Raw genomic sequence first — 144,179 nt, 5'->3', positions numbered from 1 at the left:
CTGACGTCTCGACTGTGCGTTGTTACCACTGCGACTATCGACTAGGTTCACGAAGCTGATGATGGATGAGATGAAGAAATGGATCAGAACCATTATGTAGGACCATGTTGTTAGGTACGCCCCTGTATTGTACGGGAGCTCAGGCCCAGTATACCACAATACGAGACCCATCACAGTGTAGCCAAATGACACCAGATGGAACAGGAACTGCCACACATGTATGATCCATCCCCGACAACACCTGCAACATTCCTGCAACAGAGTATTTGAATATTTTATTGATCATATAATAATTGTACACATACTTTGATACTAGTGTACGACTATGTGAGTCAGATCTTACCCTGATTTTAGCAATGTTCCACAAATATCACGCCATGGGACACCAGAAAGGGGTTTCATGCATTGTACCTCTGTGGAGAGTCGAGACTGTGCTTTGGTTTGACGAGTCAACGTTTTCAACTAACGATATAACGCCAACGCCAGTCTTGGATATCCCACGACATAGATTCCATTGGGCGCAAAAGGCAACATAGGGATGAAATGTATATGAATGGATCACTGATAATCAGGCTACCCCCCCCCCCCCCCCCCCACCTCCCCCCAAAAGTTCATAATCCCAATTCTGACAGCAAATGAATATAAAAGTGACAAACTTCTTTCCACAATTATGGGAAATATCTGGTATAAGCAGTAAGTATGTATTTATGAATCACTATCAAATAGTGATGATACAGTGTTCGCTTTCATCGTCAAACGTTTATATATTATTTTTCTACAGATGATAAACGTCAACAATATCATGTAAGATATAACATGGAGTAGTAAAATATGTTTATGACGATTTGAGAATTGTGTCCATTTCACGAGGTAAGGACACATGAGTTGCCAACCTTCGGCTGTAATCCAACTATTGTGAACTTGTTTGTTGAAGTTGAGCAACATTGATGACTAACTCCAACTACCCATGACGATCCAGGTTAAAATAGGTCTTCTGCAACACATGCTTGCCGTAAGAGGCGACTTACAGGATCGGGTGGTCATGTACGGTGAATTGGTTGAAGCATGCTATCGTATCCCATTTGCGTGGATCGAGATGCACTCATGCTGTCAACAATCATAATTGTGCATTGTAAGCCACAAAAGAATAATGTGGCGAGACACTGCCCTCCCCCCCCCCCCCACCCCCCCCCCCCCCCCCCCCACCCCTCCCACACACACACTCCCCTCTCACCTCGCGTAGATTATCTGGCCCATCGCTGGTGTGAGGGCGAGCCTTTGTCGCAATGCATGTGTGCTGCTGCGCGGCGTCAGGCAACAAAACCCCTATCCTCAAACTTTGCCCAGGCATGGTGTGTAATCAACATTATATTATCAACGCAATAATAGGCAAGGCTGTAGTTTATAGAACCTACACCTACACCGAAACGTCGCTCCTAACAGTAATACAGAAGTTGGACAACCATATACTTATCCTTACTTAATCCTACGATAGGTAGTCAACAATCCTGTTCGCAGTACAATGCCTTCTTTTATAACTATCTAATATGGGTGTGGAAGACACTATTTAACTTACCAATCTAGAACATATTGAAGATCCATAAGTCGTTCTTCTGTCGAAGTCCTCCATTGATTAATTTCACACTGAGGTCAATGCAATGAATATCAAACTGTGCAAGGGTATCCTTGTGAAGTGCCGATGGTGATTTTCAGTGATTGGGCAGTTACACGTGACTTAGTCAGTATATATTTTTCACTGACATGTATTGAACTGGAGAAGACGAAAATCCATTTGATTCATTAGTTCAACCTCAGCCACTAACGCTGACTTTGGTCACATCAAATCTGTTATAGACAGGAGTAAAAACCCGTTCCGGTTTCCTTCACTCTACGGTTAAACCTACAGGTAACGTAACTCTACACTGAAAACACACCCTATGTGTATGACTCATATCAACAATCTGCAAGTCATTCAGAACAGCAGACAGCTTGTGAGCATCAAGTAGTTTTTAACGGGGTAATAGTCAGCGCACAAAGACAGTGCATTACAAACTGACACGTTGTGTATCATCAATTGACACTTGAGCTGAAGACACTGGGGGACGGTTACACGTCAGTGGGCCCTCACCAACTGAAATATTTGCATAAGTGGCGAAGGATTAAGAATAGACTGTTCCCCAGCGCTATGACTATGGTGCGCCTATGTTAAGGTATTGGAGTTAAGATTTTCATATTGATCTGATCATGACAGGATACAAGTGCTGGTCAAAAGGTTCTAAATCTGACTAACTTTCAAATATGGGCCATAACAAAATGAAATAGTCAATGCAGTACATTGTTTGAGTAGTTCATTGCAAGTGTATTTGGTCTGTTGAGGCCCTGTGTATATTAGTGACAGCCAGTTGAACGTGATAGGGGTCCAAATTGACGGAGAAATGGAAAATGACGAGTACTGTGCAATCATCAAGTTTTTATCCTTAGAGAAAAGTACTCCCAAAGAAAATTATGACAAGAGTAATGGCCCTTACTACTCCACTGTTAAACGTTGGGCAGCTATGAGTTGGAGAACAAGCGTTGATGATGACCCTAGATCTGGACGTCAACGAAGATTCAGTCAAGGAGATTGAAAAACTTATACTGTCAGATGGACGTCTTACCATTGCTGAACTTCAGGAAGACACAGGTCTAAGCCATGGATCCACTGAAATTATCATTGAACATGAACACTTACAGATGAATAAGATATCTGCTCGTTTGGTGCCAAAGTTTCTAAATTTTGATATTAAGGAAAAACGAACTGACATTGCTGGAGAAATGTCAGAGCTAATTGAGGAGGATTTCGTCAAATTCAAAGAGATGAGTAATGGGTGACGAAACATGGGTCTACCACTATGATCCCGAGTCAAACGTCAAACCATGGAATGGCACAATTCCACTTCTCCGGCACCAAAGGAATTCAAGTCTTCAAGATCAGTGAAGAACGCTATGGCGACTGTATTCTAGGATACAAAGGGTGTGATCCTTGTTGATTATGTAGAAAGTCAAAAGACGATTACTGATGTATACAATGCTGATTTGCTTCATCGCCTGAGAGATTCTATCAAAGAAACGCGGCGAGGAAGGTTGGACCCTGGAGTTCTACTATTTCATGACAATGCTTCTTCTCACACCCCTCGACATGCAAGGGTGCTGTGCGACAATGTTTGTTGGAAGAGCTTCCCCAACCTACCTGCTCGCCAGACCTAGCACCAAGTGAGTACCACCTGTTTCCTAAACTGAAAGAACACCTTCGTGGAAAGCGTTATGGCGACAACAATGACCTCAAAGCTGCCGTGAATGGTTTTTTTCGGGTGGCTTCAGAAAACTTCTTCCTGACTGAAATTTAAAAGCTTCACCAGCGATATGAACAGTGTATCGAAGGGCAGGGAGATAACGTTGAAAAATAAAATTAAAAACACTTTCACAATTGTTTGTATTATTTCAAATAATTTAACTTAGCCATACTCACGTAAATAATGAAAACAGACTAGGCGCCCTCGGATCGTCTTATAGAATATTCAGCTTTATTGGGACATATTATTCTGCAGTAAATGCTATAAAGTTCCTTGTGCTCAGAGAGACGATTTACGTCCTTTGCATAGTGTGTTCGCTCGACTACAGCCTCTGTGCATTGACTCAAAACAGACAGTGAATTGATTGCACGTTAAAAGTGGTCTACTTCGTAATAAGAGTTAGGGACCCTTATGGTGGTACCATCTTAGTTGTCGTCCTGGCCACCGTGGTCCATTGCATCAAGGCCGTCCTGAGACGCAGGAATGTGGTGATTGTTCTGGTCCAACCTGCCATCTGAGTCGCATCTGTCAGTTCCACAACATCTACTAGCATGTTTCTCAGATGAAGGTGTGTGTGTGCGCGCGCTAATACTAAATCTTGACTAATGCCGGTGATATGGTAGTTATAATTGATCGGTTGCTAATCAGGATTGTTACATCATGTCGCAGGATTCTCTTTAGAAATTCAGGACATTGTTCCCTTGTATGGACACAAACCTGGCCCTTCAGTGTGACGGGCGAACGCTTTAACCACAAGGCTACTAAATAAATCTTCCTATATATATCTCGATTGGCTGAGAGCAAATATTGCCATAACTTTTACGTAGTTAATATGTTCTTTTTGTTTTATTACAGAGGCTGATTAAGCCGTTCATATCGAGGGCAACCACAGCACCGATTTAGAGATATTTCTATTTTTATCATATGCCTATAAATTCTTTGACCGTGACATAAATTTGTTTCAGATACACACGGCCAGCAAGGACTTAATATTAATCCTATCCAGAACTGATTATCTTAAACAATGTAATGTATCATATAATGTGAATATGATGCACCGTTTTGAGCAATGCAATTAAAAAGAATGCATTTTCACTTAATTTTGTCTGTTTAGCTCAAGTGGTTGTTGTCCCTGTATACTCACCTCCAAAAGAACGCGAACCATAGAAAGATATGTACGTTTAGGAGAGATGTTTCCAATGTGTATAGCTTAATGACAAAACTAACACTCAGTCAAGTGTTACCACAGTATGTCATTATTCACATCACGCTAATCCTGCACGAGACAAATGGTGCATCTCGAGTCATGAATATATGACGTCATGCGATCTGTGATGCGTTCATGAGCGTCAGATTAAACAACATACCAGTATGTTCGTTTGTTCATCGAATCAGTCTAATAACTCTTGAATGTGAGTAATTCTTCATATATTAACCAACATATATGGTATTCGCAATTTTTTGTCGTGAGTATATATCATAAAACATAATCGAACATGGGATTTGGGGAGCTTGAGGTCGGAGGTCAAATTCGAAATTTGGATTGCATATAATCATATCTGCTGTGGAGAGGGCGATCAGATCTAATGGGTTTAATGGTTGGTGTGATGAGGTGGTGGCGCAGTAGATCCTATAAAGAGGTCGGGGGTGAAATTCGAATTTTGCCAAGGTAAAGGTCCCCGACTGGGTTTCGCTTGAAAGATGAAATGTTGCCCCTCACTTTGTGCAATGATGTTTTCCCAATAGTATTGACCTGTGGCTCTGCCATGGACAATATGGAGCGCAGTTAGGCCAGTCATTGTGATACTACCCCCATACCATTATGGAACCACCCCTAAAACGTCTATGCTGTACGAAGTTAACGTTTCGTCAGAAAACATGACATTAGCCCAGCATCTATTATCCCAGTGCTGACGTTCCCTACACCACTGACGCCTCTGATTCAAATGACTTGCAGTAAGTTTGGGGATGGCGCGTAGACGTCGTGCACGCAAAGGAGATCTGTGCAGACAAAATCTCACCGTCTGTACAAGTACTCTCACTCTAGGTTACAACCGGTACCTTATCTGAGTGTCAGCTTGCAACCGATTTCTTAATGCCATCGTTCGGACTAATCTGTCATGGGCTGTGGCTGTGTGAGTGACAATGGTAAATCTAGCATACCATCCTTTGCATGTGATGTCCAAGGTCATGTGCTTAATGATTTGTCACAATGTTGTGTTAGAGAGCTTGCTTTCTTTGGAAATCGCTTACATTCATTGAAAGTGTATTTCCTGTAGTTTCACCTCAAAACTAAATGTCCCATACATTTTAGCATATTTATATATGAAATAGTACTTATAATATTGATCTGGATCTTTTTATCAAATGTCATCTTCAGCTTGCCCCAGAAATGAATCATGCTCTGAGAGCTGTAAAACGACGATCAAACATGACAACTTGTAATTGTCTGCCTGTTGAAACATGGATAATGTAAAAAAAAGTTAAAAACCGTGCTTCAATGTGATATCGTACGCTTTTTTGGAGATGGGAAAATATAGAGAAAACACGCTGTTTGTTAATAATGGCTATTTTTACGTACGATTCTACACGTACTAAATGATCAGTGGTACTTCTGTTTTTTTACGAAACCACTTTGGATATGTGTAATGAGGTTGTTGGTTTCCAAGTACCATATAAATCGATTATTTACAACCCGTTCCATGGTTTTACAAAAGCAGCTAGTCAATGATATTAGTCTCTAATTTGATGAATTGCTATGATCCCGTCCAGGCCTAGGTATAGGGACTACAATGACATCATGCCATGATGAAGGAAAATTCCCAGAAGTCTAAGTCTGACCAAATATTTCTAAGAGTGTCTCAAGACATGACTGAGGCCAAAACTTAAGGAGCTGATAGTGAATGTTATCATCACCTGTCGCAGTATAATGAGCTTGGTCGAAGGCAGTGTGTATCTTATGGAGTGAATTATTCGAAGTAATCTTACTATTTTCTTTTCCTCTTGTTTGTGTATTTCTGATACTCATTTCTGATGTGTTGATTAAGAATGTTTGGTAAGTGTTTCGCCGAACTTGTTTGCGATAACAGATTTGTTTGTTAGTACACGGTCACCTGGAGGTGAATGCTAGATTTAGAACCTTTTAGAATCTTTAGAATCATATTCCACACCTTGGACATATGTGTTTAGAATTAATCTTGATGCTTTTTTTTATTGACTCACGTTTTATCTGCTTAAACTTATGCCGTGCTTTAGCATTTCTAATTATAATATTTTTCAAATTATGAATAAAGGGTTCCCCAGGAAATATTTTTCAGCCCTAGCAGATCTAAAGCAGAACACGCCCCAGTAGCAGCATGTAAATATGTATTGAAACCATCGTTGAAAATATGTAAGTTATTCAGTGATTCTGGGACACATGTGCCAAGTAAGTCGTACTGCAACAGCTTGGACATTGGTAACAAGGGACACATTCTGTCTCACTATGATGGAGGATCGTTCAGTGGCATTAGCACCTAGAGGAGAAATTAAATGATATAAACTGTACTAACGGAAATGTATTTGTCTGCTTGAGAAAGATGTATTTCTCTTGAAGACAGATTGATGATGGTTTACAACCTTCTACCAATAATGGATTCCATTAAAATTGGTCCTCAGACCTCTGCAATTCTACTGAATTAGGGAGTTATTATTACTTTTCCCCGCCTGTAGCGACTTGCTTCTGATGCCCGCAATGAAGATGAGGGGAGACATCCATGTCTTCAATGAACTTGAGTGTATTAAAAAGATGCACAGGGTCACGTAAACCCTTTGATACTCGATCAGGAGATGATCTTCTTGGTGAATCAGTCTGAGATAATGATGATGAGGGTGAGAAATAACTGAAGAGTATGACATACCTGCTATTGGTAGAGATGCTGCAAGACTGGGCACACTTGAAAAGTCGAAGTGGATTTGGAAGATATTCTTCCATGTAAATGTTACAATATCCTGTTTTGATGGATTTTGTGTGATCAGACTGTGAAAGAGAGTGAGTGAGTATGATTTCACGCCACGTTTAGCAATTTTCCAGGAATATCACGGCGGGGGACACCAGAAATGGGGGTCACACAATGTACCCATGTCGGGAATCGAATCCTGGACGAGCGAACGCTTTAACCACGAGGCTACCCGACCGCCCCTCTGTGAAAAAGAAAGTAAGTAGGGATTTGTTTTCACATATTCTCCATTTCACAAAGATGTTAGACATCCGTTACACATTGACTTTGTCTCACATCAGAGAGCCAATGGTCCCTTCTCTGCTGGTGCCTGTTCTCTATCACTGTTCAGGGACTTGTGCAGTGAAACTGAAACTTCAGTATTCACGAGGTATTTTGTGTCAAGAAGAGTAGACTCTTTTTACACATCACCACCAATGCTATAAATTGTTTTTGATGTTGCAAATTGATTTGATTTCAGCAGTTCACCATCACGTTAAGATACCACCAAAAATCCGCTCCAGCTATCTGAAGATCTGTTGTAGGTATTGTCCTCATCAGAGGGCAAACACTCATCAAATGCTCGTTTGTGTGGTATCATGAAGACAACGGTCCATACCAGTGGATTTCCAACTGGTAGCACCAAGCATACGTGGATGGTATCTTCAAGCAGAATAACTAAAAATGAATCAATCCACCAGTTTGGCCAATGAGCCACAGCTTTCTGAGCATACGACAGGCAACCAGTACCCTCGTCGGCAGCTTCAACACATCGGTGGCAGGTCGTGTGATTCTTGCAAGACTTGGCACACTTGTAAAATCGAAGTGAATTTGGAATATATTCTTCCACGTCAGTGTTACAATATGAAACTTCAGTATTCATGGGATATATTTTGGCAAGCGGACTAGCAAATTGCCTCGTTTTACGCTCTTTTACCACCACTGAAGCCATAAATACACGTGAAGATATCACCAAAAATCCACTCCAACTATATGCAGATCTGTTGTAGGTATTGTGCTCGTCAGAGGTCAAACACTTATCCAAAATTAATGCTCGTTTGTGTGGTATGATGAAGACAATGGTCCACACCAGTGGATATCCAAATGGTAGCATCAAGGCAAATTAAACAAAAAAACATTTTCCAAAATCAAGTGGTGTTTTATTAGCAAACATGACCAACACCTGAAGTGAAAAGATTATTTAGATATATAATTTTGTGGAAATACAATACAAGACAATTGATAGGGTCGGGCCCATCCTAGCACCCGTCTAGGCAACGTTAAAGTCAAAGTAGTGGGTGCCACCGGTGGGGAAGGATATATTCATCTTCTTGCACTTTTAAAAACAACAAAAAACTATTTAACAGTGATTCAGTGAATGACGCCGCTTTAAGCAATACTCCAGCAATATCAAGGCGGATGACACCAGAAATGGGCTTCAAACATTGCACCCATGTCGGAATCGAACCCGGGTCCTCGGCGCGACTGGCGAACGCTTTAACCACTAGGCTACAAGACCACCCAACAGTGATTCAGGCACACATGCGCACGATATAGTCGGAATGGTAGTATGGATTTCTTATGATGATGGAAAGGATTTTGTCGCTTTTTAATGTAATCAAGACAAGATGCTGCGACCATACTATTCATGTTGCATTGTTACTCATTAGATCTCTTCTGTTCTGGTAACTATAAAATATCAACGTAGAAACTTCAGATCAAAACGATCAAATTACCAATTTTGATACCTTGAATAAACTTGCTCCCAAATGCAGATACATATCCTGAATATGTTACATAGCCATGCTCTGAATTTCACGCATATCACACATATGTCGTGAACATCTCATTTGAGGTTTGTATGTTGTGATGTGGTTAAATGGTCTCATCACCCGAAACTTGTCCACCCTGCCTTGCCCTGTATTTTCTCAGACGATAAACCTGAAACGATACTAGATGTGAATGCAAAATGTGTAAAAATACCACAATCAAGAAAACCAGGGCAACATATCCACAGGTTCGTCCAAAGTACTTCCATTCAAGAAAGCCTGAGTATATAACACTGTTATTGATATACCAGTGGACCAAGTTGAAGATTATATAGATCATGAAATAAAGGACAGGCCAAATGACGCAAAACCAACGTTTTCCACGTATGGTAATGACGGCATCAACAAGGACAAATAACGTATTCACAGCGTGTACGTTGATGTTGTGGAATGCTGTGCAGTAAACGTCGCTGGAACAAATTCCGGCAAAATATACCACGGTCACGATTGGCGCAAATACAAAGACGACACTTGAAAATATTTGCGAAAGGTAGAGAAGTCCAAAGTGGCACATTGTAACAGTATTTGCGCCTTCAGTTTTAGGTGTCTGTCTTCTGCTTCTTTCCACTTGGTATGATGTGACATTTTCACCATCCGGAATGTAAGCTTGACTCGAAAATGATGAAAGTGGTATCATTGTCTGGCGTCTCGACTGTGGACTGTTTCTCCTGAGACTCTCGACCAGGTTCACGGAGCTGATGATGGATGAGATGAAGAAATGGATCAGAACCATAATATAGGACCATGTTGTTAGGTACGCCCCTGTATTGTACGGGAGCTCAGGCCCAGTATACCACAATACGAGACCCATCACAGTGTAGCCAAATGACATCAAATGGAACAGGAACTGCCACACATGTATAATCCATCCCCGACAACACCTGCAACATTCCTGCAACAGAGTATTTGAATATCTTATTAATCATATAATAATTGTACACATACTTTTATACTAGTTTACGACTATGTGAGTCAGATCTTACCCTGATTTTAGCAATGTTCCACAAATATCACGCCAGGGGTCACTAGAAAGGGGTTTCATGCATTGTACCTCTGTGGAGAGTCGAGACTGTGCTTTGGTTTGACGAGTCAACGTTTTCAACTAACGATATAACGTCAACGCCATTCTTCGATATCCCACGACATAGATTCCATTGGGCACAAAAGGCAACATTGGGATGAGATGTATATGAATGGATTACTGATAATCAGGCTACCCCCCTAAAGTTCATAATCCCAATTCTGACAGCAAATGAATATAAAAGTGACAAACAACTTCTGAAAGCTGACTCCACTGTACATTTCTAACAATACCATGAGAGTGTGTTTATGGATCACTATCAAACAGTGATGATAAAGTGTTCGTTTTCATCATCAAACGTTTATGTAACATCTGAGATATAGCATAAAAAAGTAAAATATTTTATGACGATTATAGAATTGTGTCCATTTCATGAGGTAAGGATACATAAGTTGCCTCCCTTCGGCTATAATCCAACTATTGTGAACTTGTTTGTACAAGTTGAGGAACATTGATGACTAACTCCAACTACCCACGACGATCCGGGTTAAAATAGGTCTTCTGCAACACATGCTTGCCGTAAGAGGCGACTAATGGAATCGGATGGTCAGGTTCGGTGACTTGGTTGATGCATGTTATCGTATCCCAATTGCGTGGGTCGATGCTCATGATGTCAATCTAGATTGTCTGGTCAAGACTCGATTACTTACAGACCGCCGCCATACAGTTGGGATATTTCTGAGTGCGGCGTTAAAGACCAACTGTGTTTGTGAAGTACGAAGCTACAACTCTGAGTTTCATCAAACGCTCAGTAGTATTTATTACTTGCCCGTGAAGAGATCTCACATTTGATTAACATTTAATTAACATTCAGCCGTACATATATTACACATTGTTTAATACCAAAGCGCGTGTTAATGTTCTGTGGGAACAAGTTTCCCGAACAAATATTGAAAACTCTGAACATCCCTGGGCTTATTCAAAGACATTGCGTCTGGAGATGATAGAGATTGCGTATAAGGAAACTTATGCACACTTGATGACCCAAACCACCCTGCTGCTAGGCTGACGTCGCAAGGTCGGAGGTTCACACGAAAGTCTAACCAGCGCCTTAAATCGTTTACACTTCAATGAACCCATCTAAACTGACGTTCAATTCTTATAATTGCATACCTTGTAGTTTACTGGTCTCGCTAAATAATATCGTATCAATGTTTGCTTAAATTTGAAGTCCTCAATGTTATTTTGTCGGAATTTCCCGGCTCTCGGTCACATACGTTTCCCCAGTCATTATCTAGAAATATGTCAACATAATTTCCTTATCTGAACAAATTTACAAACAATATCATTATGTGCCCCTTCATTCCTCATGAGGGGCGGTCGGATAGCCTAGTGGTTAAGCGGTCGCTCGTCACGCCGAAGACCCGAGTTAGATTTCCAACATGGGTTCAATGTGTGAAGCCCATTTCTGGTGTCACCCGCCGCGATATTGCTGGAATATTGCTAAAAGCGGCGTAAAACCATACTCACTCACTCATTCCTTATGTGCCGCAGCTTCTCGGCCTAGAATGCACGGAGAAGGTCGGCCAACTCAGAAACAGGAATAGTACTTCCATCTACAGATATTTTCTCGTCTCCGATGACTAATCGGTAAAACAGGTAGGCAAGCTTTTGGGGTTTTTTTTAGAGTGTTTTTTTAAGTTTGTTTTCTTACCTTTTCATGTTTTATGGTTTCTCAAAATCTTAGAATTTTTTCCCGATACTATAGTGAATCAGGTTTTTAATTTGGTATTCATCAGGAGCAGTCGCTTTGATCTGTGTCAGTGGCCACATCTGAGCAGGGTACCACATTGTTTTCATTGGTGCTTGCATTTCCGAAAACAAGGCATCAAAGTTAATAATGCTAAAAAAATCAATTTCGTTCACCTCAGTAATTTTACAGAATTCATTTTCTTTACTTACGTTTTTAGTTTTGAAAGATAGCCATTCTATATATAAATCACCGTAAAGACAAAATAATGAATCCATTTTGTCTCATTTAGCATCTAGACGACATTTAACACCAGACTGAACCAAAGCATTTATTTATTTTTAAGTTAGATGAAATGTTATAAGACAAGGCAAAAATACTAAAAAAAATATAATTAATTATATTCCTGATAAATGCTGATTAAAAAGAAATAAAAAGGTTCTAGTGACGTGTTTGAACTATTGTTTTGTATTATGCTCTGGGTCGCGTAGATGTCTACCTATATTCACACACGACATTGAAATTCGAAAGAAAGTTTTAAACGGCAAATAACAAATAAAACACTAAACTCTCCCCCTTGTAGTATTCTATATTTATCAAATGTGCCGTGTAAGCCACAGAAGAATAATGTGGCGAGACATTGCCTCCCCCCACTCCTCTCTCACCTCGCAAATCGAACATACTTCTTAAACGTATCAGCAGCAGAATCTCTGTACACAGCAGACGTAATTCAATATTAACATATGCTTTTGAGGTTCAACAAAATGTGTAATTGCGCTATGGTGTCACTAGATTATCTGGTCCATCGCTTGTGTGAGTGCAAGCCTTCGTCGCAATGCATGAGTGCTGCTGTGCGGCGTCAGGCAACAGAACCCCTGTCCTTAAACTTGGCCCACGCATGGTGTGTAATCAACACAATATTATCAACGCAATAATACGCAAGGCTGAAGTTTATAGAACCTACACCTACACCGAAACGTCGCTCCTAGTTGTAATAAAGAAGTTGTTCATCCATCACTTGCTTGATAACGGTGTTAGAACCTACACCGAAACGTTGCCCCTAATTGCTCCATGGTGTATAATCAACACAATATTATCAACGCAATAAAAGGCAAGGCTGCAGTTTATAGAACCTACACCTTCACCAAATTGTCGCTCCTAGCTGTAATACATAACTTGTTCATCCATATATCTTATCCTTTCTTAATCCTACGATAGGTAGTCAGAAATCCTGTTCGCAGTACAATGCCTTCTTTTATCATTATCATCTAATATGGATGTGGAAGACACTATCTAACTTACCAATCTAGAACATATTGAAGATCCGTAAGTCGTTCTTCTGTCGAAGTCCTCCATTGATTAATTTCACGCTGAGGTCAATGCAATGAATATCAAATTGTGTAAGGGTATCCTTGTGAAGTGCTGATGGTGATTTTCAGTGATTGGACAGTTACACATGGCGTAGCAAAGTCAGTATATATTTTTACTGAATAAAATCCATTTGATTCCTTAGTTCAACCTCAGGCACTTTGGTCACTTGGAATCTGTTACAGACAGGAGTAAAAACCCGTTCCGGTTTCCTTCACTGTACAGTTAAATCTGAAGGTAACGTAACTCTACACTGAAAACAAACCCTGTGTGTATGACTCACATCAACTATACCCAGGTCATTCAAAACAGCAGACGGCAGCAGGTACTTTTTGACGGGGTAATTGTCAGCGCACAAAGGCATTTCGATACTTACACGTCGTGTGTCATCACGTAACACTTCAGCTTTAGACACCGTGAGACGGTTTACAGGCCAGTGGGCCCTCGCCAACTGAAATATTTGTATCCTAAGTGGTGAAGGATTAAAAATAGACTGTTATGTGTGACACGTTACGATATTACACGCTTGATGTGGTACACTTATTTGGTGTTTGCCATTCTCGAACTGAAACGTTATGCATTTCGAAACCGGATATATATATATATGTATATATTATAAACGAAGGTAGGCAAGAAAGTGTGACGACGAGGAGCAATTCTTTTCCAGGCTTGAGCACAATGGTATCGTAATTCTGTATCCGCAATAGCATTCATTTTAGTCGAGGTGGAACTGCTGTTGTGTTCGATAACTGTGTCATTTCCAGAGGTTTGTGGTTGCTGTCAATTGTGAACTTTCATTCATATACATAGATATGGAAGCGCTCACATCCAAATAACACTGCGAGGGGTTCTCGTTCTATGTTGGCATATCTCTATTCAGTAGGTGCTAAAACATTGTAAGCAAATGCGCCTGGCTTGTTTCCCTGTACTTAAGCAGTTCCAAAACGTTGATGCGTCAATTTGCTGGAATGTTTCTTTTTTGGGTCTGAACTAATTAAGTCTTTGATTCTTAATTCGAGCTTGCTTGTGTGACTCGGTTAGTGAAAACTCTATATCTTTCTTTAGCATTCCTCTAAGTATAGCTGTACGATTAGAGAGATTTGGGATGCATGAATTGTGCCATATACGTGACTATCCCCGGGAACATGCACTTCTGTGATGTTGTTTGGATCTGACATACATTTGATGGCTTAGACCTTCTTTGGTGATGTATGTGCCCCTTCTTTGTCAAATATCATGCCGAAAACTTCAATCACTCAATTGTTTTATGGAGCACTTTTGTCTGTTGAATACTAGACCATATCTGCTTGATGTTGTGGAAGTTTTTGTCAGGTTCTTTCTCAGTCATCATAACATGGATGCTGCTGAAAGACAACTTGAGCCATTACCAGAGCAAATGGCATGTGGAGAAAACAGTACCCTCTTTATGGTGTGTTGAAAGAGTGAGCCAGGAACGTTCTTCATCATGTTTCACAGACCAGAATCCGTTCTTTGCATACATTTTGCTAAAGTATTCTGAACCACAAGATTCTGAAGGTCAATACTTCCAGATTTGACGTTATATGAAGACTTCTTAGGATGCCTTTGTAAAGATACTTCGGGTCAAGGCAAATCCTGATCAATACGTTAGTACATCCATAAAATGCCAGACTGCTGTTCAACTCACCTCAACTTGGCTCTGCAACTTTTCTGATAACTTTTTGTTCTTATTTGTCTAGTTCTGACTTCAGTTCCCTACGAAGATGTATTGTACATTTCTGAGGTGCATGTATGACTGGTTGGACGTTTGTGTCTCGTGTGATATGATAATAACCTGGGAAATTACCGATTTTATCGAACTGATCTGGATATCTGATTTTAAGTCGTGTTTTACTTGACTTTCAGTGGTGCTTCCTCCTTTACGGTACAATGTGGGGTTACTAATCCCATTAAGGTAGAGCTCGAATGGAATCCTCAATCCAGCTTCAATCATGAATACACTAAATGGTGATACAGCTAAATTGTTCTATCGTTGTTCCAGTGTATGCCTTGAGAATAATATTAGTCCTACGAACTCAATCGGTAATGTGTTTTCCGTTTCGACCAATGCAACTCGGGTACATGTTACGGAACATGTGCATAGGGACTGGTCCAACCCGGATTATTCACCATATTGCTGGCCAGTCAAATGTCCATTCACATTAACCAAATCAGTTCGCCTGTCATGTGTGATACTTCCCCACACTATGACACTAGCGCACTACCGCCCCACACCGTCCATGGACGTCGCAACAATGTTTACTGCCATCTGTCAACGGAGGCAAAACCAAACCGTCCTTGGTTTTTTCAAGCCCACCTTATTCTTTGCCGGCTATGAAAAGCTGATGGTAAAATTCCTGTTATTCTACGGAATACTCTTTTGATAACTGGAGCAGATTTTATTTTAAAGTGCAAATAATGTAATTAGACGATCTTGTCTTAGGTGTTTTTCAGGACTACCACGCCCAGGTCTCATTGTAACCCCACCAGGTTGGGGGTACTTGTCCCATAGTCGAGAAATTACACATTTTGATTAGCCAAAACATCCGGGAGTTTTTGATATTGACATGATATGATATCCCCCTCTATCGTACCCACAATCTGCCATTTCGCCTGTTATTGGAGACTGTCTCGGAGGTATTTTAAGCGTGTGCTTAGCTCAATTGCATAAGTGATTGTGAGTTGCATTAGTGATTGTGAGTTACCTTATTAGCGTACACGCTTTGGCTTCTGTGTGCACGTACATGGTGCAATTCCCTTGTGATCAGATGTTGTGTTCAGATGAAACGCCAAATGTACACTCAGCGAGAGCTACATTCAAATCATTAGTTACCCTACTTATATGTAGATTGGTTATTCTCTAGCGTTGATGATTTATATATGTCAACGCTGGAGATAAACCAGTCTCCATGGAAACAGATTCCATTTTGCGTAAAAGGCAAACCACCGGTTAAAAATACGTGAATTGACCACTGAAAATAAGCGATGGCACAGGCTGTTCGCGTAAATGGTAAGCATGTCCTGCCCTACCGGTAGGACTCGTCATTCACACACTTTGCATGACAAAGTAATTATTGATTGCCTGACGCCGCACAGCAGCACTCCTGCCACGCGACGGCCTGAAAACATACCAGACAAACCAGAAAACCAAGTGATAGACCAGAGTCCCCAGGTTCCTTCAAATGACAGACCCTCTCAAACTGCCCAAATTCAGGTAAGGTTGTGTGCTCATTTTGAGAACGTGAATACTTTCTCAACATGTCAATCTTATCAGCAAAAACCAGGCGCAATTAGATGGAATTGGTAGTGAGCGTCTTGTACTTAGGACAAAAATAATTTGTTTCAGTAAATTAACTGGAGAAAATAGTTCCAGGGTACTGCAGCTTATATGGATGTGTAGTCAGCAGTTTAAATGTCAACAAAGACAGTCGCTAAATAAAAGTTGCTATCGGCACTGAAGTTCAAATATTTTCTGCACAGATACTGATGGCTAAAACGTGACGCGATAATCTAATGATTTGAATAAAATATGATGCAATCATAAGAAGACACATCCATGTCAAAGTTCAGCTCAATCAGTACAGCTATTTCAAAGGAGAATGTAAGGGCATTGTCAAAACAATATCAAAATTTAAATCATTGCAAAAAAACGGAACATACGTGTTGAAACCAACAACAAACAAAGCAATTAGCAAATTTCATACAAATTTATACACCAGCACTACTGCCATTATAAGTTTCAGAATTCAGTATGTCTGTGAAAAATTGTTTGATAGGCATTACTTAGAAGTTGACGGATGACAAGGTAGACACAATTTTATGGATAACAACTTCTTTAATATTGTACGCTTTTTACAGTATTAAGAAGGTGTTATCCATAAAATTGTGTCTACCTTGTCTGTGAAAAGGTCATTGTGAGGTCAAAATGTGAAAAGGCACACAAAGAACGGAACATATATGTTGATCCCCCGGAACACAAATGTTGATCACCTTTCCCAATTATACATGTACCAAATGTAATTACACTCGGAACACAAATGACTGAGTAATTGCTATAAATACGCTACCTCAGATCCAGTTCTCGTCATTGGTGGAAACAAGCATCATGAAGTTTTAGCTTCATTAGTCCAGCGGTTTGTTATTGAATTGAGAACATAAAATACTGAGTGATGGACATAAAAGGAAATTGTTCGCTGTTGATGATGTTGATGTACAAAGAAAAATAACATTTAATTTAACGGTCCTCCTTGGGCGGGCCCCAACGTAGATTTGAACCGTGTGTCACTGCAAACTGACACGTGCAGTCGCACGTACTTTGTCTAGCCTCTGGTGAAGTCCATACTTTGTCGAGTGCCCGTTTCATTTCGTTTGTTTACTTGAGGGCCACTAGTAACAACAATGTAAAACTATTTTAAAAACAATACTGAATAAAACGCACACACGCACACTTTGTGTACGAATAGATGATAGGCAATGTGGTTCAAACAGGAGAGAAGTTGATCCCTAAAATTGCACGTTGTCATCACACCACCGTCTCTATGTTGGCAACTTTTACATCATAAGTACATTATATGGCTTTGATTTTGAAAAACCAAACCAATAAAAGCTATACAGAAATTGATGGTAATTGTTTTTTAGTCATATTCATTATGTAAACTGTGTACGTAATACATAAAGAAAATACTATTTTGAGAAAGAATTACATTTGTTTTTACCCATGCATAATTATGCTACCATATGCATGACATTCACTCATATTCTTAACAAAGAGAAATTACATTCGCTAATCAACAGGGCTTATGTTTCCAAGAAAGGAGTTCTGAAATATGTTTTTATCACAAGTTTTAATGGGAGTGGTAAATGTGTTAAAATAGAAAGTAACTGAACTTAGAAATAGTCAGATATGTTAGTTGATGGATTTCTCGATTTACAATATCTTTATTAAATGGGCGAAGAGAGTATTTACACAAGTCGTAGGTATCCCCTGGGGTACTAATTATGGCCCTCCCCTAGCTGATTGGATTCTCTTTCCATGCGTGTCAAACAATGGACACAGCGCCAAACAGTTCAACCTCAGTCCAGATATATCGATGAACTCATTTCTTTAAACAATGACTGGATAAATAAGTATCCTCAGATCATCGATCCACCTCAATTGGAAAGCAAGGAAACAACTGAGAAACCCGAGTCAGTGTCCTCTTTAGTTCTGTGCTAAGAAAGGATGGCAACCTCTGCACAGCTGTAAGACAAAAGGGATGATTTCGATTTCCCAATTGTGAACCCTTGGTGTCGAACACACCATCAACCCCAGCTCATAGCGTCTACTTTTCTCAGTTGCGAAGGCAGTTAACAGCATGTACAGATTGTTATTCAGATTCCATGTCGAAACACATTTTACATAACGCTTTTCAATCAAGGTTTGACCATCACCTCCACAAGTCATTCTAGATTTTTTATGGTAGACAGTCAGAGGAATTTAGGAAATGTGACACGTTTCTTGTCAATATGAAGCGCAATTCTACCTTATACTATGACCTTTACAGGGATTTGTCACGCCTCTTTACTCACTGGCTCTTAATGTTATGGATAGGGTGATCATGCTTGACGTGTTCACTGACAACAGTAACCGGGGTTTACAGAGGAGGATTTTCGTTGATTGAGGGATCGTATACACATAAATGTGTCACGTAAGTTATCAGAAACATTCTGACAATCTGCGTACTGTTATTTGTTTACCATGTTTTCCAATGTAACAAAGAGAATTAGTCAGAAATGCACATAACTACTGTCATCGTTGTGCGTGATTTAGCGTCAGGCATGGCGTCACACTGGACGGAAACTTTTACGGCTTCTGTTGAATTTAGCACATCATTGTAATGTATATGTGTGTATTTCCATAATTAGTGCACTCTTCCCATGAATATTCTCAAACGCGTGATCGAGCCAATGTATGCAACAATTAGACGAAGGTACCTCTTAAAATGCTACACATTGTAAAATCTGAATTTTGCTTTGTTTACATTCAGCAAGTACAGTTTTCCGAGAGCAGTTTTCGTTTCCATGCCTAATTCATTTCGCATGATTTCATCCAGATAATTTGCATTGGTGACAAAGACCAGTTTCGAAAATGTATCAGGAATTCAGGGACGCATGTATAGCAGCTGAGTTTGAAATATACCTGATCGCATAGGCGTCTCATAACCGGCATTTTGTAAACACAATCCAATACGGCGGAACGAACACTTCGGCGTTTGTGTATGCATATTTTCCAAAACATTCTAAACGATTCTAGGCTTATCAGCGACGTTTCAGAATTAGCATTAGTGATTTGATACCCGCGTGATCGCTCATATGCTATTTTTCTACTTTAATTATTCGGGTAAAGGGGGCACGGGTGGCCCAGTCGTCTAAGGCGCCGCGATTGGCTGTGCACAGTTTCGTCCCTTATAAAACATTAAAGCAAGGTCCACTGAAATTAAGAATGGACTTCATCTATTACAATCATCTCATCATGTCAAAGCAAACTGGATGTAGACAGGGCAATATCAATACAATCATCATTATAGAAATTGAAAATTAGTATAGATATGTTGTTTTTAATTTATAAGATGAAAAGTTGTAGTTGGTATAAGTACCGATAAATATACATATTTAATCTAATATATAGGCTCTTCTATGTGTGAACAAAATATAATTTTCAAATATTCAAAATCATTAAAATGCTCTATTACTATCTATTATTTGTCATAATTGTAATGAAATCAAGGTGGTAAACAGCCAGCATTCATTCATAAATTCATTTTTATATACCATGCACCAATCAATTCTTACAAATGTTATATGCAGTTGATGACATAATTTTCAGTGCCTGTTTCTTTCAAAATATCTTGAAAGAAATGTTCACATATCTCAGTTGAATACCTGATAAATACCTGTGTTCACAACATTCGGTGGCGAAATTTAATGTGTTCTTTGCCTGAGGCCTTCACATTCCGCGCATCGCCAAGCCGCTGTACTGAACCGCATGCATAAAGTCTGTTTGGCGCTTACACAACACAGATATGGGTACCTATACAATGAAACTATACTTCAATTCTAAAAGTATGATATTAAGACACAAAGTGCAACACTTGAAGTACCGATTGTCACGTAACAATGCGACCTGGAATGAACGATCACCTGATTCCGCAGCCTCGTTTTGAATCAAGTGGGTTACTATTACAATATAAACAGTCGTGGTCATCCCTGTTGTATCACTGAATCACGGAACATGTATTCCACGACATGACAATCGACAGATCATTGTTTAGGCGGAAAGATATACTGTCCATACACCAGCGTGGCCGTTGCCGACGTAAAGGCTATACTGGTTATCTGGTCTATAGTGTGATGGTAACATGTACCACGTTTCGAGCATACCATACGCGTCATTTTAAGGTTGGCCGTCCGGATCAGCGCCCCTAAGTGAAGGGAAGACAAATCGAAAAAGATCGCCCATTCGTCCGCCTTTATTTGTTTTTTTATCATTTGATCAGTAATTTCTCAGAAAGACGCACCAGCGGTGGTACATGATAAAAATTATAATATAAATTCATAATGTAACAAAGATATCAATATCAAGATAACAGGAGAATTTTGCAAATGCACAAAGGGATCAAATGTTAAAATGAAATAGGGGGCACGGGTGGCCCAGTCGTCTAAGGCGCCGCGATTCGCTGTGCAGAGTTGCGCCCCTGGACACGCCAGAAACCTATGATTGTGGGTTCGAATCCCAGTTCACCCAGAATATGTTTCTAGGTTTGTCAGCACCATACCCGTGCTCGTGGGTTTCACCGAAGTGGTAAACGTCTAAGACCTGCATCACTTCTGGCTTTCCTCACACATTAAGCTGACACGCCGCGATATAACTGGTTTAAACGCGGCGTTAAACCCAACTCACTCACTCACTAAAATGAAATATGACAGAAATAAAGTGACAGGAATCTCATACACGTTTTCTAAAGATGGTATTTATGAATTTGGACAAGTTTTAAGCTGGATAAACATTTTTCTTCAATTCATACACATTAGGCCATTCAGAGAGATTTTTAGGTATATACATAGGCCACCACTAAATAAATTACGCAAATCTTTCTCTCTTGGGATATCAGACAAGCGTCCAGTTTCAACTGGTGTTGTCCATGGAAGTTTTTTTAGAGATGCCAGCGTAGTTATGAGTGATAAATGTATAAATAACATTTATTAATTTTGGAGTTTGATTATATGTAACCATTTAATGCCAGAGTAGAATAACACATTTGTACGTTTTGATACAGAAGGGTTCCCTTCCGAGCTCCCCATAAATCATATAGTTTGGTGTTGCATTTCTGCCAGTTTAAGAAGTTTTAAAAGAAATTTTTCGATTAGTTTAATGTTTTCAAATGCCCAAATTTCACTGTAGTACATTAGGATCGGGGAATCAAAGTGTCAAATGTAGATATTAAAAACAATCCAAAGGAAAATTAATATTACGTGCTTTTTTTAGTAATGAGAGCTTTTGTTGTATTTCTACTAACATTTTGATGGCTTATACAAATCTCCCGTTTCTGTGAAACTTCAATCGACAATTTGTATAGTTTGATTGCCAAAAGTGAATGAGTATTTCAGATTGCTGTTTCGAACAGGCCCGGTTCCAAAAACTATTATTTTGGTTTTGGACAAGTTTCCATCGTGAACAATAACTGTGAAAATTGTTTGGTGATTGTTGTAGGTCTGCAGGGTCTTCACTGAATAAGACAGCATCATCTGCATATAACAAAACAATAAACTGCAGGCAAAATATCAGATTGTTGTCGCTTTAGTAATCTAAATTAACACCTTTACTTCCTCGTTTCAGAAGAAGGGATCAATATAAAAAAATTAAAAGTGAAAACAAAAGTGGCGGGAGATTTTCGCCTTGTCTCACTCCAATGTTTCATGGGAAGAATGAGGATATTTGATTGTGTAGCATAACAGTGGATTTTATGTTATTGTACATGTTCTTTTCTAAGTTAAGAAATTTACCATATTTACCATAATTTAGCAGCTTATACCATAGACCAGCCCTCCCAACAGTGTCGAACAATTTTGTAAAACCAATAACGACGCAAGAAGAGTTTAGGGTTTGCTTGTATTACGTTTTCCCTCATTGCATGTAGACCAAATACCTTGTCACTTGTGGAGAATCCTGCTTGGGTTGGAGTTAAAATGTTATTTATTTTTACAAACTCAGTGTGCCTCGCATTTAGGATACTTGGGAAGAATTTTGGGAAACTGCTGAGAATTGTTATTGGTCTATATGAGTTCGGATCTAGGTGTCCTCCCTTTTTCTTAATATATCGGTTTGATTATTCCCTTCAGCCAGCAATCTGGTTCAAATTGAGAACGAAGTATCAAGCTAAAGTTAGGAGTAGTATTAAATGTATTGTAGCCTCGAAAAAATAATCATTTTAAACTAAATCTAATCCAGTAGCTTTGTTTCTTTTAAGGTTCTTAATGCGGAAAGGACTTCTTCACCTGATATTACCTTATTTAAAATATCTGTGTCGTATTGTTGATCTACACCATCGTCAGGTATCGCATCTTTATTTTGGGAATCATTAAGGTCTTTATAAAATTCAAAGAACGTTTCAATATCAGGAGTATTTTTTCGGATTTGGTCATATCGCATTTATTTAGTAGCTTCCAATATTCTTTTGGTGAGTATTTCTTAAGGTCCCGAAACTGTTTACTTGTTTCATTTTGATATTTTGTCCATACATTTCTTATAAGCTCTTAACATTTGCTGATAGTTCTTTCTTTTTGAAAGGGTGTTACGTAACTTGTATATTTTGTTTTAGCTTTATGAAATTCATTTTCGCATTTTCCTGCACTCATTATTGAACCATGGTTTATGTTTTTTTCTTATTATTCTGTTTGGGACGATTCGCCCAAATGCTCCTGGCGCCATAAGTTATGAGTCTAGCATCCACCAGCAGGTGCGTTATGTCAGAAGCTAGGTCGTTCACCCATGTATCTGGGTCAGCGTCGCTTTCGCGAGTACACTGTGTACGCTCTGTGAGGCGTGAAATATTTGAAATATTAATATTATGTTAATGGAGTTCCTATTTTTTTCATGCCGTAACGGTTTGCCTGTACTGATGTTATCTTCCAATGGATTTACCCCGAGTAGACACCACCATTGGTGATGTTTCTTAGGAATTTTAAAACAAAATGAACAGGACAGTGAACAACTGAATATAATGGTGAGTAATCACTATTTTTAAAATCAGCATAAAGCGGTAAAAATAATGGTGATGAAATAAGATAATCCACTACAGATTTGGTTTTACATGTTGCATTGCCTGTTGCTTAGTCCGAGCCAACTCAATCATTGCAGATAAAGAGATTTAAATTTCTGCACAGTTCTATTAATTCAAACCCCAAATTGTTGGCCCTATCTTCATCTTGTTTGCACCTCTGATGTGGTAGGCATGTTGGTCTAAAATATTCAATGGGTTAAAATCATTTTCCATTTCTGGTAGATCAACCAATTTGTCAACCATCAAAAGTTAAAGGTAATCACACATAGTATTGGTTCTGGCATTAAAATCCCCCATGAGGCAAACATAACTACCAAGTGACAAATGTTGTTATAGGGATTTTTCAATCTCATTATATTAAATTATATGTTGTTGAGAAATAATCGCTACCGCGCATGCGCAACAAGGCTAACAACCAGGTGCTGATTACAAGGTAAACTAGTACTATTTCATTGAGACAGAGCCCAATACACACCAATGATATGTTCCATATGGCCTCTAATGTCCACTTCATGTTTAAATGTTTAAAATTTATAATAAATATATTTAATAGACAACACGTCCAACCTATGAGAGGTAATCAGAAACCGCTAGTCACACATCAGCAGACTTCTCCACAGTACATATGCCCCTTTTAGTATTATTCAACATGGATGAAGAAGACACTATTAGACTTACCAGTCTTGAAAATATTGAAGTTCCGAAAGTATTTAAGCCCTTGGGGTCCTCCAATGCTGCATTACATGGTAGGGCCATTGCAGTCATTTTCAGGAATGTCTACATGAAATGGTGACGTGTGTTTTCATTGATTTGCCAATGACATCACGTGATGTCTGAGTCATCATGCATTGTTGCACAATTGAGTTGATAAATGTACTAGTTAATTAGTGGAGAACACGAAACTCGCCGAAGTATTTTAATGGCATTTATTAATCTTTTACATCGACGGTACATGTTTCGGCATATATTCACCTGAAACGTGTTTATACAGTAACATCAATAACATGATACAAAATATATAGTTTTAATTATATTTACTGCAATATTCTGCATACTTATTGATTACCTAAAACATAGGTGATTTGGATCTGTTAGTTTTATCAGTGAATTCAATTTGACCTAGTATGGCGACAGTGGAATCAATTTGAATCAAAACTTCCTTGGTTCGACTTAAGCTACTTATGCTGACTTTACAAACTGTCGAAGGCAGGAGTTACAAGCGCGCCGGGGTTTCAATTCAGTTTAGCGCGATTGAATCTGCAGGTAACCGTACTCTTCATTGAAAACCCAGTAATTTGTATCTCCTGATTCATATCAATATACCCAAAGTCATTCGGAGAAGCAGACGCTCTCCGATTGACTTTCGCTGGTTGGTTGGTTGGTATGTTGTTTAACACCGCACCGCACACCGCAATATTGAAGCGGTGGTCTGTAAATAATCAAGTCTTGATACATCTTGATACATCTTGCACCTTTTTGTTGCATCTTGATACCTCTTTCCACATCTTGCTGCATCTTGATACCTCCTGCTACACCTCCCTACCTCCAGCTACCTCATGCTACATCCTGATACCTCCTGCTACATCTCCCTACCTCCAGCTACCTCATGCTACATCTTGATACATCTTGCACCTTCTTGTTGCATCTTGAAACCTCTTTCCATACCTTGCTGCATCTTGATACCTCCTGCTACACCTCCAGCTACCTCATGCTACATCTCGATACATCTTGCACCTTTTTGTTGCATCTTGATACCTCTTTCCACATCTTGCTACATCTTGATACCTCCTGCTACATCTCCCTACCTCCAGCTACCTCATGCTACATCTTGATACATTTTGCACCTTCTTGTTGGATCTTGATACCTCTTTCCACATCTTGCAGCATCTTGATGTGTTGCTACCTTTTGCTAAATATAGCCATCTCCTGTGATACCTTGTTTGTTTGTTTTGTTGTTTAACGCTGCACTCTGCAATATTCCAGCTGCATAACGGTGGTCTGTAAATAATCGAGTCTGGGCCAGACAATCCAGTGATTAATATCATGAGCATCGATCCACGCAATCCAACCAAGTCAGCGAGGCTGACCTGCCGATCTCATAAGTCGCCTTTTACAACAAGCATAGTCACCTTTTACGGCAAACATGGGTTGCATAAGACCTATTCTACCCCGGAATCTTCACGGGTCCCGTTTGACTGTCAAGCAACAATAGTACTAGGCAATAGATAATAGTTGAATAGTCAACTCACGTCGACTGTGCTTTTCAAACCTTACACAAAATAAAAGCGACAAAACCCTTTCCATATTTTTAAGATATCTCTGCCAAGCACTTGGTGAAGGATTAAGAATATACTATCATTAATGACACGTAATCATTATGTTATCCTTAATGTGGTATATGTATATGGTGTGTGACATTCTCCAACTGAGAATTAAGCATTGTGTCACCATACTAATCAGTAAGAATTTGTTTATCTTTTCCAACCCTTGTAACATATTTCATTCTGTACGTATGTTTGTATCAATTCGAGATCAAAGGCGCGGCGTTTGGCGAGATTGCATCAACTTGCTACAAACACCAACCTGAAACACATGGTGCTCTTTGTGACTGGTGATGTATCCCATAATTAGTATTGTTCGTGCTCACTAATAAATGGAGCTGTTAGACTAATGATGACATCTGAACATGATTACAGAATGAACATCAATATCTGGCGGGACGGATTTCTTCCGTTGACTTTTATTTCTAACATCCTGAAATAAACGATCAAAACGATATGCCTTAATTGTTCCATGACGTGGATGAAATAACTGATCCGCTGCTAATTGGTAGAGAGCATGCCCACACACATAACGTGAACTCTCATCATCGACTGAATGTCGTATTGAATCGTAGACTATTATATTCATTATGTGCTATGATGAATAGATAAACCACTAAACTCGACTCGTGAAGTTCACGTAATAATTTTCAAACAAACAATCCTGATATTGCAACACGCCAGTTTCACATCACACACATTCAAGTACACACTAGTCTTCTCATGTGTCCGCAACAGCCGCTAACCGCATAGGCCACGGACACCTAAACGAGTCTCCTGGTGGTAATGAAGGCCGGGAATCAACCAAGCGCTAACGGTGAAGTGACACCAATACACAGGATATTCAAAGTCCTTTTACACGCGCTTCAGTGACTTTTCCCTCGCACTTCCGATACACAGCAATTCGAGTTGCGTAGTGGACGCAGAAACCTCCCAGCAGACATCCTCAATATGGCAGGAAAGCCCAAAGAGACGGGCCGTTGACGTTAACGACTTTTGTGAAACCCAAGAGCACAGGTATGGGTTGTTGGAGGCAGGCCACGGTTCGTTATAATTGTAGGTTCAAATCTGGAATGGACTCGGACCTTGGATCATTGGATGCAATTAAAGATACAACTCTTCATTGACATGTCTCAGACCACTTAGTCAGCCACGCCCTTCTATACCCTACTATAAGGGTAACGCTACTTTTCAGGGCATTATCATTTGCAGAAGCCCGAGGTCTTCCATTAACTGCCCGACGATAACATGCTAATTCTATCCATTTTAGCTATAATTATGTTTAATGCTAACAAACAAAGACGCCTGTTATATGATTTATAACCGAAACAAAATATACATAAAGAATTTATTTTTGTACAATTATCTGTTTTCATACAATAATTATTGCTGTTATATTTACAGTTTGAGCAAGCCATTTCGGCACAATGTGGATCTTCTCAGTATTGTCATTGTTTCATTTATCATTAAAACGCAGGTCTTTGGTTGGACAGAGGGTAGGTGGGTAGCTTGGTAGTTAAAGCTTTCATTCATCACGCCGAAGACCCGGGCTCGATTCCCCACATTGGGACAATGTGTGAGGCCCATTTCAGGTGTCCCCCGTCGTGATATTGAGGGAATATTACTAAACACGGCTTAAAACCATACTCACTCACTCACTCACTCTTTTGTGCACATAAAGTTTAAGTTTGTAGATTCCCAAGTGGATAGCATGGAGCAATACAATGCCAATACTGGCCCCGATCAGAACACCAGCAGTCATCCCTGGTTTGTTCCAATTCAGCACTTCGCGGTAAATAACATGGGTGTGATCGGACGCCCAGAAAAAAACACTGAACATGAAATAGATGAATCCAAAGATGAAAGGATAAACTACGTGGCACATACGCACATGGTGTCCACTGATGACGACATCCACGATGATGAAGACGGTGTTGAGAGCGTGGACGTTGATACTGAAGTACCTCCCGCAGGTAACATCCTTCGGACAAATGGCTGTGTAGTAAACAATAGTCACGACAATCACAAACACAAAAACAATATTTGTAAATATCCACGATATTGAAATCGTCACGCGTTTCAAAATGCGCCACCTCGTGTCAGTGCTGGTGTTGCTCTCAGAAGAGTTGCTGGTGTCTTCGTGGAGAATGTCGTTGGTGTCCGGTGAACCGTCCTGCTTCGAGAACACGTCACTCCCTCGCCTGTTCTTTATAGCAGTACTTGGACGAGATCTCTGACAGTATGCAGATACGTGGTGAGTACAGACAATGATTGCGGACAGCAGGAAGTGGAGGAATACTGTACAGTAGGACCACGTGGTGAGGAACAAACTAAGTCTGTGGTCACAAGACAATACTAATTCTCCAATTTAAGTTAATCCTCTTAGTCCATCATGTGTTCAAACTAAAAGTGGTAGACATTCAAAACCACCAAAAAGACTTGATCTTTGAAATGCATATTTCATTGTATTTGAATAGCATTTAACAGTGATGTGGTATCAGTAATTTTGAAGTTTATTATTACTCAGAGTTATAGCAATGTTCATTTTAATGTTTTATTTTAGAAAACACTTAAAAAGAGTATTGTTTAACCAGAATGATCTAGTAACATAGAACAAATGTTTAGGCTTTATTTTCAATATTATATTATGCGTAATACATAATAATTATGCTTTGAAGTGTCAAAGGTTAATTTTCACTTCAGAAAGTATGATCATTTATTTGCAGTCTTTATTGCATATTTGTGTGTAAATGTATTTACATGTGTGAGGCAGATATCTGTCTGTAACTAGAACATGTAGAACGCATTAATGTTTACTATGTTTCATATTCAAGTTTTGCAATTATCTTTTCTAGAAAGAGGGCTATCAATATTATATATGACTATGGTTAGGTGCTCTACCGCCTAAAGAATACCAGCTCGGCTATGCATGACTGTAGAGATGCCAGAGTTATCTCCCTTATATCATTGAACATGTGGAGGCTGTCTATTCAACACTCAGCACGATAAACCTACCAACTTCAAACTATATACCTTGTGGTATATTGAGAAGACATAACAAAAGGTACAATGAGGATTCGACATCCTACAAGATGAGTCATTAGCTTTATGTCAACAATTAAAATGGCGGACGTAACGGGTGGCTAGTTAATATTTTTCTAATTTATTCAAGATACTGGATGTTGCTGATCAATTTAAGCGCGTTGTCATCCATCCACCCAGCGTCTGTCTCCCTGTCGTCATCTTAAGGAAAAACCCTCAAATAATATCGTACATTTACTTTATTGCTTGTCTGTTTTATGAGAACGTTACACGATTTTTATTTGGCGGATTCCAAAGATTGGACAGAACTTGATATTTGTTTTAGGCATATTTATCATATATCAACGATAGACTAAATGCACACAAAAAAGACACTCTTTTGGGAAATAATTTACATTGCGTTACCCATGCATGACCATACTACCACATGCATACAATATATTCATAACATTCGTGACTCTACAGACCATGATGTGTTGGCATGTTTTAACAAAATGGAGAACACTATAAAAGTTATGAAATTATCATATAGGTCGGTCATGTGAAAAATAATGCATACCCAAATACAATAAGATACATAAAAACAAAATTATGAAATGTATTTTGAACAAAATAAACTTAATAAATGCACAAATATGTCTAATACACATACACGATTTTGTATTTGATGTTCACTTCATTTCTACTTTTCAACAGTCAACTTTCGCTTTATGTCGGGCAATGTACTAGCAGCTTCTGCCTAGCGTTTGGTGTCTACATTTCACAACTTTTGAGGTACAATCGAGCTTGCACTTTCTTCGAAGATGTCAAGTGGCGTCATGCGACTCTTGCTAAATTGTTGTTTGATCAAAGTTACGATATTCAATTGACACACAATGCCATTTAGAAAGTGGTCAAATGTAATGTTTTATTTGGGATATTTTTAAGGACAGGACTCAACCCCAAAAAAGTACGAGAATCTGTACTTTACTAAGAAAGTGTTATCCCAAATATAATATTTGTTACATTTGACCAACCCGTGAAGATTCCGGGGTAGAATAGGTCTTCAGCAACCCACGCTTGCCGTAAAAGGTGACTATGCTTGAACTTTACTACGAAAGTGTTATCCCAAATATAATATATGTTACATTTGACCAACCCGTGAAGATTCCGGGGTAGAATAGGTTTTCAGCAACCCATGCTTGCCGTAAAGTGATTCAATTTATTGCCTTCCATTTAATATACTGCGACCCAACTAAGAACTATGCATACTGCAATATTCCTTATAAAGCTTTAGCCATACCTTATTTGTGTCACTGTAAAATATATAAAAGGCCATACGTCACAATTGCTTTGCTCAACTGTAAGATGTCCAATCTCTGATGGAAAAGTGCCACTTCTCTGTTTTTGGCGTTCACAAAGTTGGAAAGGGTCAGATTCACACCTCCTAGATTGATATTAGCGGGATATCACACATATGTCGTTACCAGCTCAATTGATGTTTGAATGGTTTGTATGGTGTGAAATGGGAGGTTATGGTATGTGAGTATCAGCATCCTGAGCTCTTTCATTCATGCCCTCACTAACCATCCTTTCAGATTCTTTTTTAGTACAAGAGTGAATGAAAACATAAATACAGTGCAAAATTACCACAACCACCAACATGCCTACAACGATCCCAGTGGTTGTCCCGCAGTTATTCCAATCAAGGACGTCTGGATATATGACACTGTTGTAGAGGTGCCAAAAAACCAGCGCAAAAATTGTGTAGCCGATGCCTACAACGACAAACGACGAAACGACAAAATAACAGGGAATCATACGTATGGTAACGATGACGTCAACAACAACAAATACTGTATTTAAAGCATATACGTTGATGTTGTGGTAAGCAATGCAATAAACGTCGCTTGAACAAATCGAGACATAATATACTGTGGTCACGATGGGCACATATGCAGAGACGATAGTTGTGAATCCTTGGGAAAACCAGATAAGTCCAAAGCGAAACAGCATAAGACTATTTGTGCTGTGGTTTCCTGTTTCAGGTGTCAGTCTTGTCCGTTCATCGTTGTTTGTTTCCACTTGGTCTGATGTGACATTTTCAACATCCGGAATGTAAGGTTGATTCGAGTGTGATGAAACAGATATCCTTGTTTGACGTCTCGACTGTGAGTTCTTACTCCTTCGACTCTCGACTAGGTTCACAAAGCTGATGATGGATGAGATGAAGAAATGGATCAGAAGCATAATATAGGACCATGTTGTTACATGGTACGCCCCTGTATTGTACGGGAGCTCAGGCCTAGTATACCACAATACGAGACCCAGAACAGAGTACCCAAATGACGCAAAATGGAACAGGAACTGCCATACAAGTATACTTCATCCACGACAACGCCTGCAACATTCCTGCAACAGAGTATTTGAATAATGTATTCATCATATACATAATGCACACATACCTCTAAATCTAGAGGTAAGAGTGCGTGAATTAGATCTTACCCTGATTTTAGCAATATTCCACCAATATCGCGCTAGGGGACACCAGGAATGGGTTTCACTGATTGTTCCCATGTGGAGAATCGGGAGCGGTGCTTTCGTGTAACGAGTCAACGTTTTAACTAAAAAGGCTACCCAAACAAATTGCAGAAAGCCATTTTCGACACACAAATAGGTATTAAAACAAACTCATAACCATAAGACACTGTATCCACAACAGTTGCAGAACCAGATAACTTTAAATCAAGACTATGAGCCCGAACACCTTGCAACAGTGTAATTTTTGAGCCAGATAATAACCCAAAATCCCTGATTCCCACTATCAAAAGGTCGGTCCCTTACGAGTTCTATAGCCATAGATGCCGCTAGGTCATTTCACATTGAGGTTCTTTTGCCACGACCCTCCCATCACAATAAGACTCGTTTGAAGTCATATTTATGGACTAATCGTGTAAATAGTATCATATCATATTCTCAGGCTATGTGTGAGATTCTACAGCAACTGTCATGTTACGTCAACGCATTTTCTCAAGCAAAATGTTTCTGTGCTCAAATAGTATTGTTACCTGTTGCTTTTTCTTCAATTCATTTTGCATAGTGTGCTTCTGTTTCATGGTATGGTATATTTGCTCCACACCACGTTATCTGCTGACCCGTGAAGATCCGTGGAAGAATAGGTCTTCAGCGAATTGCTTGCTGCCGTAAACGGCGACCATGCTTGTCGTAAGAGGTAACTGACGGGATCGGATAGTCAGGCTCGCTGACTTCGTTGATACATGTCATCGTGTCCCAATGCGTGGATCGATGCTCATGATCTCAATCGCTGGATTGTCTGGTCCAGACTCGATTATTTACAGACCGCCGTTATATAGCTAGAATATTGCTGAGTGCGGTGTTAAAAAACAAATAAACAAACAAACAACCATATAAAAGTAAATCTTTGTTGTCTAACGTCGCATCCAGCAATATTCCTGACACACGAGACAGCCTCCACACACACACACACACACACACACACACACACACACACACACACACACACACACACACACACACACACACACACGTGCAATAATCTTAAACACGGCGATCATTGACCTCCCTAAGTAAATGCCAGTGATGCCTTGTACAGGTCATATAATAAGATAGCATTGCTCATCATATTGACAAGAAACGTGTCACTTTTTCTAAAATCCTTTGAAAAACCTGAAGAGACATTTGATGGTGAAAACTTGATTTAAATGCGTCATGTAAACTGTGTTTTGATGTGAAATTTGAATAAACTATGTACATGTTCTTAGGTACCTAGGCAACTGGGAAATAAGCTGGAAGTGATATTATTCTCAGCATCAAGGGTAAATTCACAAAAGGGAAATGAAATCATCCTTTTGTCATACAGTGAGCCATACAGAGGTTGTCATCATTAATTAATTTTCGAAGAATTGAGCCAGATAGGACACTGATTATGGTTGCTCGGTGGTTTCACCGATTTGCAAATCTGTGATGATACTCATTTATCTTGGTATTGTTGAAAGAAATGAGGTCATCTATATATCTGAAACTGAGGTTGGCACTCTGTCTTCGATACGCATGGAAAGAGAAACACATCATCTAGGGAATGGGCATAATTAATACCCATGGGGATACCTACGACTTGTGTAGATACCCAGTCCGCCGATTTGACAACTCACATATTTCCCCTTACATCAGATTTCATGGATTTTTAATTATGACAATATTTTTTAGAAAATACCATGCATCCAACAAACCAATCAGTGAGTCAGTTGTAATATACACTCCTGTAATCATAGTTTAAAATAAAAGATCATTTATATTGAGTGCTGTGAGTCATCACAGGTGTTAATTCATTGATCCATCATTTGTTACATAATTATGATACTCATGCTCTTAAAATAGTAGTAAATTACAGATATTTGTCCCAACAAACAACCGACCATACTGACTGGCCCACAAGAAGTGAATGATACATGAAAAGATGTACACGATAGTTGTATCTTGTTTTGTCAACATATTTGACAAGTTATGTGCCTTACAACCCATTCACTATCCTGCTATAGCTATACATCCTGATTTACATTCAACGGTACTTTAAGACACCTGTAGTATTTTAGTCTGTTTATTAGATAATGTTATTTTTGTCATGATATAAATACAAATTTAACCCCACAATCATTCCATGTAGATATCAGCCTGGTTCCCAGAGTATGCTGCACTGGCGCGTGTGTAATCAAATATTAGTAAACAGAAACCTTTTCAAAGATATCAAATAAAATTATGACAATGTGCAATGCAGATTTTTATTGATTTTAATAGAAAAAAAATATAAACCTATTTATTTGTTTCACCGGGAATTTGAAACATATTCAGTTTTGAAAAATAAAACATTAAAAGCAAGGTCCACTGAATGAGCTTCATCTATTACAATCATCTCATCATGTCAAAGCAAACTGGATGTAGAAAGGGCAATAAATATTACAATCGTCATTATCAAAATTGAAAATCAGTATAAATATATTGTTATTTATCTATAAGATGAAGTATAATTACCGATGAATATTTATGTTTAAACTAATGTATAGGCTCTTCTCGTCTGAACAAAATTTAATTTTCTAATATTTAAAATCCTATAAATGCTATAATAATTTCTATTTTGTATTTGTCATAATTGAAATGAAGTCAAGGTAGTAATTGTCAACACACAGCCAGCATTCATCCATAAATTCTTTTTATGTACCATGCAACAATCTTACAAATATCAAAATGAATTTCAGTGTTTTCCATTTCTTTTATTTTGAACATTGTATTATTATATGCAGCTGATGACATAATTTTCAGTGCCTGTTTCTTTCACAATTTTTTGAAAAAAATGTTCCTCTCTCTCAGTTGAATACCTGATATATCCTTGTGTTCACAACATTAACTGACGAAATTGGATGTGCTCTTTGCATGCGACCTTTACATTTCGCGTACCATGTTGCCTGGCCGCTGTACTGAACCGCATGCATACAGTCTGTTTGGAGATTACACAACACTGATATGGGTACCTTTACAATGAAACTATTTGAAAAGTATGTTATTCAGACATCAAGCGCAGCACTTTAAGTACCGATTGTCACGTAACAAAGCGACCTGGAATGAACGATCAGTTGCTCTCACCGCCTCGTTTCAAACGACTACCAAGTGGTTATCTATACAATATAAACAGTCGTGTTCATCCCTGGCGTATCATTGAATCACTAATATTTCAGGATATGACAATAGATAGGCAATTGTTTAGGCGGAAAAATATGCTGGTACTGTCCATAAAGCAGCGTGACCGTTGCCGAGATAATGGCTACACTGGTCAACTGTCTATAGGTGTGATTGTAACATTACTGCGTTACGAGCATACCACATGCGCTGTCACTTTAAGGTTCGACCGTCCGATTCAGCGCACCTAGCCGGTTAGTGAAGGAAAGACAAATGGAAAAAGATCGCCCATTTGTCCGTTTTTATTTGATTTTTATCGTGTAGAATAATCGCTACCGATTTACCAAGGTAAACAACCAGGTGCTGATTACAAGGTAAATTATTATTATTTATTTGTGATAGGGCCCCTTACTCCCCAATAATAAGTTCATTATGGCCACTTCAGTAATGTCAAGTTCATAAATAGTATTTGAAATGTTTAAAATTTATTATAAACATTTTTACTAGACAACAAATCAAACCAGCGAGAGGGTATCAGAAACCGCTAGTCACATATCAGTAACCCTATCCACTGTACATTCCCCTTTTATCATTATTGAACATGGATGTAGGAGACACTATCAGACTTACCGATCCAGAAAATGTTGAAGTTCCGAAGCTCTCGGGGTCCTCCAGTGCTGCATTACATGCTGCGTTACATGCTGGGGCCATTGCAGTCATTTTCAGGAATGTCCATATGAAATGGTGACGCGTGTCTTAAGGGATTTGACAATGACATCCCTTGATATCTGAGTCCGCATGCATTGTTGCGGAATTGAGCTGATAAATGTACGAGTCAATTACTGGAGAACACGACACTCGCCGAAGTATTTTAATAGCATTTCTTAATCTTTCACATCGTTGGTCCATGTTTCAGTATACATTCATGTGACACGTGTTTATACAGTAACATCATTTACATAATAATTTTTTTACATATTTTATTATATTTACAACAATATTCTGCATACTTTTTGATTACCTAAAACATAGGTGATAGCAACGAATCAGTGCATGAGAAGGACATTGCGTGAACAGATTTTCTCTCATTTGGATCTGTTGTGTGAATGCAATTTGACCTAGTATGGCGACAGTGAAATCATTTTGAATAAAAAAATTCCTTAGTTCGACTTAAGTCAATTATGCTGACCTTAGAAACTTGAAATTTGTTAAAGGCAGGAGTTACAACCGCGTCCGGTTTCAATTCAATTTAGCTCGGTTGAATCTACAGGTTACCGTACTGTTCATTCAAAACACAGTATCCCCTTATTCATATCAACATACCCCAGGTCACCCAGAGAAGCAGACGCTCACCGTTTGAGTGTCAAGCAGTTATGATAGTTGATTTGACAACGCACGTCGACTGTGCATTTCAAACCTTACACACTGTCTGTCATCAACTGACACTTTGGATAAGTTTTTCAACCTCTATATTAGACCAAGTCGCAGAATATCTTTTGCACTTTTATTTTTCAATATAATCTCCATTCACTTCAATTCACACTTATTCCATTTGTCCTTCAAGCTTTTAATACCACTTTTATAGAAATCCGCAGATTGGCCATCTAACCAGGGCAGATTTCATTTGCCGGAATAGGAAATAGTCACTGGGGGATAAGTCTTGGTAGAAGCGTAGGTGATTTAACTGTAACATATTTCATTCCGGCAAATGTATGTTTGTGTCAGATTTGTATGTATTTATTTCTGTTTAAATACAATATACAAAGTGGCATTTAAGAATATGTGTACAAGTGTTACCTTTTCGTTCGTACATATGCTGCAGACGTTGCTTTCGTCGCTTTGGAAATATTGTGTGAACTATACCAGATAAATTGTTTTTAACTAAAGTGGAGGCGAAATGGTAAAATGTTACAATAGATGTCTTTCTTTCGTGTACTTTCACATTTTGCTTCGTATTTTTAACTTAAACTATACAGTGTTTGGAACTGAAAATTATATATTTTGTCACCTTTGTACTATCTTATTGTTTGATTTGGGCAATTACCCATCCGTTTTAATTGCTTATGTTCCCATGTTTTCACGCTGTGAAGCATTATGGTACAGAACACTTTTCTCCCGAGTAAACCTAAACTCCACACGGCCAGATGCAGCGTTTAATACGACCAGGCCACCCGTGACACCAACAGACTGATTATGTATTATACGGTATTTTGTTTAGGTTGCCCATAGTCTGGTGTAAGTAAGGATGTAAAAAACACTGCGCTGTAAACTATTAAGGACGTTGCAGATTAACAAAATATCATTTTAACAAAGAAAACGTGAACATGAACATTCTTCTTCTGTTTTGGCTGCATTGATTTCATTATTTGTGAATCCATGGCAAAAGTAAGGTCAACAAACCCGACGTCCAGTTTTTTAACCTTGATGTTTATGTTGTGTACTAGTACGAGGCAACCTTCTTCATTTAGAACTTGCGTGAAAGAACTGCTTTTTGTATTTTAACACCCCCAAACCTAATGCCATATATAGTATATCCTTTATAATTGCTGTATCAATACCAACATTCACACCTAGAACCTTGATGTCCGCAGTTCCAAATAGTGATTTTATGAATGATGTTAAATGCCGCATTCCGCTATAATCCATCTGTATAACGGCGACCTGTACATGATTGTGTCTAGACCAGGTAAACCAGTGATTGAAAACATTAAAATTTATCAACGATCAACATTGTCGATGTCACAGAGCCTGACCACCCGATACAATCAAATATTCTCTTTCTGCCGGAAATGGAGTGCTGGGTGACCCGTCCTAACCCACGGATCTTCACGGAGGAAGGTTTATAGGAACTCTTAAAGATAATAACGTACCGATGTTGCAGAATATTATTTCAAGCTGTTTCATATAGCTAAAAATGTGACATACTTATTACCGAAAAGTTTCGGCTGCTTACAAGATGTTGTACCAAACAAAACTATGCATTAGATTTAAAGCTGTCTCAATTTCCCCAGTGTAGTCAATAATGAATTTCTCTATTTCGATTTTGCAAATTTGAGCGCATACCCAACAGAGGGTGACACTGTTTGTAATATATACCCTGCCTAATATCCAACAAGCAAATACGAGAACGAAATAACAGACTACTACCTTGCTTGGCGTAAATGCATTTGCTTAATTCATACAGGATCTGCACTTCGCTACCCCGCAGGATTTCCATTTGTAAGCTCTTATTTGTTTATGCAACTTTATATAGTAAGGGACTTTATCGAAAAATAAATTGTCCCCGAATTTTAAAACAAAACAAATTAAACTTCAGGCTGATGAATAAAAAGTGAAATTGGATTGTCTGGTCTCGATTATTTACAGACCGTCGTTAAATAACTGGAATATTGCTTGGTGCGGCGTAAAACAACAAACAATCAAATATGAATTACTGTCACAAGACTTCCTATACACAGCAATTCGAGTTGCGTAGTGGACACAGACATCTCCCAGCAGACATCCTCAATATGGCAGGAAAGCCCAAAGAGACGGGGCGTTGACGTTAACGACTTTTGTGAAATCCAGGAGCGCAGGTATGGGCTGTTGGAGGCAGGCCACGGTTCGTTATAATTGTAGGTGCAAATCTGGGATGGACTCGGACCTGGATCAGTGGATACGATTAAAGACACATCTCTTCACTGACATGTCTTAGACCACTGGGCCAGTCGCGCCATTCTCTGATACTGATGTTTAATGCTAACAAACAAAGACGTCTATTATAAGATTTATAACTGAAACAAAATATACATGAAGAATGTATTTTTTTACCATTATCTGTTTTCATACAATAATTATTGCTGTTATATTTACAGCTTGAGCAAGCCATTTCGGCACAATGTGGATCTTCTCAGTATTGTCATTGTTTCATTTAACATTAAAACATAGGTCCTTGGTGTCTTCTGTTGGACAGTGGGTCGATGGGGTATCTTGCTCGTTAAAGCGTTCACTCGTCACGCCGAAGACCAGGGTTCGAATCCTTACATTGGCACAGCGTGTGAAGCCCATTTCGGGTGTCCCCCGTCGTGATATTGCTAGAATATTGCTAAACGCGGCTTAAAACCATACCCACTCACTCACTCACTCACTCTTTTGTGCACATAAAGTTTAAGTTTGTAGATTCCCAAGTGGATAGCATGGAGCAATACAATGCCAATACTGGCCCCGATCAGAACACCAACAGTCATCCCTGGTTTGTTCCAATTCAACACTACGCGGTAAATAACATGGGTGTGATCGGACGCCCAGAAGAAAACACTGAACATGACATAGATGAATCCAAAGATGAAAGGATAAACTACGTGGCACATACGCACAGGGCGTCCACTGATGACGACATCCACGATGATGAAGACGGTGTTGAGAGCGTGGACGTTGATATTGAAGTACCTCCCGCAGGTAACATCCTTCGGACACATGGCTGTGTAGTAAACAGCAGTCACAACAATCACAAACACAAAAACAATATTTGCAAATATCCACGATATTGAAATCGTCACGTGTTTTAAAATGCGCAACCTCGTGTCAGTGCTGGTGTTGCTCTCAGAAGAGTTGCTGGTGTCTTCGTGGAGAATGTCGTTGGTGTCCGGTGAACCGTCCTGCTTCGAGAACACGTCACTCCCTCGCCTGTTCTTTATAGCAGTACTTGGACGAGATCTCTGACAGTATGCAGATACGTGGTGAGTACAGACAATGATTGCGGACAGCAGGAAGTGGAGGAATACTGTACAGTAGGACCACGTGGTGAGGAACACGCCAACATCGTACTTGAGATCAGCTGACTTGCACCACAGTATGAATCCATTCAGGGTATAGATCGTCATTATTCCATAGAGCATTGCAATGGCTATCGGTGAGCACCATCTCCACTGAAACAAAGTCAGAAGTGAATGGTCACTATTGCAAATGCCGAACCATCCTTTTGGAAATGGAGCGGTGCACTTAACATACATCATAGCAGGTTAATTCGCGAACACATTGTGTTTGGTTGTCATGTAATTCCAAACGTACTTTATGGATAACAACTTCTGGCTTATTGCAAATGTACACTCTGACAGTGTTGTCAAGCTTGCTAACGGTGTTGCATGTTTCCTTATTGACTAACCAACTACTAGAATGCCATCAAACACGCGTGTAATTCTTGGTGAAAACATATATATACGTTCATATATGGTTAGTATGCTTCAAAACGTTTGGTTGTGTGTATGTTTATATGTTGCAATTGAAAGATGACGGAACGGATATACTTTTGAGAACAGTATTTTCTTTAAGTTGATATACTGTTCGTACCTCGACGGTTCGGGGTTGTTTGGGTGTGAGGTGGCACGTGACACCAACATACCGTACCCATAGGGGCACGGATATGGGAGTAATAATTTTCAGTAATTATCACTGATCATATTTAACGTTATTAACTGGAACGATTTCTTTTGTGCGGGGTCGGGCAGCAAACAAACACTTACGTGATATTGCTGGAATATTGCTAAAAGCGGCGTTAAACAATACTCACTCATATCCTTTTTTATTGAAATGTGTGTGGCGGTAGCTAACGGTAGGGCAGGGCGTGATTACACTTTTCGCGAACACCTGGTGTCATCAGGGATCCATTCATATAATTTTCACCGTCATTTGGTCTATTTCGTTGGATAATCGGGACTGGCTGATCTAAGGTAGTGACGTTTTACATTAAGGCCTTACTGATTGGGTTAATTCATGTCAATTTTACCTTAGCAACGTGACGTCATATCAGTGTCGTATCAATACTTGAAGATGACGTCCATGGTTCATTACGTTACGTATTGTTGAAACAATAGATTATTGGAGCTGATGGTCCCACGTGGGATAAGGTACCCCACGGTGTTCTACGCTTTCTCAGAAAGAAGGCTGTATGTTCATGTAAACTATAGAACAACCCACTCGCAACACGATAATATGTCGCTTGTGGAATATTATTGAAAGTACCTGAACAAGGTTTAGAACTAAATCCGTAACTTCTCGTAGCTCGTATGTATTCGCTGACTCACTCAATGTCTTATTTGTTTAAAAGGTGTCTCCATGTTGAAAGCAAGTAAACATTTATCTCCAATTAGTCTGCGAGCCCCCGTCCAAACGTGACTGTGAACAGGTTCATGTTTGTCTTAACGCCAACGTTTAGAATCACATAATGTAGTTTACAGTTTTGAATGTTCTGGTGTTTAATTGGGATGATGTTCTGGTGTTTAATTGGGATAATGTTCTGGTGTTTAATTGGGATGGTGTTCTGGTGTTTAATTGGGATGGTGTTCTGGTGTTTAATTGGGATGATATTCTGGTGTTTAATTGGGATGGTGTTCTGGTGTTTAATTGGGATGATGTTCTGGTGTTTAATTGGGATGGTGTTCTGGTGTTTAATTGGGATGATGTTCTGGTGTTTAATTGGGATGATGTTCTGGTGTTTAATTGGGATGAGATATCTTCAGATGTTGCGTTCTAATTCTTAAGTGCAAGTTTTGAGTTCTTTACATAATTTGATGAGAAATGTCTGGTTATTGTTATTGCCCACTCGAAACGTACTGCAGTAGTAAAGGGGAGAGGGGGGTTAGATTTGAGGTGTGACTTTCATACTGATCCCACTATCCATAAAAACTGCTGGTGCTACTGGTGCTACTACTAATACTAATACTACTACCACCACCACTACTACTACTATATTACTACTACTACTTCTAATAATAATAATAAAGATAACTTAAAGTCAAATAAATAAGTCAATTAGTATCAGGATTAGTATTATTGTTATAATAACTATTATATCTATCGATGCTTATCTTATATATATAGTCACAGTGTATTTCAACAAGTATGTTTGCATTCAAATATATTGCTACAATACATTTTCACTATGATTAAGCCAATTAACTCTCATCTGCAGCATTCCCTAGAGAACTGAAAACAACTATTTTAGTTACGTTTTTGATCACATGCTTGTGCTATGTGCACGTATGTCAAACGTCTGCATACGGTGATCGACACATTTTGGTGCACAAAGCAATGTATTGATTTCAGAATCGTTAACACTGAAATCATACGATATAAGTGGGACTGTCAATAACAGCAGCTGATGCTTATTTTGAATTTGGTGGATAAACTGACTGTTATTATTCCCAGCCATGAAGTATACAAATACTTATTCAATCGACTGAATCAGAATGACTCATCTTCTTTCATGTCACACAATTATTCATCAGTAACTGTTGTAGTGAGTGAGTGAGTATGGTTTAACGCCGCTTTTAGCAATATTCCAGCAATATCACGGCGGGGGACATCAGAAATGGGCTTCACACATTGTACCTATGTCGGGAATCGAACCCGGGTTTTCAGCGTGACGAGCGAACGCTTTGACCACTAGGCTACCCGACCGCCCCAGTAACTATTGTATGTGTTGCACCATGCCTTTCACTGGTTATCAGTCTATACCAATAGTACGTAACCTATGTAATAAGAAGGTAAAAAGCACAACCTTTATCACATTATTGCACAGTTAAATAGATAATTGATGTCATATATTTTCAATGTCCATATCAATTAGACTCACCTCAGCCTTTTTTTAACAGCAAATTAAACATCTTTTTATATCTAGTACCGTAACAACCATTACAAACGAATTACACCATTATAAATCTTATGACGAAATCTTTTAACATAAATAACACGACTATCAAACGTAAATGATTTCGCAGATCATTTGCATGCATCTAGCATGTTGTATGTTAAATTATCTCCCCCTTGTCCACAAACCTGGAATAGGCATATGTGGGTTGTTAATCTATCAAACCTAGTGACTGATACAGGATAAAAAAGATAGTTTAATGATGATGTTCAGCAATTGGGGGTATGGTGGGAAGTGCTATCGTTTCGCCAGAATATTTATTGTAATAGTTATTTTATTCATTTTAAGCAGAAATAAACAAGGTCCCTGGATTTGACCCGAACTGATGCCAGTGTGACTGGTGGCCTGTACAAGTGAAAAGTCATATTCATGATGAATGTACTATTTCAAATAAATAGGGTCTATATTTGATATTCTCAATTCCTCTATATTTGATGTTAGTGTTTAGTAGAGCTGTTTTACAACTGGTTTGGAAACGTATATGTAATATACACGTGGGTAGGTTAAACAAACACGCCTTACCTGCGATTTAGTGAAGGGTTCGATGTTCTCAGGCAGAGGAGATAGTTGCCTCAAAAACACACGCAGTTTACTCCGTACATCAGGCATTTTGTCAGGACGGTAGTCACAGCAGGGACACCTGTTAGATGACATGACACGGAACTTAGAACGCTTAGGTATTTGAACAGGAAGGGGTCTCCCCCGCATACAAGCGCACAGAAAGCCTCCAATGTCTAAGTGTGAATACACAGGTGACGCGCAACTCAAGTTTCAATGAAGCCAGATTTTACTGTTGACTGTTGTGAAAGATTTGGGTTATAGGATACCCCTCTCCAACAAGGTTTAGCGTAAATTCATTAAATACTTGGATTAATGTGTGAGAATGATGTTGTTTACGAATGGCAAGTCACAACAGAGACTGGTTATCAGGAGAGGGATTCGGGCTTGGATTCTCAATGTTGAGAGAAAGTATTCACGAATCCGTTAGCGTGAGCCGGACCCATGTTTCATAGAAGGCTGTCAGAAGTTTCGAACAGTTTCGTCAGTGTGTACAAGTCTGTGATAGATTAACAGCAGGCAGATTCTTCATACATGGTTTGTTTGTACAAGACAGTGACAGGCTAGCAGCAGGCAGTTCAGTGCAAACACGACTGACTCGACATATAAATGGTGATGGCACGAACATGTTCAATGTTCAATGTACAATGCAATACGTATAACTCGAATTTAGGGATACTGGGATATAACCAGAACGTCGAGATCAAGAGTCGGTGATTGGGGGTTTAGGCCACTTTCAACAGTATATGAGTGACATCAAGGTTGTCAGTGTGGGATGAAATCCCCAAACGAGAGACATAGATGTTTACCTGTTGGAAATCACGAGCGCAGGTATGGTTTACAAACCGAGGATCATAATGTGGGATTCGGACGGATCAGGGCACTTAATATATGTGAGTGTATAAAGATTTTGTTTGTTGTGTAACGCCGAACCCTGAGCTATATGTACGACCGCCTCTGTGGTCCAGTTGATGCTCGGTGGCTCGACCCCGGGCGGCGTCATACCCAAAGACGTTAAACTGATCCCTATCTGGCGCTCGGCATTAGGGGATAAACAAGTACTGATCAACTGTGGGGTATTCATATTGTTTATCACGTATGTGAACAGTGAGTGAATGGTGTGTCTGCTTAAAGTGATATAAAAGTCCAGTTTTCGATGTTTACTACAATTAGTGAAATCCACGAGCACAGGTATGGTGCTGACAAACTCAGAAACATAATTGGGAAATGGACAAACAGAATCATCCCCAAACCAAGACTTAATTCCTCTCCATACGCATATACAACTTATCAAGAGCACATGTAAATATATACTCAAAATTGGGAAATGCTCGTGTACAAATTGGTCACCATCAAGTTGTCATAGGTATATCCAGACAGAATAGCTATACCGCAATGCTTGTCACAAGGGTCGACGGATGTGGATCGGTAACAGGGTGTCGCCAAGGTGTGTCCCTACGGTGTTATCGTTTCCCATGCTTACAACCACCTGTGTGCCTGGCCAAAACTCTCATTCAAGCTATGTTTGGTCGGACTGTAAATAACTGAACCCTGACCAAACAAGGGTTTGACTGCAATACTGATAAATGTTAGTTAACTGGTCAAATTAAAACATTCCAATTAATTGTTCGCAACAAGAACATTAATCAGTGATTAATGAGTTAGAATACAGACACATGTTGGTTTCCGACGCAGTCGGCCGCCTGTGCGTGATTGCTTTCATGGTCTGGCAAATCAGTGTTGAACTAACAACGATCCACATCCCGGGATAGCCAGGTCATGCACTGTAGCTACCCACCCCTCAGTATGCGACAAATATATGGTATTCTCAGGGTATTTCACGTTTTAGGAAACCCATGCCAGTAAACAGTGAAAATATCACATCTATATTACTCAAAAGAAGTTAAGAACACCCGATCATTTCATACTGCTGTAGTTAATCTGTCATGGCACGACACATTGTAATAAGAAATATCGTGTGTTCTTTAACTTCTTTTGAGTAGTATATGTACCAGAAATGTGCATACGCTATCATGTTGACTCAGGAAGCAAATCAGTTGGGGAGCAACTTTTAATCATACGAACTGAGCTACATTGTCTGTCAGCTTCTCACTTCACCTGTTGTTAAATCAACCTGGGAATAAAGCTCAAGAGATTGGCCCCTTTCCTGGTGTTCCCATCTCTGATAGTTACGAGCTTAGCGTTGATCGTGATATCTCCAAAATAGAACAGTGTTGAGAGTTGAGAAGATGCATGGGACAAATCCTTTACCTTCAGCTGACATTGTGCCCTCGACCTCATGGGAGGATTGAATAAGTAACCTGCGAAGATAGGGGAGCAGTTGGGAGGCTGATACTTTATCATCATTCACACACTTCTACATGTGTTGTCACGCTTGAATCATTTTGTTTCCAAGCATGTCATCATATCACAGTTCCCATTGCCAGTTGGAGCATACGTATCCATATCTCTGTATACGTAAGTCCGGAAGGTGACATTTTACATTTTACATTTTACGCTGCACCTCATACTCATACTGCTGCAACACATACTGCGATGGTGCAATATGGGATACAACTTGTTATATTATATAACACTGTCAACGAACGTGACTGTTATCGTAGACGGATACCTAAATGGCACCCTTTTTATCCAACTCCAATGTTCTAGTTCTTTGATGCACTTCAATTCTTTCCTTAGAGTTATTATCTTTTGAGCGTGTGAGGATAAATGATGGTGGTTCGAATCCCCTTGTGGATCCTTGGTGTGTCAGCACCATAAATTTGCTTCATCACATCGGGCCTTTCACCCACATCAAGCTGACACGCCGTGATATAACATATTTACTGTTCATAAGTTTCGTTAAACCATACCAAAAGTTCCATAAACTTGTATGTTTTTACGCCGCTTTTAGCAATATTCCAGCTATATCATGGCGGGGGACACCTGAAATGGGCTTCACACATTTTACCAAAGTTGGGAATCGAACCCGGAGTCTTCGGCGTCATATAGCTGGAATATTGCTGAGTGTGGCGTTAACAAACAAAAAAACAAAAACAGCCTGAGTTGAAAAAGACCAACACTATTCCACTTGTAGTAGACAAACTTCCGCATTGTGTCACGGATTCTTTCAGTCAAAGTTTAATCCACAAACACACATAGTATATAAATTATGTTTATGTGGGTTTTTTCCCTCATGCATATCATATGCAACCTTTTCGTAGAATGGCAGCACTACCTGATATTTTCACAAGTACAAAACATTATATATATTAAATATATTTCACATTTTATGAATATACGAGCAACGTTTTATACTGGTTATACTGATAAACATTTACAGTCGTACCTGCAACAATCAGATAATTATAAATAATAGCGTCAAGAACCACTTTCATATTCATAGGTCATCTCTGCTAAAACGAGAGTTTATTGAACGATTCCGACCATAAAAGAATGTATTTATGAATCACTATCAAATAGTGATGATGCCAAGTGTTCGCGAAAAAGTCAATTCGGACATTATTAAAGACGGCCCTCTTCATCCCCTAGAAGTCATTTATGGGATTTAGCCGGTCAGTTGTCTCTATCGTATATTTTGGTATAAATAAAAAGCCTAAGTTGATAAAGACCGAAGTATCCAACTTGCAGTATGAATGCCAGCACGACCACGCCTAACATTATGCCAACAGTAGACCCTGGAGTAGACCAGTCCAGTACATATTTGTAGATGACAGCCCTGTCAGTAGCCCAGTAGATGAGGCTGAAGATGAGATACACCGCAGCGTATATCCACGTGTGAAACACATGTAAGATACGCACAGGTCGCGCGCTGACAACGTTGTCAATGATGATGAAGACGGAGTTGAGGCCGTGGACGTTCAGGTTTGACAGTGTGATGCCAGACGAAGGCTTGTATAACGCACCAAAGTAGATTGACGTCACAATGATGGCAGAATCTGATGTAATGTTTGCCAGGATCCAGGATATTTTGGAATACCAGGGCGTCAATTTCGAATCTTGAGTCTCACTGGCGTCTGGAGGTTTGGATTCCGATTTTGTCAAGCCTCTATTTGTCTCAATGTCAGATTCGACGGTACTTTTTTCATGACTTTCCATGCCGTTGTTGCGTTTGTCGTAAGCTGCCGTTTCACTGGCCTGTTTAGACGGGGCGCTTTCGGCCACTGGATATGTTTTTGTAGACTTCCTCTCATGTATGTAACATACAACAGCGACGACAAAAGCAATGAAGAAATGGAATGTGAGAACCAGATATGACCAGTTGGTCAAGTACGCCATTACATTAAACACTGGTTCTGTTGATGGTTCGCTGCTGCTGCTGTCGGCCTCCGCTCTCGCCAGCGCATAGATGAGGGCAAACAGAGTGTATCCCGCCATCACAAGACGGTAGATCAGATATACTGGGCGGGGCCATCTCCACTACAAGGAAACAGTTTTACACATGAAGACTTTCACCCGTGTGTTTAACAACAGTATCAATTGTTACATGCAAGGATACACATACTGGGATTATTTGAGTTATAAATAATGATAATACAGAAACAAATTTACGATTTTTTTATTTGACAATATATCCTTCATTGCTCTTTTAAATTGTTTAATGCAATACATCATATGAGAAGATTGGAAATGTTTGGGTTTTTTTTATATTCTAATCGGTTATACTATCAATTATTATTAAATGAAAGTTTCCAAAAAGTACATGTATATGTTTTCAATCCCAGTCAGCAATACCCATCTTAATCACACCCGGCCGAGAAGCAGATCAGTGGCCCCCCATGCACATGTATGCCAGGCCAGGAGGTACCACAAAGTCTGCCAGGTTACGAGAAGTTCTTCCAGGTCGTTCACTAATAAATAATATTAGTCGAGCAGTGATCTTATGGTATCACGGGGTAGAAGGTTAGGTATTCCAAAATGTGAAAGACTTTGTCCATTTTGTATCATTCCAAACGTAGAAACAGATTACCATGTTTGTTTAGTTTGTCCGTTTTATGACGATCTTAGAAGAAACTTTCTGCCAAGTTATTATTATTCATCTCCATCAGAGCATAAATGTAAAGTTTTATTTACCACCAGTAATGCTTTCACAATCAATAATCTTGCCAAGTTTACATTCTTTGCTCTTAAAATGAGGAGCAAGCAGTTGTCCGTTATATAAACTATTAATTCTACCATCATATGTATATGGTCTCAGATACACTTGTATTGATTGATATTACCAAATGCACTTGTGGCGCAACATGTTTGAATGCTTGAATATATATTGTAAAATGGGCCTGTGGCCTGATTTATTGAAATAAACCACTACTACTAATAAAAAATACGCCAAAGTGTTCCCCTTTCTTAAAGGCAACTGTGGATGCCTACTCTGTGTCATCCTCCCCACGGGGGACAAGGTGCGTGATGGAATAAAAACGAATGTTCAAAATTAATTTTTACAATGTGAACATATAGTGATTAGGCCAGCAGTATGAGACACGGAATTAGTTTACGAAAGATTTACTAGATAAACAGATTATTGGTTAAGTTTTCAATAATTTTTTCAAAAGTTTCCTTTTTAGTTTTACTGACGCCAATGATCCCAGTGATCGCTTGATACAATACCTGTTATATGGTTGGAATAGTGCTCAGATAGGATTTAAACTCAATGATATTCACATGATACAATAGCTAACCCCCCTCATCAGGAACTACTCAAACACTATTCTAACTCTAATGACAAAATAGATGAAAAATTATGGATAGCAACTTCGAATTATATTGTAATAGGGACGTTTCGGTTTAGTGAGTGAGTTATGTTTAACGCCGCTTTTAACAGTATTCCAGTCATATCACGGCGTGTCAGCTTAATGTGGGAGGAAAGCCAAAAGTGATGCAGTGATGAGTCTTTCATCATCTTGGAGTATGTGGTGGGGTCTTAGAGGATGTTGTTGTCTATATCGTACAAGTCTACGGTGTTCATGATGACTGTGGGCTCGCCCTTGTCAGTAGGAGCTGATGTTAAACCCTCGCATGTATGATAATTGTTGTTACTATTAATCCGTTACCTACAATGTATAATTCTGTACGATGTTCATCATTCAGTCTTGCTTGACAACTAATTTTCGCACTAATAACCACAATTTACCAGTCGAGACTGGCCGCTGGAATAATGTACCAAGAGAACATCGTGTATGTTCACTCTGTAACTCCCCAGCAATAACAGTTGAATTCCATTAAATATTTTGATGTCAAGCTTTTGATAACAAAAGACTTTCTCTTATTCCTAGAAAATATTTAAATTGGTCAAATGTGTTTTCATTAAAAAGCCTATTTTCAACAACCAAACTAAACGAGTTAAAACGTGTATCAAGATATGTATTGTTTGTATTTACCACTTTGAATGCTAAATCTAAATGCACACAGCCGTCTTGATGTACATATTATATTCACCTCTGTACTGTATGTATGCTCTTGTTCCACCGTCGGTGGTCTATGGAGAAAAAAAGAATCTGAATCTGACAACGGTATAAGCATCGATGCCTAAACGTCGCTATTACAGTATAATAAAGAAGTTGTTATCCATAAACGTCTGTCTACCCTGAAGGAGACATTGATTTACTTGTATCGTGATGTCTGTCACTACAACAAACATTAGCCCCGCTTATTTATGCAGCGACAACCTCAAGAGTTAAGTACCTTATGTGTACTTTGTCTCGAGTAATACACAAATAATCCACACATTTCTCGGTTCATTTAGCAAGATCAATATGCAAAATACTTGATTTGGCTGCATTTACATGTACCAGCCTAACACACAACACCCAGACGGGTGAGGTTGCTGTTTGTTTATGGTATCTCTGGGTTTAGCCTACGGAGCTGATGAATATTCATGATGTACTCTTTGAGGTATTGCCCTTAAGACTGTGATGAAAGAAATCATTAATCAACTACACACCTACAGTATGGTTACTGACGAAAACCTTGATTAAAACCACATCATCTCTGTACTTTGAACATGATTTATTCATCTGTTGATTGTTTGGGGCGATTGGTTTAATTGTAGTTTCTTAATCGTTTTTCTTCTTATATACCCATAACGGAATATTTGAAAATATATTATTTTAACGATTACATATTTAAGATTTAAAATATACGCTATTGATCAGGGTGTTTTCTTAACAATACTTCTCATACTACAAACATTTAGTAGATTCTTATGCATCCGTATCATATTTTATTTGATCAAAATTCAAATTTATAAACACATCTCATTTGAAATAAATATGTAGCGTATCTTACCTGTGATGTCCCAAAGTATTCAGGGTGGTGGAAATTCAACCCGAAATTACACAGACGAAACTCATTCCGGATGACAGTGCACATCATGGATCATCGAGCAATCAGTGCTAATGTTTTCTTAAACCCCGACGCTTTGTATTGATCACACAGTGGAATAATCGATAATGAACTCTGACACGACACGAACAAGGCTCCCCACAGGTCACGTGCACAAAAGCGACCAATACATGGAACATCTTGAGGACGACGACAAGCATTATACCACGGGGGTTAATGGTCTGTAAAGTGTTCTGTTTTTAGCACCCGGTTTACTCGATAAGGGTGCTTCGGTTTACTGTGTTCCACACCCGTGTCTCATTGCACCGATCTCGCCCATACTTGAAATAGTAAATAGATGTTATTGCCGACCCGTTGTCAGACGTTTAAAGTAAATTATTCAATTGAATAGAACGGGAATAGGTATTTTCTAATGCTCGGTATGTACATACATATTCTGTAAATACATGAAAATATATAGTATTATGTATGGTCTGACAATGCCAACCCATGGTGGTGGGTTTCATTAAGCTGACACACGAGTACATCCTGCTTTCCTCCTGGCTTTCCTTCGGGCTTTCCTTCGGACTTTCCTTCAGGCTTTCCTTCGGGACTGTCTTTCGGGCTTTCCCTCGGGCTTTCCTGCACAACGATACCCTGACAGTGGAAACGAGGTGAGGGTTTAACGTCGCGTCCAAGATCATCACATATATAGTGTGTGGCTGCTTGTACTAGTCCGGACTGATGCCGATTTATAGTGCTAGCTCACTGAGATACCATGCCGCAGGTTAATATGCATACCCCACTCAGACACAGTATACTGACTCCGAGCCGACCAGTCCTTGTTTTAGCCTCTTAATGCCGAGCTTCAGACAGGGTGACAACAAGTACGATCTTTTAACTTTTGGTCCGCTCTCCGGGCGGACGCTCTGCTTCTAGACCAAGGAGGCGGTTGACAGTGGAAATGATATTTAAAGGGTCATGCAACCTAACTCACTCAACGCGTATTGAAAGTTTTTTTTGATGTACTGTTTAGTATTGATCACATGGCAGCAGCATTTCGCATGGTTGTTTTTGTCCAGTTCTTACATTACGACTGTTTTTTGCCGTTATTTTATGACATAGCCTTTGCATGTAATTGTACTATTATACAATATATTCGACGGAAAGTTGGTAAGAACCAAGAATGTTTCAAAATATCAGTCTCCAACGAGAAGAACGTCTAAATATTGTACATGTTCTATCAAAATGTATTTTCATAAGAGGAATAAAAGAAACAAGGAGAGCTTTCGCTGTCCAAGAATATATTTAGTCTATCAAAGTAGTTTATGTTGCACCAAAGGGCAATGAGAAGAGGGTCACTATATACTGGTATGTCATATGATATCCAGCGTGTGTGCTGAAAACACGAGACGATTCCGGCTTATGTATTGGTCCCCAGAAACCTCTGCTTATGATGAAAGGCGACTAACTAGATCGGGTGGTCCTATTCGAAGACTTGGTTCCTTCCACGTCATCATATCCCCACTGCTTGGATCGATGTTCAGTCACCAGATTGTCTGGTCCAGACAGTCATACAGCTCGAATATTGTTGAGTGCGGCGAAAACAATATTCAAGTGTTGACGTTTGTGTAACGTTTTTCTTTGGACTATACTGAATGCACATTGATATACAATGTGTCCATGTTCAGCATTGGCGAATTGGAGTTTGTTTCTTCAAGAACATTCTAGTTTGTGTTAATGAGGCAGAGATTGGATGCGGTGTTGGTGAGTTATACTTTTATTATTGCGATGCTACTGTTATCCCTACTTTTGCGCTTAGAAACTGAAGCGTGGTTAGGGCAACAAACATTGTACGATTCCGACTATGTCATTAGCATGTGTATATGAATCACTATCAAATAGTTAGGATATCAGGTGTTCGCCTGAAGGTGGGCGTATCCTACCTCATCGTCGGCATCTCCCACAACACAAAACTCGAGGAGCCGCGCAGTGTGTTGAGGTATCAGTAGTTCGAGATACAACAATAGCAAACATACGGTGATAATTTCGCGTCGTTGTAAACGGAATAAATTCGAGTCAAGAAGACGAGATTTCACTGGATTCAATGTGCTAAGTAATGGTCACATTTTATACATATTGTAGTTTGTAAATTCGACGGATGTAGACTTTGTTGAACTTTGGCTTCAAATTCTATATTGATCGGTGCATACTACGATCAGGCATTATGAAATTATGCTGTAGGGACATCTAAACACATACATACGTCCTATAGCGTGGATTGCATGTCAGAAAACGGTTGAGACTAACAGATACCGACTGGCACTTTCCAGAGTTATTGCATGATGTCATTAGGCCGTAGCCACAGTAGAACGGAAATGTCTGTTCCTAAAACACCTATTTTTCTACAACATATATCCCCGCGTTATGGTTTTTTTAAAGACGCTTAAGAAACACTCTAACCACTTGTTACTGTAAATGAGTGTGTTGACATTGTTGCACTTGAGCATACACTATTCCAGCTACATCACAACGGTTCACAATTATCAAGCTACGCCTGACCTACTCACGACAGCATAAACTGTGGGGGTAGAGGTGGACCAGTGAGAGTGGGTTGATTGTAGTGGTACAGAGACTGAGGGAAGGGGTGGGCCAGTGAGGGTGGGTTGATTGTAGTAGTGTATAGACTGTGGGGGAAGGGTGGACAAGTGAGGGTGGGTTGATTGTAGTAGTGTAGAGATTGTAGGGGAAGGGGTGGACCAGTGAGGGTGGATTGGTTGTAGTAGTGTAGAGACTGTGGGGGAAGGGGTGGACCAGTGAGGGTGGGTTGGTTGTAGTGGTGTAGAGACTGTGGGGGAAGGGGTGGACCAGTGAGGGTGGGTTGATTGTAGTGGTGAAGGGACTGTGGGGGAAGGGGTGGACCAGTAAGGGTGGATTGGTTGTAGTGGTGTAGAGACTGTGGGGGAAGGGGTGGACCAGTGAGGGTGGGTTGATTGTAGTGGTGAAGAGACTGGTGGGGGGGGGGGGGGGGGGGGGGGGGGGGGTGGACAAGTGAGGGTTGGTTGATTGTAGTAGTGTATATACTGTGGGGGTAGAGGTGGACCAGTGAGGGTGGGTTGATTGTAGTAGTGTAGAGACTGTTGGGGAAGGGTGGACCAGTGAGGTTGGGTTGATTGTAGTAGTGTATATACTGTGGGGGAAGGGGTGGACCAGTGAGGGTGGGTTGATTGTAGTGGTGAAGGGACTGTGGGGGAAGGGGTGGACAAGTGAGGGTTGGTTGATTGTAGTAGTGTATATACTGTGGGGGTAGAGGTGGACCAGTGAGGGTGGGTTGATTGTAGTAGTGTAGAGACTGTGGGGGAAGGGGTGGACCAGTGAGGGTGGGTTGGTTGTAGTGGTGTAGAGACTGTGGGGGAAGGGGTGGACCAGTGAGGGTGGGTTGATTGTAGTGGTGAAGGGACTGTGGGGGAAGGGGTGGACAAGTGAGGGTTGGTTGATTGTAGTAGTGTAGAGACTGTGGGGGAAGGGGTGGACCAGTGAGGGTGGGTTGATTGTAGTAGTGTATATACTGTGGGGGTAGAGGTGGACCAGTGAGGGTGGGTTGATTGTAGTAGTGTATATACTGTGGGGGAAGGGGTGGACCAGTGAGGGTGGGTTGATTGTAGTAGAGCAGAGACTGTGGGGGAAGGGGTGGACCAGTGAGGGTGGATTGGTTGTAGTGGTGTAGAGACTGTGGGGGAAGGGGTGGACCAGTGAGGGTGGGTTGATTGTAGTAGAGCAGAGACAGTGGGGGAAGGGGTGGACCAGTGAGGGTGGATTGGTTGTAGTAGTGTAGAGACTGTGGGGGAAGGGGTGGACCAGTGAGGTTGGGTTGACTGTAGTAGTGTAGAGACTGTGGGGGAAGGGGTGGACCAGTGAGGGTGGGTTGATTGTAGTAGTGTAGAGACTGTGGGGGAAGGGGTGGACCAGTGAGGGTGGATTGGTTGTAGTAGTGTAGAGACTGTGGGGGAAGGGGTGGACCAGTGAGGGTGGGTTGATTGTAGTAGAGCAGAGACTGTGGGGGAAGGGGTGGACCAGTGAGGGTGGATTGGTTGTAGTAGTGTAGAGACTGTGGGGGAAGGGGTGGACCAGTGAGGGTGGGTTGATTGTAGTAGTGTAGAGACTGTTGGGGAAGGGGTGGACCAGTGAGTTTGGGTTCATTGTAGTAGTGTAGAGACTGTGGGGGAAGGGTGGACAAGTGAGGGTGGATTGGTTGTAGTAGTGCAGAGACTGTGGGGGAAGGGGTGGACCAGTGAGGGTGGGTTGATTGTAGTGGTGTAGAGACTGTGGGGGAAGGGGTGGACCAGTGGGGGCGGGTTGATTGTAGCGGTGTAGAGACTGTGGGGGAAGAGGTGGAGGAATGTGGATGGGTAGATTGTAGCAGTGTAGAGACTGTGACAGAGGTTAGTTCATGGCCATATGTGTAACAATAAAAAAAATTCAGACTGGATCGGTCCTGAGGCCAAATACCTAAACCGTGATATAACATTTTCGTACATCCGATGTTATTAACATTCAGTGTTATACCCGAGAACTTAACTTTGAACAGAATACCAAATAAGTTAATGCTGTCGAGTGTAGTGTACAATATTCTTGTGCGCACATTGTACTTTATCTACGCCTATGTACATAACGAATAAGAATAAGAAATACAATACGTAATTATACTCAAAGGCAAAAGTTATTACGTTTGTCCACTTACAAACCTTTATACGCATTTTGGATTTAAACCTGGGATAGTGTCTGTGATAGTGTCGAAGAAAGTTAAGGTAACCAACCAAATTTCGCTTGTATTTAATGTTGTTTTGCAAGAAATAACGATCAGTCGGGAGAAATTGTCGGCCCGTTATTTCACTATGAGAGTTCTAAGTGAAAATGACAGTGGGGGAACCATAGGAATGTTTGAATCCAGTACCCGGCGGCTTGACGCCGCACGTCAATTCAACGTCCACATCAACATCATGAGGCCTCGTTATCAACAGAACCACCACGTCAGTGGTCGTCCCCGTAGTGCCTCCCACTAGTGACAACCCCTCTCCAAGACATATGGATTCGAAACACGAATCTTCGACACAGGCTCCGAACAGCAACTCCCACAGCCTGTGCCATCCCTGACAACAGATGCGTATCTGACAGTTTACACCTCAGCGGTATCCGTGGGCAGGATGGCAATAAGTTCGTTCATCTTATTTTCGAGCAAATAATTGATATACATTTAGATACAGATTTAATTCCTTTCAAATTGAGTGTACAAAATAAGCGTTGGAAAGAGTCTGTATTTTGCCAACATAAGTACTTATGTACTACTACATACATACACACTGAGATATGTACATCCCGCGCCAACGGCCTGTTTCAACGGGTAGATTATGAGTAGTTATGTACAGTAAACTACGGTTATAACGAACACGCTTATAACGAACTGACGGATATAACGAACTTACTTTTTAGTCCCGACTATTTGCTGTGGTTATGCTGTATATATACTTATAACGAACTACGGTTAGAACGAACTAAAAATAGTAGTCCCTTTGAGTTCGTTATAACCGTAGTTTACTGTATCTTAAAATGGTGCACAATAATATTTGCTTTGAGAAGGAAGTTGTTTAACAAATATAGCGATTGCCAATCCATGACTGCAAAACATCAATGTCGACCAACGCCTCTACTGGTGCAAACTGCAGACAGTGGAGAAGGGTCCTCTTTACTGATGAGTCACGTTTCCGTCTTTACAGACCCGATGTATACAGGTGACGAGGTGAACGTTACGTCACGCCGTCTGTTCTTAACCCCCTGGATGCCAGAGGGACATATATGTCCTTCCTCTACAACCCTCGCTTTGAAGTCGAATAAAATTCAAAATACATCACCCACACAAATACACGTCACAGTTTTGAATAAGGTGGGACATTCCCTGTTCTGTGATATCATCCACTGCCATTTTAGTCCAAGCAAAATTATTGAAAATGACCTCTGAAAATTAGGCACATCGTAAATGTCGCCAATTTTTACACATTACTAAATCACCACTCACGGGGTTATTTACAGCATGTTTTGAAATAAAAATTTAGGACATTTACTCGGAGAAATGAATTTCAAAAATAGTATATTAGTCATCACGGGTATGTGTATTTAATTAAATCACCAATGATCATTCCAAAACGTCTCCGATAACACGAGAATCGTTTCGAATGTTTTGGAAAATACGCAAACACGAACGCCGAAGTGAACTTTCCGCCATATTGGCTAGTGTTTACAAAATCACGTTTGAGGTACACCGGTTATGAGGCGCCTGTAACATCGCGTATATTTCAAACTTAGCTGCCATACACACATCCTTGAATTCCTCATACATTTTAGAATCAAATGACCAATGGTCTTTGTCACCAATACAAAGTGGCTGGATGAAATCAAGCAAAATATGTCAGGTGTGAAAACGAACGCTGTGCTCGAAAAACTGCACTTGTTTGAAATGTAAACAAAGCAAAATACAGATTTTACACAGTGTAGCATTTTCTCCAATTTAGAGCTATCCATTCGTCTAATCTTTCAAGACATTGGCTCAACATTTTCAGAATATGCACGGGAAGAGAATAGTATGAAAAATTAGGGTATTTAAAATAGATACATTGCAATGATTTGATATTTTCAACAGAAATTGTCAAAGTTACCGTTCTGTGTGACGCCATGACTGACGCAAAATCACGCACAACGACAACGGAATTTTCGGAATTTCTGCCTATTTCGGTTCTTTTCGATGAAGATTATAAGAACAAATAACAGTACATAGATTGTCAGAATGTTTCTGACTACTTACATGTCACATTTATGGCACATTTATGTATATGCGATCCCTGAATCAACGAAAGTCCTCTCGTAAAATCCCGCGTACTGTTGACAGTGAACACGCCATTTTGTAAAAGTCGGTCACAGGTAGTGATGTCATACGTCAACATTGTTGTACATATTTGGTAATTTCTTTGAGGTGAAGGTCCTTGAATGAGAGTGCACACGATCATTGTATCATGCTGTTTACAGTTTCAGTTATGATGTAGATTTTGCATATGTTTTATACATTTTTTCACACAATCAATTTCCCTTTGGATATTTGTCAATGTTCAAAATGATATCATACGCAAATATAAGCCGCAACATGTATGAACGAATCTTTGATAATCTCCTGTTTGTTTGAACATTGTTTACATAACAATTGATAGGTTTTTAGTGTCGAATACGATATTTCTTTCCTTTGGACAAGTGTTACAAGATGAAGCGTAAAGGTAACTGCAGCATGTACGTATTTCTTGGGATGTGTAATAGTCAATATCATAAGTTCATATAACCAATGTCTTTGAATAGCTGTTTCATTTTATTTTATAACTAAAAATGAATAGTTCTATGTTACTTTGACAAAATGGATAATATTTTTCGTAAAAAGATATGCACACATTTCTGAAATTGTCTTGGTCTTGGAATTTAAAAAAAAATAAAATTGTCGTTTGATACACAGAGCCGTGATAGCTAACGATTCGCCAGGTGCGTGTTAGCCACAAACAATTATTCCTCTTGTTTTGCATTATATAATCAATGGGTTCATTCTTTTTTCAATATTGTGATCACAAGATATTAAACTGTTCACTTTATTTCTCCAGGAATTGTAAGATGTATAAAATTAAACTCATGCCAAGTACCCTAGCTGTTAGTTCAACCGGATACGATTATCCTAATAATTCTATACCAATAGAGCTTTCTTCGCATCTTTTAGTGTGTAATTCTGAGACAAGATGAAGAAAAATAATAACAATATCTGTCCAATATTGAATATAATTTGGTTGTTTTGAAATATTATTTTGTGTTTTTCATTACGTAAATTGATGCCAAACAGGTGCGTGTCTTGTCAAATTAAGACACACGATAAACTAGCTAATTGTTTACATATTCCAAACATTATTTAATTGGTAAAAGCAGTCATTTTATGTTGTGTCGAAAAAGCGCCACATTCCGTTTTACACATCGAGATTTTCCATATCATGAACGAAAATTAGGGGAGATATATATTAATCAAAATACCAGAGTCATCTTTCTCCGACGTTATCAAAGACATTAAAACAGCCATGACGTCAAATAGAACGGTGTTATTTTTTGAGGGTATTTCATTACATTTGATGATAAGGCTAGTGCTCCATTAATAATGGTGCAACATTAGTCAAATTACACTTACACATTCAGGAGAATGTTGGAATCTAAGGACTAAGTTATCGGTTAGATAAGGCCATCCATTTCTCTTTTACCGCTTTTTTATGAAGCACGATTTCATCATTTCTTATGTTGTTTTTTACAACTAAACGTATACAGTTTCTTTATCTATATTTGTGTTGGAATAGTTTGGTTTCTCGTGAACAAAACACCACGAAAATATATTATCCTTACCCACAGCTAATTCTCACCAAGTGACCGGAGTTACAATAAACTAGTGCTAAGCTTAGCGGAGTTATGCCCCCTTTTCTTTGTGCGTGTGTAACCTCTCTGTCGCCTTTTGACGTCATAGAGAAAAATCAGTTTTCGTCATTTACGGCAAGCTATTTTTGGCATTGCATGTTTGTCGTTATACATACGCATATAACTGCATTTGGTATATAGTTATGTCGTTTAGATATTAGGCAGTATTTTGTTCGCTCACAGATTCCGTAAAGCTTGTAAATAAAAAAAATCGTCGCACAGTACTTTTATCGGTGTACGATAAAAAGCGGAGAAATTTACTGTTTTTCAAGGTAGAAAAAATTCTTGGGCAACACTTAGAAGTGTTTTTTTTTAAAACCGGTTCAATATTTGCAGTTAACTTTACACCATCAAATAGGAAATTTAATATTCTCCACCTCTGCATAATTTTATAGCCAGAGGTTGATCGGGTGCCGCGTGAGCGCAATTCTCGCACAACCTTCACTTTTCCGATCTTATGAAAATGTGCGTCAGAAAAAAAACTCGGCATCCAGAGGGCGGTCGTTTTTTTAGGTTGTGGCGTTATGGTCTGAGATGGAATATCGGCTTCAAGAAGGACGCAAATAATTTTGATTCTTTGGAATTAGAAATACCAGGGTGATATTTTGCAAACTGCCGTGTTACCCTTTTTGCAAATGAACCAGAGTGAAGTTGTGCTTCAGTCTCTGAACTAGAGCAATGTTAATGTGTTACCCTGGCCTGCAAGATCACCTGATGTCACCAATTGAACATGTCTGGGATGAAATGGAACGACGCTTGCATGTACATCTTGTTTAATTGAAACTTCGTTTAAACCATTTAATGTGTTTGCGTGATTGTATCTACCTGTACCTTGCACACATTATAGATCCAGATAAGATAATCTAACGTTAGCCATATCACAAGCGCATTTCCCGACTAATGGCCTACACACTTGATTATATACATATACAAAAATTAAAGACTAGTTCATTCATGTTAGTAATACTTTGTCATGACATAGCAGACAGGTTAACAAGGGTACTATGACACAAACGTCTTTTGAGTAGTATATAATATAATGCAAAATGTAACGTGCGTATGTATGCCTGTGTGGACATGAAAATACTGAACGTGTTCGTGTAAGATTAAATGTTTGTCTTGTTTTACACGATACATGACCTAACAGCAACAATGGCAATGCCACGTGCTTTGACAAATTGTGTAAATGTGGTGCTATGGTCATGGTAGAGTGTATTTTTGTTGTTGGACGCTGTACTCGGATATGTTCAAGCTTTGTGATGGCAGTCTGTAAATAATCTAGTCTGGACCAGACAATCAAGTGCTTGACGTCATGAGCATCGATCTACAATGACATCCGTCAACCAAGTCAGCGAGCTTGAATTGACTACCCGATCCTGTAAAACACGTCTTACCACAAGCATGGGTTGTTGGAAGACCAATTCTAACCCGCATCGTCACAGTATAGAACGGTACTGTACGGAACAGTACAGTAAGTACATGTCCTAAGTACAGTATAGTACAGTACTAAGAAATCCATAGTGTATTATTGTGTCCGTTGATTCAGCTTTAATAATCGATGTTGACTGACAACGTAACTGATGTGCTTGAGGGTGTCACGAAGGTGGCGAATGTCTCAGACATGCATGACTTTATTCTTCTTCTGACATTCAGCTGACACGCCGTGGTATAACTGAAGTAGTATTCAAGACAAAACCATTCAAGTTGTTCCCAATCTCAAACATAAAGCCGTGTATAGTTCATTATGTGTTTGTATCAAATCATTTATGACAGGTCATTTTTTTACGTTTTCGCAAATTACGAATACTTACATATTACTTACATATATTATATTTAGTTCAATGGTACAGTATTTTTGCAAAATATGAAATTACAAGTACGGGTGCTATCAACTTTTTGTTTGAGTGTCTTCTGTCAAAAGGTGAATTGCGTTTATAAGAATAGAAATCTTCGAGTTGATCAAGTATAACATTTTCGCTTCATCAACAGTATATTTTACAACGAACTCGGCAGAAACACGACCAGCAATAATTTCTGTCAAGGTGAAGAAATAATCTCAGATAAATTTGTTTTCTTTACGTTAGACAGGTGAACACATAATCGATTGTTTCGGGGCAGAAATTGGAAAATTACGTCCACACAATCTGGTTAATACCAATAGCAGGTTTATATATACTTTGTTCCGACGTGAAATCAAGTAAAATGAATTTGACTATACTGTTTTTCAAGTGATCACATGTTCCTGCATTTCCCCTTCAACATCTAGCAAGTTAAGTATGACTGTGTACGTTTGATAACCTCCATAAGCCTCCATTGTCATACACAATCCGTTGCACAGTGAATTGTTTTATATTTCTCAAGCAAGTCTAGTTGAATGTTTTTCTATGTTTGATAACTTGCAGCCTCCATGTTCATACACAATCCGTTGCACAGTGAATTGTTTAACACTTCTCCAGCAAGTCTAGTTGAACGTTTTTCTGTGTTTGATAACTTGCAGCCTCCATGTTCATACACAATCCGTTGCACAGTGAATTGTTTAACATTTCTCCAGCAAGTCTAGTGGAACGTTTTTCTGTGTTTGATAACTTGCAGCCTCCATGTTCATACACAATCCGTTGCACAGCGTATTGTTTAACATTATTCTATTATGTATGTTTGATAACTTGCCGTTAACATGATCATGTGTTGCCCTCTGAATATTGTATTGCGCGTTGTGATATCACACAATTCAGCTATTATCAAGAAAGCTCCCAATTCCCCAACTCACAACTGTATAAGCATGTGATTTGTACAGTCATATTATAAAGATAAATACTTTAAACATATTAACGAAACATATTCATGAAAACAGTCACTACAAATCTAAGCAACCAGAGCAGAGAGGCCATGCAAAACACTTTCGATTTCCTTAACCACGAGGACGTTCAGTGCGTCATGTTAACACAAACTGTAACAACACTGAAATGTTGTGTACTGAAAAAACCCAGAAACTGTACAGATTTTACTAATAAATGTGACTGTATATATCAACCATGTCTGTTGAAGTACAAGGAACATATCCGGACTCAAATGACTATATTTACGGTACAGACGCGGCAGATAACCAGGCTAACCCATATTCGAAACAGGCGGTTGTAATTCAAGGAATTCAATGCACTGGCTGATCAGTGTTGCGCTCGTTTATCTAATCTCAAGCTTGCGTCACGACACAGGTGAAGCAATGCGATTCAAATTGAAACGTATAACACGAACACGTACGTAATACGGACACTAATGCATGCCTGCGTGTAGGCCACCCAGTACAAATAAATCACAAATAGACCTAGCGTACACCATGTAACTTCAGGTTTGACAGTGTCATAGTACCACTGCACTACCCGTATCGAGGTCAGTTGACAAGACAATCAGCCTCTGAAGTAAATCTAGGTTATGCTTACCCTTTATACTGCCGTGGGCGTATTCTGTCTCAGGGCAGGCAAAGTTTCGAACCTTTACACGATGACGATCAAGTCAGCGAGATATGAGGCTTGAAATATCTTACCCAGATACAACCTGTGACCCGTTCCTCAGTTTACTGTTGTATACAAAGAGTTGTCTGCCATACGTAAGCAGTGGGTAGATTAACGTGGAGAACTCGTGTCAACGGTTGTTCCTTTTGTGAGATCACATTCACGATACGTCTATACCTTGTCTTTGTTCATGATAGTTAGACCATGGTCTGTGTTCTTTCTTGTTCATTTAAAGACAGAATCCAGTTTATTTGTTAGTTGCATGTCAATGTATTGTGCTTACAACAGACTAAACTGTCGAGCAAAATAACGTATACACACATGTCTGATGTCGACTAAAAATGAAACAAACAAGAAACAGGTTATTTGATGGGGATGCATTTGATACAGGTATTATTAGTTGTGTTTAGAGCCGCCTCCGTGATCTAGTGGTAGAGCGTCCGCCCGGAGAGCGGAAGGCCCGGGGTTCGATACCCGACCGCGTCATACCGCTAAAAGATGGTACTTGTTGTTACCCTGTCTGGCGCTCGGCATTAAGGGGCTAAAACAAGGACTGGTCGGCTCGGAGTCAGTATACCGTGTCTGAGTGGGGTACTCATGTTAAACTGCCGCATGGTATCTCAGTGAGCAGACAGGGACTATCAATCGGCAACAGTCCGGACTAGTACAAGCAGCCACACACGCACACACGTGCATGCAAGTCGCTATATAAGTGCAATAATTTTGGACGCGACGTTAAACCCAATTTCACCTCACCTAGTTGTGTTTAGAACCTAAAGTATCAGTGTTTCGGCGACATTCATCGTTTTACTTTGCTTTAGAATACATAGAAGAAATGTTATATTCCAAAGTAGAACACTTGATGGATGTAGGTACAGCTAAACATGGAGAAGATATCTGGACGACTGTTTTATTATTTGGTTCTCAACAGTGAAAGTGTTACACAATTTCCGGAAGATTTTGGATTCGATCCATCCTCTGATTTCATTCACTATGGAATGTGACCACAATGAGACGTGAAAACATTTAAGCAAGGAGACAAACTGAAAACGGATATTTACTACAAGCCGACGGACACGCATCAGTACCTACAATTCAATTCATGTCATCCGCGGCAAACTAAAATTAATATTCCATATTCGATGGCAAGAAGAGTGTGTACTAATGCTTCAGATGTGGACACAAGAAACCGAAGATTAGAAGAATTAAAGTCATATCTCCAACTACAAGGATATCCATGTAGAGTGATTATAGACGCTATAAATAAAGCAATGAAAATGCCAAGAGAAACATTAATGAAAACAAAAGAAACAGATACAGACACGGACATTCTTCCATTTGTGTGTACCTACAATCCCAGAAACTGTAACGTTATGCCCCTTATAAAAGCCAATCTTCCTCTTTTACAGCAAAAAGTAAAACTATGAAAACATGTTTATCTAAGTGTAAACTATACGCAGCACTAGACAGCCTAAAAATCTCAAACAAATTCTTTGTCGATCCAAATACTCACAAAACACAAGACCGTCTTGAACTGCCGCAGATGTTAATACTTATACACATGATGAAATCACTTGTTTATATATAGAGAGATATAAACAGATATATGAAGAACGATTCAACATTAACATGTTCAATTTTTTAAAACATCATTGATAGTGCATTGTTCTAGTATGAACGTCAGTACATGGGGTACATCGGCGTACTTCGGCATACAAAAGACGTCACCCGCTATTATTTTATTGTAATTTCGAAATCTTTAATTACAATAGGCCAAGTATTCCGTTAACAATGAATCAATTACTCTCACTGTGACACAATAAAGTATACCACACATACTTATCATTTGTGGTTGTTCGTCCTTACATGTCATCATTCTTGTTACCATTTGTAATGATTTGGGACAAAGGAGCATGTAAAAACATGAATCTGCGATAATAAATTTAAATTAAATCATGAATATATTCTGAGTAAAAGGTCTGATGTCAATGAGATTGAAATATATTTAATTCAGCGACCCATAACATCGTGATAACTGAGTAAAATTGCAAAGATCATTCAATGCGCACCGGCCTCAAAAGTATATACTGATCGTCTTTGAGTGAGTTAGTTGGGTTTAACGCCGCTTTTGACAGTATTCTAGTTACATCGTGGCGTGTCAGCTTAATGTGGTAGGAAAGCCCAAAGTGATGCAAGTCTCAGATGTTTACCACTTCGGTGAAACCCACAAGCACGGGTATGGTGCTGACAAACCTAGAAACAAAATCGGGGCGAACCGGGATTCGAACCCACAATCATACTAGGTTTCTGGCGTGCCCAAGGGACGCAACTCTGCACAACGAATCGCGCCGTCTTAGACGACTGGGCCACCCTTGCCCCCCTAAATCTTTGAGGAATCTATACTGGGACTAGTGTTTCGTGAACGGTTTAAAATTCACAATTAAACATGTTCTGGCCCTCTGAAATATCACTGCAACCAAACCAGATTCTGACAGCATGGAGAGTTATGTCCCTTACACTGACATCTCAACAGTGCTCGCCTTTTACAACGAGGTTGTCTGACTGTGTGTTTGTATGGTGTGTGTTTGGTTGGTATGTGTGGAATGGTTTTGTGTACCAGGGGTAATTGTGGAATATTTATGTTGCGGGTATATGCAGTGGTGCTGCCGGGAAATATAGAATAGAATTCGAATCAAAGTGTCGGGGGAGTATAGCCAACAAATCCCCTTGAATCTATTTAATTAGGTCACAAAGGTGGCTGGAATATATAGCCGCCCACTGTGTTTAATATAATGACGTCACCTCATTGTAACCTCGCCGTGTGACGTCATAACACACAAACACACACACACATATATATATATATATAGAGGAAGAGAGGTTATCACGCGTGTGTGTTTGGGGATGGTACATATCCTGTATTTGGAATAAACATTGTATTTAGCGAGCCTTGGTGAGCTAAATACATATTGTTTAATCTTAATTATATTAGACTGTTCTTTTGTTAATGATATCAATTATCCCAGTAGTTTCTCCAGATTCCCGATGATTAATTCTGACTCGATCGTTTTTATCCGTTGGCTTTATGTATGTATGTATGTATGTATGTTTGTATGTATGTATGTATGTATGTATGTATGTATATAATTTTATAGATGAACTTTCTTTGATTAAGTCATTTACTTATTAATTATATTTTCATTGCAAAATTGTGAAAAGGACGCTCTGACGAAACTGTTTCTCTTCCATGCCTGTATGCACTGTGGCTTGGCTAATGCGTGTTGATGTGTGTGTTCACCACAACAGACATGATTTGATTATCCAGTTTCAAGACCGGGACTATTCAACGAACGGGGAATAACCTCGGCAACTCCCCAAAACTCAGGGGATTACTGGTAGACTACTGGCTAAAGTGCTGACACGCAATAACACGACGCACCCAAGACTTGAAATAAGACTCAAAAGGACCAACAAGGTTTCTTTTTTTATTGGACACATATACAACATATGAAACAACACGTGTATCCAACACGTCTACATCAACCAGTTACCGCAGAGAAATGTGTGTACTGCTAATTGGGAAAGGGTTCACGAATATATATGGAGTGAGCATGTTTACAAAAGAAATATGAAACGGGCTACATGGCTTTATACAAACACAAAAATAGAACTTAAAGAACAAATAAAAAATAAACAGCATACAGTAGGATATTGACATTGTACTGTTTCGTGTTGGAAGCCTGTCTCAGCGACTAAAGTGAGGGTCTTAAACAGGCTGGGGTTTGCAGGTTCTTTTAATTGTTGTTTAACGCCACACTTACCAATATTCTAGATATATGACGGCGGTCTGTAAAGACTCAAGTCTGGACCAGACAATCCAGTGATTGACGTCATGAGCATCGAGATACGATGACATGCATCAACCAAGTCAGCGAGTCTGACCACCCGATCCCGTTAGTCGCATCTTACGACAAACAGAGTCGCCTTTTACGGCAAAGATGGGTTGTTGAAGACCTGTTCTACCAAGGATCTTTACGGGCCAGGGTACGCAGGTAGCAGAGGTACTATAACGTCCCATCGTTCACATGTTTATATACCCGAAATGTATAACTTGCTCAAGTCACGACATGGCTGAAATACTGCAGATGTGATTTTAACTCTGATATTATGGATGAGGTGGGGTCGGGTGGGCTGGTGTGGGGTTGCTGGTGTTGGATGGGTGGCAGTGCTTCATATTATATCAGGAGCAACAAGCTTAAACCATAGAATGAAATTTATAAATGTATCATCTTATGCACTTTGTTCTAAGAACAGTCCACTGTGTCCATAAACAGTAACAACGATACACCGTAGACTGAATTTATATATGCATCATGAGACGCACCAGAACTTTGTTCTAAGAACAGTCCACTATGTACATAAACAGTAACAACGATACACCATAGAATGGAATTTATATATGCACCATCAGATGCACCAGAACTTTGTTCCAAAAACAGTCCATTGTGTACATAAACAGTAACAACGATACACCATATAATGGAATTTATATATGCATTATGAGACGCACCAGAACTTTGTTCTAAGAACAGTCCACTGTGTCCATAACCAGTTACAACGATACACCGTAGAATGGAATTTATATATGCATCATCAGATACACCAGACACTTTGTTCCAGGAACAGTCCACTGTCCACTGCCAGCAGTGTAGTAGTGAATATATTCTCCGTTAGGATGTATCCTTGTTATTCCAATCAGGTTGTTCCAATACATCTTCAAATATTATCAATACACTTGCTGAGAAATTGTCATCAAACTTTGAAACGATTCCATAGAACCGTATCTGTTTTCCAGCCAGGCCGGACCCTCCGCCATGACGGCTGCCATCTGTTGAATATTCCTGAAAAAGAGTCCGCAATGTTCACTAGCGCAAGCATCATCAACGAGATTTCGGTTTGATGACATTCTACACAAGAACAAGCGCAATGCATGTGATTCGTCCTGCTCCTCCTGAAAAGCACCAGGCTTGGATTCCACCAAGCTGTATCTCATGTCGATACGAAGATGAGGGTGCATGTCAATGATTTTGTTCAGATAACCAGATCCATAGCCTAAGGTCACAAGGGCAGTCTTTCCATTGAAATACCCCTTTGCCAGTTGTTTGAGACACAACGGAGCACAGATGCCCACGCTCTCCACGCTTTCACTCGCTTCTTCTCTTTCGTAACAGTCAACAACTTTGTACAATACCTCTGAACCAACAATGAGAACGAGGTCAGCCTGTTTGATTTGTTTCATTGTCCATTCCAGAGGTCCATGTTCCATCATGATCTTTCTGTTGACATCGTCGTATGGGTCTATGACAGTCTTGCCCACCATTCGGACAAGGTTTGCAAGTTCCAGACATGCATTTCTATGGAACTGATCATCAAACCCAGAAATGAATAAGATCTGTTTTATTTCATCTGTTGAAGAAAATAAAGAATTTATGTATGTTTTAATTCAATGAAAGATTTTCTTCAATAAATGAATCTACTGGTTTTTGTTTCAAAATAGTATTTTATTTCTGACCCATGTAATACATTTACATAATTATCAGCTTTTCAGGTTTCGTGTTAATAAGATACACCAAATCATAGTGTTGCATAAAGTACCAGGTAGGTCATTCGAAATAAGATGACAAAACATTTATATCAATTTTATGCAATTTACAAGAAATAGAATTGATAACGAACGAGATAAAATGCAAATGTCTGAACTGTTCATGGTCAGCTACAAATTTGAAACACATGAGTAGCCGTTTCATCAAGAACGGCAGAAATATGCATTTGTTTTATACATACCTCTCCTGTCTCTAGAGAGCTGTCGCATCTCCTCCTCGAGCCTAGTCATTTCAGGACTGGAAGGACTGCATTGTATCTCCATCCGCTGCAAGAAGTCGGACAAGCTCAACTCAGCTGCCCTATTCCGTTGGTTATTTCTTGCGCTGTAACTCGGATGATCCATAACCTCCGGCACTTGAACCACCAACGGGGATTCCGACCCCGACCGAGTGAAGTCCAGCTGCAACAGGACTGTTCTGTTCCTGTGTAGTTCCAGATTCCTGTCCTCTTCCTGGGCATGGGTGTCCTGCAGGAGGACAATCATCTGGATTTCATTCATGGAAGCTTGGCGGGATGCGATTTCCCCAATTGGGATAAGCTTGCTGTTGGAGCCAGGTAATGCGCGTCTCAAGATATCAGCTGTTGTCTTCACTTCCCTTTCCTCGGAACCTTCCACAATTTGAAATTTAGGTTTTCCTGTAAACGACAAGGTATTAGATCAAATCCACGTACGTTACAGTGTATACTATTCACATTCAAGTATACAATACGCAAACACCACACACACACACACACGCACGCACGCACGCACACATACACACACACACACATGTACGATTTATACGTTGCGGATAATTATGTGTGGCTCGTTAGAGATGAAAGCGCTCGCCTAGGAATGATTAATTTACATTATATGCTTGTATGCTGTCAGTGACATGTAGTGATACGTTGAGTTGACGTCGTATCCAGTACTCTTCTTACTTAGTGTCTCATTTGAATTTGAACTCTAGTCACAAAATATCATGACAAAATCGTTGTCAGGATAACCTCGTATATCAGTAAAAACATGCTCTGATGCCGAAACGAATAGGTACTTTTCCAAACGAAATCAAGGACAAAGATAGCTGCAACGGAGAACTATGTCCGACCTGTTAGTGGTTCTGTTTCAGGATCTGTCAATGGCGCCGGGTGCGGAGCTGATAAGTGATTAGATGAGAGATGATTAGTTTCATAGCCACAATGTGTTACTCGTTGGTGTTGTTGCATTGGTTATATCTATCGAGAGCAACTGAATTCGATTTACAAGATTACAAAAAAATGTAAGTAAAGTAAAACATGACAAGAATGTTGTAACCATGGTAACACCTACGTTTAATAAAACATGCCAGGCCAAAGGAAATACTTCCAATGAAGGCAAATGCTCCAACCAACACCACAATCAGCTTGGTTGGAGGACGGCTCGACATGTCAGGCGTCGTGGTAGCCTGAAAAACTTCACTCTCAGGAACTGAAATAATAACGTATTATTGCAGAAATAAAGCACCTTTCCACCCTCTTAGCGTAAAGCATTTAGATTTATTTGGGTAAATGAGAGTGAGCTACAGAATGTGAAGCTCATCCACATAACATCTTAATGATGATAGCATAGCAGATACAGTGTCAACAATTTATTGAAGTTAACCCTGAATAAATTAACAAGTTGCATTCATGAGAAATCTATTTTACAATATATACAAGTGGGTCCGTAAGTTCTTATCTATAAATCGTGTCTACATTGTTATCCGTTAACTTCTAAGAAATGCCTATCAAACAAAAATGCTTACAGGTCACGGGTTTATATGGCATCTGAAGAGCTGCACTCGTGGCATATTTAGGGGACTCGCATCCCAAAGCACCAACCTGTTATCATCCGGAACAAGAAAGAGAAGTAGTCATTGATATTGATCAATTACCGATCGTTCAACAACCGTATTTTGTATTTCGTTCATTGAATAGTTATAACGATATAGGAAATAATGTGTGTGCAGTTAGCTTATGTATTTATGACATAGCATTCGCTAATAGTTCAAGTGTTTGCAAACATTATTTTTTAAACCACATTTTTAAGTACAATGTTTATAATTACCGAAGCTTCGTACTCTCCAGGCTCCTTGATAGTAAACTTCTGACTGTGAAGACAATTGCGCAACTGTGGAATAACAATAACATATATTCAGTATATTTTATCAATTGAATACTTATAGCACAAGGCCCAAAATATTATTCGCGTTAATCAATAACCACGTACTAACAAATACGTAAAAAGGTCATGTTTACGTACGCAATGATAATGTATCTTCCTCCAGTTACAGTTTCTGAATCAGTGACAGGTGGAATAACCTTACATTCACTATCATTTAAAAGTCACTACCTTGTAAGTAGGGATCATGGCCTCGTCGGTGTTCGCGTACGATCCCTTTCGTCCGATCATGACAACGATTTCTCTGGATGTGTTACATGGGTTCCAGACCACGTCAACTTCCATAGATTTGTTCTTTACTGGGTTCAGTTGCACCCAGCCCGGAGACCAACAATAGGGCAGCCCCTGGTGCTGTTCCTCCACAGACCAACAATCACACTTCTTATCAGGTTCATGAGTTGGCTCAGGTTCGGGCATAGGCTAGAAAATAAATGCCAGAAATTATATCCACAAACAATACCAATGTGGGATATCGAACCCAGGCCTTCAGCGTCACGAGCGAGGTTAAATCAATGTCCACTGGGCTTGCGTTAAGCACAACGTTACCCCACTGCCCAATGCACGATGGTCAATATACATAAGTTTATTCAAACAATATGTCATCAGAAGGAAAAAATGAAATAAACTGCGTTTAAATCAGTCAAAGGGATACCTCGATTCCTATATCGGCCTACTGTTTGCTTATTTGCTTATTACAGAAATTAGTTACCAGTCTTCATTGACGAATTTGGGCAATTTTGGATTGGTCGATCTGTAAGCCATCTCAAGATGCATGGATCAGGATGTATTATTCACCTACCTCGTTCACTGCAATTGGGTTAGCATCCTCATCAGTGAGTAGTAGCCTCCGGTTTAAGTCAAGCGTGTCTGCATCAGTGCAGCGAAGTCTCAGATACTTACGCTTATATTTTTTCTGTTAAACAAAGGCATCAACAGGTTTATCTGACGGTGTATTAAAATATGCACACAAGTGTTGATTGATACGTACTCAGCCTCACACAGAAGGATTTTACCTTAAGTAATTCAAATAAAAAAAAAAATCACCCCTTCCACGATGATATACTTTTGCCACCATGTTGGAAGGATGTTATCCAGTTCCGTAAAGCCATTCTCTTGGCTGTCCGTGACGTTCTCAGCTACTTTGATGCCATCGTTGGAGTCAACATGGGTTACGGCTAACTCATTCGCCTGTTGGTCCTTTTCGTGGATTCGTGGTCCTTTTCGTGGTTTCTCTGGATCATGTCTGGTGTTGCTGACCTCACAGGCCTTCCTGGACGGGGGTCGTCTTCAGAGCACTCCATGTCACGCTTATACTCTACTGCCCTCCTCTTTACGGAGGCATAGAAAGGGACATACTTCACAGTTTTCCGCTCCTGTCTTCATGGAAGGCTTTTTGTAGTACCTTTTTTCTGCAAGTACTTGATCACTGCACATTCCTCAAATGTCTTCACAAACCCCTGCTTTTTAACTGACTTGTCACAACGTAATTCTCAATTCTCAATTCTCTCACGTTTTTTGATGATATACCTCTTGGGCACGCCCGAAACCTATGATTGTGGGTTCGAAGCCCGGTTCGCCCCGATTATGTTTCTAGGTTCGTCAGCACCATACCCGTGCTCCTGGGTTTCACCGAAGTGGTAAACGTCTGAGATCTGCATCACTTCGGGCTTTCCTCCCACATTAAATTGACACGCCGTGATGTAACTGGAATACTGTTAAAAGAGGCGTTAAACACAACTCACTCACTCACTCACAACAACAAAATTCAATGTTACGTAATTACTTCAATCAACCCTTGTGCATGCACATATGTGTATATGTAAAAGATTGCTATTGTTATTTCAGTCTAACATATATCAATGTCGTATACGCAAGTCATGGTGTGAATACGCTACCATGGTTAAGATGCCATTGAAAATATCTTCTTTTAAGATATCATAGAAGGCCCCTCTTCACACATGTATTGGCCTATTGATATCAACATATAACATTTATGAAACTAGATTAATTTACGTCATAACATTTTTGAAGAATAAAACATGCTTACCAAATTGATTGTGACGTTAAAGCAGAGTCCAGAAGCATTCGCAGCCAAAGGTATATATAACATCGCATTCCCGGACTCTGCAAGGCAAGAAACACGCAAATACAGTCACCATATTTACATAGTTGCTTTCTCTTACTCTGTCGGGCGGTAGATTAATGGTTACGGCGTCCGTTCGTAACGCCAACCACACAGGTTCGATTCCCAATATGAACAAATTATAGTGCTCCCCTCTGTGATATTGTTTTACTAATGCTGAACACTCGCTCACTCCTACTGAACTCTCGACTATTCCTGCTGAACACTCACTCGCTCCTGCTGAAAATACACATACACACACTTCTGGTAAACACTCACTCCTGCTGAATTCTCGTCTATTCCTGCTGAATACTCACTTACGCCTGCTGAAAACACACACACACTTCTGGTGAACACTCACTCACTCACTCGTTCCTGCTGAACTCTCGACTATTCCTGCTGAACACTCACTCGCTCCTGCTGAAAACACACATACACACACTTCTGGTGAACCCTCACTCACTCACTCACTCACTCACTAACTCACTCCTGCTGATTTCTCGACTATTCCCGCTGAACACTCACTCACTCCTGCTGAAAACACACCCACACACACACACACACACACACACACACACACACACACACACACTTCTGGTGAACACTCTCTCACTCACTATTGCTGAACTCTCGACTACTCCTGCTGAACACTCATTCACTCCTTCTGAAAACACATATACACACAATTCTGGTGAACACTCATTTACTCACTCCTGCTGAACTCTCGACTAGTCCTGCTGAACACTCACTCACTCACTCACTCACTCCTACTGAAAATTCACATACACACACTCCTGGTGAACACTCACTCACTCACTCCTGCTACTCATTCACTCATCACTCAAGGTAACCTGGGGATCACTTTACTGGTTTTGTATAAGTCTACTCACGCGGTAGGATCTTTTTCCTCCACTTTATTAACAAAATATTCCTCTGCGTATCTTCAGTCAGCCCAAGATCAAATGGTATCATGGTATCTTTGAGACCTGGCGTCAATGCCAAAGATCTGCAAACTAACGAAACACAAACACGACACAACTTAATATGTCATCATAATTCAAAAGCCTCATTATAATAATTCGGGTAGCCTAGTGGTTACAGCCTTCGCTCGTCACGCCGAAGAACCGAGTTCAATTCCCGACGTGGGTATAATGTGTGAAGCCCATTTCTGGTGTCCCCCGCCTTGATATTGCTGGATTATTGCTTAAAGCGGCGTAGAACCATACTCATTCACTCGTTATATAGGAAGGAGATCAGTGAGTGAGGGAATTGGGTTTGACGCCGCTTTTAACAGTATTCCAGTCATATCACGGCGTGTCAGCTTAATGTGGGAGGAAAGCCCGAAGTGATGCAGGTCTCAGAGGTTAACCACTTCGGTGAAACCCAGGAGCACGGGTATGGTGCAGACAAACCTAGAAACATAATCGGGGCAAACCGGGATTCAAACCCAGAATCATAGGTTTCGGGCGTGCCCAAGGGACGTAACTCTGCACAGCGAATCGCGGCGCCTTAGGCTACTGGGCCACCCGCGCCCCCAGGAAGGAGATCAGAGAAGTCAGTTCATGACAGATGGAATTCCCAACCAAAAACATTAAGTTTATGGCTTTAAATTAAAAAATATTTATATGTACATACCGTTATCATGAACCGGAGATACCCTCCCTTTGCGGCAGGTTTTATGCTGAAAGGTAAAGCAGACTTATACGTATTAGCCCTCTAAGTGTCCCTCAGCCAGGTATGAGCAATCATGTGGTCGTTACCTTGACATCACATCATATTATCTTCTAAGGACATAGTTCATCACATCACATCACATCACATCACCTTCTCAGGACCCACGGTACTCGTGTTGACAAGCCAAGACGTTGATGCTAGAATTTGCAAATATCATATTGACCTCCTCAATCTAGATGAATGAAAACAAAAAGGACTCTGTTGGAAAGCTAAATTGACGGCTGAAAGAAACTTTTTGACCTTACAGAGGACAGTTACAGAGCAGAGATTGAGATGGGCCCGGACTGTACGTCGTTGGCAAGACGTGACTGGCAGAGGGCCGTCTTCACTGATGAAAGCCGGTTCTGTCTGTTCAGAGTTATTGAAACACAGAGTGTTTACCGGAGAACGAACGGCGGCATGTTGCGTTGTACCTTATGGTTGAGGGGGGCGTTATGGCGTGGGCAGGAGAAAACACCACTGGTCATTGTTAACGGAAATTACATGGATGAGGATGTCAATCATCGTCCGATTGTCCTACCAATTCTACACCAGCTATAATATACTCTGTGTACTCTGTAGGCTATTGAGTCGGTGAGGTAGCCCAGTGGTTAAAGCGTTCGCTCGTCACGCCGAAGACCCGGGCTCGATTCCCGACTTGGGTACACTCACTCACAACAGATGTGTAATTGGTGAAAGGAAATGGTTAATTGCTAAACCGTTATGGCGAACACCTGGTGTCATCACAGATTTTTAGAGATCCACTCATATAATAAACACCGCTATATTGCTCTTACGCCCAACGAAATCTGTTTCGCTGGATAATCGAGACAGGTTAATCTCTGGCGTTGACGTTTAATATTTACGTCTACATTAACTTCATCGAACATCGTTCCTTGGGAAACAGATAAATAAAAGACTCATTAACGTGATCATTTTAATTCGCATTGATCCTGATAATTTGCATCACTACCATTTTCAAATACAAACTGGTTTATATGATGTCTTGTCACCTATTCATATCTTAATGTGCAAAGAGGGTCGTGGGACTTCAACTAATTGCTTAGACGGTAGCGTGGATGTATGTATATCGGCTACATCCACACGGCGTCTATTGGAACAAAACGCGGTTAAGTGGAACGTAACACAACACTTCTTCGGCAGTCAGGGTGTGTGTTTATTGCTGCTCGGCTCAATGTGTGCTCACACACTTGCATTATATTTGTTTTGTGATACCGTGAATGGTTTCAGGACGACTGATGCTCATCCATAACAGTTTCATTTCATAAGTAGCCGAGCACCCAGTCTGTTATACCAATTTTCTTTGTGCTTCAAACGTGGACATTTTGCTGAACAAACGCAGCATACATTCATAAAATACAATTTAATGTGCATAATAATATGACGAGCCCACACTCTAAAGCATGCTAAAAGTGCTATATTATTATCCCGATAAATGGATCGATTTTCATTCTCAGCTCCCTGGGAACCTGAGCTGCCCGTGAGGCGCTAGAAGGGTAACAGTACCCATAATCACTGCTGGGTGAACAGAGGCATATAGTCACGAGACAAGATATGTGCTACTAGTGCTGCAGCTTGGAGCAAGAAAACTCTAAAGCTCCCGAATACAGCACCCATCCAACTACTCTCCGCAACCAACATTGCTCGACTGATTTGTGACCTGTGCACTGTACACAGGAACACGTGGCAAATTATGATACTTCTTACTTATAATACAGTGACTACGGTATGCAGATTTAATGTATATCCAAGGCCGGGTGGTTGTTATTATATACTTTATAGAATTTATAACTTATCACACATTTACGTTGACGTCACGATAGTAAACATATACCTGTACCCGAGTGGCTTGTAAGAACATCTTATTTAACAAGAAGACCTTTCTTGTAACCCAGTCAAGTGAAAGGCAATTGTGCGGGTACGTTATCATATGTTGAAATCTGGGGATGGTCCATTATGTCAGGGACAATTCACGTCTATTCATACCGATACACCCATTTATCACACAGACGTACAAACGGTTTTGAAGGGCCCCGTGAAGATCCGGGTTAGAGTTGGTCTTCAGCACCCCATTCCTGTCGTAAGAGTTTAGGCTCGCTGACTTGGTTGATGCATTGGTAGGTCGACGTTCATGATATCAGTCTCTGGATTGTCTGGTCAAGACTCGATTTCATATATACATGTATACAGAACGCCTTCATACAGCTGGAATATTGCTAAGTGCGGCGTTAAACAACAAAGTGCTTTGCGGGAGGATAACATGCCGATATTCCTCTGCAGTTATAATGCATGTGGCGTTTGGCAAATATTTGTTATGCATAAAAAAACAACTATTTTTTTCAATGCTCTCCGTCTCATTGCGTTTGAAACCTCAATTTTAATAAACACAATATCCAGATAACCTACGTATGTTGTTTACATGTTATCTCTTTTTGTGCTGGGGTGTCCTTTGTTATGTTTGCAGAGTATCACATATTTGCGCTCACCATTAAATAACAAACCCGAAGTCTTTCGCTAGTGTCACAACGCTCCAACAAGCGTGTATTGAAAAGAAGGAAGGCCGCCATGAAATTGACACCGGTGGCCGGGAAATATGAGCTGGGGAGAGAAGGTAACAGCGTGATACAACAAACTGGATTTGCCCACCAGCTGTTTACCTTTTTCTAGTAGTTGACATAATTTATGAAATATTTTTAATGCAGATTACTATTTCCTAATAGAGAAGCTGAGACCGCCTGGTTCCAGAGAACAGAGACAATACTTTGTAAACTAAAGCGGCGTTATGGTAATGTTTGTTCGTTGGTTGGTTGTTGAACGCCGCATTCAGCGCTATTCCATCTACATGACGGTGGTCTGTAAATACAATGGCTCGCAGACGCTCATTTTCGGACAGGCGTGGCATATCGTAATGTTGAATAGTTGCGTAATTTTGTTGTTTTTCTGAGTGGTTGTTGTCAGCACGATGCTAAACAATGCATATGGAATCCCGTTAACGCACATGTTTTTATACCCGTTTCTTGCGTGAAATGCATGGGGCTTGCATAGAAGTCAACTTTTGCATGGAATGCATGCTTTTCTGTTGCAGTTGCTTTTTTGTGACTTGATTCCATACATGTACTACAATATTGAAAACCAAACTTTACTTGTTTGAAAAATACACTTGAATATTTGTGTCACAGGAACTTTTGTTGTTGAGTATATGTGCATGACACACAGAACGTGAATTAGAAATTGTAAATTTGTTTTCGTTTTAATTTATTATTATTAATGAATAATTTAAAGAACACTTGAGCCGCAGTGCATGTCAATTCTTCAACGAAACAAAGCAATAAGATTACAATAAATAACAAAACCATGATCTCTGTTGATATTGCCTGTCATTATGGAATCGATAATGAATACGATATTAATGTTGTTCATGATGTCGAAGGCCGTTTTTTTTAATTTGGGACTCGGAAAAAAGTAATATTATACAAAAAAATACGATTTTTCCAGCAAGTCCAGGCTGGTGGGCGACTTCCTCCAAATTTGGATCCAAAGAGGAGGAAGTACCGCAATGTGGATAGCGGTATTGAGAGGGAAAAGCAGGAGTTGTTGGCAGGGCTCAAGTCACCAACAGAATATGCTGATTCTGTGGCAAGATTTATTGGTTTGTGAGTTAAAATGTATGTGAAGTGTAAATAGTTATGATAATTTAATTTCTGACTTTAAGTTTATATAGTTTGTATGTATGAACACATGTATGATTTATAATGTATGTTGTATGTACATTGTACATGAGAAATAAAATAACGAAAGTCATGTTGCCCTCTTTTGAATCCCTTTTTAAATCCTCACAATCCCTCTATTGTACACTTGCCAGTAATGGTTGGATAATTTTTAACCCAGAACAATAGGTGCCGGTCCCCCCCCCCCCCCCCCGGCAAAGCACAGAAGAGTCACTGTATTTTCAAGCATCACTTCACAATAATATTGCGTGAATATAAGTCATGAACTATTAGAAGCTGCGCAGTAACCATGCTCACACATGTTAGGAGTTCCTAGAATTCAAATCAAGTGACCTGACTTGGCTTACCACTAGCGTTAAGATTACATCGGATACAGACCCACACGGTTATAGATCCTTCATGTGTATCTACAACAACCTTTGTAATGCAAACATTATTCGCAGGCTATACGTTTGACTCGTTGTGTCTTTACCAAAAGACAGGTATACGGCCTACCATAAAGAGGTGATTCAGGAACCTCTGAACCAGCCCCTATACCCTGGCCTGGACCCTGAACAGGACCCGGGCCTGGACCCCGGAAAGAACCCCCTGCTTGACCAACCCCTGGACCCGCCCCTGAACTGGACCCTTCCCTTGGCCCGCCCCTGGAAACTGGACTTGACCCGCCCATAGACCCTGGACTGGACTCGCTCCTTGACCCGCCCCTGGACACTGGACTGGACCCGCTCCTTGACCCGCCCCTGGACCTACCCTGAACCCACCCCTAGATTCGCCAACTAACAGTAATATTATAAACACCGCTAAGACGGGTTTGCGGGAAAGACAAACCAACAGAATAGGTGCGAAACAAGGATTCGAACTCATGATTCAAAATATAAGTGGCGCAACTGAGAGAAGCAACGCGGACTACTTAGCCATCCGTGTCCCTGTTACACGTACGGGCGCCACCCAACTGGCGTCAACATGAGATTCATCGGGCAAACTGACAATACGAGTACGGAACTTTCGTACTTTATGTTGCAAACTCGAGCTTTGCTGGTTGCTCACTAGACGAGATAAACCTGTCAGGTAACTTGACAGCCTGTGTGAGCATAGCAGCCCTGCATAAGGTATCCTAGATAGTTATCATCCTTGACAAAGCCACGAGTTTCAGGCACACCTAGAGACGGTTACACGTCCTTCATATTTCTACATCCTTCCTTTCTTTCCGGGGATGATGTTACTGGGAGTGACCGCGAGAATACATCTGTGGTACAACACAACATGGTATATGGTTTAGCGTTCATGTACTATTTCTAAATTATAACGAAGCCCGTTGATACAGTGAGTGAGTGAGTATGGTTTTACGCCGCTTTTAGCAATATTCCAGGAATATCACGGCGGGGGACACCACAAATGGGCTTCACACATTGTACCCATGTCGGGAATCGAACCCGGGTCTTCGGCGTGACGAGCGAACGCTTGAACCACTAGGCTACCCGACCGCCCCTCCCGTTGATACAGACGGCAGCGTTCCTCTAGAATTAATAAAAATTAATTATTTATTTGTATAGCACACTTTCTAATTTTTAAGTGCTCGAATGGGCTTATGGCATCATATATGGAAACTACCGGGCAAAAGTAAGTAAACTACGTTTGATGTTGTCTTAAAATGAAACAAACAAGAAATAGTTCTTCCATAGTGATGTATTTGATACTAGTATCATAGGCGATATTACATGAATTGTATTAATACGTATCCACAACAGATGACGTGCACATGACGTCTCCTGTAGCAATATTCCAGAAGTATACGTCGGGAACACCAGAAATGGGCTTCACACATTGTAGCCATGTGGGGAATCGAACACGGGTTTTCGCTTTAACTACTAGGCCACTGACGTCTCGAGAAACATGTCTCAGCATCGTACTCTAAACACACTGTCTTGCGAATCAGAGATCCAATAACTTCATCCAACTCAAAATATCGTGAGTCCTTTCCGTTTGTTTCGATTATAAAAATTCTGGCAATACTTCCTTGTAAAATAATTTCTAACTGGAGAGACGTATGTGACATCATTTTTAACGCTTGTTTGTTTTGTTTGTTGTTTAGCGCCGCACTCAGGAATATTCAAGGCATATTGCGGCCGTCTGTAAATGATTGAATCTGGACCAGACAAACCAGTGATCGACATCATGAGCATCCATCCACGCAATTAGGATACAATGACATGCATCAACCAAGTCAGCGAGCCTGACCACCCGGATCCCGTAAGTCGCCTCTTACGACAAGCATAGTCGCCTCTCACAGCAAGCATGGGTTGGTGAAGACCAATTCTAATCCGGATCTTCACGGGTTTCATGCTTCACGAAAACACAAAAAGCGAGGATAATTATTTCGTTGTACATTAAACGTATACACAGCATAACATTCCTCGATTGCCAAAGGTATTATATCTCCATTTAACATGGTAATACCACGGACCTACTCGCTAACATGGTGACCACCTTATCGTCTTATCTCCTGTCAGTGGGTTTCACAAGATTTCTCTCGCCATGAATGTAAAAAGATAGGACTGCTATTCTTTAGCATCGTATTATCCGAATCGGACTAAAGTTAAAGTATAGTAGCGAATAGGACCAGGGTATACATCACAATGGAATGTTTTTTTCACACTGTATCCATGTAGGGATTCGAACCCGGGTCCTCGGCGTGACCTGCTAACGATTTAACCACTAGACTACCCTACCGCCCCTATGGGCTAGAGTGAGTCTGTTGGGTTTTAACGCCGCTTTATACATTATCCCAGTTATAACACGGCGTGTCAGCTTAATGTGGGAGCGGGTATGGTGCTTACAAACCTAGAAACTTAATTGGGGCGAACGGGGATTCGAACCCACAATCATAGATTTCTGGCGTGCCCAAGGGACGCAACTCATGGTTGACGACTGGGCCACCCGTGCCTCCCATGGGCTAGAATTATGTGTATTCTAATGTATAATCTATATTTGAACTCAGTGTCATTTTGATAAATTTAGTGTCTCACGAGGACCGGATATTGCATTATTTTATGGCGTCAACCTATGTTTTGCTGTGTGTCACACTTAAATAAACTTATCATCATATTATTCTTGTAATGCACTGTGTGACATGACTTCCCGATACATCAGGGCCACCAGCCGACATCAGCGTATATTTAGAGCTGTCATCGACGTGTTAATCCGTTCCAAAAATCTGACCGTTTTATGACAGGACATACGCGCCTCGCGTTATCTTCCATATACTCTCAGTTCGACGTCACTCCGCGAAGTATCAGACCTGTACGGGGAAACATCGTTCTCTTCTTCAACACGATATATCGTTTGATGTATCTTCAGCAAGAGTCCGCTTATATCGAACTACGAATAACTCGATATGTTTATACTTGAAATTATGAAACTTTTGATATAATATCATCAGGACTACATAACAACATTACGTGTATGAAGTTCCCATTTGCTATCTCGAGAAAATGGATGACGTTCAACGCTACACATTAAAGTGAAAAATTCGCACTGACCTACTTTAAGGTGTGGTTCTAAAATGAACTAAGGAGGCTATTCATATGTTTCACGCTGACGGGGTGATCCTGTATGAAAGCTGACTGTGGTGAATCATGTTAAGACTGTGTGGTTGGGCAATATATCACACATAGAAGACAGGGCGTGGGCAGAACATGGAGAGTGAATACCCGAGTTGATCTGAAGTAAGACTCACAGCTCCAGTACTGGGTATGTTGATGGGAGTTTAGGCTTTAGGGGATTGACTGGACGGGTAGGCCAGGGAGGGAAAGGGGTGAAAGGGCGTAGTTGGGCTTGGCTGAAGTAAGATGTGCAGTGGTAGTGGGGTACGTTAATGTGAGCTTGGGGCCGGGGTGGGGGGAGGGGGGGGGGGGGGGGGGGGGGGGGGGGGGGGGGACGGGTAGGCCGTGGTACGACAGGGCCGTGTAGGGCCGATGTTAAATGGATGGGCGTGCTTAGAGAGGTGACAAAAGACGTTCGTGGAGGAATATGGGTCAATACCAATGTGCAAAATTAGATTTGCATGTTTTTAAAGATCCTTTCCAATCTGTTTTTGTAAATATATCCAAAAATAGAAAAGGGGAAAAAAATCGAAGATATCAGACGAACAAATTGGCCGATATGCAGTACAGCCCGGATGTTAAAAACAAGTATTGAAATAAAGAACTCATCAACATATCATCGGCGGCATTAAGGGGCTAATACAAGGACTGGTCGGCTCGGAGTCAGTATACTGTGTCTGAGTGGGGTATTCATGTTAAACTGCGGCATGGTATCTCAGTGAGCTAGCACTATAAATCGGCATCAATCCGGACTAGTACAAGCACCCCCACACACGTTGCTGTATAAGTGCAATACTCTTGGATGCCACGTTAAACCCAATTTCACCCCTCCTCACCTCACCTGATCCTCAGGTAAGAAGAATGCTGGGACGAGCTTTGGGGAACAGGTGACGTTGCGATTGGTGGCGAGAGCCAGTCAGTGAGGTGAAACCTTGTATATCCTAAAAGAAACCTGTTCGTTTCTTTATGGCAGTATTAAACCTAACTAGAATCGACTGTCTGAACAATATAGATGACAAAAAGCATATGAATAGGTCATTAAAATGCTTGTTTCTAGCGCATATCTGATCTTGCTTTTTATCATAAATACTTGGGTTGTATGATCCAAAGGGAACTGATAATGCAAATCGAGTGCTCACTGATCCATTATTATTATTATTACTTTATCGCAAACTACAAACACACAAACGTACTTATGCTTTTATATAGCATGGGTAAAGCGAGGACTAAATAATAATCTTGAAGAAATGGCGTGAGTGAGTATGGTGTTAGGTCGGTTTTAGCAATATTCCAGCAATATCATGGCGGGGGACACCAGAAATGGACTTCACACGTACCCATGTCGGGAATCGAACCCGGGTCTTCGGCGTGACGAGCAAACACTTTAACCACTAGGCTACCCGACCGCCCCACATGTGTGACTGACCTGTATGCAAAAGGGCAGACTACACGTAGGAGACGGCTGGCTTTGCCCTTCGCGTAGTGAACAAAAGCACAAGTATTAATTAAAAAAGGAAACTGGGTGAACCTGTTGTTAGCGTATATATTTACATTGAAATTTTAGCTATGAAGGCGTATGGCAGCTTGGCATGTAAGTCGGGTCAGGGGTGAATCCGAGCAATTGAAAAATGGTGCGAGTCAACTGTGGGTCAAGTGGATAGAGTGTCAGTTTTGTAAAACATCGCATGGATTACAGTACTAGTAGAGGCGCGGCAGGGCGGTCTTCTGCCGCCATCCCTATTGATGAGTCAACATCAACATCAACGTAAAGCCATATTGAAACTAGACTGATGATGGTATTCTTGTCGTAACACATCTGCCTGGCAAACCAGCCCCTTCTCCATAATGATATGTCATTCCCGGGAAACAAGGGAAACTGACGTCATACTATATGTGCATTGAGAACATGACGGTCGACAAAATTGTTATAGAATGAACAGGAGGAGCCTAGATTGACAAGACACGCATGATCATTATGAGACGTGAAATATCGTCCCAGTGAACTAAATGATATGAAGATTGGCTAGTTTTTTTAACATTCAATGTTTCAAGAGATGCCATGTGTGACATACAGCTTACCCAAAGTTCTAATCCTGACTAACGTTCAACTATGGGCCATAACAAAGTGAACTAGTCAATGTAGTCAGTGTAGAGTGGTTCCTACATTGTAGGATGCAACAGACCGATTCATCAACACACTTTATGCATATTTTTTCTTCTACAGCATCAACTTCTTGTGGAATACATTATAGTTCGTGTATCATATCATAGAAATCACGATTGTGTGACTAAGAGTTTGCTATGAAACGGTTGATATATCCGAGTAGAATTCCCAGTCTGCCATACAGACCCTGAAAGAACTATATCCAATACAACCCTTGGAAGTCTATAACAGTGTGCAGATCTAGAATACTGCAGTACCTGAAAGTATCCAATACTGTGTGCAAGTCTAGAGTACTGTAGTACCTGAAAATATCCAATACTGTGTGCAAGTCTAGATTACTGCAGTACCTGAATATATCCAATACAGTGTGCAAGTCTAGATTACTGTAGTACCTGAAAATATCCAATACAGTGTGCAAGTCTATATTACTGCAGTACCTGAAAATAGCCAATAGAGTGTGCAAGTCTAGATTATTGCAGTACCTAAAAATATCTAATACAGTCTTTGTAAGTCTATTATAGTGTGTAGGTCTAGATTACTGCAGTATCTAAAAATGAAGGGAGTCTGGGATTGTTATATTGTTATATTTTATCAAGATAAAACTGTTTTTTCCTGTAAAATGTGTTCATTTTTAGAGGCTAGATGTCAGTCTACTAGTATCCCTTCTATTGCAATTTAATGTGTGTCGTATATTCAGCGTCCCTTTAGTGGAGCATTCGTTGCCTTCATTTATCCATTTTTGTGGCGAACACATTCGAGATGTTTGTCGTTACGGTTGTCATAAAACAGCAGCATGCTACAAAGAAACATCGACGACGCACAGAGGCCGACGTCAACTATAGGGCGCGGTTACCAAGGTTTTGTACAGCGCACATTCATATGCTCAGCAGTTTGTAAAATTGAACATAAAGGCCAGTCCCGGGGATATGGGGGATCTTTGATAAAGTGCGCCTGTAACATGTTGACCCTATTCTCTTGTGTTTGAAATACGAGTAATCCGCAAAGGCACTGGCCGCGGGTGGGGCGTTTCGCGTATTAAATACATAAAACACGTCCCATTTTAATTCTGGAAACCCATTTGTCCAGGAAGTCATTTGTCAAAGGTATTTACAAAATAGAACATGCTGTTCTCATCGGTACATGAAAAGGAAAAAAATGGAACTTGTTATATAGTTTACCTGCAGCGAATACTGCAATTCTGAAACAGGTCTCAATATTATAAATGCATTTACATTGTAAGTGTTCCGATCGTAGCATGTATATCGTAGAATACATTTCAGTTTATATGCTAAGGTAAATCAATAGATGACAAGAGAAGACATATATTTTCTTAAACTGATATTTAAGGTTTGTTCATATTTCTTTGATTCTTGTACACGGGATCTGGTACACATCTCAGTATGATCACGTGGTATGTTGCGTTGAACATAAGCACCATGTAATGTTGTGAGTTAGACATTCACGTGTAGAATATTATGAAACGGGTTCGCGTAACCACTTGGCACAAGAACAGGTATGGAGGTGTCAGTGCACATGTAAATGATGATTTCAGTATTTGTTAAGTTTCGGCTGGATACTGCTCACAGATATACGTCGTAATCATTGGCAGTGTCAGCAGCCAGTGGTCTTCTACGCTGTCCCGACTCCCTACCTTTGATTCGTAAAATAGTTGTTTCTTTATGCATAACAAATCTTCCCCAAACCCCCCATGCATTATAACTGCAGAGGAATATCGGCATGTTACCCTCCCCCAAAGCACTTTGTTGTTTAACCCCCCACACAATACTCCAGCTATATGACGGCGGTCTGTAAATAATCGAGTCTGGACCAGACAATCAATTGATTGACATCACGAGCATCGACCCACGCAATTGAGATATGATGACATGCATCCACCAAGTCAGCGAGCCTGACTACCCGATCCCTCACACACATACAGATGTGTTGGTTTACTGACGGTAGGGCAAACAGGCCGTCCCCGACAATGACATGCATGTTTCAGATCTAGAGCAAAACCATGCTCAAACAATGAATCATATAACAGTTAACCCAGTTCAAAGAAAGTCGGTGATGCTAGCCAAGGCAGGGTGAGGAAATACTACCCGGTCATAAAGCTTTACGTTACACATCTGTCCGCTGTAGCCGGGCCCTTTCATGCTGAATAATTCAGTCGTTTCACATATTGACTGAAATATCTGTTCCTTCGAATGACAGACTGACGGAATATTAATATTGTTTGTTTGTTTGTTTGTTTGTTGTTTGACGCCAGACTCAGCAATATTTCAGCTATATGATGGCGGTCTGTAAATAATCGAGTCTGGACAAGTCACTCCAGTGATTGACATCATGAGCATCGATCCACGTAATTGGGATACGATGACATGTATCAACCAAGTCAGCGAGCCCGACCACCCGATCCCGTTAGTCGCCTTTTACGGCAAGCGTGGGTTGCTGAAGACCTATTCTACCCCGGATCTTCACAGGTCCTGAATATCAATAAAATCTAAAGGGCTTTAAACATCACAATAGACAACATATGCTAGGATTAGAAGCCCCAAAATAGATAGAAATTTTACATTGACTTTAGTTTTCTTTTTTTCCTGCCATTCAACATCAAAATGTTTGGATATTCGTTATCATAATAAAATAAATGGACAGATTTGTAAATGACTGATATAGTTAGGCGTTTTGTAAATTGCCTAAATGACATTTCAGTCATTTTACACATTTTATCATCCAAAACTGGCTCCCACAGGAGATATCGCTTGAATTAGATCAAGCGATATCTACACTGTAGATATCGCTGTAATGAAATTACATAACACAATGCTTTGCAGACCATTGTGACGTCACCGGTCACAATCAAATGACATCACTAATGGCTCTGCTACTGAAGCTGTTAGCCGTAATTTTTACAGTGAAAACACTGCTAATTACTGTCTACAAATTGAAAAAGTTGGAAGAATGATGTTGGATGATAAATGAAATCTTACCCTCGTGTCTTTTGATATCAAATATATCAACACTCGTTGATAAAATCGGCAAAAATCCTCGGCAAGCCTCGGAATTTTTCCACTTTTATCAACTCGTGTTGATATATTTGATATCAAAAGACACGAGGGTGAGATTCTCTATGTAACATATACAGTATATGATACAGGTTTATCGTGCATGAATATTTCTTTCGCTGTTGAGTCGTGACATCTGTTTTCGTAACATGAACCACAACCTCGCTTGCCCCTTTTCTTGTAATGATGAAATCTGTTTTACAAGAGCTGAGCATGACACCCCCTCAAAAACACGCTTTCGTTCTACACCGTGCGTCACCATTATGACGTCATATCGCTCATTGTGACACAAAAGACGTCACAGTCGTAAATAAAGTAGCGCCAAATTCAAATATAGGATATAATAAAACATCAACGCCAGAGCATAAGCAACATCGATAATCCATCGATACAGATTCGCGAAAAAGGGTAAGCGCGTCCTGCCACAATTTTCATGAGAAGTATGTGTTTGACACCGTACAGCAGTACTCATGCCATGCTACGGTCACTATTTGAATCTAGACAATCAAGACATAGAAATCACACCACAGTGACCTCATGTTAACCTGACATTTCTTTATCGTGTTATGAGTCACTAAAGGTATGACCTTTATGAAACTGATACCGTTACACTGATACAAGGTCAAGTTCTTGTGTGTAATGGTCCAAGAAAATCCAAATAGACTGAGACAAAAAGCGACAAATCCCTTGAATATAACCGTAAGGAAAATGCATGAATCATTAATAAATATTGATGATACCAAGTGAGCACATCCCACTCCCCCGGGTGCACCCGTTGCAACAAAACTTGCAATAGTAAGTCAATTACTCGAATGCTGTTACGAACGTCTTTTATGTACAGTGTATAACGTTTTAATAATCACGAAATATGCAAATCGAGCCTATTTCTTTGGAAACGGTGCGTCTCTGTGATAAACTACAAACGACATTTTAAACGAAGAAAAAATAATACCTCACCCATAGTTTCTTATGCGACAATATTTACCGAGAATCGAATTCTTGCGGCAATTTTAAATTAATATACTCCACATACCCGTGAAGATCCGGGGTAGAATAGGCCTTCAGCAACCCATGCTTGCCGTAAAAGGCGACTATGCTTGGTTGATGCATGTCATCGTATCCCATCGGATAGATGCGCATGATGTCTGGTCCAGAGTCTAATATCTACAGACCGCCTTCATATAGCTGGAATATTGCTAAGTGCGGCGTAAATAAAACACAAACAAACGTAATACACTATATGAGAACAAAGAATGAGACTTTTGCTCGATTTTCAAAATTTGATCAATACAGAAGTCAAATGATTTAGATTACTTTTGTAAACGTTGCAGATCTTTAATACAGCATATGCACTGTGGGCATAATGTAATGACATTCAGGCCTGACCATGTCGCGTGTTTGTCATTTTCGTTAGTGAAATATTTCATCTATCGGGACTACATCGTTTCAACGGTCGCAACGGAATATGGAGACAGTATTGAAGCAGCGAAAGCGCGACAGTCAGGACCCCGTTAATTCGTAATACCCGCTTTCTGGACGGATAGTGATGGGAACGTGTGTGTAGCTTAAGCGAAATGCCATGGTTCGTTTATCCCAAAACAGGTTAATCCACACGATTACGTCACGCGAAACGCCATTTTGTAATTTAAAACCGAAAACAGTATGAAAAGAAAAGCCAACAAAAGGTTACACGCTCTAATTCCAGCCCGTCAATACCACGCGGTCTCTCACTGGAGAGCTACTTCATTAGTTTACACGTGCCTCGCAGTTATTTGAGACGCATGAAAGATGTTTAGCTAATATACAACATAAAGTAGCTTTGTAAATATACAACATAAGGGATACTGTTTTGAATTTCGCAATGGTCTTGCAATAATGTTGATGCGGGATTCTACCCGTACTGGGTATTTTACTAGCACAAGCAAAACGAGGTCGCTGTGAGTTGGGGTATACATTACTGATAACATCCCAAGCAACTGTGACACAGCTGTCTGGAGCTGCGACGTTTACTTTAATTCTACAGCCTTTACAGTGTTAAACTATTAAACATATATATTGAAGGGTGCGGATATTTAGGGGCAGTATAACGAATAAAAATGAAATTAATACCACCGATTGATTCATCACCGTGGTATTTGTTTAGAATGAGATAAAGTTTCTGAACAACATGACGACCAGGGCTGTGAAAAGAATTCATCGTTTGAGGGAGCGGCATAAAGCGGATACACGGGTGTGTGATTTGTATGCTTCTTACAAATCTCAGATATTAGCGTGATGGAGAAGGACCTGAAGACCAAGAACAAGTCGGGGATCTCCTTCCATGTATATCTGGCTTGAATATAAACCCCTGTTTTTATCTCTCTGAGTAATCGGCTAATACAAACTAAACTAGGTGACTGAGTTGTGGTTTAACGCCGCGTAGAACAGTTCATTACTTTTCAAGGATAATAATACTTTTTCTGAGCAAGTCGGCCACTCAGGAGAAAGCCCCAAAGTGATACAGATCTTAGACGTTTAACCCTCTAGTATATACATGTATATAAGCGACAAAACTTTTCGATAATTATACGGGCGAGCGAGTATGGTTTTACGCCGCTTTTAGCAATATTCCAGCAATATCACGACGGGGGACACCAGATATGGGCTTCACACATTGTACCCATGACGGGAATCGAACCCGGGTCTTCGACGCTTTAACCACTAGGCTACCCGACCGCCCCCATAATTATACGAAATCCCAACCAGTTATACTATTCCGATTATATCATAAGCATGTGTTTATGACTCGCTACCAGATAGTGATGACAGCAGGTGTTCACAAAACGGTGCGCCCGTCATACAGACATACAAAAGTAAGTCAGTTGTTTTTAAAAAACACACTGAAAAACAACAACACGGTAACATTTTGTACAAGTCTAAATGGGGAATTGCATCGGACATCATTTTGTAAATGATGTGTCACTGTTGGAAGATGTCCACCTTGACAAAATGTTTTTTGTTAAAAACAAGATTTACTAAGTCATAATCACACAGCTTTGGAGGAAGAGTCATATGACGCTCTTTGAAATTTAAGGATCATGAATGACTTCGAGCCCGTCTGTTATTGAGGTTATTGACATTCACATCGACGTGAAACGTTATCATGGCATCCATTAACTGTTAACTGTAAACATCTGCTTGGGTTGTATATCACTGTCATTCATATTAACCCGGGGCCGTCGGTTAGCCTAGTGGTTTAAGCGTTCGCTCGTTACGACGTAGACCCGGGTTCGATTCCCGACATGGGTACAATGTGTGAAGGGCATTTGTTGTGTCCCCCGCCGTGATATTCCTGGAATATTGCTAAAAGCGGCGTAAAACCATACTCACTCACTACTCACTCACTCATATTAACCCGGCCTTGTCAAACAGATATCTGCTGTAACTTTGATGGAAAATAACAATGACTGACACACGTGCATAGTTGAATCAACGTAACATATATATGACAAATTACACACTAGTATTCTCCTTTACCGTTATCATAGGATACAACACCTATATTCAACCACTTGAATGACGCGTGAACTTGATCGTCACATTCTTGACATTCCGATCTCAAAAGTGTTCAAATTAAACTTACCCCACATCTGAGGGTACAATTCGGCAGAGAGGTGCTCCCAAGCACGAAGACCACCGTGAGGACGGTGAGCGATGGGGTAAGAGCTGCCATCGCCTGACCCCCACAGCCGTGACAGATCAACACGAGTGAGGGTGTCCCTTGGCGCGCTGTCAAATCACCTTGACATGCGCAGTAAGCTGGTATATCGAGATGAGCCGCGCCGAATGTCACACGTGAGAGGCACCTCTTGTAGCACCCGCGAAACCCGCTGCCACCGTGCTGGTCATGCCAAGTGATAACGCAGGTGTGAGCGTACTAAGGTTTTATGACACATCGTTTTTCTAGGAAACCCGATTTAGCTATAACTGTCATCATATCCGTGTTATCAAATGTGATAGTCAACGTGATAGTTTACACCACGTGAGCGTATCCAGTGCTAAAATATCCAGTCAGAGTATAGAATTTTAGATTTAAATTGTGTAACAGATTTGTAAAGCGGACAGCTGTTTCACGAACACAAATGCCATGGATGCTGGGCAAATATAATTTTCGTCACACCCGGATTTAGGGGACGCCTTTTATTGTTTGTTTGTTTGTTTGTTTATTTGTTTAACGCCGCACTCAGCAATATTCCAGCTATATGACGGCGGTCTGTACATAATCGAGTCTAGACATACAATCCAGTGATTGAATCATGAACATCGATCCACGCAATTGGAACCAATGACATGCATCAAGCGAGTCAGCGAGCCTGACCACCCCATCCCGTTAGTCGCCTCTTACGACAAGCATGGTTGCCTTTTACGGCAAGCATGGGTGGCTGAAGACCTATTCTACCCCGGATCTTCACGGGTGGGGATTCCTTTTAACGTATAGAAACATAATTATGCCATACGTTATCAATTGGCCCGATACTGATGTACCACAGGATATAGATGCAGCTGTGTCATGTGTTCTGTGTTGAAATATGGTCTAACACCCTGATTGTATTGGGTGTGTTTATGCCAACACACGTTTAACGCTGCTTCGGTAACCCAAGTATGTGACAAACACGTAGCATATTGTATTGTCGACATGAACATGACATTAATACCGAGTTCTATAAATGAGGAATGACACGTTTGTGGTACTACAGGTCACAAACAGGTATATGTTTGTATGAGTGAAAGGGTGTGGCAAGTGTATGTCTTTGCACTTCCCCTGCATGCGTTGTGTACTCCTGTCCTAAGAAATGCTAGGAAAGTAATGTTAGTGAGTTCAAATTTAACGTCACATCGGCAATATTTCATCCATTTAGCGAGAAACAGTAATGACTTTTTCTATATAGATTAACGCTACGCCATGCCACTGTGGGATGCTAAAGTTATTATTATAAGTTGCATGCATGATTACTGAAATTGAGAACGAAAATATGTAATTATTGTACCACTGAAATAGTTTTTAAATAATAAAACAATTTCTCATTTTTTATATTATTTGGGTTTTGTTTATTTGTTTGTTTGTTGTTTAATGCCGGACTCAGCAATATTCAATCTATATGACGGCGGTCTGTAAGTTATCATGTCTGGACCAGGCAATCTATATTATATCTTTTGGTAAACATTCTTTGGGATAACTTTTATAAGGGTTGACTAGGGCACGAGTTGTCCAGTTGCCTGGGGCGTCGCAATTTATCCTTTAGGTGTGTTAGAAATCGATGATCACGGGTTCGATTCCCAGTTTCGCCATGGTGATATTTCTAGGTTTGCCAGCACCATACATGTGCACGTGGTTTCACAAAAGCTGTAAATATCCACGAACTGTCTCACCTCGTGTATTCCTCCTGTCATGCTGGCTCACCTGGATATAACTGAAGTACTGTTCAAGAGGTCTCACACCAAACTCACTAACAGGGGCACGGGTGGCACAGTGGTCTGAGGCGCCGCGATTCCCTCTAAAGAGCTGCGTCCCTTGGGTACACTAGAAACCTATGACCATGGGTTCGAATCCCGACTCGCCCCAATTATGTTTCTGGGTTTGACAGCACAATCCCGTGCTTGTGGGTTTCACCTAAGTGGTAAACGTCTGAGATCTGCATCACTTCAGTCCTTCCTCCCACATTAAGCTGACATGCTGTGATGTAACTGGACTACTGTTCAAAGCGGCGCTAAGCCCAATTCACTCACTCACTGTCAGTCATGCACTATGTCAACTACCACAAGCGTGAGGTCACAGAAAATGGGTGTGATAAACGCCAAACATGTTTTTTTCCAATGACCTTATTAGTTTCATATTCTCGAGAATAGGAAACAATCATTTTGTAACTTGTAGGCATAGGTCATGTCTCTCGCGTGATTGATGTCAATGCATGTGCAGGTAACCCGGGGATCTCTCTGTGCAGTGATCACAAGACAGCCTCCATAGAGAGTGTTAATACATGAACTCTGTTTGCAATACCTTGTTCATGCAGGCAGCTGTGTTTGCCGTGACACTCTGACTTAGCATATGGGACACGACATTATACGATTAACGTATGCACACCAGCGATTGCATGTTAATGCATGACCCCTATTTGCATGCATCTTATACATGCATGCAGCTGTGTTTGTCATAAAATGCATAAAATGCCAGACAACGACTCAGACAACGTTATACGATACACGTATGCACGCCACCGATGTATTTGAAACTTTTCCGGTTTTTTTATTTTGTTGATTATTTATAACCAAAATGCATTGACCTTTAAACTAAGATTCTCAGGTGGTCGCTATTATGCACTGTTAGGGGTATTTGAAGTATCTAGTAATACAGATCATCACAGAGACAGCTGATTTATGTTATCGCCGGTTTATCCTCCTTCGTCCTCGTTCATTATCCCGGGTACCGTGCATCTCGAACCAGCCCAGTCAGGGATTCTGTGGTTAAAGGTGTGAAGTGCAGTCACACAACATTCGGTTGTCTCGAAGGAAAAGCTTGGTCCCTGCGTTTACAGGCGAATTCGTTCTTTAATTAGTTCTATTTAACATCTGATGTGTCGAAGAAACGGTTTTCTCGAAGGCATTTTCCAGTCCCAAACATGCACTTTCATCACACGTTTACTCCGACATATCGATCTGGCCTCGACTCATATGTCATCACGGTTCACGGTTTTCATCACGGTTCACGGTTTTCATCACGGCTCACGGTTTAGTTGAGTGTGTGTCACCGCAGCCGACGGCGAGGATCGGTGCTTATATCTCTGTGGGATGGTAGATGGCCCCGAAACATACAAATGAAGAATTTATAAAAAAAATTCTATAAAGGCATACGCAAGTCTCTTAATTTCAGGATCTGGATACGGGATGAGCTGTTGGAAGTGAGAGGGAGCTAAGAAGGGAATTGGGGTGATTCTTCTATATCTTCTTCTCTCTCGCAATTGGTGCCTATGGGGATGCCTTCGTCCTGCCTAAATGTCTTACCCCCAAATTGTACATATCAATGAGGAAGTCTAGTATTACACATAAATGTTTTCTCAGTAAATACTGTGCTTCAATCAGGAGCTGAAAACTGGATGAGCTGCTAAAAGTGAGAGGGAGCCGAGAAGGGAATGGGGGTGATTGTTTCATCAAATATATTGTCTGGGGTCTGTGTGAGAGGCTGGTGTGTCTGTTCTAGACCCTATTCATTTCCATGTCACCGTGAAGTGCTCTGTAAAACACATATTCACATATTTATAGACTTCCTTCGTAAGTTAGCAGAGCACCTCTCTCACACTTTCTTGTTGGACCATAATACATGTGGTGACGTAAATTGGGGTTTAAATACGTGTTCAAGATTAAAGTACTCATAATACGAAGCGCATGCACGCGCGTGTGTGTGTGTGTGTGTGTGTGTGTGTGTGTGTGTGTGTGTGTGTGTGTGTGTGTGTGTGTCTGTGTGATCTTGTAATAGTATATAAAAATGCCACTTTAATAGTACAAGCCCACTGAGATATGCCACAGTTTAACATGTCAGTCACGACACGATAAACTGCTCTTCGCCGTACCATACGTAGCGTCTTTTGGTATGATGCGCCCGAAAATCCAAAAGATTTTTGCAGTATGTAGAATGTGACCCTAAAATAAACATTATTCTTTCTCTCTCTCTCTCTCTCTCTCTCTCTCTCTCTCTCTCTCTCTCTCTCTCTCTCTCTCTCTCTCATTTTACGGATGTAAATCATATTTCGTTTTAAGAAATGTGGGTTGCGGTTGCGTTGATTGATGAGGAAGAATATACAAGTCAACACAGGGATGTGAGTGGTTTCAGCCAATCCTACACTCACAGCAGAGGAAATCAAAACATAGTGTTTGTTTTCCTCACAGAAGTATTCAATATCCAATTCAAACTGATGTTTTTCTTCCTCATGGGTGTGATTTATCACCCATCCCAAAAAATTCCATTTATTCAAGTGAATATCATGCACCACATATCAACATAGCCACGGAATAAACACTTAGTTGTTATGAAACTAGGTATATACCGTCCATATATGGCTATAATCTAGATCATTAACAAACTCACGTGGTAGAAAGAAAGGAAAAAGCATGCATGGTGCACCAGGAATTGTGAATTTTGAAGGTCGTAATCTCATTTGAAGTGAACGAGTATCAGGAAAAAACATTTATTCAATATCAATGATACCTCTTGAGTGCGAATCGCGCAACTTGGACTCCAGATGACATACTTTGGCCGACATGAAACAGGGGAAAAGGGGTATCATACCACAAAATACTTGGATTGTTGGCCCAGTAAACAGCGGTTCGACAGCTGGAAGAGCCAAGTTCGATTTCCCGCATTGGTGCTGAGATTGAACCCATTCTTGGTGTCTTCTGCTACTTGTATAGCTTGAATAAGTTTAAAAGCAACGTAATTCCAAATTCATTCAGTTATCGGTTTGCAATAATAACGTCACCGAAACCATACATTGCGTAAGAGGCGACTAACGGGATGGGGTGGTCAGGCTCGCTGACTCGCTTGATGCATGTCATTGATTCCAATTGCGTGGATTGATGTTCATGATTCAATCACTGGATTGTCTGTTACAGACTGTATGGACGCCGTCATATAGCTGGAATATTGCTGAGTGCGGCGTAAAACAACAAACCAAACCAAAACCAAACATATCATTGAGGAATTGTTTGTGGATATTTGCGTCCTCGAGGCTTTTCAGAAACATATGCTCTTGGTTCCGAATAAAACATAGTCCTCGTTTTTTTCTGCTCCATTGCCAAGTTGGTTGGTTTCAGCAAAGTTGTAAGCTTCTATGATCTGCATCACTTCAGTCTTGTCTCTCTGATAAGCAGGCCTGTCATGTGACTGAAATGTTGACAATGTTCATAGCGGCTTTAGATCATAGTCTAACTTACTCCTGTAACTAGTATAACTCGATCAGCTTTGTACCATAAATGGCGCGTTGTCACAGTTTCAGATTACAGTAAACTACGGTTATAACGAACTCAAAGGGACTACTATTTTAGTTCGTAATAACCGTAGTTCGATACAAGCATATATACAGCATAACTACAGCAAATAGTCGGGACTAAAAAGTTAGTTCGTTATATCCGTCACTTCGTTATAAGCGTGTTCGTTATAACCGTAGTTTACTGTATTAGAAAAGAACCTTGGTTCAAGTTTCTAATCTAACAATATTCTGCTGGTCTCTTTGTATATTTCGCCAGGGACCATCATATTTATTCGGCTTCACGCATTCAGTAAAAGTTCGTCTTTACATTATAAACAGCGTAATGGATTAATATAACGGGCCCCATGGGGACCTAGCTGAGTTAGAATAGGTCTCCGGCAAGATCATTCCTTGTCACAGGGTGTGGTATTTTTGGGTGGTCAGGCTCGGTGCCTTGGTTGTTTGCTCACCTTCCTATGTACCCAGACAGCGTAGGGTGTTGCTCATGATATCAATCACTGGTTTGTCTGGGCCAGACATGACTATCTACAGATCGCCGTGATAACCGTGAAATACAACCAATATAATGGTTATGAAACAATCTTTTTAGAATTATGCTTGGACCATTGAACATTCTCATTACGTATCCTCCTAGCCTTTGACCAAGGTAATCCACAGCCAAAATGTCCACGCCTTAGCCACGCCTTAGCCACGCCTTAGCCACACCTGTAACACTAAGATTAACACTTGCCATGTCCAGTCCTGATTACATGGCCTCGAACATGATGAAGCCATAACGTATTCAACTCATCGTCTAGTCACGTATTCGCCCCCACTGGAGACTACAGCATTTCCCTGAACAACACAAAACAATAAACAAACTTATGTCGACCCGTGTGTACAGTTTCCACCACAGACCCGACCTAAGGTCAGCTTCTAAAGTAACCTGTCTGTCAACAGTAACACAGCAACGGAACCACGTATCTCACAACATACTCGTGCCTACGAAGGAGACGATAACCTGGATAGGGAAGATTTCTGTTGCATCAACATATAAACGCCTTCAGACATTGCTTAAAGTTGGATGCTGTTTGAGATCAACCATCTAATGTATTAGGCTCTTCTTGTTTTAGAAGAAATGCTTTTACAGACACATAATTACTTGGTATATCTCAGGACTAACTAGAAATATAGAATACAGTAGGGTCTATTTCGGAAGGAAAATGTCATCACGTAAGGGTTCAATGTAACAATCATCTTAATAATTAAGCATAAATTGTTCGCATAAATGTTTCGAAATATATACTACAGCATGGCCCTCGTTAGTCCTGCACCGTGACCGTGGAATATATTTATTTTATGAGAAATAAAAATCTATAGATGCAGACAAAAGCAAGTCTAGCCAGCTCAAGCTAGCTCTATTCCACTGAAATCAGCACAGGGAATTTTTTAATTATTTTTAGAGTCAAGAAGCATATTGTGTAATTATTATATAAGATTTCAGAGACTAAATGTTAGTCCACACAGCCGTAAACATTATCAATTCTAAATACTTTACAATGGCAGCACTACCTGTCAGTTAAACTATACATGTAAAACTTGTGAATACCGACATGTGCTTGTCAATTTACGTGTAATATAATTAAAGGCAGTTGTGTATTTTTCATATGGAAACTTTTTCTACTATATTAAGTAAAGTCACTTTTATAAGGCACAGTTTATTTAAGAACTGACCCCAATGTGGTTTTGCGTTTATGAAGGTATAAACGTAAAAACATGTGCATTTTGAAGTGTATTTACGCATAATTTCATAAACCAAAACGATGCATTGAAGTTAATTCTTATAAATAAATTCGTGCTTATGTAATCATCGACCCTACATGTAGCGACCCTACATGTGTTGTAGACACTGTCTCCATGGTTTTAGTTTTAAACAGATAGTTTTGAATTAAGTGATAAATATTATCAATTGCTAATTTCCGCAACGTATTAAGTTTCTTCCCTCGAGCAGTGGTAATGCAAATGTAATTACTACATTGGATGTTGTTTATATCCGAATACAGATATATGATAAATGATAATTTTGAAATTCAGGATAATGATAAATCAATATACTCACGTACATGTATTTCCCAGAAGCTCTGAAAAGGGGACTCGGCTATGGTTGGTGCCAGTTTTAGACGCTGTTATAAGTACCGTTTATGAAATGCGGACGTAGCCTCACTGTGTGATCTTATATTGCAGCGTTTAGTTCAGAAATCTCATCTTTGACCTGATCGATACTTGCTGGAAGTGTAAACCGATCCGAAGTCGAAAAATATGCTTGGTTTAGGTTGGTTAAAATGTATTTTGTCATGTAGTAGTTTCTCTATTTCCTGTACTGTTCTATTTCAATATCAAATCTCTGACCTGATTCGTTTAGAAATACCAAATATAAGTAGCGAGTTAGTGAATTTGCTTTTAAGACGCTTTTAGCAATAGCAATATTCCAGCAATATCACTGCGGGGGACACCAGAAAATGGGCTTCACACATAGCACCCATGTCGGGAATCGAACCCGGGTTCTCGGCGTGACGAGCGAACGCTTTAACCACTAGGCTACCCGACCGACCACCAAATATAAGGAAAGAAAATCTTACCATAAACATTCTTAATTTTGTTATGCACCTTGTATTCAATTCATAACAATAAGAAGCCCTCCCTTTAATCAATTTTCAAGATTCTGCAGGACTTCCTCCGTGTTTTAAATAAAGCGTCTGCCCGGAGAGCGGAATGTTGGTGGATCGATCCCCGTCAGCGTTTAACCAAAAGACTTGAAAAGATACTTGTTGGTACCCTAGGGATAAACCAAAGACTGGTCGGCTCGGAGTCAGTATACTGTGTATGAGTGGGGTATTCATCCAACTGTTGCATGATATCTCAATGGACTATCACTATAAGACAGACATTAGTCGGGACAAGTACAAGACGCCACACGTACACATATATAAGACTTAGTTCATGTTATAAAAGTGCAATAATCTTGAACGCGACGTTAAACCCCATTTCTCCACAGCCCAAGAATCTTTAAGCTCGAGCGTACAGCGGGGACAATGGACAGCGGATCCTCTACAATGAAGGTTGCGTGATCCATCTGACCAATACATTGTGAAGGAATCCCCATGTCTACACGCCTCACGCTGCCAGCGACTAGTATGTCCGGAAATCTGCCATGTAAGTCAAGAAATCTCTTCGACCTGGTCTTACAAAATAAGACGAATAGAATCATCTACTTTAGTTTTTGTGAATTAACGCCGTTCATTAATGTTTCAGGAGGGAATATACTTGGGATATCATATCGCATTGGCTCTGAACTTTCCTAACAACCGGTTTAATACCAGTGTTAATGTTCGGTATGTGTTTGCAATGTTCTCTAAAATACAAATTAGATAGATGATTAAATATTGTGTGCCCGATAACTGATACCATAATCACACAATACTGTTCATGGTTCTGTACGACATTATTTTTCTTTTGATAATGTTTTTTTTCAACCAATGGTACAGTCTCATTTCATTACAGGAAATTGCTTCAGCTACTAGATATGTCCTGTGGTCGGCTGGCTGTGACAGTTGAAGGAGATGCGATCCGTTAGTCCAAGGCTATATTATCACGGAATACTTTGACTATGACAAGACCACACGTTTGTTCCATTAACTCTTTGATTCCCATGACACCCGAAGCCTTCATAGCAAAACAACCTGTGCGGTCACATGATAGGGCTAACTGCCATATAGTATTTGACTATTTAACAATAAAGCTTCTAATATGTTTGTTTTTTATTTATAAAAAAAACAAAAATAATAAGAAATGTGTTGACATTTCTTAACATCAGATTGATTCAAATAAATTGTGTAACTGCATACTTAGAGAAGTTACTTTGATTTTCTTTTTTAACAGTCTGAAGCGTAATTATTCTTTTCTGGGGTAATTTATGTTCTCGATAACATCCTCGGCCCCCATCCCATCTACCCCACCTCTACCCACAAATACCAAATGGTCAGCCCCTTAGTATACTAAGAATCTTGATTCGAACCCATCATTGAGACACATAATTCTGCATAGCGAGTTGCGACGCTATCGACCACTAGGCCACTCTAGCCACGGACTGATTTTGTTCATGTCCATTCTACTCATCCACAACATCAGCAACAAGAAAGAGCCAGCCAACATGGCGGAGGAACAGGATTTTATGATACATTTACCAACCATTTGTGTAATTTACATTATTCATATAATTGACCACATACTCATTGTATCCGCATGGACAATATCAAGTCTTTGAAATAGAATGATGTTAAATGGTTGTGTTTGTACTGAAACGCGCTTCGATGTTGGACTGTTTTTGCCTGCTAACTATTTAATCGGATAGATGTAAGGTTATCTGAATAAAACTACAGAAAAAGAACTTTCGAGGCATCGACATTTCGACCACAGTAGGATAATGTTAAATACATTGTTCGAAACGGTTGCAGTACATACGATACTGTCCATAACCCCATACAACGTCACCGCGATACAAAATATTGCTTCCTCAATAACTGACTGCTGGAGTGCCACAAGGCTCGGTCCTTGGGCCTTTATCATTTATTATATAAGTAAACGTGACACCGCGGATGGTCTTGACTGTGCAACAACATTGTTTCCAATTCTCTAGGTACATCGTCTACTGAGCATCATATTATAGAAACTTGGCTTATATCATACAGTCCAGCCCTCTCCCAAAATATTTAAACGATACCCTTCATGACCACAACTAGTGTCGCTGTATTCTCGTTACTTCGGAATCAAAGCGGTACTGTTCGCTGCATTTAATAATATCTTCTGGCTCATTTTTTGGGGTGGCATAGATGGCCCAGTCGATATGATTATGGAAACAGCCGTGTTGAAGGAAAAACCGTGATACACGAGTTCTTAGGACAACACCTAAATGGAAAAACAAGACAGGTTTATTTTTATATTTCAGTGTAACTTCACTCTTGCTAACAAGTAGCATGAGCGTTGAGGCCTCCGAAGACACCGTTAGGCATTCTTGGTAAAACGTTGGGGGAAGACTCTTGCTGATAATAGGCAAAATTTTGTTGTCTGAAATAAATAGAGGATGACATTATAAACTGGCGAAATTAAAAATTCAAGATTAAACCTGGTATTTGTCCGTCCCTATTTACACCTTTAGTATTCAGACAAAAACTCGAACCATCAAACCAAAAAAATCAGCTTATCTGTTTTGGTAGTTCGAGACAAAATGTAGTAACATCGACTCCAACTATATATCAGGTGAGGAGAGTTCGAGTTAAACGTTATATCGAAAGCAAACGTTTGGTAAAATGCCCTATATAGACCGTATGTCGCCTTTTGTTAGGGTTTCACTGACACATGTTCTGTATACAACTTGTTTGTTTATTTGTTTTTCTAACGCCGCACTCAGCAACACTGCTTGAAATTAACGCGAGCGTGAATTGAATGTGACAAATGCGAGTGGTCTTTGTTCGCATTAATTAACTTCGCATTTGTGTCTCCAAATGACTATCAACAATAAGACGACCTCATTGCACACTTTGGACAGCAGAAATACCAATGTGAATATATACTGAGTCAAATTAAAAACATCACATTTTTAAAAGTAATCCCATATATGATATACAACTGACAAATGCATCAGAGAAGGTAATTTTTAATCATTAATGTCCAAAGAAGGATTTTATTTTACGGTGGTAACCATAATTTGTTCCAAGCACGTTATTCGGTAATAACATCAACAGTTTAATTCATAAGTCCCAAGCACGAGAATCTGATGGCACACAAGTTCAGTAGCGTGTATGGCCACCATGTGCGTTGACAACTGCCACACAACGCCTCCGCATGGACCTTGCGATGCTTGTGAACACATGATTGGGAAGACGACGCCATTGTTGCTGCAAAATGGTGCCAAGATCTTGCAAATTCTGTGGTTGGTTCTGGAGAGTGCGCAGACTTCTGCCAAGAGCATCCCAGAGTTTTCGATGGGATTGAGGTCGGGAGACCTTGACGGCCAGTCCATGACGTTGACTTCCGCATTCTGAAGGACATTTCTTGTTACAATTGCTGTGTGGGGTCTGGCATTGTCGTGTTGGAAGATCAAACCGGGTTCATGTGCTGCCATAAAGGCAGAAGTTCTGGCTCCAGTACCTGGTCGCGGTAAGCAGTAGTGTTGAGGTTGCCACGGATGACAAGAAGCCTGGAACGTGCATTGCCACAAAAAGCACCCCACACCATGACACTTCCGCCTCGAAATCTGTCAACTTCCTGTACACAACACTGGGCGTAACGTTCATGACGGCGCCTCCACACCCTCGCCCTACCATCAGCAAATCGAAGATGAAATCGGGATTCATCACTGAAGACGACTTGATTCCAATTCCTCTGAGTCAATCGTAAGTGTCGCTGTGCCCACAATTGACGTTGACGTCTGTGTAATTGAGTCAGAATCGGCCCGCTGTATGGCCGTTATGCTTGAAGGTGAGCAGTTCTCAGACGGTTTCGAACAGTTTACGTACTCAGTCTACCCCTAAACAGATCATTTCTGGTTGATGCAGCCGTCAAAAATCGGTTACGGAGGTGACGTAAGACAATCTGGTAAGACGTGGTCGACCTGGCCGAGGGAGATCAGCGGTGGTACCCGTTTGCTGTAGACGTCTGTAAATCATAAACAGTCCGTCGACTACAACCCATCGTCCTTGCGACTTCAGCTACGGACGTTCCCAACATGCCGGTAGCACGTTCACGTTGCACATTTGAAAGGCGTGGCATGACAAATGGCCGTAAAGACTTTTTTTTTCTTGTGTTTTTCTTTTTTTGTTAATGACTGCTAACAAGTATGGCTGAAAACACGCGCGGTATTATGGCCACGTGACCAGTTGCACGTGAAAAACCACTTTTGCCACTATAGTGCTGTGCACATGATTTTGATCGATTGACCTTGCACAAAAACGGGTGTTATCTGAAGACAATACACAATAAGGGCCCACAATGATAACTGGTCAAAATGTTAAAATTTTAGGATTGTGAAGTTTTTAATTTGGTTCAGTATATACACAAACAGAGTTTATTGAGTAGTACAAGTATATAACAATGTCATTCAAAGAATAGGAATTACACAATGGGCATCCGGTGAGTTATCACTGCTGGTGTCAAAAGTTCTACCCACTCGTGTCAAGCTTGTTGATACCCTCTCCTCATTCCAATCAGTGAACTGTTGTGGTTCCATTATTTTATTGCCTTTTAACTTCCTTAATGCCGGTCATCAGAGTTAAAATATAAACTGTGTGTTGCTTTTAGGAGAACTTAGTATGTCTAGTATGCCTCTTAGTATGTGACGTGTTTGGTTGGTTCGTTGTTTAACGCCGCACTCAGCAATATTCCAGCTTTAAGACGACGGTCTGAAAATAATCTAGTCTGGACCAGACAATCCAATGATTAACATCATGAGCATCGATTTACGCAACCGGGATACGATGACATGCATCAACCAAGTCAGCGAACCTGACTACCCAATCCCGTAAGTCGCCTCTTACTGAACAACTTGTATGGTGTCACTGTTAAAATACATTTGACTGTTTGAGTGGTGGTGTTGATTCCCTTTTGGTGAGTTGTGGTATTTATTAAGGTTTGGTGATCTGAATAAAATGATTAAAGATAACTATTCAACTCACGTTGACCATGACCTTGTCTCGGTGTTATACACGTGGTAGGTGTTAGCTCCAAGGGTGTTCACATGGCGGATATACAGGTGATGAGTCCGGGGGTCGAATCCGTCAAGGACCATGTATTCCATGTACTTCTGACCCACAGATGGGTACGACTACAAAATCAGTATCAAATTTTTAATGATGTAAAATTGAAAATGAATTAAATATTAATTGTTCGATTGGTAATTGCACGCTATAGACGTACATTAGCTACCTGGGATACAATACGGCCTGTTGAGCGTTATTGTTCAAATGATTGAAGTGTTTTGATAAGAGATAATTTGTCAGATTCGTGGCCAAGGGTCACGTTTTACAAAGCGATCTTATCGATAGCACTTCATGTCTATGTTAAGATAACACAGTCGTACTTCTAAGAACGTTTTTTTTTAAACGGGACGCTGGGCCATGACTCGTATTTTTCTGTTCAAGTATTGAATTCCTACACCCTGACGGGTGGTGAGCATATGTTTTAAGGTCATGTAATTGTTCAAAAAGGTGGATAAACGTGAATATTTAACTTCAAAAAACTCTTTCTCACAATAAGAATCGCTTCATTCCTATCACAAATACAGCCAAGCATTTGATTTTATATCAAAGTGAAACCTCGTTAACTCAAAGCGCTTGAGAGCATCGAACATGTGACGACTTATCCGTAGTAGACCATAGTTGTCCACTTTCTGTCGGCACCAAAATATTAGTCATCCCTAACGATATGACGAGATAATGTTATGATTATGACAGGACGAGTTAGCATTGATGACATTTACGAGTACTTGGTGGAACACGGGATGTCACAGAGTGAAGGATCTGTGTTTTATCATCGCTATTTGACAGACGAGTGATTTATAAACATATGCTCATGATATAGTCTGAATTGTACTATCAACTCTGCTTTATGCAAATATTTCTATTGGATATGGAAATGGTTTTGTCGCTTTATTTATTGAATATCAGAAGGTGAAGTCTTACACTCCATGTTCTGCCACTGTCGCTAGACTGTCCACACTGGAAGTTCCCACGTGTGTGTTGATAGCACCCATAGGCAATAGCCCCATCCTTCACAAAGCTGCACTTTGGGCCGAGGACGTTATTCTTGTGATGATCAGTTATGAACTTCTGTACAGCTCTGAACTTGGGCACGGTGCTGGGGTCCTGGCCCGTGTATTGCAGGATACCCCAGCTGCCGTACTTGCTGGGGTTGGAGGTGTAGTCGAAGTAGTTGAAGAGGCCCCCTGGAGCAGAGTCGTCGGTGTGGACACGACACATAGTTATGTACAATTTATTATTTGATGTTTCTAGCTAGATGATTGTTTATAAACTAAAAAGGTAAAGGTACTACTACTAAGGTACTACTACTATAGATGCTGATTTAATTCACTGACCATGAGTTTACCCATCTGAGAACAACATTCACTCACTCAAAGTACCGTATTCGACGTAATAAGCGCCTCGCTCTAATAAGCGCCCACGACGATATTTGCTAATATATTGGCTTGTGAACAATCCCAATTAGCACTCCTTCCAAATGATCAATGTACACAAGACTTATTTAATACGCACTCGTGTGTTATATGCACCATTAATTAATGTTAACAATCTCAGACAGAAAAATGTACAAGATAAAGAAAGTAGTTTATGCCGTTATTGTAATGAAGGCTATGTTGAGGATGAGTTTCATGTACTTCTCATTTGTAAATATTATCAGTTTCTTAGAAATAGATAGCTCCCTATGATTTCAACTATGTACAAAGATGAACAACTGATGAAAAATTTGTTGAACTCCTGCAATGCAAATTCAATATCATCTCTGTCAATATTCCTGAAGAAGATTTTTGAAATTAGACGTTAATATTTTATGTAAACTTATTATTACCTACACGTGACTGTACAATGTTGATTGAAAAAAACACACTACTGTACTATAGGTCATATGGCCTAAAATATTGAATAAACTTCTGTATGTCTGTCTGTCTGTCATAAAATTCTGGAAAAAATATATTTGTCGTATATAAACATATCAGGCTGTCAGCATAAACCAACGCTGTTTTGTATTCACCAAAATAATATTCTAATGAGAGGTCCCTATTTCTAATTTTGAGAGCACCATGGGCGCTTATTACATCGAATACGGTAAGCTTAAGGTACCAACCAGGGTATTTATTGCTGGCGTCCTGGGTGACGGTTTTGTACCAGAGGTTCATGACATCTGTGATGGGCTGTTCGACATGACTATCCTTGTTGAAGGCGATTGCCTTGTCTGTGATGGCCTGACTGGCAGCGCCTCCGTTAAATACCTTGTTCTGCATCACTGACGGTCCCCCCTCGTACATCACCAGCTGAAGGTGGTGCGTCTGCATAAACAGATAAATCAGATAATTTTCGCATATGTACATAATACATGTTGTCAGCGATTGATATGCTAATGGTGTCTTCAGTAAGTTTGACATTCTTTTCATTACCTGGCATTTGAACCAAGCAGGTTAATTTACATAAAGTAACACCAAAGTGAAAGAGGTTGAAGTTTAATTTCCTGATTTACGGATCTGAGAATTAATAAGTTTATTAAATGGAAAAACAATCTTTAACTTAAAGAACATATAGGTTCCACCCCCCCCCCCCCCCCCCCCCTCCGGGATCCGGACGGAAAAAGGTGTAAAATTACCTTTGGCATTGTCCCCTAAATATGTTTTTTTTTCATTCTTCCTATGCTGACACCGCGTCTAGATCAATGACACTACCTTTGCTAGATTCATGAAGTACTGGAAGGACTTCTGCATGGCAGGGAGTTCGTTCTTGCAGTACTGTTGTATCTGGGCCATCGACATGTGGAGCATTTCAGTTCCCTGGGGAATATACATTTTTTTCTGTACATGGATGATGCTTAATCCATCACATCTATATAATATCGAAATGGATTTAGGGAGTACAAAAAACATTGAAGAATCGACCTTCTGAGATATTGACAAAGTTTTTTGTCAGAACACCCCTTAAAACAAACGACCTTGTCACATCATACACTTATATTGCAGGTGTATTCATATATTATGATCTTTCTTCAGTGATGGTATCCGTTCACATTGCAAGTTAGGTGTCCTAAAATCATATATATCAATCGCCCAAAGCATTTTACATGGTATTGATTTAGCTAAAGAGGTTTGGGTGGGTAGATCAGTGCAAGGAAATTGGCTGTTTGATGGTTATTGGACGATATTGATAGATTATCTATATACCGGAAGCTTAAGTTAAACTTTTTGGTGAAATTACCTTGTTTTGACTTTCCATTTTGAGCAGAAATTCTGATTCAAATGCATAAAGAAACAGATCAGCAAGAAGGGAAGGGCAGTTGGTGCCCATGGGGATAACACGTGCATTTTAGACTATCGTAACTGTTGATTATGGCTAGGCTTTGTAGCTTTTATTTAGGATTCAATGGAAGAATTTCGACACTCCGTTTGTGTCGAACCACAGATGAGAAAGTGCAATATCGATGAACCCATGGCCTTATACACATGTGTTTGACTGTATATGATCAGTTTGTGGAGCAGAATATGTGCCCAGAGACTCGTGTTTCTTGTAACAGTCACATATCCTGGTCATCGTGTCCCGATGGTGTGGCTCGATGTTCATGCTTTCAGTTACTCGTGTGCCTATCTACATTTAAATATTTACACACCAGCACTATGCACTCCCTGCTATGTACTTACGTGGTCGTCAGCTACTTTGTTGCATGTGAAGTATCCAGTGATGGCTAGAGCCTTGAAGCTGCTGATCTTGTTGCCCACAGCCTCGACCGCCTGCCTGAAGAAGTCCTGAAACCCAGTCTGCCAGGAGAACACTGGATACAGCCTGGAGCTGAGTGTTCCGTACACCTGGAGACCATGGACAGTTTATTAATGTCTGGAACCGACATAAACCCATCACGCGTTCAACAATGTAAACAGAGTCAGCCATGTCAGACACAATGTCGGAATATTTCACATTTTAGTCAAAGCTCAAAATAATGAAGGATGTAATTGCAGTGAGTCAAACTGGTTTTGAAAACATTCCCTCAGGGTTTTTTCTTTCTTTTTCTGCCAAACACATGTTCACCTGGAATCATCACTGTTCAACTTAAGGAGGTTTGTTTTCAGTATGTTAAAAGTTACGATTTCATAAAGCAGTCAGCTTGATGTACCTCCAACGTCAACCTGTGTCAGTCTCTGTCTCGTGTGCACGTCATGACGGTGGCTTACCTGGTGCCATATGTCTGCCACCTGTGCGGACCTCCTGCTGTAGAACTTCATCCCCGCCTTCCAGTCAGCTGGGTCCAGCTTCAGCTTCTTCCCCTGCTCCATGGCGTAGGCGTGTTGGCGGAAGATAGGATTCCACACTTCGTTAGAGTACTCTATGTATACCTGAATAAACACAAGATGTACTATATGTACATCTGAATAAACACAAGGTGTACTATATGTACACCTGAATAATAAACACAAGGTGTATTATGTGTACACCTGAATAAAAACAAGGTGTACTCTATGTACACCTGAATAAACACAAGATGTACTCTATGTACACCTGAATAAACTCAAGATGTACCCTTCGTTCACCTGAATAAACACACGACAGCTATGGCTTGATTGTCAGTTGTTTTGCAAAGGATTTTGTTAAGTGGCGCATACTTATGTCTTCTGACTGCATGTAGCTGCACACACTTGAATCTGTTTTAACATCTACAGACGGAAATAGGAACGTGACAGACTTCGTCTGTCATATGATTTGGCCTTGTTAGTAAAACATATTCATCCATATGGTGTTATCAAGACGCAATCGCCTCCCAAGCATAACCTAAGCTGTTCACGACTTACTAAAACCGTTATAAAATGCTACTCTAAAGTTGATTTCAATGAGAGATCCTACATACGATTTTATTAAGACTCCATGCTTCAAGGGCGTATATATCGTCGTGCATGTGTGAGTGTATGTGTGCATACTGCAGGTTAACACAGATACCCTACTTAGAGACAGCCGAACGTCAGGCAGGGTGGGAATAAGTCAGATCTTTCAGGGTCTTCTGGTATGACGCAGCCGGGAATCGAACCTCCTCCTGCCGCTCTACGGGCAGATGCTCTATCCACCAGGCCCCTGCACCTAAGCACTTCATCCTACATCAAGTTTCTTCAGTGATGTATCAACCCTACCTTCAGGTCAGGCCGAAGGTCCTTCTTTACGAGCATTGCAAAGTTCCTGATGTAGGTGTCATCGGCTGCGTGGGGCATGTTGAACCAAGGGTTGGCTCCCAGTGTGTTGGCCAGGTGTATCATGTGCTCCACAGCGGCTCCGTACGGACCAACTTGGGTGTAGTAGTCTGGCCGACGGCGTGTCGCCCACGTCGTCGGCTCGGGCTGAAACGTCGAGTGAGTTAATAGTTGGAATATTGCTGAATGCGGCGTTAAACAACAAACAAAACCCATACCCATAAGGACCCCCGGTCCAAGCGTCATAGTGATACAAAAAGATGCATGCTGATATTTCTTTTTCGTTAGTAACAATTATTGCATTTAATTTCCTCTTGGAAAATAAACTTTCTTCCTGTATGAATTTAATTACCTCATGAGCGTTTGTTCTCATGAAATCCATGAACCTGATCTCCGAGAATCGTTTGAGGTTCTCTAGAAACACGGGATGAAAGGGGAACCTCTCGTACAAGTTCTCGTATCCTGGCGAAAGTACCCGGATGTTGTGGATGGGGTTCCTGGGGTTCGTTCTCAGGACTTCTAGTGTGAAACTTCCATCGCCAATTTTAGGCATGTTGACCACTAACCTTCCTGGGAAATGGATGTGAGAAGATGATTCACAATTCAGTAATTATCATTTGCGACACCTTAAAGCAGATATATCCTGGTATGCAAAATGAACACTTGACGAGATGTAATTTAAGTGAAATTAACCCGGAAATTACCGTTTAAATACGCAGGTCGTCATGGTTTTCCGACATCAAAAACTACTGGACTTGCATTTTTTATCTTTACCGATTAGAAGACAATGAAGACTTAAAGTAAAGTATCATGTTAACTATTCTGTGTCAGTTGTGTTGTCAACATGTATCCAGAAAGCTAGAGACACAAAGGGTGAATTGCTTTATTCTAAAACTAGATAATGAATGTCAACAACAGCATCATAGAAAGCAGCTTATTTGTTTCTTTATTGTTTAACGACACACTCAGCAATATTCCAACTATATGACGGCTGTCGGTGAATAATCAAGTATGAGCCAGGCAACCCGGTGATTGATATGATGAACATCGATCTACGCAATTGGAATATAATGACATGCCTCAACCAAGTCGGCGTGCCTGACCACTCGATCCCATTTGTCGCCTTTTACGACACGTATGGATTGCGGAAGATATAATCCGGATCTTCACGGGCCAGCTTAACTATGTGTATTTGAGGTTAAACGTAACCAACGAGCAAGGGCATACACATTGGTGATCATAATCGGAGTGAAGCTAAGATACTAACCCGCGCAGATCCTTTCAATGCTAAGGGACACAACTCCTTGAAAGCAACCGTGCCTCTTCTTGTTCATGTATTTAGGACACCATGACACAACGACAATATGTCCCTTCGAGTTGATTATGGCTATTGGTTTAAGTAAAGCAGTTTACCTTTTCCATCATGAATTGTGTGGTGTTCTGTAAGTCCTACATCTACCTCCCCCTCGCCATCATACAGGATCGTGTATTGGCCCGAAGGTTCGTGGGAAGCGAAGCCGCGCATTACAAGTTGAACCAACTTCTGATTGGCTGAAATTACACGAAGTGTCATATCTAGATGGTAAAGAACAATTCGCATGAATGGTTACAGTTAGCTTTTCATTGATTCCTTAGTATTTATTGGTTCGATACACTGATCGCGTCATACTACCAATAGTCGTTCAAAGATGGTACTTGTTGTTACCCTGCCTGGCGGCATTAATGAAATAAAGCAAAGACTCGAATCGGAGTCAGAATAGTGTGTCTGAATGGGTTACCCATGTTGAACTACTATGTGTCTCAGTGGGTTATCGACATAAAACCAGCATATGTCCAACATGCATGCATCCAACCGTGAACGTTCATGAACGCCTCTGTGTGAGAGAAGAAACGTAAACGCGACGTCCACCCTCATTTCACCCCACCCGTCTTGGCCTCGATGACATGATCTTACGTTGCAGACTTGCGGGGTAGCCGTCCGGCCTCCAGTGGATGTGACTCTGTTCCTTGGTGTCCCACGTGCTGCTGCCCACCCTCTGGGTCAGCCAGCTCTGGGACTGCTTGTGGATGTCCACGAAGTGCACCTCGGGGGAGAAGTAGTCGTTGTCGGAGAGGTTGATGCCTACTGACACGCCATGGCTCATCATGCTGCGGGGAGATTTGAATTAGTTGGGGTTTACACCACTTTCAGCAGTATTCCAGCGATATCACGGCGGGTGACAATTAAAATTGGCTTCATACATTGCACCAATGTGAGAATCAAACCCGAACGTTTTCATCACTAAGCTACCCCACCGTCGAGGGGCAATATGAATGTGTGAGACAAACTTGGCTGGCTGGACGTATTTGATGTCTGTTTTTCTAAATGCGACATCAGGAATTGTACGGGGGCACGGGTTGCCCAGTCGTCTAAGGCGCCGCGGTTCGCTGTGCAGAGTTGCGTCCCTTGGCAACGCCAGAGACCTATGATTGTGGGTTCGAATCCCGGTTCGCCCCGATAATATTTCTAGGTTTGTCAGCACCATACCCGTGTTCGTGGGTTTCACCGAAGTGGTAAAAGTCTGAGACCTGCATAATTCGGGCTTTCTTCCAACATTAAGCTGACCCGCCGTGATATAACTGAAATACTGTTAAAAGCGGCGTTAAACCCAACTCACTCACTCAGGAATTGTACAGCTCCTCGCAGGCATGAGACGATCGCGATGTGTACAAGTATTGAATTTAGGTCCTGAAACGTATTTTAACACTTGTGTCATAAGGTGTTTTAGAACATGAGTAAGAAGGTGTGTAAGCTTGATGCACGAGAATAGCACAAAGTTACATAGGTCGTGGACGTTTGACGCATTGGTAAAACATACCGACATGACTATGGCGTTGACACACAGAGGATGTTAATCAGGAGGTAAACATGGCCTCTGACACCCAAGGGGCGCAACTCTGATCTGCGAATTGCAGCGTCGTGGATTCCTGAGGCAAATGTGACCCTGTGACTTATTGTTGTTAATTCCGTTTCCTTGTAGCCTTATGTATGCTATTAGAAATGCCTGAGCGGTCGTGTATCTGTACTCGGTGTTCAGTTTCTACATGAACATGCGCAGTATTTGTTTTGGTGTGTTAGTAGGTTTGGGTTTCAACTGTGTGTAGTATTGTGGGTATTTTAAGGACGCTTCGGGCATTAATGAGCCACAGATTGACGGGCGCTGGCAGGTTCTTGATGCAGGGTCATTTGAGTCATACTATCTCCACTCACTTAAGTTGTTGTCTTTGTTGCCAAAATATTATATTAATTAAACTGATTACCCAATTATATTTCAGTCAATTGGCTGAAATGATGTTGTTTTTTATCACTATCATGTTAACACAAACTTCTTGAACAAAAATTGACTTCACTATATAATGCAGGTCGAGTGAGTATGGTTTTACGCTGCTGTTAGCAATATTCGAGCAATATCACGGCGGGGGACACCAGAAATGGGCTTCACAGATTGTACCATGGGAATTGAATCCGGGATTTCACCGTGACGAGCGGACGCTTTAACCACTAGGCTGACCACCGCCCCAATGCCAATGCAGGCTATGAAATAATAATGTTCATCCTATGTATTACATTAACTATCATCTTATCATGAAGGTGAATGCGTGCGGTTTTCAGAAAGGGTTTGTCAGTGGACCCATTTGACCAAGCGTATAGAATGTGCCGGACTCTCAACTCACGTGTTAGGATCATATTGGGAGCAGTCCTCGCCCTTGTAGCCCTCCCAACACACACACTGGCCGTTACGACAGGCACCATATCTACACGTGTGTGTGCAGCCGCACTCCCCGGGGCCGATACAGCCTTTCCCTGTGGACAGATGAAGGTGCATGTGTGATTGTAACATTGTGATATACTCCTGCTATTACCAAACTGGCATTTGGCGAGAGTGAGTGAGTGAGTTTGGTTCAACGACGCTATGAAGTGTACGTCACTTCTATCACGGCGTCTCAGAATAATGTGGGGGGAAAGCCCAAAGTGATGCATGCCTCAGACGTTTAAATTTACCACTGTGTTGAAACCCACAAGCATGGATATGGTGCTGACAAACCTAAAAATATAATCAGGGCGAACAGGGATTCGAACCCACGATCGATTCGACTCCGGCTTCAAATCTACCACAACAGATTCCGGGCACGTCTAAGGGACGCAACTCTACAAAGCGAATTGTGACACCATTGACGACCGGGACACCCGTACCCCGGATAGGTGTGTTTAAGACAGTCAATACTGAGTTTCAAATACTAGCATAAAAAATCCGATATAGTAACTTCTTTACTTGTGTCCATTCGTGTCATTCCGGTTAAGTAAATAGGTGTGGCAGTATCTGGAATATTAATAAAGTCTCGGGCGACAGAATGTATTCACTTGAAAATTGGATTCGACCAAAACATTACAAACAGTCCTCGCCGCTTGAAACAATAGCACAAAATGGATGTTTCATGAAAAGCGCATTTTGCATTTTTTGTCATGATTACTGTAACTATCTTTCTATTGGCGGAATGGCTTATTCAATTTATAAGTATTAGAACACATGCGGCTCTCTCTGTTAATAACTAATCGCGATATTTCGTGATGTCCTTTCAGGTGGAGAGGACTGACTATAGGCGGACTGGTTATTAGACACGCATTGATCTGATGCGTGTAATACCCCCATTGATACCTGTATCAAATACGTCACCATCGAAAAATCGTTTCTTGTTTGCTTCATTTTTAGCCACCATGACACAATCGTGTATTCTTTCGTTTCAGGTTTAGTTATACTGTGCGATATACAGTACAGATGCATCAAAGCTTCTCTCACCGTTCTGACAATGACAGTCCCACACACACTTGCGTTGACCGCCGTCCCATCTCCAGCCTGCCTCGCACTGGCAGGTACCGTCTTGAAGCCAGAAACACGAAATAGGGGGTTAGGGATCGGTCATATTATATTCTGGGGGTACCGAGATTAGATATCAGCTACAGCTACAAAACCAAATATTTCCTTCATTTCAGGCTATAAATTCCCACCTCCCACGTACCACCTACAACAGGATTATTTATCTGAAAGGGGTTGAGTTTGAACGGTTATACATTTTCATATTAAAATATTTATTACATATGACTATACATAATGATTTATCAACCAAAATGTTTACATTAAAATAAATGATTATTACTGTAAAACACTGGAGGTATAAACATTTCATGTCCCTTAGTTATGTATATTTCCCCGTACTTTAGTCAAGGTGTGCCATTGTTAACGTGCCTCAGAAATAGGTTGCAAGCTTCATATTATCATCTTACCATGTGCGCATGTGCCATGGCCTTGACATCCACAGTCGGTGCTACAATCGGACCCTTGGAAGCCAGCATAGCAATGGCAGGTGTTGACTTGGCAGCGGCCGCTGTAGTGACAGTCACTGGGACAAGCTGCCTCCAATAGCCTGGGAGATCAATAATTGTTGGCACTATGAGTTTGATACATGTGCGATATGTTACATTGAAACATACGGTGCACAGGACCCTGAATCCCAATTGCAACTTTAAATGAGCAGATTTCTAAGGGGGAAAATCTCGATAGCTAGACATCCTAGGGAAAAGCAAAAGTATCGTGTTAACCGTAGCTCGAGTCAAGAGGAGTCCATTATTGCGATAATAACTGAGTGAGTACGGTTTTATGCCGTTTTTAGCTCCATGCCAGCGATATCACGACGGGGAACCAGAAATGGCTTCATACATTGTACCCACGTGGAGAACGAACCCGTGCTTTCGACGGGAAGAGCGAACACTTTAACCACTAGGCTACCCCAGCGACCCCATTGTGATGATGCCAGCACTGTCAAGTCTTTGACAATATATCTATTGAGTGAGAGTGGCTTTTGTTAATCGAGCTGGCACTAGAGCAAATAGTTACTGAAAACATTGTAGCAACTATCCACGCTATGGGGGCATGACGACTCACAATGAGCCACGTCAACAAGTTTGCGCAACTGCTCTTATACTCTAAGTTTACAAAACGCATACACGGTTTAAATTCGGGAGCAAATTATTTGAAGTATATATTCTCTATACCGGGAGCTCGGAATTCGCTGTACAGAGTTGTGCAGAGTTACATGTACCACGTTCACATGCACAATATTTACTCACGTAAGTAATATTGCACAGTAGTAATTATACGTACGTGTGTATATGTAAGTTCACAGAGTTCACATGAATATTAACTAAGGTGTGTAAATAAATCATGTAAATGATGTACACATACACATCAGTCTGTCTACTACTTTCAACATGAAAACATTGTTTTCCAATCAAAGTCGAATTAGAGGAGGTGTGAAATGGGGTTTAACGTCGCGTCCAAGATTATTCCACTTATATAGCGACGTGCATGTACGTGTGTGTGTGGCTGCTTGTACTAGTCCGGACTGATCCCGATTTATAGTGCTAGCTCACTGAGATACAATGCCTGACTATACTGACTCCGAGCCGACCAGTCCTTGTTTTAGCCCCTTTATGCCGAGCGCCAGACAGGGTAACAACTAGTACCATCTTTTAACGTCATTTGGTATGACGCGGCCGAGGATAGAACCCCGACCCTTCCGCTCTCCGGGCGGACGCTCTACCGCTAGACCACGGATGCGGTCGAATTAGAAGAGAGTTGTTTTACAAACATTGCAAACATCGCCGCATGAACCTACATGTGTTTGATTTAATCTGTACAGAACGTTTGGCTTCCTGAAACTCAAAGAATACACTGTCCGCCCAGCTCTGGATGTCAGCATGAAAGTTGGTATTACTGTATACTGAAAAGCCTCAGCTTTAAATACAGAACTGTTGCCAATTTGTTTGTTTGGTTGGTTGGTTTGTTGTTTAACGCCGCACTCAGCTATATTCCAGTTATATGACGGCGGTCGGTAAAATAATCGAGTCTGGACCAGACAATTCAGTGATTGATATAATGAGCATCGATCTTCGCAATGTGGGATCGATGACATGCATCAACCAAGTCAGCGAGCCTGACCACGCGATCCCGTTAGTCGCCTTTTACGACAAGCATGGTCGCCTTTTCCGGCAAGCATGGGTTGCTGAAGACCTATTCTACCCCGGATCTTCACGGGTATGATTTGTTTGGTCTTGGCATTTCAACATATACTGTAAATCTTGGAAGGGGCGGTCGGGTAGCCTAGTGGTTAAAGCGTTCGCTCGTCACCCTGAAGACCCGGGTTCGAATCCCGACATGGGTACAATGTGTGAAGCCCATTTCTGGTGTCCCCCGCCGTGATATTGCTGGAATATTGCTAAAAGCGGCGTAAAATCAAACTCACTCACTCACTGTAAATCTTGAAATGTATATGAATTAGATCATCCTCTGGCGTTGGCATCAGTGAAATGCTAACACATACATACACTATCAATTTGGACTTGATGCATGTCATCGATTCCAATTGCGTGGATCGATGTTCATGATGCCGGATTGTCTGGTCCATACTCGATTATTTACAGACCACCGTCAAAAAGCTGGAATACCGCTGAGTGCGGCGTAAAACAACAAACAAACAAACAATAAACATACGAGGCATGGTGCTTCAATTTAAAACCCGTACCTATAATTGTGTTCCGCTGCACTAAGAGTTTCAACCAAAGGTCAGAATACATACATGGCGATAAGTTTAGATAATGACAATATTGCGATTAACGCGGTCAGGAGTCGTTCAAACAACATAGCGTTCCCTCACCATCAGTTTCATGTAGCATTGATATAACAAAAAATCAACTTTATCAAGAAGTGCTTAATTCGAAAAAGTCGTTCAACACTAGTGGGATTGTAGATAATGTTGATCCGAACTTGTATGAAACAGTATACATGTAATGTTCTTATTTGTCAGAACCAGGGAGTCCCCGTTTGTCCGTAAGCGCAGAAAATTTCGGTAACAAAATTCAAGTCTACATAAATATAAAATTACTGCATACCGATTCGACAATTTCACTGGGAATGACTCCGTCCAGATTAATAGGTGAACGTGTGCGTAGAGTCAACGAAGATACGTCGATAGGAGCGGCAACGATAGCTTTGTCTACAATTCCTTGGGTCTTTTTGTTTGAACGTGAAAACATATGGTGAACTATTTATTTTGGCTCACGGACTTCTGGTCTTCAAGTTCAGACTGTTTTCACATTGTTGAACTCCCCTGCTGCACTAGTGAACGAAATTTATTAAAAAATACACGTTCAATAAGTTTCAGAAACATAAGGTTTTCGTACATCTCAGGTTTTACAGTTCTAGAGGCTAGGGACCTTAAACAAATGGACCGTCTTTTATCAGTAATTATAATCATGATGATATACCGTTATAGTGAGTGAGTTGGGTTTAACGCCACTTTTAACAGTATTCCAGTTATATCGAGGCGTGTCAGCTTAATGTGGGAGAAAAGCCCGAAGTAATGCAGGTCTCAGACGTTTACCACTTCGGTGAAACCCACGAGCACGGGTATGGTTCCGACAAACCTAGAAACATAATCGGGGAGAACCGGGATTCGAACCTACAATCATAGATTTCTGGCGTGCCCAACTCTGCACAGCGAATCGCGGCGCATCAGACGACTGGGCCACCCGTGCCCCCTATATACCGTTAGGAAACGAAATGTACCAGCAAGACTAAACATTAACAACAGTTACAGCAACTTACAGGATATCAGTGGCTAGACAAAGTAAGACCAAGAACGGCCGCATTGTGTTCGACAAGTCACCAGTTTGGGTCACACTAGTACTCCTCACATACGCCTATTTTATCTGTTTTGCCGCTTTGAGATAAGCATGTATACATGGGAATAACTCTTGTTTTAGACCTACAATTGACCTACAATTCAATTAATGTAGAATGATTTTATTCTCAAAATTAAAAGGTCATTTTGCATACTAATGCGCCGGTAAGTGATACCTTTTTATTGTCAAAATACAATACACGTACCGACGTACGCGAACGCCACGCTTGCTTAGTGTGAGAGCAGATTTCAAATTAATTATGATTGGGTGGTTACAATGTGTGACCTGGTTGAATGTGTGTCATCGTACCTCGGAGGTGTGACGATATGGCTGAAATATTGCCGATGAGACGTTAAATTTTAACTCATTCACTCGGAGGTGTGAATTGTTGATAGGGCGGTCGGGTAGCCTAGTGGATAAAGCGTTCGCTCGTCAAGCCGAAGACCCGGGTTCGATTCCCCACATGGGTACAATGTGTCAAGCCCATTTCTGGTCACCCCCGCCGTAACATTGCTGGAATATTGCTAAAAGCGGCGTAAAACGATACTCACACACTCACTGAATTGTTGGTCATGCTATCGACCACGAATGTTCCTGGTCCAAGCTGGATTATTTACAGGCCGACGTAGTATAGCAGTGACATTGCTGAGTGGTGGTGTAAAACAACATTGATCAACCATCAGTTCATGTTTGTGTTTGTTTGTGTACGTCCCAGTCACTCATTCCATCAATATACACGCGGCCTGTAGTGAGTGAGTGAGTGAGTATGGGTTTACGCCGCTTTAAGCAATATTCAAGCAAAATCACGGCGGGGGACACCAGAAATGGGTTTCACACATTGTACCCATATCGGGAATCGAACCCGGGTCTTCAGCGTGACGAGCGAACGCTTTAACCACTAGGCCGCCAACCACCGCCCCAATGCGGTCTGTAAATATTCTCTCTTTGAAAGAGCATACAAATACCTCAGTTCTGATTATTATATTTAATTAGATGTATATTACATGTCCCAACTACACTCTACACTCCATTCTCCTATCTACACATTGGTACAATGTGAGAATATGATCACCCCTGCCGTGATATTGCAGGAATAATGTTAAAAGCGTCGTAAAAACTCCCTCACTCATTCACCCACACCCACATTCACCCACTAACACTACCATCATTGGGAGCTCAAGATTATGACTAAGTTAACTGTTCTTTCGAACTTCGGGCTAACGGGAGTCAATATTTATTTTACCCTCAAACATCGCTCAGTTATGGCAAAGCAATGTTTCGAAAAACTGTGTAATCTAACAACAGACCCCATGGCTTTAGCATTCGTAAAGACATTCAATACAATGCACGTGTTCGAGTTTCATACTTGCCTTGTGTCGTTAATGTCAGATTTAAACAAATGAATAAAGAATGTTGTCCAAATTTACGGACTGGTTTCCTATGTAATGCGACGTGAGTTGAACGTGTGGGAGATCAGCTTTATAATAACATATAATGGTCGGAATACAAACACTCAGCAAATATCGTTCATGCGCCAGCAACCCGGACCGGAGCATTGTTAGCCTGCATTTGTGAATCCCGTCAACACTACCCGGATCTCAAGGTGTACCTTGAAAGTCGATGAAAGGCAGCATTGAGGCTGTAAAGACTTGCGTGAATTATGCATGCAGCCAGGTTAGTCATGAGGCGTACGGGTATAGCGCTTCTCTAAATAACCCGTCAAACCACCCCCACCAGCAAGGGAGTATTCACCTGCTGGAAAGCAATATGGCGTAAGGTAACTCTTCTTGATCATTTATTACTCTGTGTTTGAAACATTTTCCACATCTTTATCACAAATTAGATGAGTTCAACTGATTCATGTTTATTGATACACGAGAGTGTTTTCTCCATGTTATAGTATCCAAGTAGTGTTTTGGGATTGTATAAGAAACGAAAGAAGATTGGAACTAATATAAAGTTATTTGTATTGCTGTTGTACATAAAATACGGATTGAGGAAAGGTTTTCGTTTTGGAAATGTTTGTTTGTTTGTTGTTTAACGCCGCACTCAGCAATATTCCAGCTATATGACGGCGGTCTGTAAATAATCGACTCTGGACCAGACAATCCTGTGATTGACAGTTTGGAAATAGTAGAATTGGCGTGAAGGTGGTTATAGGGGAGATATTAGGTGATATATTACGGTGGGTCAATTCAATGTGGGAGAGACCCGAAATGAGAGAAATGGTAGATAGTAGTGGTATTTGTAGATGTAATGTCAGTACTATCAATAGTAACGATAGGAGTAACAATGAAGTGTCCATGCATGCATAAGTTTGTAGCCACATGAAAATTATAGGTATTGAAGGTAGTAGTTGTGATACAATATTAGAACGTGTAGATTCATGGGCAGATATGCATCACGTATCAGTAATAGTGGTAGCGGTAGTGTAGCCACACCAATACTAGGACCAGTACCGTGTCGTCTATGTGGTTAGACATGCGTTTATCATATATCTCAACACAGTCGGGTGACAGGTTTGAGTAATAATATGTCACCATGTTTCTTTGCCAGGCGACGGCGGGCACAGCGACACAACATGGAAAGCTTCGTCTATTTGCTCCTCGGTCTGATTGTTGGGACATGGATTCAGCCGCTGTACGCCAACACTGTGTGCTCGCCTGAGTGCACACCCGACTGCACGCTATGCAGTTTCGTATTTACAATTGATCCCTGCCTCACCATGATGGATGGAGACGAACGGGTAGTCCCACGCAATGGGAGTCTTTATTATTACGATGATGCAACGTATTACAATGCCACAACCGGTTTGCCCATAAATGACACAGCGGCCATGCCCATAAACGACACCGTGGCCAAGCGAATTATCACCACTGATGGCGAGCAGGCCAGATTTGTTATCAGCATCCACGACCTAATGTCTGATTCAGCTTCAAAGGAACACTTCCCTGGGCCTCCCATCGTTGTTTATGAAGGACAGGAGGTGGAGGTGCTCTTTACTAATAGACTCCACGCTGACAGTGTTTCCGTTCATTTTCATGGCATCCACCAGAAAAATAGTCCATGGATGGACGGGGTGCCCTATATCACCCAATGCCCCATACTTCCGGGAGTAACATTTAAGTATAAATTCAAGGCAAATCCTGCAGGAACCCACTATTACCATTCCCAGATTTCAGGACAGACAGGGTTGGGTCTGTACGGGCCTCTCATTGTGAAGAGGAAACAGGAGGTGTATGTACCCGAGCATGTCATGCTTCTGCAGGACTGGAATCATGATCTGGATCCTGAAACGGTGTATCTGAAGGGTGTCACTTCAGCGTATTCCTGTTCCACTTCCGCCAACTGTTCTAAATATGAGCAAACACGATCATCGGACAACACCAAATTTGGTAATTTTGAATTCCACAGTGGGTTGATCAATGGACGGGGCAGGTTCTACGATCCGATAACGGGTCGGCATAATGGAGCTCCTCTTACAAGGTTTGCTGTCACAGAGGGGATGGTTTACAGGTTTAGAGTCATCAACGCTGCCACGGTGTACCCATTCCGAGTATATGTCCCTGGTCATACCCTCACTGTCATAGCAACGGACGGACAAGACCTGCAGCGAATTGAAGTGGATTCGTTTATTATCCAGGCCGGTGAACGAGTTGACGTTTTACTCAACGCTTCAAATCCTTTCAATGTAACTGAATACACAATAATTGCCGAGACCCTTGAAGTCAATGTACCTGTTCGTCATATTGCCGAAGCCATTTTACAATATGATAACGTGGAACTAAACAAATCTTTAAGCATACCAGACCACCCTTGTAATCCGAGAGGAATTTTACACTGCAGGGTATTTAACTGCCCATTCAAATATTTCTCCAGAATGCCCAACTTGACATGCATTACTTTAAATGATGCTAATGGATATGCTATTGATCCCAATAGAGATGAAATTGTCAAAGAGCGTTACCCCAAAAGGCTCTTCCTCAACTTTGCCTTCCCTGGAATTGACACCAACCCTGGATCTGTGAACGGCATTCGGTTTCTCCCACCCACGGTGTCAGCACTAACACAGCGTTCGCAGGTTAACATAGAGTGTAATGAACCTTGCAGTCCTGACAGAACCCCGTGTTATTGCATGCATACTGTCTACATCAACGAAGGGGACATCGTTGAGATGATCCTGCTGAATAAGGGTTCAGGGAAGGGGGCTTCCCATCCAGTTCATCTTCACGGCCATTCCTTCTACGTTGCGCATCAGGGCTTTCCAGAATACCAAAGTTATTCTGGTGAAGTGTTGAATGATAATGACGATGTTGAGTGCGAGGACATATACTGCAATAAGGCGAGGTGGAGACCAGGGCAGTACTGGCAAGCTTCGGAAATCAATCCCCGGATCCCTCCTCTCAAGGACACAGTTGTAGTACCATCTGGTGGATATGTCGTTTTAAGGTTCAAGGCCGATAACCTGGGACTTTGGTACCTCCAATCTATGGTAGATATTCACAACACCAATGGTCTAGCGGTGCTGGTGGACGAGTCGACATCTAAACTCCCCTACAGCCCTCCTGGATATCCAGTGTGCGGAGACTACACAGCCTTTGAATTTCCTCTTGATGGTAAGTGTTCTGTAGGCATCACATCATTTTCCATAATAACCTTATACAACTGACTCTGCTTTATGCAGAGATTTTCTATTGGATATGGAAAGGTTGGTTGGTTTGTTGTTTAACGCCGCACTCAGCAATATTCCAGCTATATGACAGCGGTTGGCAAATAATCGAGTCTGGACCAGACAATCCAGTGATTAATATCATGAGCATCGATCCACGCAATTGGGATCGATGACATGCATCAACCAAGTCAGCGAGCCTGACCACCCGATCCCGTTAGTCGCCTTTTACGACAAGCATGGTCACCTTTTACGGCAAGCATGGGTTGCTGAAGACCTATTCTACCCCGGAATCTTCACGGGTCGGATATGGAAAGGGTTTTTGCAGGTTTAACGTACTGTGTTCCAGTGGTCTCGGACCAGTTTGCATAACAGTGTGCAGAGTTCCTTCTTCAGCCTTGTGTTGTTCTGTTGATGATGAGTAAGATTAGCCCGAATTAGTATACCAGGCTTGCCAGCATCTGCCCCTGCTCTGTACTTAACTCAAATTCTTACACTTCAATGGCATGTTTTCATCCAATTGCTATGTTATGGGTGAAATACTGTTCGAAGCAGAGTAACACCCAACGCATTAGCATACGATTCAAGATTCATCACTGGCATACTAAGTTTGAGATTCATTGCTCGCATACCATGTGAGAGGTTTATTTCTCGCATACCATGTGTGAGGTTTATTTCTCGCATACCATGTGTGAGGTTTATTTCTCCCATTGCATGTGTGAGGTTCATTGCTCGCATACCATGTGTGAGGTTCAGTGCTCGCATACCATGTGCGAGGTTCAATGCTCGCATACCATGTGCGAGGTTCAGTGCTCGCAATGGAGGTGTTATCCACCTTACTGTTATCCGACAGTTAAATGGTGACAGAAGTGTTACCGTAGGTTATACCAGCGTTCACGTGAACCAATCAAAACTACCTGAGGATTTGAGTAGAAAGTTAATGCCCAAGCGTTTTGTCTTAGTCTATATGGTCTTTATTTCAAATCATGACTTTGTCAACTTAAGAAGCAATCATCATTGACCCTTGTGGGATGTCAATACAATAGAATGTTATGTCACAGTTGTTTGGAAAATACAACCTTTGATGTATGTAACATATGATAAGTTAATGTTTTGTTAACATTGTGTCAGTTGTCTGGTTTGGCTTGCCATTCCGCACAGTGCCCATGTACAATATGTTCTCTGTTCCAGATGAGAGAAGGGAGCTGAGTGGAGGTCTGATCGCCCTGATAGTCATCATCCTGCTGCTGATGGTTGCGCTCATCGTCCTACTCATCCTGTACTTCCATAGGAGAAAAGTGAAGGTCTTGAGAACAAAAGTGTTCAAATGGTGCAAGTGACACGACTCCTCATCCTAGACTATGAGAGGAGAAAAGTGACGATCTTGAGACCAAAAGTCTTCAAATGGTGCAAAAATCAGGAAAACAGATTTGTTTGTTTCTATGAGTTGGTTGTTTGGGTTGTTGGTTGGCATTTTTTCTTAAACCAAAGCAGTAAGTGTGAAGACTATTAGTATCAAAGAAGTTCATCCCCCTTACACGCATTGGCAACGCGTTACGCAACCCGTGTGCACCCCGTTGGTCACTCGTGTTGAACCCGTCCGCCACGCGTGTGATACCCGTGTGCAACGCGTGTCACACTCATTAGAGGGGGAACAAACTTTTGACCAAAGGAGGACCCATGTCGAGCTGAACCTGGAGGTGGTAACAAGAAGATAACTTTTTGATTTCCTGACGAAAAATGTTAATACACATTTTATTATATGTACTTGCTGATGTCTCATTTTTAGATGTGATTTTGTTGGAAATTATGAGTATTGTTGTGGTTTCTACATGGTGTTTTGCGATGGTGTTAAGAGAATACATGATCCTGTTAAATGTTATTGCTATTCAAATGCTTTTTTGTGATTTGACATTAAACGTCTGTAGTACGACTTTCAGTGATCATGTTTATGAGGTTTGGTGGAGCATTGTTTTTATTGGACCCTAATTACTTTATGATGGTGGGGTCTCTTCGTCTCAGCTCTATAGCCGTGACGCTGGGAAAGGGCAGCATTTAATTAATGAGAGTAGATTATATCATGGAGGATACACTTGAGGGAGAGGGTTCTACCAGATCATATAATATATGGTCTCTGGTCAAATGTGTTGAGCTTACAAGCAATAATTGTAATTTGTGGTGACATCTAAATATAAAACGTCTCATTTAAAACATGAAGTAAGTACGATAGTAAATAATAATATTCAAATCGCATTAAAATACAAAGAATGATAACAAGATTCATATGTAACCCTAAAGCCTGTGTTCCACATCCATAGCCAGGAGGACAGCTGCTGATTAAACAAAGGGAAGAAGCTTGCCCTTACATATATGTAGAGACATCATCTGAGTATGACTATATATGCAAATGTTACGAAAATGGGCATAAAGTTAAGTGAGACGAAGGCTATAGATACAATACCATATATTATTTTTTAGATGATAAAGTACATCATTTGATAATCAATTCAGTTATTGATATCTAAAAACCGATTTGCCATATTAATAAACATTTCGTGATAAAACAAAATCAAATGTGTGATATAAATCCATTCTTTAGTATCCATAAATGAATTATTGATATCATATAACGAATAAATAGTAAAAAGGCGCCCTATATTTTGTTCTTTGTGGATTGTATTAAGTAACGCGTTTGCATCACGATTATAGTGTTAATTGCTAATCTTTTTTCTGCACCATCATTTCTTTCATCTTATGAAAAACTTTTTAAAAAATGGCAACTTATAATTAACCAAGGTAATAATACTTACCCGACCTGCGTTTATTTATCTCTCTGTCATTATTATCGTTAACATGTGTCTACTTTTAAGTGTATATACTTATGCCATACATCGTACTGGTTAAGGAATGACACATCATCGTGAGATATATGTACTCCATACACATGCAGCACAACGGTACTTTGATTCTATAGCACAGAAAATCGTTACCCCGAGTTACTGTGTAACGGTTCACCCCTTGTGTCAGACGTGTCATTCAGACAAATATGTCAGGTGTGACAGTTACCACAATATAAAGATTTGATACATGCCGACTGACACTCTTGATGGGTCAGTGATTAAGACAACAGATCAATACACACGCTTCCTATTCAGTATGTACGTATGATTACATGGCTATGTGTATGCATGGTATGTATGGCTGTATGTATGATTAAATGTATGTAAATTATGTATGTGTATTTATGTGTGTGCGTGCGTGTGTGTAAGGGTATGTAAGCCTAGATTACAAAATGCATGCTTCGGTCGTTTGAAGCCAGAAGGCAGGGGTATTCCCGGGATAGAAGCCTACTCTCGCAGTTGGTCACTAGAGCTGAAACGTCTCTCGCGGAATTGTTTTGAATAAGGCGAATGGAGCAGAGTAAGCTTAGGGATTATCGGCTGTTGTGTGAAAACAATGCTTCAGAAAGATCGATCCCTATGGACAAACCTACAGATTACGGATTGAACGTCAAAGTGTCTGTCAGGTTTCTTAATGCTTAATTTTTTTTGCTGGAGAATATGTATCTTGTACAAGCGCTATAAAACATGTTAACATAAAAATATATGAATGTTGAAGCTAGGCTTCACTTCAGTTTTCCTTTATTTAGTAGGCCCCTCATACTGAAAAACAGCCTAACTGTTTATATTACTATATCCTGCTATGCTTTACATCTAACAAAGCTATACGTTACTAATATATTAGGCAGTAATTTTATCTATATTTCAAACTTTCTCCCTTTGTAACAAAATCCATATGTTCTAGTATTATATTTGATATATCCGTATTTACATATATACATCATTTATAATTTGTAGTCAACATATATACCTATAAATCCTTACTATATTCAATAATGTAATACATTAAACTCCCCCCCCCCCCCCCTACAATTAAGTATGGTGGTTTATATCTATTAAGCATATTATTTATTTTTCAACCCGACCTACACCGTCGATGAAATACAGATCTCACAGGGTAACATTCAACAGGCTCATTACCTTCGGATCATGTTAACATTGTTTCTTAACAGTTTAGAAAAAGAGAAAATATTTGAAGTGAACTACATTGGAAAATGAGAAAAAATTAATTGTCAATGGTTTGTATCATAAAAACTCTCTGGTCAGTAAACAACAGTTGTTATTTTAGTACCGTCACGAGGAATCCCAAACCTTCTCTTACTCTGTTATGATATATAATGTCAAAGTGAAAGCCAAAAATAATTAACGTGCAAAAAAGCATTTTCCATGGACTTGTTTATTTGCTATTGTGATATACATGTGTCAGATTGATTGAAAAATATACAATATCAACTGTAAATTTCTTCCGTGTGTGAATGCGTGTAATACTTGCATATTGGCTCCCCAGTTCTCATAATGCTTCATATGAAAGCAAAATTGTATGTTAACATCATCTCTTACGTCAGTGACTGATTTCAAACCGCATGTCTTGGTGTGACACAACCAGTGTCCCAACGCTCGTTAATGTTTCGTCCTCACGATCTAACGTTATAACATTTCAGGTCATAGACATCCTCTTATACCCAGCAGATGCGTTCTGGACATATTACCTTTCGGCTCCATAGTCTGTACTGTCTTAAAACTGACTTTATTAGTCTTCGGATGTTACGTCTAGTACACACACACACAGGACTGTTTAGCCTATATAAGGAATGTAGCAGGCAGTGGATCTTCCAGTTGGCTAACTTACTGTTGGTAATATCCCTTTTCTTTTAGCAAATAAGAGGATAGTTAGTAACAAAAATATACGATATACAACGCATATTTGCACAACTATCACAAAACCATTCGACACTGACACCGCATCAAACCCCGCGGTAGACTGGACACAGTTATGTGTTCACCGATTAGATAACCCCTACCGACAGGGTGGGGATGGTGGTTCAAAGCGAAACAGACAACCCTGTCTGGTGTCTAATAAATGCTGGGCGGCGCCTTTGATCTTACCTCTAACCATGCATGAAATAGGAGTAAACGATGATCAGGATGGCCTGGAAATAAACAAGATTCTTTCTTGTTGCATATCAAGGTACCAATTCATAGGTCACGGAGTTTTTTATGTATATGTGCCCAGTGTATCTACGATTAACTAGAATGTTTCATATCTACAAAAATGTATATGCGTCAGTGTGGTTTATCAACACATGTATAATGATTATTCACGCTTGGTGTGCCAGACTGAAATTAAACATTATGATAGCGTCAGCAGGGATAATAGAGGTCATAATAGACGTGGCATATGAAGATCATACATTCATATGTTTAAGTTACATAGGCAGCAGGCTAGATTATTTACAGCAATACAGTTCAAATATTGTGTTCAATAAAAGAAAACGTTGATTTTTAACACATTTATTTTTGTACGATTTAACAAACTGTGGACTTAGATGACATGTTCGCTTATTGTAATAAGATCAAGGTAAAAAATCATATCTTTCTCTGAATCAACGGGCATAGTTGCTGTCAAACATAAGAACGTAATCAGGGCGGCCAGCTTTGACTTGTCATGTGCCTTAAAGTGAGTTTAAACTTGTCAAAAGCGATTGACCCTACAATATAGGGTCATTTACTCCAACGTTCTAACTGTCAATCGTCTTAACAGGACCATAACGTATGTTATATATCGACTACCTGTCTCTATGTCTTAAGTTGTTAATCGGTAACTGCGGTCCAAATTTATCAACTTATTCATCTATTATTGCAAACCTGACTGATTTGTTTACACAATAAAAATTCTAATTGATCATGCACTACCGAGGCAGCCAAGCACCTGTATAAGAAATATAAAAGCAGCCAGGTTACATGTAGTCCCAAAAAGTGGCAGTTATTTCGCCGCAATATAACTGAAAAAATGCTGATGTGACGTGACATATAAACTTACCCACAGACAATACATATTTTCGAGAGAGTGTAGCACAATTTTATCAAAGTTTTATTGACAATTTGAGAAACTATAATAATATGAATATTAAAATTCATCATCACTTTTCAAGTTTACAAAAAATGTCTGTTTGATCGACATAGGTTTATCCCCAATTTGCCAGCACAATGCAGAGGATTAACAGTTACTGTGAGTGAGCATGGTTTTACGCCGCTTTTAGCAGTTACTGTGTTTATAAAAGCAAAGAAGTCATGCCAAAATCGCTCACAGTAGTTAGTGACAAACTCAACTGAGGATTTTACAAGTATCTTTCACAACCTTTGAAAGCTAACATGTGAATAAACTCAGTTCACTGTAACTTAAATAATTAAGGCACTTGCAGTGACCAGTTAACAAGTAATCAGTGAGATTGTATATAAATACTGGGAACGCCAAACAACTTCATTGTACATAGACAAATGCACCTGTGAATGGTCAAGGTTTTAAATACCGAGTGAAACAAAGACGAGGTGGCAGCCTACACTGGAAATGCCCTTGCCGCGGCAGTAAGAGAAAGACTGATGTCAGAGTATAAAACAAAGTGGTGGGACAAGCTACAGTCAATACAAGGGGCGAGGGGAAGAAATTAACTGAGAACCTACAGGCGTTTCAAACACCATTACGATACGGAAGATTACGTTAAGAAACCACTGAGTCGTTGCCACAGAAGTGCGCTTGCTTAATTTAGATGCGGGGTAGCCACATTAAAGTTAGAAACTGGCCGCTATTCTAATATTCCAGCAGAAGAGCGATTTTGTTTTAACTGTAGAGACTGTGTGGAGGACGAGATACATGTCTTACTTTTATGCCCACTATATAATGTTTTGAGAACAGATCTTCTTAATCTCTAACCAGCTCCGATCTCACCTTTTACGCGGCCAAAACCTGTTATGATATTTTATTGAAGCGCCGATCTATTTTATATTCATGATGTATATATTGTATGTATATTCATTTTAGTATATAAGTTGGTTTTATGATCATATCGTCTCTCATAAGTCGTTTTACGACTGGCCGTACGTTTTAAGCATGTTTTGATTTATATGTATGTTGCACAATGTACCTTATGGGTGAGACGCAAATAAATTATTGTCTGTCTGTCTGTCTGCTGTATGCTGCATTCCAGCCTCCATCAACACCTCTGGTGATCTTTTCGCGATTCCGAGCCTTGCGCATAACCATTGTCATGACCTGGTTGAGTGACTTCCTTCCATCAACGTGAAAGGATTACCCACAGAGAAAGAAAAGATTAAAATCCTGAAGATATCCTATCCAAATGGTATAAGTACTCACAACCAATTTCCTCTAATAGTAAACTGTCACCTTTGGTATCCCCAACAATACTCACCATGGTCATTGGGCAAATGTAAAAATCACAAACCCTAACGAGATTCTGTCTACATGGTCACACCCGGTGATTGTGAAGATCTAAAATCCTTTCGACAGTTTGTTTGTTTGTTGTTTAACGCCGCGCTCAGCAATATTCCAGCTATATGAAGGCGGTTTGTAAATAATCGAGTCTGGACCAGACAATCCAGTGATTGACATCATGTCCATCGATCCACGCAATTGGGATACGATGACATGCATCAAGCAAGTCAGCGAGCCTGACCACCCGATCCCGTTAGTCGCCTCTTACGACAAGCATGGGTTGTAGAAGACCTATTCTACCCCGGATCTTCACGGGTCGGATCCTATTCAAGCACTATCCACACATAACATCCATTGTGACAATGGAATAGTTTCATCATACATCATTATCATGTTTTGTGCATGCAAGTCATTGGTTCATTGCATAGAATAACAGATAATCAAGTATTAGCTTGGACGTCGTTTTAAAAAGGTGCCCTCGCAATGTTGCATAAACAGTAGTTGATCAAATTCTGATTTGAGTCCATGGGTGGCCCAGTCGTCTAAGGCGCAGCAATTCACAGCGAAGAGTTAGGTCCATTGAAAACATCCGTGCTTGTGGGTTTCACCAAGGTGATAAACGTTTGAAACCTGCATCACTATGGGCTTTCCTCCCACGTCTAGGTGGCACGCCGTGATATAACTGGAATACTGTTCAAAACGGCGTTAAACCAAACACACTGACTCGCACAAATCCTGACTTCATATGTGAGGTGTCCTGAGTCAGGATTACATATATGGTTCAATGTTCAGTGTTTCATTATATATGACTGATATCATGAGCATTGATCCACGCAATTGGGATACAATGTTTGCGAGCCTGACCATCCGATCCCGTTAGTTGCCTCTTACGACAAGCATAGTCGCCTTTTACGGCAAGCATGGGCTGCTGAAGATCTATTCTACCCCGGATCTTCACTGGTCACGATCCGACCTGATGACATATTGCTTTGTATATTATTACACATGTAAGCTGGCCAGGTCTCCCCACGTACATCAATACATTGATTAGACCATATTGATAATCCTATTTGATGCTAATGTACCAGTAAGTTGGTCAAGCCTTGCTTTTAGGAGACTTACATGTTTTCTATTTTAACATAGATTACTAATGTTGTTCATTGTATGTATACCCATTGTTGGATGCATCGTTAATGATTTGGGGATTATGTGGTATCTTAAAAAATGCAGTAATTGGATCTCTTATACAACAATTCGTAATTCAACGTTTGCCATGTCCACATCAGATGTCGCTTCTCCAAATTTAATTGCTCGATATTTTTATAACAGTTCATTAATCACCAATCACTGTTATACATGTTATACACGTCATAAACGGGATCAAAGGCATTGCTCCATATGTATCTTGTAATACGAGGGCTGGCTGAAAAGTTCCAAGCCTAACTGCGAAAGACCCGTACCAAGTGGATGGTTTTCATTTATTTCTCCACATAGTCCCCTTCCAGGTTAACACACTTTTGCCAGCAATGCTACAAGGCCTGGATGCCGGTCAAGAAGAAATTTTCTTCAGCCACCCTAAAAAAGTCATTCACAGCGGAAATGACGTCATCATTACCAGGAAAATGGCGACCGGCTAGTTCCTTTTACATTTTGGGAAACAGGTGGAAGTCTGACGGGGCCAAATCGGGTGAATAAGGGGGAAGCCACAATCATGGATCGCTGACATGGCAACCACCGATTTGTGAACAGGAGCATTGTCTTGGTGGAACAGGACCCCTTTAGTGAGCATTCCCCGTCGCTTAGCTTTGATAGCTTCACGCAACTGTCTCAGTAGGTCAGCATAATATCTTCCATTGATAGTCTGGCCTTTTTCAAGATAGTCAATCAGCAGAATACCCTTGGAATCCCAAAAGACTGAAGCCATCACCTTTCCAGCATAAGGAACCGACTTGGCTTTTTGGGGAGGCTGGTGATTCAGGATGCTTCCATTGTTTAGACTGAATTTTGGTTTCTGGCTGAAAGTGATGAATCCAGGTCTCATCCATGGTTACAAATAGGGCCAAAAAAACATCGGGAAATGCTTCAAAACGGCATAAATTGTCACGGGACGTCAGGAGTCTGACACGTTTCTGATCGGCTGTCAAGAGCTTTGGCACCCATCTTGCAGAAACGTTTGTCATTCCCAACTCGTTGGTGATAATGTGCTCAACCCTCCCATGAGAGGTGCCCACAACACTGACAATATGTCTAGTGGTAAATCGTCGATCAGCCATCACCATGTCATGCATCCGGGTAATGTTTTCCGGAATGGTTGCTGTTGAAGGCCTTCCTGGACGCGGGTCATCGTCAAGGCTCTCTCTGCCACGCTTGAATTCCGCAGCCCACTTCTTTACAGTGAAAAAGGAAGGGACATCATCCCCTAAAGCGGAGACCATGTCACCATGTACCTGTGATGGAGTTAGTCCTTTCAGTTGCAGATACTTAATGACTGCCCTATAGCCTGTTTTGTCCACTTCAGGTTAATTTAATGGGTGGGTTCACAAGATGGTCGGGTACAAAGACAATAATAACACTATTATGTCTTATGTCTATGATTCATTAAATGATTGTACTTGTTGGTGGCAAAAGTTTGTTTCAATCCGATTGAGATATCCCACTTAGGCTTGGAACTTTTCAGCCAGCCATCGTATACAGCAAACGCCAATACCATTCCCTGATAAATTAAATTAATGTGCGTGAGTGTTACACAGTGTAACCGCTAAAATTACAACATGGAAATAAAAAGTGACACCCGTGTCCATTCTAAGAGTGCGACCATATCAAGTGTTCATGAATAACTGTGAAAAGTAGTGATGACATCAGATGTTTGCGAAAAGGTGCGATTTTTCTGCCCCACCCATTGCTAACACGTCTCACATGAAAATGATGGCCTGAATGTGAGAATGTTAGTAACTGTAAATAAGTCAATAAAAGTTCAAGCAGTGATGATGTCAGTTCACAAATGGGCCTTGTTCTCGGTAGCTATTGAGACCACTACGTGACCCCCAAACTGATCCGCATCGTCCCGGCATGGCTCAAGAAGGCTTTGGGTCCTAGCTAGCCCAAATGTTCTGTGGAGTTAATGTTTGGCGATTTGGACAGCCATGTGAAAGTGGTAATGTAATGTATTCATAGGCAAGAGTGAAACGTGCAGTCCGGCATTATCTCCTCTGAACATTTCACTCTTATGGTCAATAATAAGAACCATGTGTAAAACTTGAACCCGTGACGAGTAAAAGGCGACTAACGGGATTGGGTGGTCAGGCTCGCTGACTTGGTTGATGCATGTCATCAATCCCAACTACGTGGATCGATGCTCATGATATCAATCACTGGATTGTCTGGTCCAGACTCGATTATTTACGGACCGCCGTCATATAGCTGGAATACTGCTGCGTTAAACAATAAACCAACCAACCCTGTCACGAAAAGCTATTATAATTGTACCGTTTACACAAGATAGGGTATCCACAATTATTCTTTTGTACGTGAAGTTATGTGTGGTATATTATGTTGAATTTTGTTTAACGACACAGTCAGCAAAAACTGACAAACTAGCGTCGGAAATTATATTTTATATTATTGTGTAGCAAGCAGAGGCATAGGCAGATCCAGGGTTTCCAGTGTCATCACCCATCAATTACCTGTAGACGCGTGTTTCCCGAACTGATCAACAAGCAGCACATAGTTAAACTACATTGATTGATTATTCTGCAATTTTAACATTTTACGTCCGGAATAATGCTGAGCTCTCTCATTCACCCGAGTGACTCAGAATTGATGATATGTAGACCCAGGAACTGGCTACTTTTTATGTTTCACTTTTTGTTTCCTTATATTTCTTACTTCCTCTTTTTTCAAGTGATGTTTTTGTAACGTTAAATAGTCGAATAAAACAGTGGCTGTTGATGCGTCTTTTGTCCTCAAAGCGTAAGTCACTTCGCTTAAATATTCTGATCTGTCCATGTTGTGGTGTTTGCTCATTTAGAACGCTGTACGCGTCAGTGGAAACATTTTCAATGAGTTTCCATAGAAGAGAACATATGTCATTTCTTGCCAAATATTGAATGAATGGAGCACGTTTGATCATTTATGTTAGGTCAGTTGATAAGAAAACATTATTTGAACAGAAACACCTTGATACATCCCTTCTCAGGTTGTGCGTCACACGGTTCACGTGAATATTTCACCTTGAATACCACTTAATCGTGGTGTGAAGATATGTGTGATAGTTTCTGTAAGAAAATCAAAATTAAATTGCATTGCGAGAGTTGTTTGCAAACAAATGGACTTTAGTTTTTAAACAAATGCATTGTCAACTGACAGCGAGAGCAATGTTTTTTTTGTAGCCTAATTTTCAAATTTGCTAGGTTTTATATTTTATCATTTTACTGACAATTGGGTTCTCCTACGTTCTGTGCCGCTTCGGACGTTTCCTCCGCATGAACCTACATGTAACACGCTGGTATATAACTTACATGAAGGAAAGGCGATACAACTTTGGAATGGTCAGCAGTCCGAACATGACCATTAAGGGATCGAGCCTATAGGAACACACTTAATAACATTGGAAAGTTTATGTTCCTCAAATGAGCTCAAATCTGACTGATTTGTTTTGTACTGCAGAAATTTCTGGTAAAATCCTTTTTATACCTCCAGAAATTTCTGCCAGACATTTATTATTTACCACTTTGTATTATGTACTTCAAAATATCGCTCAGCAGTCATATTTGTAGTAAACAACACGTTGGTGTTGAAACATTAGGCTCTGTGGTCAATCAATATATTTTGCAGTGCGAGAAAATCATTTGGCCTGATAGACTAGGGAATCATAGCAAGATTTTCAACAAATCATTTCATACTCTCACATGGCTTCGAATGCCCGATTTGCTGCAATGAAAACCAATAGTGGATTTTTCATACTTTTATTATACATGGTTTGATACAGAAAATGGCGTGACACTTTAGTTCATGAAAATCAGCCTCACAAGTATGATATTGAAACCACCTAGTCCCCAGCGAAAAACTACAGTGGTAGTATTCACAGTAGTTGTAAGTGTGGCATCGCGTTCGAGGGATTAGAGGATGGTGCACAATCAATCAGGGCATAACTGCGAGTTTTCCCGGTGGTACCCGGTCCAAGTAATGTCCATCACAGTGGCCTTTGTCAGATACCAACTACTTGTCCTCCACAGCTCGTTCAAGTATTGGTGGATCAAGTGATTCATACTGAATGAAAAAGAAAGACAACGTTACAAGTAAGCACTTACAAATTGGTGACATGTAGAATTAGTATTGTCGTAACATTGATTTTCAGCCATCAGCGCGTTTTGTTTCTCATAATTAATGCTTTCTGTCTCTGCTAATCAATTTGAACGGCACTGACAGCATCGAAGCAATGCATTTCAGACTTCATCTCGCCATGGCTGTTGATCAAACAGCCGCGACCATAATTTTAAAGGTTTAAATTGTTACAATATTCCCAGGTGTATGGGATCCATTTCTACCTTATGGCACTAAGCTTACATATTTACAACAGTAATGCTATTCTACAACTACCTACAGATGCAAGGATAAACATCTAAAACATATATGAATAAATATATATTAAATTACATGCAATACAGAACTAGTCCCATCATTATTTTTCTTGAATAGCGAAAACTTTACCACAACAAACGTGTATCATGACCCATTTTAACTTCCATCTACTCAAATGACAGATGACCTCATCAATACATGTCTTATATTCATCTCGGATACCTCATGTTGCCAAATGCAGTAGAAATTAGTCCTGTGCCTCAAGCTGTCTATGTCAGCACTCTTGGTTTGATAACTTCACCTCTGTAATGGGAAAACAGACAAACTGGCTTAATTGTAGTAAAGGCCAAACATAACATAAGCTTAATGCATCACAACTTAAAAATAGTTCTGCACCAACGTTACTAAGAAAGTTGTTGACACTTCCAGTTAAATGACATTATTTCTCGTTTGGAAAGAAGACAACTTCAAAACAGAAAGTGCTATTCAACTAGCTACCATAAACAGAAAGTTAGAAGCACTTTTGGTGTAATGACCTTGACCTCAATTTAAGAGAATGATATGTTTGATTATTTTTATTTGAAAACATAGGTGTAAGCTCTTACTTACATGTTATACACACACATTATTTCCTCAGTACAGAAAGGAGCAGAAGTACCTTATGACAGACCAATCCAGTGACCCTCATAGAAGGTCACTCAAAACCTCACCACTTCAAAGCGCCGCCCTCAGGACGTCGTCCTTCCACAACTGGTGATGAGAACTGGTTGTAAAATCATAATTGCTGAACGAGTGACGTGCCAACCAATCGATCTTAGGAATTAATTGGTTTGTGTCATTTTACTGTTTTTCAGTGCCATGTCCAGAGAATCTAGAATACACAAACAAACAAACATAAATGCTTACCTTCGACGTGAAACATTTGGGGGATTATTATGGAAAATTGCATTTGATTGCCTAGTTATTTGGACCTTTCAGTAGGTCTTCGTCATTGCAATTAATTGTAACTACATTGAACGCTTTTTATTATTGAGAACACGTGACCTTGACATTATCAATATCAACTGCAGTATTTTCAAGGGTTAACCAGTATATAAAACCAAATATGAAGTCTCATGGTGGAATCCAATGTCACAACGAAAATATGGTACATGCTTTTCATTGAAAATAGGTCACGGTGACCTTACAAATATCTGCAGAAATAGACACTGAAGTGAAAGGCACTGTTCTGCCTCCAGGGTGTCCTCGTGACAGTGACACTGAATATCTTCTGGCAATCATTTCCTCAAGAGGTCTCGAATAATTTCGTGACAGTGAATTATCACTGAAAATCAATTCTTGGAACTTTCATACCTCTTCATGACAGTGAAGTGTCATTGAAAATATTCTTCGTAATCAATGCCTCGAAACGGTCGATTGGAATTCTTCTGTCTCCAGTGTGTCATCGTGAAAGTGAAGTTCCGCTAAATATATTCTTGGCAATGAATGCCTCGATATGTCCTCATGGAAATCTTCTGCCACCTGGGTGTCTGCATGACAGTGAAGTGTCATTTAAATTTTTTTAGTAATCAATGCCTGGAAATGGCCTCTTAGAACTCTTCTGCATCCAAGATGTCTTCGTGACAGGGAAGTGCCATTTAAAAAAAATTGGTAATCAATGCATCGAGATGTCCTCATGAAACTCTTCTGCCTCCAGGGTGTCTTCGTGACGAAGAAGTTTTATAGAATATATCCTCAGCAATCAATGGCTCGAAATGACCTCTTATGAATCTCTTCTGAATGCGGGGTGTCTTTGTGACAGTAAAGTGCCACTCAATATATTCTTGGCAATCCATGCCTCGAGATGGAATTCTTCTGCTTCCAGGGTGTCGTGACAGTGAAATGTCAAGGCAATCAATCAATTGAAATGTCCTCTTAGAAACCGTATGCATCCAGGTCTTTGTGCCAGTGAAGTGCCACTCAATATAATCTTGGCAAACAATGCCACGAGATGTCCTCATGGAATTCCTCTACCCCGAGGGTCTCCTCGTGATAGTGAAGTGTCACAGAATGAATTCTTAGCAATCAATGCCTCGAGATTTCCTTTGAGAACTCTTCTTCATCCAAGGTGTCTTCACGACAGTGAAGTGTCACTGAAAGTATTCATAGCAATCAATGCCTTGAAATGTCCTCTTCACACTCTTCTGTCTCAAAGGTGTCTTCTTGACAGTGAATTTAATCTTGGCAATCAATGCCTGAAGATGTCCTCTTCACACTCTTCTGTCTCAAAGGTTTCTTCTTGACACTGAATTTAATCTTGGCAATCAATGCCTGAAGATGTCATAGAACTCTTCTGCATCTAAGGTGTCTTCGTGACAGTGAAGTGTCACTGAATGTATTCTTTGCAATCAATGCCTCGAAATGTCCTCATGGATCTCTTGTGCCCCCAGAGCGTCTTCGTGGCAGTGAGATGTCACTTTTTAGCAAACAGTGCCTCGAAATGTCCTCTCAGAAAACTCCTGCCTCCAGGATGCCTTCGTGACAGTAAAGTGTCATTCGTTATAATCTTGACAATCAAAGCTTCGAGATGTCCTCATGGAACTCTTCTGCCTCCAGAGTGTTTTCGTGACACTTAATCCACTCTTGGCAATCAATACCTCGATATGTCCTCCTGGAACTCTTCTGTCTTCAGGGTGTCTTAGTGACAGAGCAGAGTCACTGAATGTATTCTTGGCAATCAATGCCACGAAAAATAGATCGATGCCTCGAGGTGTTCCCATGTACCTCCTGGAGCTCTTCTGTCTCCAGGGTCTCTTGGTGACAGTGAATTGGCACTCATTATAATATGGGCGTTCATTGCCTCAAGATGCTTTGTTCCGCTCTTATTCCTTCCTTGATATTTTCTTGGCAATAAATGCCTCGAGATGTCTTTTTGGAACAATTGTGCCTCCAGGGTATCTTAGTGACAGAGAAGTGCCACTTAATACATTCTCGGCAATCAATACCTCGAAATGTGCACTTTGATCTCTTCTGCCTCCATAGTGTCTATGTGACAGTGAAGTGTCATTGAATATCTTCTTAGCAGTCAATGCCTCGAAATGTCCTCTGAGAAATCTTCTGCCTTCAGGATGTCTTCGTGAAATCCTAATGGAGCTCCTCTGCCTTTAGGGTGTCTTTGTGACAGTGAAGTGTCATTGAATATATTCTTAGCAATCAATGCCTCGAAATGTCCTCTTGAAACGTTTCTGCATCCAAAGTCTTTTCGTGACAGTGATGGGTCACTGAATGTTATAATATCAATCAATGCCTCGAAATGGCCTCTTAGAGCTCTTCTCCCTCCAGTGTGTCTTCATGACAGTGAAGCGTCTTTAAATATATTTTTAGCAATCGATGCCTCAAAATATCCTCTTAGATCTCTTTTAGGATGTCTTCGTGACAGAGAAGTGTCACTTGATATTTTCTTGGCAATCAATGCCTCGAGATGTCTTCTTGGAACAATTGTGCCTCCAGGGTGTCTTTGTGGCAGTGAAATGTCACTGAATATCTTTTTAGCAATCAATGCATCGAAATGTCCTCTTGGAAGCTTTCTGCCTCCATGTTAGGATCTCTTTTGCCTACAGGGAGTCTTCGTGACAGGGAAGTGTCACTTAATACAGTCCTCTCAATCAATGACTTGAAATGTGCACTTTCATTTCTTCCGCCTCAAGGGAGTCTTCGTGACAGTGAAGTGTCATTGAATATCTTCTTAGCAGTCAATGCTTCGAAATGTCCTCTGAGATATCTTCTGCCTTCAGGATGTCTTCGTGACAATTCTTATGGAACTCCTCTGCCTTTAGGGTCTTTGTGACAGTGAAGTGTCATTGAATATATTCTTAGCAATCAATGTATCGAAATGTCCTCTTGGATCTCTTTTGCCTCCAGGGAGTCTTCGTGACGGGAAGTGTCACTTAATACAGTCCTCTCAATCAATGACTTGAAATGTGCACTTTCATTTCTTCCGCCTCAAGGGTGTCTTTGTGACAGTGAAATGTCACTTGAAATATTTTTGGCAATCAATGCTTCGAATTGTCCTCTTGAAACCTTTCTGCCTCTAGGGTGTCTTCGTGACAGTGAAGTGTCATAGAATATATTCTTAGCAATCAATGCCTCGAAATGTTCTCTAAGAATTCTTCTGCCTCCAGGGTGTGTTCGTGACTGTGAAGTGTCACTGAATATCTTCTTGGCATTCATAGCCTCAAGATCTTCATGTCACTGTTTTCCCTCCAGGGTGTGTTCGTGCCAGAGAAGTGGCACTTAATAATTCTTGGCAATCAATGCCTCGAAATGTGCACTTTGATCTTTTGTGCCTCCATAGTGCCTTCGTGACAGTCAATTTCCACTGAATATATTATTAGCAGCATCATTGCATAAGTCCTCTTGACCCCCTTTTGCCTCAAGTGTGTGACCGTCGTTATCAAGTTGTCGGGCATGCTTAAGGCGGATACAAAGAGGCTGACACCGCCTCTGATAACCAAACAATCCCCGATTTTGAACCTAAATCTAAAGAATTTGGAAGTGTCTTTCTATAAAGTAATGCGCCTACGTGCAGGTTGTTAGTGCGGGTTAGTGCAGTGTTAAGTCTTTGAACCTAACGTGCCTTCGAAGCATACCCGACCCTTAGATCGAGGTCTCCAGAGGTCTTATTTGGGTACCAGTGACCATGGGAGGTGGGAAACCTGGTCCTGGAGAGTCTCCTGGTGATGCCTTTTGCCTCAAGGATGTCTTATTGGCAGACATATTCCTATAGAGGTCTTTTTGGTCATTTTCTACCCCCAGAAGTCTTGTTGGCACTCTAATGCTTCCAGTGTTTCTTCGTGACAGTCAGTTGCAACTGAACAGCTTCTTGGCAAACATTGCCTCCAGACGTCTCCTTTCAACTCGTCTGTGTCTCTTCTGTGATTTATTACAGATTATCCTTTGACCTCTTCAGCCTCCATGGTGTCGTCGTGACAGTGAAGTGTCACTGAACGTATACTCAGCAATCAATTAATCGAAATATCCTCTTCAAACTTTTCTGTCTCAAGGGTGTCTTCGTGACAGTGAAGTGTCACTGAATGTATTCATAGCAATCAATGCCTCGAAATGTCTCCGTGGAAATCTTCTGCCTCCAGGGTGTCTTTGTGACAGTGAAGTGTCACTGAACGTTTCCTCAGCAATAAATGAATAGAAATAACCTCTTTAAACTCTTCTGTCTCACATGTCTCTTCGTGACAATGAAGTGCCACTCAATATAATCTTGGCACTTAATGCCTCGAGATGTCATAGAATTCTTCTGCATCAAAGGTGTCTTCGTGACAGTAATGTGTCACTGAACGTATCCTCAGCAATGAATGAATAGAAATATCCTCTTCAAACTCTTCTGTCTCAAATGTGTCTTCGTGACAGTGAAGTACCACTCATTGTAATCTTGGCAATCAATGCCTCGAAGATTTCACAGACTTCTTCTGCATCCAAGGTGTCTTTGTGACAGTGAAGTGTCACTGAATGTATTCTTTGCAATCAATGCCTCGAAATGGCCTATTAGATCTCTTCTTCGGTGTTTCCATGACAGAGAAGTGCTCCTCTGCCTCCAGGGTGTCTCCGTGACCGTGAAGTATCACTGAATGTATTTTTAGCAATCAATGAATAGAAATGTCCTCTTAGAAACCTTCTGCCTCCAGGCTGTCTTTGTGACAGTAAAGTACCACTCAATATAATCTTGGCCATCAGTGCATCTTGATGCCATGGAACTCTTCTATATCCAAGGTGTCTTCGTGACAGTGAAGTATCACTGAACGTATCCTTAGTAATAAATTAATAGAAATATCCTCTTCAAACTCTTCTGTGTCAAGAGTATCTTGGCGACATTGAAGTGCCACTCAATATAATCTTGGCAATTAATGCCTCGAGATGTCATAGAATTCCTCTGCATCCAAGGTGTCTTCGTGACAGTGAAGTGTCACTGATGTATTCTTAGCAATGAATGAATAGAAATATCCTCTTCAGACTCTTCTTTCTCAAGGGTGTCTTTGTGACAGTGAAGTGACACTCAATATAATCTTGGCAAACAGTGTGTATAGATGTCATAGAACTCTTCTGCGTCAAAGGTGTCTTCGAGACAGTAAAGTGTCACTGAATATAATCTTGGCAATTAATGCCTTGAGATGTCATATAACTCTTCTGCATCCAAGGTGTCTCCGTGACAGTGAAGTGTCACTGAATGTATTCATAGCAATCAATGCCTCGAAATGTCCTCACGAAATTCTTCTGCCTCCAGGGTGTCTTCCTGACAGTGAAGTGTCACTGAACATATCCTCAGCAATCAATGAATGGAATTATCCTCTTCAAATTCTTCTGCATCCAAAGTGTCTTCGTGACAGTGAAATGTCACTGAATATAATCTTGGCAATCAATGCCTGGAAATATCATGGAACTCTTCTGCATCCAAGGTGTCTTCGTGACAGCGAAGTGTCACTGAATGTATTCTTAGCAATCAATGCCTTGAAATACCCTCATGGGGTTCTTCTGCCTCCAAGTGAATTGTCACGGAACGTATCCTCAGCAATGAATGAATAGAAATATCCTCTTCAAACTCTTCTGTCTCAAATGTGTTTTCGTGGCAATGAAGTGCCACTCAATATAATTTTGACAATGAATGCCTCTAGATGTTATAGAATTCTTCTGCATCCAAGGTGTCTTCGTGACAGTGAAGTGTCACTAAATGTATTCATAGCAATCAATGCTTCAAAACGCCCTCATGGAGGTCTTCTGCGTCCAAAGTGTCTTCGTGACAGTGAAGTGACACTGAACATATCCTCAGCAATGAATGAATGGAAATATCTTCTTCAAACTCTTCTGCTTCAAAGGTGTCTTCGTGACAGTGAAGTGTCACTGAATGTATTCATAGCAATAAATGCCTCGAGATATCATGGAACTCTTTTGCATTCAAGGTGTCTTCGTGACAGTGAAGTGTCACTGAATGTATTCATAGCAATCAATGCCTCGAAATGTCCTCATGGAATTCTTTTGCCTCCAGGGTGTCTTCCTGACATTGAAGTGTCACTGAACATATCCTCAGCAATGAATGAATGGAAATATCCTCTTCAAACTCTTCTGCATCCAAAGTGTCTTCGTTACAGTGAAGTGTCACTAAATTTAATCTTGGCAATCAATGCCTCGAGATGTCATAGAACTCTTCTGCATCCAAGGTGTCTTCGTGACAGTGAAGTGTCACTGAATGTATTCTTAGCAATCAATGCTTTGAAATGCCCTTATGGAGTTCTTCTGCCTCCAAGGTGTCTTCCTGACAGTGAAAAGTCACTGAACATATCCTCAGCAATGAATAAATGGAAATATCCTCTTCAAACTCTTCTGCATGCAAAGTGTCTTTGTGACAGTGAAGTGTCACTGAATGTTATCTTGGCAATCAATGCCTCGAGATGTCAAAGGATTCTTCTGCATCCAAGGTGTCTTCGTGACAGTGAAGTGTCACTGAATGTATTCTTAGCAAACAAGGAATCGAAATGTCCTGATGGAGTTCTTCTCCCTCCAAGGTGTCTTCCTGACAGTGAAGTGTCACTGAACGTATCCTCAGCAATGAATGCATAGAAATATTCTCTTCAAACTCTTCTGTCTCAAATGTGTTTTCGTGGCAATGAAGTGCCACTCAATATAATCTTGGTAATCAATGCCTGGACATATCATGGAACTCTTCTGCATCCAAAGTGTCTTCGTGACAGTGAAGTGTCACTGAATTTATTCATAGCAATCAAGGAATCGAAATGTCCCCACGGAATTCTTCTGCCTCCAGGATGTCTTCCTGACAGTGAAGTGTCACTGAACGTATCCTCAGCAATGAATGAATAGAAATATCCTCTTCAAACTCTTCTGTCTCAAATGTGTCTTCGTCACAATGAAGTGCCACTCAATATAATCTTGACAATGAATGCCTCGAGATGTCATGGAACCCTCTTGCATCCAAGGTGTCTTCGTGACAGTGAAGTGTCACTGAATGTATTCTTAGCAATCAATGCCTCGAAATGCCCTCATGGAGTTCTTCTGCCTCCAAGGTGTCTTCCTGACAATGAAGTGTCACTGAACATATCCTCAGCAATGATTAAATGGAAATATCTTCTTCAAACTCTTCTGCATCAAAGGTGTCTTCGTTTCAGTGAAGTGTCACTGAATGTATTCATAGCAATAAATGCCTCGAGATGTTGTGGAGCTCTTTTGCATTCAAGGTGTCTTCCTGACAGTGAAAAGTCACTGAACGTATCCTCAGCAATGAAAGAATAGAAATCAATCCCTCAAAATGTCCTCATGGAATTCTTCTGCCTCGAAGGTGTCTTCCTGACAGTGAAGTGTCACTGAACATATCCTCAGCAATGAATGAATGGAAATATCCTCTTCAAACTCTTCTGCATCCAAAGTGTCTTCGTTACAGTGAAGTGTCACTGAATTAATCTTGGCAATCAATGCCTCGAGATGACATAGAACTCTTCTGCATCCAAGGTGTCTTCGTGACAGTGAAGTGTCACTGAATGTATTCTTAACAATCAATGCTTTGAAATGCCCTTATGGAGTTCTTCTGCCTCCAAGGTGTCTTCCTGGCAGTAAAATGTCACGGAACATATCCTCAGCAATGAATGAATAGAAATATCCTTTTCAAACTCTTCTGCATCCAAAGTGTCTTCGTGACAGTGAAGTGTCACTGAATGTTATCTTGGCAAACAAGGAATCGAAATGTCATCACGGAGTTCTTCTCCCTCCAAGGTGTCTTCCTGACAGTGAAAAGTCACTGAACGTATCCTCCGCAATGAATGAATAGAAATCAATCCCTCAAAATGTCCTCATGGAATTCGTCTGCCTCCAAGGTGTCTTCCTGACAGTGAAGTGTCACTGAACATATCCTCAGCAATGAATGAATGGAAATATCCTCTTCAAACTCTTCTGCATCCAAAGTGTCTTCGTTACAGTGAAGTGTCACTGAATTAATCTTGGCAATCAATGCCTCGAGATGACATAGAACTCTTCTGCATCCAAGGTGTCTTCGTGACAGTGAAGTGTCACTGAATGTATTCTTAACAATCAATGCTTTGAAATGCCCTTATGGAGTTCTTCTGCAATCAAGGAATCGAAATGTACCCACGGAATTCTTCTGCCTCCAGGATGTCTTCCTGACTTTGAATAGTCACTGAACATATCCTCAGCATTGAATGAATAGAAATATCCTCTTCAAAC

The 144,179-nt window shown here is 40.5% G+C and overlaps 7 protein-coding genes and 1 pseudogene across 10 annotated transcripts in view; 1 reads left to right on the top strand and 7 right to left on the bottom strand.

The window, feature by feature from the left end:
* LOC139446104 (uncharacterized) overlaps window positions 1-1,883 on the bottom strand; it is a 2,541-nt gene extending 658 nt beyond the window's left edge. Inside the window, exons 1-2 of the mRNA XM_071227381.1 lie at window positions 1,577-1,883; window positions 1-252 (exon numbers count right to left, since the gene is read on the bottom strand). The exon at window positions 1-252 is cut by the window's left edge and continues 658 nt beyond it. Of these exons, the coding sequence (XP_071083482.1) occupies window positions 1-252; window positions 1,577-1,630 (306 nt within the window). The 5' untranslated portion in view covers window positions 1,631-1,883. The remainder of the gene's footprint in view (window positions 253-1,576) is intronic.
* A 6,651-nt stretch (window positions 1,884-8,534) lies between these two features.
* On the bottom strand, window positions 8,535-24,379 carry LOC139445920 (uncharacterized). 3 transcript variants are annotated; one of them, XM_071227175.1, is made up of 2 exons: window positions 24,293-24,379; window positions 8,535-10,030 (listed from the first exon to the last, which is right to left on the bottom strand). In XM_071227175.1, exons 1-2 carry the CDS (start codon window positions 24,377-24,379, stop codon window positions 9,185-9,187), a joined length of 933 nt encoding a protein of 310 aa, XP_071083276.1. In that variant the 3' UTR covers window positions 8,535-9,184. The 3 variants fall into 3 exon arrangements, 1 of the variants encoding a protein (XP_071083276.1); XR_011651894.1 differs by lacking the exon at window positions 24,293-24,379 and adding an exon at window positions 13,212-13,294 and having other exon boundaries at window positions 9,945-10,030; XR_011651893.1 differs by lacking the exon at window positions 8,535-10,030 and adding an exon at window positions 17,597-17,681 and having other exon boundaries at window positions 24,293-24,334.
* Window positions 24,380-27,586: 3,207 nt separating this feature from the next.
* Window positions 27,587-35,388, bottom strand: LOC139446347 (uncharacterized; annotated as a pseudogene).
* A 3,095-nt stretch (window positions 35,389-38,483) lies between these two features.
* Window positions 38,484-62,350, bottom strand: LOC139445655 (protein rolling stone-like). The gene is made up of 3 exons (XM_071226844.1): window positions 62,230-62,350; window positions 42,878-42,995; window positions 38,484-39,575 (listed from the first exon to the last, which is right to left on the bottom strand). Exons 2-3 carry the CDS (start codon window positions 42,962-42,964, stop codon window positions 38,784-38,786), a joined length of 879 nt encoding a protein of 292 aa, XP_071082945.1. The 5' UTR covers window positions 42,965-42,995; window positions 62,230-62,350; the 3' UTR covers window positions 38,484-38,783.
* On the bottom strand, window positions 46,420-50,302 carry LOC139445654 (protein rolling stone-like). Its single transcript, XM_071226843.1, has 2 exons — window positions 50,219-50,302; window positions 46,420-47,353 (listed from the first exon to the last, which is right to left on the bottom strand). The coding sequence occupies exons 1-2, from the start codon at window positions 50,300-50,302 to the stop codon at window positions 46,490-46,492; spliced, it is 948 nt and encodes a 315-aa protein (XP_071082944.1). The 3' UTR covers window positions 46,420-46,489.
* A 3,423-nt stretch (window positions 62,351-65,773) lies between the features above and the next one.
* Window positions 65,774-90,503, bottom strand: LOC139444602 (uncharacterized). The gene is made up of 12 exons (XM_071225507.1): window positions 90,185-90,503; window positions 73,902-73,947; window positions 73,157-73,279; window positions 72,192-72,268; window positions 70,944-71,057; window positions 70,316-70,564; window positions 70,031-70,093; window positions 69,729-69,804; window positions 69,275-69,412; window positions 69,054-69,101; window positions 68,146-68,601; window positions 65,774-67,767 (listed from the first exon to the last, which is right to left on the bottom strand). Exons 1-12 carry the CDS (start codon window positions 90,272-90,274, stop codon window positions 67,088-67,090), a joined length of 2,160 nt encoding a protein of 719 aa, XP_071081608.1. The 5' UTR covers window positions 90,275-90,503; the 3' UTR covers window positions 65,774-67,087.
* A 10,030-nt stretch (window positions 90,504-100,533) lies between these two features.
* LOC139445509 (uncharacterized) lies at window positions 100,534-117,337 on the bottom strand. Its single transcript, XM_071226652.1, has 15 exons — window positions 117,267-117,337; window positions 113,888-114,027; window positions 113,403-113,483; window positions 112,279-112,408; window positions 110,519-110,712; window positions 109,978-110,115; window positions 108,917-109,134; window positions 108,508-108,711; window positions 107,560-107,721; window positions 107,032-107,196; window positions 106,066-106,170; window positions 105,477-105,678; window positions 104,297-104,559; window positions 103,292-103,440; window positions 100,534-100,685 (listed from the first exon to the last, which is right to left on the bottom strand). The coding sequence occupies exons 1-15, from the start codon at window positions 117,308-117,310 to the stop codon at window positions 100,583-100,585; spliced, it is 2,298 nt and encodes a 765-aa protein (XP_071082753.1). The 5' UTR covers window positions 117,311-117,337; the 3' UTR covers window positions 100,534-100,582.
* Window positions 117,338-119,027: 1,690 nt separating this feature from the next.
* LOC139445727 (uncharacterized) lies at window positions 119,028-123,453 on the top strand. 2 transcript variants are annotated; one of them, XM_071226933.1, is made up of 3 exons: window positions 119,028-119,120; window positions 119,900-121,959; window positions 123,204-123,453. In XM_071226933.1, exons 2-3 carry the CDS (start codon window positions 119,925-119,927, stop codon window positions 123,350-123,352), a joined length of 2,184 nt encoding a protein of 727 aa, XP_071083034.1. In that variant the 5' UTR covers window positions 119,028-119,120; window positions 119,900-119,924; the 3' UTR covers window positions 123,353-123,453. The 2 variants fall into 2 exon arrangements, with proteins under 2 accessions (XP_071083034.1, XP_071083033.1); XM_071226932.1 differs by having other exon boundaries at window positions 119,032-119,115.
* Window positions 123,454-144,179: the final 20,726 nt, after the last annotated feature.

Source organism: Haliotis cracherodii, unplaced genomic scaffold, assembly GCF_022045235.1.
Source record: "Haliotis cracherodii isolate W230 unplaced genomic scaffold, xgHalCrac1.p SCAF_6, whole genome shotgun sequence".
NCBI classification, from domain to species: domain Eukaryota; kingdom Metazoa; phylum Mollusca; class Gastropoda; order Lepetellida; family Haliotidae; genus Haliotis; species Haliotis cracherodii.
The sequence above is the reverse complement of the archived record's forward strand: the minus strand, read 5'-3'. Positions and strand labels throughout refer to the sequence as shown.

Coding starts and splice junctions, on each gene's coding strand:
- LOC139445654 (XM_071226843.1), bottom strand. CDS start 50,302: ATGTGCACTGTCATCCGGAATGAGTTTCGTCTGTGTAATTTCGGGTTG. Junction 47,354..50,218: donor AATACTTTGGGACATCACAG/GTAAGATACGCT, acceptor GTTTCCTTGTAG/TGGAGATGGCCCCGCCCAGT.
- LOC139444602 (XM_071225507.1), bottom strand. CDS start 90,274: ATGGCAGCTCTTACCCCATCGCTCACCGTCCTCACGGTGGTCTTCGTG. Junction 70,094..70,315: donor CCATGATCCCTACTTACAAG/GTAGTGACTTTT, acceptor GTTATTCCACAG/TTGCGCAATTGTCTTCACAG. Junction 69,413..69,728: donor GCCATATAAACCCGTGACCT/GTAAGCATTTTT, acceptor TTATTATTTCAG/TTCCTGAGAGTGAAGTTTTT.
- LOC139445655 (XM_071226844.1), bottom strand. CDS start 42,964: ATGCCTGATGTACGGAGTAAACTGCGTGTGTTTTTGAGGCAACTATCT. Junction 39,576..42,877: donor AACCCTTCACTAAATCGCAG/GTAAGGCGTGTT, acceptor ACTTTGTTTCAG/TGGAGATGGTGCTCACCGAT.
- LOC139445920 (XM_071227175.1), bottom strand. CDS start 24,379: ATGACTGCAATGGCCCTACCATGTAATGCAGCATTGGAGGACCCCAAG. Junction 10,031..24,292: donor CTTCAATATTTTCAAGACTG/GTAAGTCTAATA, acceptor ACTCTGTTGCAG/GAATGTTGCAGGTGTTGTCG.
- LOC139445727 (XM_071226932.1), top strand. Junction 121,960..123,203: donor CTTTGAATTTCCTCTTGATG/GTAAGTGTTCTG, acceptor TCTCTGTTCCAG/ATGAGAGAAGGGAGCTGAGT.
- LOC139445509 (XM_071226652.1), bottom strand. CDS start 117,310: ATGCGGCCGTTCTTGGTCTTACTTTGTCTAGCCACTGATATCCT. Junction 114,028..117,266: donor TGTCTAGCCACTGATATCCT/GTAAGTTGCTGT, acceptor TTGATCTCCCAG/GCTATTGGAGGCAGCTTGTC. Junction 109,135..109,977: donor CACAATTCATGATGGAAAAG/GTAAACTGCTTT, acceptor TCCATTTCCCAG/GAAGGTTAGTGGTCAACATG.